Source organism: Sinohyriopsis cumingii, chromosome 14 (genome assembly GCF_028554795.1).
Source record: "Sinohyriopsis cumingii isolate HCF-2022 chromosome 14, ASM2855479v2, whole genome shotgun sequence".
Taxonomy (NCBI): domain Eukaryota; kingdom Metazoa; phylum Mollusca; class Bivalvia; order Unionida; family Unionidae; genus Sinohyriopsis; species Sinohyriopsis cumingii.
In genome coordinates, this window is record NC_142974.1 from 68,145,824 (window position 1) to 68,290,002 (window position 144,179).

A 144,179-nucleotide genomic window follows, 5' to 3' on the forward strand; every position below is an offset into this window, starting at 1 on the left:
ATGAGTTGTGACTAATAACCTAACTCATGGTTGATTGTTACTTCTGCAACAACAAAATAAGATGATGGCTTCAAACTTAAAATTTTAATACCCAGTAATCCCATCCCTCTGCAAGGACATGTACTCGTCTGTTCTACATACGGGTTCTGTATTATGTTTTATTTTAAAAACTATTCTTGGCGTGCAAATAGAGTCTATTCATGACGAAGTATTGGATTCATGTCTTGTTGGCTTTAATCTACTAACCTGTTATTTGTTTTTATGCATGTGATGAACAGAACATGCTGAAGGGTAAGTTTTTCTTTATTCACCACCACTCTTTTTTAAGCATTTTCATTTTGTTTCTTCAATTTATCTATCACACTAATTCCGATGATAAATTTAACAGAAACTACAGATAATTGTGCATTATGTAGAAGAAAAGTGTAAAAAATTACTGTTTCACACAAAATAGGAAATGTATGGCATAATAATGGTAATTTCCGGGTTTTGTAGAACTATTGGACATTATTATTTTTTAAGTATGCATTTCTTAAGTATATTGAACTGCCATATTACCTAACTTATAGTGACTGAATGTTAGTTAAAAATAATATTTTTATATTTTGCACACACACGTATATATATATATATGTGTGTGTGTGTGTGTGTGTGTGTGTGTGTGTGTATGCACACACGCAATGCAGATGTACAGCCTTTATTGTACAACATTAACAAACTGCTTTAGTGATAATTTTTGTTAAATAATTGGGGGGGGGGGGGCAGAGAGAGAAAGAGTGTCCTGATTGTTTAGCGTTAAGCATTTAAAACACGTGGAAGGTTGGCGAATTAGTAATAACATTTAACTAATCTGATTGATAGGGGGAAAATGTCGTCCTTTTTTCAGGTAACATATGTTTTCAGCTCTTTCTACTCCATACAGTAAACAAATGTTGCCCAACAATTGCTAGTTTAGAAAGAAATATCCGCAAATAGTCGATTAATCAGCGTGCGTAAATAAATTTTTGAAAACTAATACAGTCAATATTCGGAAATGTAACATGTTCATTTAAAAAAATCGTTTGTAGCTTTTGTTTGTCTTATTATGGAAGTAAAACAAATTGTATATATATATATATATATATATATATATATATATATATATATATATATATATATATATATATATATTATTTGTGTAAATAAAAATGTTGAGCATACAAAATAATACATAAATATTCAAATGGATTAATTCAGTTAAAGGCTAGTAAAGATATACACGTCTGGTACTTGTCAGCACGCTTTTTTATTGATAATCTTAATTAGGTATCCTTTCTTCCATCAACATATAGCAATAAAGCATTTCTTTCTACATAGTTATGTGCATATACACAAACTGAACGGCCTGTTTGAAGCTTTAATTATGAATCGTTAATTTATTGTGCTAATTTCCCAGACATTATTTTCCTTGTTACATTTAGGTAATGCAGCTGAGCGCTGAAGTCTGCATGTACCTTTTCCGTTAGGTAACTTAGTTTGAAAAAAATCTTTTCAGCATGCATCTTTATTTTTGGCTGGCCCAATTCGTATGCTAAGATAACTTTGCTGTATTTCTGTGTGATACAGCTGTTTATTGCTGCCCTGGTCCGCCTGTCGGGTCATTTGTGGGCATGCATTAAAATCCACGCCCAATGACCTGATAAATAACATCATTTTCAATACAATGGTGTTCATTGCTTTGGCGTTAAGTAAGAGTAAGAGAGGAGGCGTGCACAAAACTCATGAAGAAACTGAATCATGTGTATCAAATTGTCGTGAAATGGGATGATACATTGAAATGGAAAAACTAAACAGGACTGAATGGAAACGTTATTAGTGGTGTTGCGATTGGAGGTCAATTTTAAACTCAAAACAAATTTATATCTAACGTAGTGGAGCCATCGAAGTTTTAATTGAATATTTGAAGTTAATATTCGATAACAGCATATTTTTTTTAAACTTTCTATTTGCGTAGTGAATATTCTGCAATTGTAAATGTTTTGAACTTAATCAAAACCTTCTGGCATTTAAAGGATAAAGGAGCAATGCAGTACTTTGAATGAAATAAAATTTATCTCTGAAGTCAATTGAAGCGCATACAATAAAATACACCAACATGTTTCTTTCGATTTGCAAGCACTTAACCTTTAGCTTCCAGGTTCGGTTGATTGAATTTATAGCAAAACATTAACAAATATATGTATCTTTTTGTATTAGATCCCTGATTATTATCATTTCCTCATAATCTATCTATCTATCTATCTATCTATCTATCTATCTATCTATCTATACTAATTTGGAACTGCTATAGATTTACCAGCTTATATAATAAGTATTCCATCTCATATTTATTATTGAATATCACTCAATATGTTCGTCTATTTATCGTTTTATTTCCATCCCTGCACGCATGTTAAGTATTCATGGATCTATGTATTTTTCTATCACAGGTCTCGCGTACTTTATACACTTATGTTTTAATGAATAGATCAAGGAAATGTTAGAAGAATCAAGGAACGATCCTTCGCTTGTCTCTATCATTTTTGTCTTGAAAACAAATTCTCTAGTTCTTTAACTTCCTTACGAGCAGCCGCCATTTTCCCGTGTATCTCTTGTATCTCGTAAGTAGAATTCACGATGCATCTTTTTTTCTTTTGGTAGTCTTTCTGTATTATTTGTATTATGTAGTTTTTTTCTTTAAGTTTTCATTTCATGGTCCCAGAAGAATGTTGTAATCCTTGGCACTTATAATGATAAACCTTTCAGACTTGCTCGCAGTCTGCTTCGTTTGTGCCATGGTAAGAGTTTGGATGAAATAGGAGGACTTTCCTTCTCAAGAATGAGTGTCAGAATGGGGGGGGGGGGTCTATTCAAAGCGAAAAATATTCCTACATTGAAACAAGAAAGTGTGCATAAAAGTAGTAAATGGGGATGCATTAGCGACAATGGGAATTAGCATTACAGACCCCCCTGGGTCAGATTAGCGACAATGGAAATTTAACATGGCGAAAAATCGTGGGTCAGATTAGCGACAAGGGAAATTAACATGGGGAATAAATCGTGGGTCACTCTAGCGACAAGGGGAATTTAACATGGAACTATAGTGTGGGTCTGTCTAGCGACAAGGGGAAATTAACATGGGGAATAGAGTTTGGGCTTTTGGGATTTTTTTTTTTTTTTTTTTTTTAAATTTTTTTAAAAAAGGGGTAGGCAATTGAAAGGCTATCTCTTTTCGAGAAATATGGCTGGCCCTGAAAAGGGCCTTTGGGTTTATGTTAATATTAATATTAACATAGATGGCATCTGTCACATCTTCTTCTTCTTCTTAAACTCCTTCTAACTGCCGGTCCATACACAAGTACCCTCTTGAGACATCCTTGTCTTTCTATGTAAACTCTCCTCATCCATTGACTAGTATCTGTCCTATCAACAACAGTCCACTTGGACCTGACATACATGAACATGTCCGTCCTAAACATCATGGAAGACACAAGGGTGGATGACTCAACTGTGGTCCACATCTTGAAGCGACGAGAATAGGTGAATCAATGCAGTGAACTGCGCTTATTTATAGGTACAGGAAGGATTGAAACGGATTGAATTCATTCACCAATCCGAACACGCGTTACAAAATTCAGTCAGCTCGCATCCAATCCGAAGAGAGCAGTCTGTGACGTCACGTGGTCTATATAGATTCGTTAGCGCTTGTGTGCAGTCAATCTATGCGACAGTGATTCAACATGACGGAAACTCAGAAAACGATCCATTGGGGTGCACCAGCAGGGGAGACTGCCCAAGGGAACCCGGACTTACTTTCAGAAGAGGTACATTGGGATTTTGTGGATTTTCTTACCTCGTAAAAATTTGTTCAGGAACCTTCGTTACCTTCTTCATTACCGCAAGTGGAGAATTTTAGACAGAGACAGAAAGAAGAATTGGAGAAATTTATGCAACGACAAAAGGAAGCGGAACAAGCTTTTCTCCTACAGCAACAGCAACAGCAACAGCAACAAGAAGAGGTAAGAAAAAAAACAACAACAAGAAGAAGTAGCAGCAAAGAAACAAGAGGGTGAAAATCAAACGGCTACGGTACTGTTGGACATTTTAGCGGAGTTAAGAAGTCTGAAACAAATGTATCAGACTTCTTTATCACGACCGAAGAGAATACGACCTTCCCGAGCTAAACACTCCAACCCTGTGACTAAGTCTATCGTACCACCCTTAGTGATTTCAACCCAATCATCAGAAGTAGGCCTCGGCCGTGGCAAAGGCTTAAGGCAGTTAAAGTTGATTGGTTAAACTCACTCCTACACCAAAATAAAAAGGCCCTTTTCAGGGCCACCCACATTTCTCGAAAAGAAATACAATTTCAATTTGCCAATAACTCAAAAATCAACAAAAAAAAAAAAAAATAAACAACCCATTTTACCCTTATAGTACGTGTCTGTGTATGGGTGCGTGAGTGTAGCTTCTTATTTTAAAATCAAAACTCAAAGACACTTACCTTATATCATTCATGTATTCTTTTATCCATTTTTTACAATCCAATTCACAATTCAACACAGAACACTTTAATTAAAATTTCATTGACTTCTTCTTTCTCCTTGTTTAGTCTCTCTGTTTTTTTTAATTTCTTCACCGTTTTGTCCTCATTTTCTTCCCTTCTTCTTTTCTTCTCCTGTTTCTTTGCTTCTTTTAAATAGAATTGTCTTCTTTCTTCCTCTGAAGAATCCCTCTCTTCTTTCGAAGAATCCCTCTCTTCTTCCGAAGAATCCCTCTCTTCTTCTGAAGAATCCTTCTTTTCTTCTGACTCCTCTTGTTTCTTTTTTGGGCAATCTGGAGACCAATGTCCTTTTTCTTTACAATAATAACAGGTATCTTGACTTTTGTCTTTTTTAGCCCCTGTTTTTTTTTCTTTTTTGACGGTCTAGACACTCTGAAGACCAATGCCCTTTCTTCTGACAGATATAGCAAGTATCTTGACTTTTATCTCGAAAGGAAGGAGAGTAGTCCGTCGGCTGGTCTGAAGAGAATTTTCTAATGACCCCTCGCAAAGCTCTGACGAAACGTTCCATCTGGGTAGTCTCTTCCATCGTTGTGCTCGGCTTGAGAGTGAAATGAATAGTGAAAGGACAAGACACACACCCTTTTTATATACGCTGGTTTGTCATGACTATAAATTAGTCTATGCTGTTTGAACTTGAGTCATTTGACGTTTTTCACTCAAGATGAAACGATCCTATTCATTTGAGAAGAAAGAAGAAGAAGAAAGTAAGAGGCAGAAGCGTGATCTATCGCCTCGTGCCAGAGCTGAAATCTTGGCACAAATTCATGCCAGTGATTTTTAAGAGGACATGAGTGAACCAGAATTTGAAACCTCTAAACCAAGTTCACCACCCGTAGTCAATCCTGAAAAATACTATTCCATTCGAGAGACGGAAAAGCGCTCCTCTAGAAAATTTAGAACCACGGCTTACACCTACACGGTGAAGTTTAAAGATTTCAAGTCCAATATACCCTTAGAGAAAGCAGAAGGGTTTATCACCGAGATGTGGGATTCTTTGCTCACCGCACTCAAGCGACAATGTCAAGCCAAAGAAGACGATCGCTTGACACTATCCATAGATCACGACGGTTTGAAATCCCCTGTTTGGATCGAGTTTTGCAGACCCGCAGAACTAACCCCTTCCAAAGTCATGGACAAGATTCAACACGTACAACAATCTAATGACCAGTTTGACATCACCGATGGTAAAGCCACACTGAAAATGGCCCACGTCTCTCCTCCTCAAGGGACTGCATGCAAAAAGATGTTATTGGTGGACGACCTTCGCAACACCAAAAAGAGTCTCGTCCGAATTAACAACCCTCAAGACCAGATGTGTTTAGCCCGTGCCATCGTGGTGGGACGAACCTATGCCAACAAGAACGACACGGTAGAATGGAAAAGAACCTGGAAAACTATTCAACGATGCGATCGAGCCAAACAACGAAATGAAGCAGAACTCCTGTTACAACAAGCCGGACTGTCCAAAGACACACCCTGTGGCATTCCTGAGATGCAAAAATTGCAAGATGCCCTAGCTCCACGCTACACCTTGAAAGTGCACCCTCAAGAAATGCGTGGAACTCTGTTGTTTCGAGACCAATATTTTAAGGACGGAAAATACATTCATGTCTATTATCACGATGAACATTTCGATACCATTACCAGTATCACTGGATTCCTGGGATACGGTTATTATTGTGAGAAATGTGACTATGGTTATAACAATCGAGAGCAACACAAACATTGTGGATGGAAATGCTCAGGATGTTTGGCCTCTCAGCCCTGTCTGAGCGAAGAACCAGTGCCTTGTTCAACTTGTCTGCGCACGTTTGTTAGCCCTACCTGTTACCAACAACATTTGAAGACGCAAGGTTCACAGAAGAAATGCGCTTGTCAACTGCTGAGATTGTGCCCTGCGTGTAGACAAGGCATACGTACCAATAGTACTAAGGCACACGTATGTTCAGGAAAGAAAAAATGTCACATTTGTCACCACATCGTGGACTTGGAACACCAATGCTACGTGCAAAAATACCAACCCCCACCAGAGAAAGAGGACGGTCACAAGAAGAAAGGCAATTTCATCTTTTTCGATTTCGAATGCATGCAAGAGACTGGCATTCACATTCCTAATTTCTGCGTGGCTCATCGAGCGTGCGAGAAGTGCATTCAAGAACCTATCTTCAGTCATTGCCCTCACTGCAGCAAGATTCCTGGAGGGCGTGAAAAAATCTTTCGGGGACCGAACACGTTAGCCGATTTTGCCCGATGGGTCTTAGACCCCATCGACAAGACGTGGAGCCAAGAGGACATCGAACGTTACGGAGATTGTCATCGTCATGCCACGGTGATGGCTCACAATTTCTCCGGATACGATGGACAGTTTCTTTTGAGATACTATACGGAACAAGGCACCGAGCGTCCTAAAGTGACTTTGAACGGAGCCAAAATCATTTTCATGCAAGTGGGACAAGTACAGTTTAAAGATTCGATGAGCTATTTGGCCATGCCTTTGAGCCGAATGCCTAAAACGTTTGGAATGACAGAAATGGCTAAAGGGTACTTTCCACACTTTTTCAATACGGAAGCCAATCAACACGCCGTTCTACCCCATTTGCCTAAGGCTCACTATTACGACCCCGACAACATGCGTACCGAACAACGAGAAGCTTTCTACGCTTGGTACCAGGCTCACGCCTCGGACCCTTTCGACTTTCAGGAAGAAATGCTAAAGTATTGTCGTTCCGACGTGGACATTTTACGACGTTGCTGTGGAAAATTTCGAGAACTGTTCATGGAACATGGAGGGGTCGATCCTTTGAAAGAAGCTTGCACCATTGCCAAAGCGTGTTCCTTAGTGTACCGCCAATGATTCATGCCTGAAAACACCGTGGCTGTCATCAGTCCTCAAACGACCCACTTTGTCAAACGTCAATACTCGGTCAAAGCCCTACGCTGGTTACATTACTTGTGCGACAAGGAAGACAAATGGATTCAGCATGCCCGCAACGGAGGAGGCGAAAAGACCATCGGAACGTATTCGGTCGATGGCTGGGACTTAGAAAACCCCAAGATCGTGTACGAGTTTAACGGTTGCTTATTTCATGGATGTCCCGTCTGTTACCCTGACCGTGACACTAAAAATCAGTTTTTACAACGAACCATGGAAGACTTGTACCAGGACACTTGTCAGCGGCGCCTAAAGTTAGAACAGCAAGGATACCAAGTGGTGGAAATGTGGGAACACGAGTACGATCACCGTATGAAAACCGATCCCGAGCTTAAACGCCTCGTGGAAAGTTACCAGTTCATGGACCCGTTGAACCCGAGGGATAGTTTGTACGGAGGAAGGACCAATGCCACCTGTTTGCTGTACCAAGCCGACGAAGAGAAAGGAGAAGAAATCAAATACTTGGACGTGTGTTCGCTGTATCCCTACGTGTGCAAATATTGTCGCTTTCCCGTAGGGCACCCGCAATTGCTGACGGAACACATCGACCTGAAAGGCATTCGACAATACGAAGGCTTGATCAAGTGCAAAGTTTTGCCTCCCACGAACCTATACCATCCCGTCTTACCTCACCATTGTCAAGGCAAACTGATGTTTCCCTTGTGCCGTACTTGTGCCGAAACGTGCAACCAGGACCAACCTTGCCATCACAGCCAGGAAGAACGTGCCTTGACGGGAACCTGGGTCAGCGTGGAATTGTTCAAAGCTCTGGACATGGGATACCAACTGTTAGAAGTGTACGAAATTTGCCACTTTCCCAAGACACAACAGTACCACAAGGGTGACCCTACACAGAAAGGCATTTTCGCCGACTACGTGGATGCCTTTTTGAAACTGAAACAAGAAGCCAGCGGCTATCCTTCCTGGTGTCACACTCCCGAAGACCAAATACAATTCAAAGAGAAATACTACGAACAAGAAGGCATCTCTTTAGACCACATCGAGAAAAACGAAGGCAGGCGATCGTTTGCCAAAGTGATGTTAAATTGCTTGTGGGGTAAAATGGCACAACGACCGTGTTTACCCAAGACGGAATATTTGACAGAACCTTCCCGCTACTTCCAGATGATTCACGACAAAACCAAATACATGAAACACGTGGACGTCGTTCGAGAGGATTTGATCTTGGTCAATTACGAAGAAGATCTGGACTTTGTACAAGACGACCCTTTTGGAAATGTCATCATTGCGGCTTACGTGACAGCTCATGCTCGCTTAAAATTGTACGAAGCTTTAGAACTGTTAGAAGAACGCGTCCTGTACTTTGACACGGACAGTTGCATTTACATCCATCACCCGATTCAACATCACCCTGACATCGAAGGAGACCGTTTAGGAGCCTGGACAGACGAGCATCCCGACGACAAGATTCTAAGTTTCGTCAGTGGCGGCCCCAAAATTACGGCTACGAATACCGGGACAAACAAGGAGAAGTGCACACGACGTGCAAAGTGAAAGGACTGACTCTGAATCATCGTACCAGTCGAGTGGTCAACTTTGGGGTATTGAAAGAAGCCTTGCAATCGGGAGAGGATGGAAACTTTAAAGTGACCACCTATCAACCGAACAAGATTGTACGTTTACCCACTCACCACATCGTCAGTCGACCCTTGGAAAAAGTCTATCAAATTGTATACCAGAAGCGAGTGCGACTTCCCAATCACTTTACGTTGCCGTACGGTCACGTCGGTATTGGTCTGTATATAAAAAGGAACCCTAGGCAAGATCGATAGTTCATTGTTCATTGAAGTAACTTACCATGTCGTTGACGAAGAAGAAACCAGATTGGTTTGGCTTGGACCCAAGAGGTGGCCCAGTATGCACGAGAGTTATTCAAGGAAAAAAGTTACTTTTCAACCCGTGTTAGTGACGGTGCCAGAAGAACCCGTCACCCAGGACGGGACTGTCGTGGACAGGCCTGAAAGACCCTTTCGGGAGGACACTTGTGTGACCTTACCCCCTACTATAGAACTGGTTAGAACTTTACCCAAAACATGTTGTACAGACACTTGTGTTTATTCCACGTTCATGGTTATCATGTGCCTTTTATTCTTGTACTTAAGCCTTTGGCTTTTATGTATTTTTGTCTTTCGTATTCATGTTTGAAAAAAAACATTCAATAAACGTGTTCTGAAAAAGTATATAAACTCTTGTCTTGTTTGTTTTTCGTGTCACAAGTGACATTTCTCACACCATGGCTACCTCTGCTGTCTCTGCTCCCTCTTCCTCTACTGTCAAAGTCATCGACGAACACTTAGATCGTGCCAGTTGGGAGGCTTTGTATCTTCGCCATCCCTTTAACATGCTCATTGCTGGACCTAGCGGTTCAGGCAAAACCGAATTCGTCAAACGTTTGATCGAACATAAACATCATTCGATCGATCGGCCACCTCAACGGATCGTGTGGTGTTACAAAGAGTGGCAATCGGCGTACAGCCTCTTGCGAGAAAGTCAAGGCGATTCCATCGTGTTTGTGGAAGGTATTCCTAAAGAAGACGACGGCATCGTCTCTGACTCCCGTCAAACCCATTTGGTCATTTTCGACGACATGTTAGGAGAAGACGAAGAAGAACTTAAACTGTGGTTCACGCGCAAAGGGCATCACCGTAATGCCAGTGTCGTTTACATCACCCAAAATTTGTTTCAACAAAGTAAAGCCCATCGCACCATCAGTCTCAATGCGCATTACGTGGTCTTGTTTAAAAGCCCTCGAGATAAATCGCAAGTGCAAGTCTTAGCCAAACAGTTAGGAACGCCTTGGCTGACTCAGGCGTACGACGATGCCAATCAAATGCCACATGCCTATTTACTCGTCGATTTGAAACCTACGACTCCCGAGGATTTGCGATTTCGTACCCACTTGTTTCAGCACTGGTGCCAAGACGGAGGGCCTGTCCTGTACACGTCTCCGTCCTCGACTTCATTTCACTCCCCATAAAAAAAATCCATAAAAACCTCAGACCCTTTTCCGTCTGTCTCACTCACAGTGCGAACATGACGTCCCTTCAGTCGCATCTTCCCGTCAAATTGATTCGTGCCTTGTATGGCATCAGTCGAGAAAAAAATCCACAAACACGAGCTCGTGTCTTAGAAGCTAGTCTCAAAGAAGTCTTACGATGGTTCACGGTGACGGCACGTCAATTACTCCAAGGAATCATTCAGATTCCTCATCAAACCAAACGCTTTTCGATCGAAACAAAGTCGCTTTGGTCCAACTGGCCGATCCCCGCATCGACACTCAAACCAAAAAACAAATCATTTTGAAACCTGGAGGGAGCGGTACTCTAGGAGTGGTCATCATTCGCTCTCTCTTAAGATGGGATCCTAATGCCCCCAAAGTTATCCCCAAGACAAAAGTCCAACGAAGCCCCAAGAAGAAAAAGACCAGGTCCCCAAGGAGAACTTCTCCAGTGGCAGGACCCTCCTCTTACCAGACACCACCACCCCGGAAAAAGAAAAGAAGCCCCCAGAAAAAGAAACAGAGAAAAAGTCCCCAGAAAAAGAAAAGTCCACAGAAGAAAACTAGTCGCGAGAGAGGCACTTCGGCCAGGACGCAACCTTACACTCGCAAACCACGACCTGCCACAGCGGTGACTGCGTCTCCGGCAGCCTCACGTTCATCCACTTCTCGGTTAATGACACCCAGAACTGAAGAGTACTTGGAGACGTTGATCACACCAAGAACTTCTCCGCTGATGACCCCCAAAAGAACTTCCCCAGTGGCAGGACCCTCCAATTTAGCGGCAGTGGCACAAAGTACCTTCTCCCAAAATCAAAGTCCATGAAAGATCGGGCATGTTACAAAGTTTACTGGAGTTGTCCAAGCAAGAACTGACTCGATTTAGTCCGTTGCGTACCCCTGCACGACGTGTCATGCCTGTCCTCAAACTAATACGACGTAAAGACAATCAGTGGCGACGCGTTCCAGTATAAAAAAAGCCTGTGACCAAGTAGGGGTATCAGTGAACTTGTAAAAGATGTCACCTCCAAGAAGCCAAAAAAAAAAGAAAGAGACAAAGGCAGACGCGTCATCCGACAAAGCGCTTAGCCATGCATCGACATTACCCTAAGAAAAGACACAGTCGTTCCAAGAAAAAGAGGCGTCAACTAAGGGGTGGATTCCTTGGCGATTTTGGGAAAAACATTGTCACCTTTATGACAAAGCGATAGTCCCAAAAAAAAGATAAAAGGGTATGTGTTAAGTCATCGACGTTAGTGTCTGTTTGGTGAATGTCCCGGAACCCACAAGCAAAGATGTCACCCTCCAGAAAACCCCAAGGAAAGAAAAGGAAAGGATTGCCTCCACGTTTAGTCAAACATGGGGACATGTTATCTGTCCTGTCCAAAGCTTCTCCACCCCTACGAAAAAAACTCATTCAAACAGCCTCCAAAGAGGTCATCGATACCGTGTGCGAATGTTGTTTGAACGTTTTGAACGTTTTGTCCAAACACCAGAAACAATGCTTAGGCAAACATCGTCACGTTCTTCGCCAAATGGTTCAAAAGAAAATTCCCATTCGTCAAAAAAAGAAGATGTTGGTCCAACGTGGAGGCATTTTACCCCTCTTGTTAGGTCCCATACTGAAAGGAGTCTTGGGAACCATGTTGGGAGGACTGGTGGGAGCAAGATAAAAAGGCCGTCGGAAGTCCCAAGATCTCAGAATCGACCCCTGACAACCCCATGGAAGGACGAAAACTAGCTTTAGTGCCTTACAAACGACGGATGGAATACCATCGGTGGCAAGAACAACGCACCCCGCATTTACCTCCCAATCCCAATTTGAGCGAGATGTCCCAGTTACAACACGAATTGCAGTCCTTGATGGATCGCCAAGATTTGTCCGAAACAGAAAAATCGCAAAAGTACGGTCAACTCTTGCAACGACTGCAACTCTTTCACCAGAAAGCTTTAGACGAAATAGCTCTACCCACTCTGAAAGATTTTAAGACCTTGATGAAAAGTCCAGCACCATCACCAGTACCAGTACCAGTACCATCACTACCCATGACCAAGACAGAAAAAGAAGAAGAAGAAGAAGGGTTTCAAACTCCACCAGAAAAAGTACGCAAGTTAACAACACCACCTACCTCCAGAATTGGATGGATTAAAAAGATGATGGCCACCCCTTCTTCATCACAAGAGAAAAAGAAAGTGAAGACAGAAGTGAAGACAGAAGTGAAACAAGAACCGATATCCCCCGCTCAGACATCCTCCTCCTCTTCAACTCCTATTGCCGGTCGCACACGAAAAGCATTGCAATCCAAGAAAATACCCCAAGAGAAAAAGAGTAGCATCCTCCAAGAGTGGGTGCCTTATTAACACACCAACCAACACAAAAAATGGAAAAAGTGTTAGCCAGCATTTACTACGATCCCTCGCATCCTGCAGGTTACGCAGGAGTTCAAAAATTGTATCGTGCTGCCAAAACTCGACTGAAAAGTCTCCGTTTACCTCAAGTGCAACGATGGTTACAAGAACAAGCTACCTACACTTTACACAAATCCATTCGACGCAAGTTTGCCAGAAGTCGCACCCGAGTGGAAGGCATCGATCATCAATGGCAAGCCGATTTAGCCGATGTCTCTCATTTGGCCAGCTACAATCGTGGCTACAAATATTTGTTTTGTGTCATCGACGTCTTTTCCAAATTTGCCTGGGTCGTGCCCTTGACTTCCAAATCGAGCAGCGAGTTAGTGCGAGCCCTGCAACAGGTGTTGAAACAAAGCGGTCGTCACCCTCTTCGATGGCAAACGGACAAAGGCACCGAATTTCTGAACCAAGCTTTCCAAAAAGAATTAAAGAAACGTGACATTCATTTTTTTACCACCGAGAATCCCGAAACCAAAGCCAGCATCGTGGAACGTTTTCAACGCACTTTGAAAGAACGCATGTGGAAATATTTTACGCATCACCACACTCTGAAGTACATCGACATCTTACCGCACCTGGTGCAAGCGTACAACCAATCTTACCATCGAAGCATCGGACGTGCCCCGCAACGAAGTGCTGGTGTTTGAGCGTCTGTTTGGTACGTCCCCGACGAGGGCTGTCCCCAAGAAAAGTGGAATGTTGGCCGTAGGAGATTGGGTGCGCATTGGCAAAACCAAACGCACTTTCGACAAAGGTTACTTACCTAACTGGACGACCGAATTGTTTCGCGTCACTGGACGAGTGCATGGCCGTCATCCTGCCGTCTATAAATTGGAAGACATGAACGGAGAAGTGCTCAAAGGAACGTTTTATTTGCCCGAGTTACAACGTGTCACCAAAAAGAAGACGACGTGTACGACATCGAAAGCATTCTCGAACGCAGAACCCGTAAAGTGGGCAAACGACGTGTCAAAGAAGTCAAAGTACGTTGGAAAGGATATCCACCCAGTTTTGATTCTTGGATCGACGCTTCGCAAGTCATCGACTATAAAAAGAAGTGACCATCATGCCCTTTCACACGGCAGACGCAGCTACGTCGACCACTCCTCCTTCACCTAGTTCTTCTGTGCAAGATTTACAAAAACAACCCTTGTGGGTGTGGTGTGGAGAACGTGTGCCTAAAACGCAAATCGTCTTTTTCTGCCAAATCTTCGTGGTGTATTGTGTCATCGGGGCAGCCATTGCCAATTTGAGTTTGCAACAAGGAGACAAACAATTGTGGACCATTTTATTGAGCAGTTGCATCGGTTACCTGCTTCCTAATCCCTCCCTGAAATTCTCCTCGAACGGGAACCCCGGGAACCTTGTGTCCAGTGCCAGTGCCAGTCATCACTTCAACCACAATCAGAACCCCATTTTAGACGGAGACACGCCTCTGACGTCCAGTAACCCCTCAGACAGCCACAGAACTCTGGAATTATGAGTCACCAAAACCAATTTTACTTAACTTTACCCAGTGACAGTTCCATGGAGGTGTTTCCCAAGAACACGTTGTGCTGTTACACGGCCAAATTACCTCAAGCCATCCAGTTAGATCACGACGCCCATTGGGAAGTGGCTTTAGTAGAAATGATTCACCCGACCCAAGTCCTCAATGTCCTTCCCAATCAAAATTTTTTTGATGTGGAAGTTCATGACGAGCAAATGCAACAGTGGATGGATGGCAATGTCAAATATGACAAGAAAACCTGTACACAAAATCGAAAGTACACCACCTATCACTTGTTCATTCCCCCAGGCTATTATTTTAGTGGTCAACATTTGGTCAGCACCATAACCTCCAGGTTTAATGTCGTGTTTCTGAAAGCTTTGGAGCATGTCAACAAAAGTGTCACCATGGAGTACCACAAAGCAGCTCGTCGCTTCTTGATGAAATTTGAACGGAGTAAAATCATGTCCATTTTATTTTGTCCTGAATTGTTTGACATGTTGGGCGGAGACATGGACATGAGAAAGGCCATGATTAAGAAAAACGAATTATCCATCGTTTACGACAACGAGTCTTTTAGCAAGTTATTTCGTGCCCCGGTAGAACTGAACCAAGGACTGTATTTGATGTTTGTGTATTCCGATGTGGTGGAGTACAACGTGGTGGGACACACCTCCGTACCGTTACTGCGTGTCATTCCTTTCAAAGTAGATTCTGCCACGAACGCTGACGAGGAAGGTGGAAACACTTACCACGTCCACCGCGAATTTGTCCATCCTCACTATTTGCCGGTCAGCAAGTCGTATTTGGACACGGTCAACATTGCTATAAAAGGAGATTTGGGACAAAATATTCCATTCACCAAAGGAAAAGTCACGGTGAAACTCCATTTTCGAAAACGGTTTTCTCACGACTCTTAAGTCATGTATCCAGTGTACCGAGGGGTTGCTCGACAGCGAGGACACGGCTTAGGAGATATGTTAAAATCGGCCTTTCGTCCGGTGGCCCCGGTGTTGAAACCGATGGTGACACGCGGATTGCACGCCTTGAAAGATGCAGCACTGACGCAAGGCAAAGAATTTCTCCAAAATATCATCATCGACAAACAAAACCCTAAAGAAGCCTTCATAAGGGCAGGCAAAAATGTCTTGCTGCAAACGGGCAAAGACATTTTGGGCCGACAAGACACACCTATAAATGCCCTGCACGCTACCGAGTCAGGCATTCAGCAAGGACAAGGCAGAAAGAGACGATGCAGAAAACACCATTTCACCAGACTTCAAGCGAGAAAGGCCAAAAAAAGAAGAACCGTTCGAGACTTAGACGTTTTCGATTATTGAGAAAGAACAAAAAATGATGCACCGAGAGTCTTGCGCTTGTTCCAAGACGGAACTGGATCTGTTTGTCATGCCCCCCACCATGATGACCATGCAAGAATCCCAGTGGGTGGAATTTCACCCCGTCTCCTCTTTGACGGATTCCGCTCCCATCGAGTTTGAAATCAAAGGACAGCCCGAAGATTACATCGATCTGAATAGCAGTTACTTGTACCTGAAAGTCAAAATTCTAGATAAGACTGGAGGTCCTATAGACGATGAAGCAGTAGCTCCCGTCAACAATTTCATGCATTCCTTGTTCAGTGGAGTGGACTTGTACTTGAATAACAAACTGGTCAGTAGCAGCATGGATACTTACCCTTATCGTGCCTACCTGGAAAATCTCTTGACGTACGGAATAGATGCCAAGAACACTCATCTCAATGCCTGTATGCTATGGGAAGCTGACGAACCTACCAAGTTTGAAAATTTGGAAACTGATAAAAAGAAAGACAACAATGACGGATTTGTAGAACGAAGAAAGAGAATCACGGGAGTCGACACAAGTTTAGAACTGATGGATCGTTTGCATTTGGACATGTGGTTGCAAGAAAAGTATTTGCTGAACGGGGTGGATGTCCGTCTGAGACTGAATCGTAGCAGTGCCACTTTCCATTTGATGGCTGATAGTGACGGTTACAAAACCAAAATCCTAGAAACCAGACTCTACGTACGCCGTGTGGAAGTGTTACCTAAAGTGGGAAACGACATCAATCAGACGTTGAGCAGAACGACTGCCAAGTATCCCATACGACGCGTGGAAGTGAAAACCTTCACCATTCCCAAGGGACAGCGATCCATGATCGAAGATCATCTGTTCCAAGGACAGTTACCCAAACGTTTGATCGTTGGTATCGTCGAGAATACAGCCTTCAACGGAGCTGCCGAAAAAATCCTTTCTACTTTCAACACTTTGGCGTGTCCAAGATCGAAGTCAGTCGCGATGGCAAAACCTTGTGTACCCGACCTTTCGAACCTGACTTTGCCAAGAAGAATTACTTGAGATCGTACTTGTCCCTGTACGAAGCCACCGGCCAGTTAGGAACCAACACCAGTCACGGCATTACGTACGAGGATTATGCAGGAGGTTATGCTTTGTGGGCTTTTGATTTCACTCCAGACCAAGGCAGCGACGAGGGACATTTCCACCCTATAAAATCCGGCCAGATTCGTGTGGAAATTCAGTTTAAAGACCGAGACCCAGATGAAACGGTGAACGTCATCCTGTATGCAGAATTCGATAATACCATAGAAATCAACAGTTTGAGAGAAGTCATCCTAGATTACTAGAAACCATGGAAGACTGTTGTCCCTCTTTACCTAGTGGAGAAACTTTGGACATGAAATGTGAGGAGACCCTGGAAAAAGAAGAAGTGATCATGATGAAGTCGAGATGGCCAGAACAAGAAGCCCATTTAGTCTCCTGTTTTGCCAAACACTTGGTCGAAAAAATGACGGAATTGATCAAGAAAAATTGCTATGGATGTCAAAACGATCATCCCAGTCAAATTCAACACGATAAATGCCTGATGTTGAGTCAAGAAGAAAAATTGGACGAGTATCTGGACGAGGCTTGGAGTCTCATCTCGGACAAAGACGTGTTGCACCAGTGGTATAAAGACTTGCGTGAACATTCTTGTCCACCATTAACCACTCAAGAGATCCATCGTATCGAAGCTCTCCTGAATCAGAGTGAGGAAACAGAACGAATAACCGTTTATTCGTCAGACATTTTCAAGCAAAATGTCAGAATCGAATTGACGACTTATTATTACCTGTGAAGAAGAAGAAAACACACACCAATCAATGGATACCTGGGAACTTTATTACCTTTTGAACCACAGTTCGTATACGGCTTCTTGGAATCCTGTCGTCTGTGCTAAAGATGAACTCCCTCATCGCAAACCTAAAGACCATCAAGCTTACGTGATCAACACTGACGACAGTCATCTCCCAGGAACCCACTGGGTAGCCGTCTACTTTCCTCAAGAAGGATGTGTGGAATATTTCAATTCGTACGGATTGCCCCCTTTGGAAGACGATATCATCGACTTTATGAGAAGAAATGCTCAAACCACCCGATTCAAAAATGTGAAATTACAAGGCACAGATTCCTTGGTGTGTGGACAGTACTGTGTGTATTTTCTGCATCATCGCAGCCTAGGCTATTCCTTAGAACATTTAGTGACTCATTTTGATCCTCGTTCTTCTGCTAGAAACGATGTGAAAGTAGATCGATGGTTTTGTGACCATTATGCTTATCTTTTGTCTCAAGCTAGGAAACGTAGTGTCCATCAATGGCCTAATGATTTCCAAAAGTGGAAATCACAATTTCATTCACAACGTTGTCAGCCCTGTTTAAAGTAGATTGTCAATTGAGAGAAAATTGTTTGTGATTTGAAACAATTGTTTGATGTTATATTGTTGGATTATTGTTAAAAATGTTAGAGTTGTTGTTTAGTGTTAAGTGATTTTTGAATAAAAAATGTTGTGTTTTGAAAAAAATGCCTTTGTCTTTTGTTTAGCTATAAGAATGTTGGATTGATGCTCTTTCATTTCTTACTATCCCTCTCATGACACTCACTGAACGTTGCGGCTCGAAAACCGTGTGGGGGATGTTTTCCTTCACGTCCGCGCTTTGACTTAAAGAACCGGAGTTGTTTCCAGTCTAACCATCCATTGTCGACTCATCCTCCTACGAAGATGTGCTCCAAACTAGCTAAGCTCAACGAAGCCTACGTGAATTTGCATAGGGTCAGACACAGTCTGATACCGAAGCCAGAAGAAATAGAGAATGTGAGAATGTTAAAAATCACTGAAGACCTGATAGAAGAACTCTTCAGAGAAGAAATGAACAGGGAAAAAGAAGAATGGACAGAGAAGTACAGACTTCAGAGACAGCAGCAACAGCAGCAACAACAACAACAGCAGCAGCAGCAACCTGAAGCTGACAGAGGCTTTGTCGATTGTCGTATCGACACCAAAGAGTTCTTCTTCTCTTTCCGAAGAAGCAGACCTATCGCCAGAAAGTCTATCCTCAGAGGACATCGCATTCTTAGAAACTAAAAAAGAATGCCATAGCAAACAAAAAAAAAAAAAACAGCCCTTTTCAGGGCTACCCAATACTCTAGAAAAGAAATAACTATTAATTTGCCAATGTGTGTAGGTAGAGTAGTGTGAAAATAAACACTAACTCTTTATTATTAGTGAGAGTGTATGTGTTTGTGTGTTTTTGTGTTTGTGTTTGTAAGTGCTCACGTAAGTTGGTGTGGATAGTAGATTAAAATCATGTTTTTTTGGTGTTTGAGGTGTATATTTGGGGTTAGATTGGATTGCTTTGCGTATGTGGATAGTCTATTGAAGTGGTTAATAAAAATTTTTAAAATAGTGATGGGCAGCTTAAAAAAGTGAGTGAGTGTTTCTTTTAGGTCCGCGCGTTGTTGCTTTTGGTCATGATGTAGGTAAGATCAATTTTTTGTTTTTCAGGGGGATGTTTTCAATCACGTCCGCGCTTTCACTATAAATTGAAACTCGCTCGGCAGTCTAGCTACCCTTGTTGATTGATCAACACCAAAAATGAACACGAGACTGGATAAACTGTTGGAACTTCATGTGCATCTGGAATATGCCAGGCGCATATTAAATGAACTGGCCGCGGAAGCCATTGTGGAGGAGGGAAGGATAAGAGAGGAGGAGGAAAGAAGAAACAAAGAAGAGGAGGAGAGAAGATATAAAGAAGAAGAGGAAAGAAGAAAAGAAATTTCAGAATCCCAGTGAGCGAAAATTGGGATTCTGAAGCCACATATCCTGCCTCTGCTCTCTCCCCCCAAAAGGTAAAAAGTAACTGGGGGATAAGATGTGTATGTGGCGCCAGGCCTGGAAGGTGCCACCATTAACCAGGTGTCCATGAAGTTCCAAACAAAAAACAGCCCTTTTCAGGGCTACCCAAAAAATCTAGAAAAGAAATAACGATCAATTTGCTAGTGTGTGTAGGTAGAGTAGTGTGAATATAAACACTAACTCTTTTTAAAAAATGTGAGGGTATGTGTTTGTGTGTTAGTGTTTGTAAGAGCTCAGGTATGTTTGTGTGAATAGTAGATTATGGGTTTGTTTATTGTTTCTTAGCGTATGTGGAGAGTATAGTTTGGGTTTTATTATATGAAAAGAGAAAAGTAGGGGGATGTTTTCCTTCACGTCCGCGCGTTGTTGTTTCTTTGGTCATGATCTAGGTAAGATCAATTTTATGTTTTAGGGGATGTTTTCCTTCACGTCCGCGCTTTCACTATAAGAACCCACAGTATTCGTCGTTCAAACCATTCTACAAAGAAGATGGCTTCTAACCAAATGGACAAAATACAAACATTGCAAGACGTTTTAGACAACTTAGGAATGATGGAGCAGATGTTAATAAGACTCGTTGAAGACCATTATTCCTATAGTCCCCATCGTGTAAAGATGGAAATTAATAACTTAAAAAAAGGTAAAGGACAAGATTAGTGGTGTCATGAAAGAGATAAAGGAGGAGAAGGAGGATGAAGAGGAAAGAATAAGAATAAGCAAATGGAACGAAAAAATTGAAAAAGAAGAAGAAAATGAGAAGAGGAAGAAAGAAGAGGAGGAAGAGAAGAAGAAAGAAGAGCAGGAGAAAAAAAAAGAAAGAGAAGAAGAGAAAGAGTGTAGGAGATAAAATAAGAACTTGGTGGAGAAAAACAAGAAATTAGAAGCAGAAGAAGAAGAAGAAGAAGAAGAAGAAAACCCAAAGGCCCTTTTCAGGGCCAGCCATATTTCTCGAAAAGAGATAGCCTTTCAATTGCCTACCCCTTCTTTTAAAAAATTTTAAAAAAAAAAAAAAAAATCCCAAAAGCCCAAACTCTATTCCCCATGTTAATTTCCCCTTGTCGCTAGACAGACCCACACTATAGTTCCATGTTAAATTCCCCTTGTCGCTAGAGTGACCCACGATTTATTCCCCATGTTAATTTCCCTTGTCGCTAATCTGACCCACGATTTTTCGCCATGTTAAATTTCCATTGTCGCTAATCTGACCCAGGGGGGTCTGTAATGCTAATTCCCATTGTCGCTAATGCATCCCCATTTACTACTCATAAAGTAATATGTTTAAGTCGATCAAACAAGATTTCTGTAAATAGCAAGCACTTCTAAATTAACATATACATCTTTTCAATTTACTTTACTCCTCTCTCACTCTCTCTTTCTCTCCGTACACACACACACACACACACACACAAATATATATGTATATATATATATATATATATATATATATATATATATATATATATATATATATATATATATATATATATATATATATATGGCGTACTGTGACGTTACATATGGTTGGGTGGGGTGCTCCCAATATTTATTTAAACTATTATAGAAGTTCCACCCATGCTCTATTTTGTTGGAAGTTAAATTAAGTGATAGATAGATGTAAAGCTTTGAGCCCCCAGTCATTAATGCCGACGGTTAGATGGTTAAATATACAAACAAAGGTTGAAACTCAATGAATAACAATTTAATAATAATTCAATAGTCAAATGACTCAATTACCAATTACACTCCTTCCACTCGACCTTTTAATAAGCCTATTGCATCACTTGATTAGCAGTGTGAGATTGATTTCCACCTGTTCTTGTATTTCTACTCATGTGTTGTATCCTTTTTTTCTCTTATTTTACCCAGTTCCTTCTCCTCTTCCTCCCCGACCTTTCTCCAAATTCCTTCTCCTCCTTCTACTCGATTTTCTCTAGTCTCCTTCTCCTCCTCCTTCACTTTCTCCAGACTCCTTCTCCTCCTAAACTTTCTTTCTCACGACTATAATTTTGTTGCCTTCAACTGTCTCGGCCACAGTCTCAATTCCATCTCGAACTATTGAAGACTTGCAACCCAATGAAACTGGAAGTTCTCTGTCCCCTAAAAAGCTTCCTGTTAAAACACAAGGATGGTACAGTCTTTTCCCTGAACCCTTTCATCTCACACATAACGGCTATTAAATTTCTTCGGTCACACATGTATTCATATCGAAATACTCATATGTTCTTGTATGTTTAAACAAACTTCATAATACAGCATGGTATCAGTTACGTCTTATACATGCATCAATAAATTCCACCACATCAGTACATGTTCCTAATCCAGTTATACTAAACAATATCACAATGATCAGACGCATTTCTTTTACTTTACAACTCATACAAAGTACACAAATATTCAAATATCCATGCTCTGATACATGCATAAGTCCATAGTAACTAATCTTCCATGCTTAAGCCATGTTTCAAAATTCACAATTCAAGCATATCTGTAACTTCTTTTATTGTGCTTAACAAGCATTGTTCAATCAGAATTACTATATCAACTTAATCATTTAAAAACAGATTGTTTTTGTATTAAAAATGACTTACTATCAGTCACGAAACATCGAGGTATTGTGTACCCTTTTAAATAAATCCATGCCGTTTATAGAAAATACATAAAAATTCTTCAAGAGCAATTTCTTTGCAATCCTGTTCCTCTAGCGAACCTTTACTGGAAAGATTTTCCCTAGCTCAAGATCACAGACAATAATAACATACCTACACCCTTGTATGAAATCGAACTCAATGAATGTGCCAGGATAATGAAAGATGAATGAAAGGGCTTTAGTGGAGTGTGTGATCTGCTGACAAAGCTCATGGGATCGGTTCGGACGGACAACAACGCACCAGAAATTATGAATGACTCCGGATCGATTTGTCGGTGGTTGCTCACCATTGACATCGGACCCGAGGACTTTTCGAGCGTTGATACATGAACTTGCTGAAAACATTGATGGTATATACTACGTCGATTAGTGACAGACTCTGAGCGAAGTCAATGCTACGTGTTGTTGCAAACACAACTCAGAACCTCACATCGATATTTACAACCTCATCAACGAAACCAGAATTACATATGACTTTCTCACACCAATTACCGCATGTGCATCCCACACACTTGAGATGGCACTAGCGTCGTTGCGAGTCTATTACAGTTGGCCTAATGTCTGTCCGAAAACAACCGTTTGGTGGTCTTCGATCAGAGAGCACGTTGATGTTTGAGATGGGTGATGGTTCAACCTCGGATAAAGCTGAACTTCCTTCTGGCACGTACTACACGAAATCAATGAATGATGAAATTCGACGGAGATTTTCGGTGTTGACCGGTAAAGACTATAGAATTTTCATAAGCGAACATGAAGACACACAAAGCTTGACATTTAATTTAAATCTGTATCGTAGGAGGTTGACATGGTAAGGTCGTCAATAAGAACATATCCCAGTTGGCCCGAAAACATGTTTAAAATTCCCGAGCATTAAATAATCTTACACCAAGGTTCACATCACACCAGACATTATCAGAAATACCTCAACGATTAAAATCAGTTTAACATGTGACGCCATCATTTGCAGTTATGAAAGCAGTTACATATTGTTTGAGTTTCACCGAGTGTGGAACTGGGTGATTTAATATCAATTATTCCAGCAGTGTGTATGTATCTTTAATATCATAATCCACTTTTCACACAACTTGGTTTCACTCTTTTGAACCAGGGTGGGCACATAGTAGATCTCCGTGGGGGAAACTGATATAGAACTGTACATTAGAGATCGACCTAATATTTAATAAAATGATAGTCGTGCGTGGATGTTTAATATTCATGCGTCTTGATAACCCGAGAAAACACATATGTGCAGGTTATTAATTAACTCGTCTTGTCGATGTTATTCAGAGAATGTTTACAGGTGCACCAAAAGGTACTCGCATTATTGTCTTCGGACTCTGCACAAATCACCATACGAAATGCACTGCGAGTCGTAAACAGCATGTAAAACGTTGCTGCGAGTCAGTTAAAAAATCTGGGATTGCCAGCGCTTCAATTGATTCGAAATCGACTACGACGATTAGTAACTCAACAACCAAATGTGGTTACACTTCATCTCAAGAGTCTTGGTCAGTAACCTCATTACTTAAGCCGTTTAGCAACGTTTGTCTGATTCAACGACTGCAATCTGGCATTGTGAAGTTGGATTACGTTTCTCTCGCAAAGGTATTAGACGAAACTATAATGTATGAACAATGGCTAGTTTTAAAGATGTATCTGATCCCGTACCCCGTGTTCCACGGGATCGAGCCTGCCTTGCAAGATCGAAGCAATCACAATTATCAATATTATTCGTATGAGGATTGCGGTCAGTATAATTCAATTGCAATAGAATTGCAGGTTTCTTGACACATCTCGGTATTTTATTCTGCGAGAAGCATTCTCAGAAGTCCAAGCATAACTCATAAAACTCAACTCTGCTGCATATGGTGCCAACAACAAAATCGGATTTGTCAACAACGGCATCATGACATTTTTCAACAGCACACGTTATCTCATCGACGGAGAGGAAATTGAAACTATTTTTAACAATGTCGAATCTCCTATAACAGTTATTGGATTCGACAATTAAGGGGATTAGTAGGCAATATCTGTTAGCCGTACTATGATGTTTCTCAAAGACACAAGAAACAGCATACCAAATGCACCATTGATGCCGCCAACGCTAATGCGGTCACCGGAGACAATCCTAATGGCAACTACGAACTCTCATAGGATCGAACCCAGCTTAGCATGCTCAGGAAGGTTTCCTGCATGAATCCCCTCTCAAACATATCCTGCTTTGGTAGACACTTTAGTACGGTTGTCTTCGGGGCTAAACACACAGACAATTTTAATTGCAAGGGCAACGCCAATGATGCTATTTGGCATGATAATATCTTCAGCACCAATGGGGTAGCGTTGTGCTATTCTAACCTACACTTTAGATGCCATCAATGAGTCCGCACGTTAGACATTATTCATGACATCGGGTGGTACAGCTCATTTCGTTTCTGGCGAAGACCACAAACTCGCATCGAAGCGGCGTCAGATGGGAATCTCATTTCAAACAATTACTCAGCGAGATATAAAAGCACCACGTGATTATATCATTTAAAATGACAGATAATATGTACAAGCAACTGGACAATCTGAAAATATTTTTCCCCACTAACAATTACTAAAGTCTCACCGATGCTAACCTATCACCAGGAACCCACTGAAAACATTTTGCTCTATTTTGACTATCAAATCTCTCGTATGTATCATCTATTGTTCAAATACCTGGGCCGAAACCAAAATGTTTACACAGGCTTGCAGATTTCCCAGCACGACCTTTGCATGTTGTACCCGATTTATTATTATTACCTCGAGCATCTATAGCTGGTTATACAGTCCGTGGTGAAATGTACTTTATAACACGTATAGGAGGATTCTCCGGCGACCTAGATTTGGAATGTATTGCTGTAATCCTCTGCAACAAGATTTGTTGTTGCAGGGCTTGCGTGGCCGAATGAGGGTTGTTAACGCGCCTGTAGACATTTGTATATAAATTTACAACTGAACCTCTTACATTTTTAAGTAAACATGTCCTATCACGAAGTGAAGGTTGGCCTAAGCCCAAAACAGCTTGCGTAAATTACGAGCACAGTGCAAAACGATTGCTGTGTCACACTGAGACTTTTTCCCATCAAGTTAACTGGAATTATCGCCATGTGGATGACCCAAACATAACTTAATCAGCTAATGCAGCCAAATAAAATAACATCTAGATGACGTTAACAGTTTCAACCATCTGTTTGTGACGTGTACACAATAAAGATATAATATCCTGGTATATCAGCAGCAAGTCTAAAGTTACCACTGGGTTGAAACCTATCAATATTTATATCTGTTTCAGTTAATTTACTCAATCAGCAGTCTGTACATATTTATTTCAATAATTTAGCGTTGCCAGCAATAATCTTGTTATCGCTGATTTTTATATTCACATTTATTGTTTTGTTGCATCATTATCAACATCAGTTCTCTCTGACAATAAAATTGAATTCATTTTCATTGAAACTATTATCTCCACTGATTTCATCACCAGTCTTTTTAACTTTTAATTTCCTATTTGTGTCAATATAGTTTTTGACATAATCAATGTACCCGAGTCTTTGATTTTCCGTTTTCATTGATTTCATCCAGATTCTCGCACCCTCACAATATCTTGAAAGTCTATGTTAGACGTTTTAAGTTTTCCATTCTGATCTTCAAAAATCGCAAATCAACTTTGGTAGCGAACCTGCTCAGATCCACAACAGCACTACGTTGTTTTGGGTACCATCGATAAATATTAATATACATTTTATATACTATCAAGTGTACTTTTATATAAACCAATGATCGTTTGCTGAGTTGCTGAACGCACCAATGCACGCAACATTTAAATAACAAGAAATCCACATGCTGGTCAGTCTAGCTGAATTCAATGAAATAGTGGTAGACGATTTTCTCTGCCTCGGGTTAAAATATCAACAACTACAAGGTGGTGAGAGCCCGTCAGAAGATAATAGATGATTAGGTGGCAATGTCTATGCAACCCAGGGGGTTTCAGGTCCTGTTGTTCAATTCAGGTTAACAATTCGGTTTTCAGTGTCCGTATGTATGCATCGGATTTAAAAGAATGTCAACACACTGCCTACTATACGCATCAATTTTAGCGCAACTTTTGAAAAGATGAATCATAGTTTTAATAGATTGTGCAATAATACTCAACTTCGAGATTTTTCTAACACCACAATCCAATACATATAAATATCTTTCATTCTATAATATCAAATACCCCTATATCACCAATTTTACACTTAAAGGCAATGTTCTGTCCTAGCTATGGGCTTCGTATTCTATCAAGACGTGTATTTAAAACTACTACTTGAATGTCAATAGGTTTTTCTGTGACTGATTTTGATTTAGATGCTGCTTGTTATTCTGCCCCTCTGGTAGTTGCATGTGTTTCATGGAATAGGCTATACACTGTGTCTAAAGACTTGGAAAAATATCACCAATTGTTTTCTCTAAGTTGGTGACTACCTTAATTCTGTCGACTAACTACGCGACACAGCAGCCACAACTGCTACCTTTCTAACGGATTCCTCACCCCTCCAATGGTCAATGGGTCCATAGTAGATCAAGGATAACATTTCGTTTTCAATTATATTTTCTCATATTTATGTTCTAGTTAGTTGGTTGCAGGTATATAAATAAATAAATAAATAAATAAATAAATAAATATATATATATATATATATATATATATATATATATATATATATATATATATATATATATATATATATATATATATATATATATATATATATATATATATATATATATATATATATATATATATATATGTATATATATATATGTATGTATATATATATATATATATATATATATATATATATATATATATATATATATATATATATATATATATATATATAGTCACCAAAGCCATCCAGACTCAGTTTACCGATTCTAAAATGCAAATCATATTTTTCTTGTTCTTGGAATATGTGTATTCAAGACAGCTTTGGATCTGTCCCAACTTAACAGACCTCGAAAAGATTCAGCGACAACATAAGCATACTCTCTAGACGCCAAGACGTTTAGATAGGTTTGTTCAGCCAACTGCTTCTCCTGTGTGAGGTCAGAATGGTAGCCTAAGTATTCAGCGCTCCGGTATTGATAGTCGGCCTTTATGTCTTTATCATGGCTTATGCGCTCTTCGGCAGCCTATTATACCCGCGTATATAATGGTATTGGCGAAATTCCCATGACACAACGAGAAATCACGTCTCCGTTTCCTCAAACCAGGACGTGAGGCTTAGCAGTTGCAACTGTAGATCTTCGTATGGATTGATGAAATATACACCAGGAGTTTTGTTATATCGGGTCCATAGCCTAGCATATGCTTTCTTCAATTGGAGGGGGATATTTCTTTTTCCTAAACCGTTCTTTCAATGCTGTTTCCAACAGCTCGTAGGTAAATATGCTTATTAAGCATCTACAGCGACCAATACTAATAGCACAATGGAGATGTAGGTCCCAAAATATTTTATCAGTAGACAGAGAACACTAGCAGCGCTTCCATGGGCAGATAGACGTACATATTGAAAATCCCGGTCGCCTGCAATATTTTTTCTATTGTATCATCACCCATTCGGTAGGTTTCTCAGTGCGCCTAGCCGACTTATAGAGTGAGTGGTCTTCCGTTGACCTCATGTCAAGGACCAAGACAATTATGTTTGGTAGAAGGTACCTATATTCGACGCAGTGATCTACGCCTCCTTAATACTTTTATGAGTCGTCACGCAAAAGGCTTTCTACCATTGTTGATATCGCAACATCACATGGGCAAATATATTCATAAGAACGCATTCAGTGACAACCGTTCTTTTATTGATTAAGGGATTACAAACGTTATCCACATCACGATCGAAAGACGTGCATAAGGCTTCTTCCTTGAAGCGTGGAACGATAACCTTCAGACTTTTGACTACAGTGTCCAATGCTTCAGTCAGGGATACGCCACTGAAGGCCTAGGTGGCTCACGCTCGTACTATGGATGACCCTGTTTTAGTTGTTAAATGTGACCTCGAAGGTTAGGCGGTTATCAAAGCTGACTTGATAGAAGGGCATATGATCGTTCATAAACTCGAAGTTGATCGGTGTTCAAAATCTTTACAGTAGGCTGCCGAGATAGAATCGTTTGACCGAGTAGCGTCTACGGCGTTGCTAGCTGTTATGCTGATTCTGGCGCAGTTGTCGGTCTATACGCCTTGGTTGCCGGAATTGGGCCGCTCCTTGTCTGTAATCCGCAGGTCCTTATAATCGTCTTAGATATCATCGTCGTCGTCCAAAGATGCTATCATAACCCCTTACATATTAACTGAAAACTTTCAAGGACTGATCATCCGGATGTTTACCATCGTGCGGTTAGTATATGCAACGAGGCCATCGTCTCCACAGTTGGGAGTCGTACGACAAGAATTTGATTCGGGTCGATGATGCCAGGGGTTTTTCTTGACCATCAATATGTCCTGGGCGGTTTTTGCACCCACAGGCCTGCGCGAAGTGCAAAATGGGACGCGTTTTGGTAGCGTACGTGTATATCTAGACTGTTAACTATACGTCAGTGCGTTCTGTTTAATTGATGCCGTCATCATGGCTGAAAGAAGAACCAAATGTGAGCAGACATCTTTGATTAGGTTATGAAGGCTGAGGTTGAAAGACGGTAGTCCGGCCTGCCCGGTGGATATTGTTGAAATGGGTGCTGTATCAAACTTTGCCCTTGCGTGTACGACCGACTTGGGATGGGAGGGCTCTCAGAATCCAGGATAGTTTGGCGGGGTAATGTCTTATTCGTTGGACGGGGACCCGTTTGCAGGTGACGGGGGGGGGGGGGGGGGCAAGGGACTGAGCGCATTGACGTTAGTATTTGTGCCAAGCATCAGACCTTCATCTGCTATCACAGGAAGGAGTTATTGTAACACTAGCAAGTTAACACTTTAAGGTTGATGTCCTCGGGTACCATACATAGGCTGCCACCAATGACATAGTCCAGCTTACTTTAAACATAGTTCAGTACAATATGATATTTTCGGATTGACTCAGGCACATTTTTCGCATTTGAAAAAAATGCCTTTCCGCATGAGATGCATTTAAAAATCCTACTATTGTCGCTAAATTTACGTCTGCGCACCTATGATGCTATTGATGAGACTCTCCACCCCGGTTTGCGTTAAACCAAATGACTCGCTGATAAATACGACCCAGCCAGTGCCCAGCTTCATCACAAAATTATATATTTGGTCATCTCCCACAGCCTCGTGGTGTCTATGGGCGGGGTATGTCCATGTTTAATTCTTTACACAATCATATGCATTCCTTCATGCTGATATTTATTAATTGCTTTTCAAACAATTTCGTGAGGCAGAGAATACTTCATGAACACAAATATATTTTTTGCCTGGCAGACGACGTGAAGCCGGTAGATGCTCCTTACCACGGCGAGCAGGATGGTCAATAGTAGATGATCGTGGGCGCCGATACAACAGTTTGCGGTTGGCTAAGTAAGTCACACTACTTTTACCAAGTACGTGTTCAATAGTGCGGGGCGTTTTTGAATATTCCGCCTCTATGCGCATCTTCAGCACATCGATACGGCAGGAAAACGGGTGGATTGTGGCCCCTGCAAGCTCTTGGAGATGATCTCTGTGCGAGAAACAAATACTCTGAGTCTTTTATCATCTTCTGTCCGTGCGCGCGGTGGTGTAAACTTTCTGAGGGTGGCATCTAAGTGCTGAAGGTAAGCGTCTTGCAGGCACAACGTAATCCAGTATACCCATTTATTTGTTAAATAGTACTAGAGATAGAGGAAATGCTCCCTTGATCAAAATATATCTTCCAGGACCATTACCGCCGCTTCCACGGCGGTAAGTGTGTGGACCTATGCCAGTTAAACTGACTGACTGAAGGTTTCTTGATGCGTGGGTATATGATCAAAAGCTTTGGCCACCCAGTCATTCTGTTTGGGATGATAGATAAATAGTTTTACTCGGCGGTGGTGAATTATCTCACCCTTCTGGTTGAAACAAGAATCTGCGAAGCTTCTGGCTGCATATGCACCACAAGGATAAGGTGGCGTCTATAGCAAAATGGAATGATTCACATCCACAGCCATCTCGAGAGGTTCTCGAAGCATTTTTCGCACCAGAAGAAAATGTGGAGATGGTGGAGGCACTAAACGAGGAGGTGAATTCTGACCATGCTGTTTATCCCGTGTCTCCCTCCACACAGCCACCTATCAGTAGCGACGAACAGGAACATCGACGTCGTATCACTAGAAGGGTTAATAAGATGGGTGCAGTTTCCCCGCGGACCTGGGTTCGAATCTCCATAGAGTACGAATCAAAAATTCTCTAACCTGTATGATAGTATTATTTGTATTAAATATCAATTCTGCCTACTATTACCAAGCATTCTTCTATAGAATCCAGAGATAACACTTTCCGTTCTGTCTGGTGTATGTTTATAATTCTCTCTCTCTCTCTCTCTCTCTCTCTCTCTTACGGTATGCTTCTTCTTGAAAGAAACGGATGAGATCATTATATTTTAAAATAACAAATACTTGATATAACGTCATAAATGATATGCATCATCATAACAATTTTATGTGCATAACAGGATAAAAAGATACACGAGTCTCTAATGAACACTGAATCAGTGATATAATAATGTAGAGACAAACAGTCACAATTATATATTTATAAAGGATATACAACATATAGATTATTTTACTAAAATTTTAAACAAATTTATATAGTGCCTTGACATAAGGGTATTGGGATACAAAATATCTAACCTATGGATCCAGTAATTTTCTATAATCAGTCCATTTATCTCTCCATGCACAAGATAACTGGCACGAAAGAAAATCACGTAAAGATTGATTATTTGTATTAAAATGTATTGAAACATTAGAGTAGAAATAAGGATCCGTAATTTTTTTTTTAAAATATGTAAGTGATGATTATTCATTCCTATTGAAAGTTATTGAAGTGTTTATTTAGCATATTGTATGCAAATGTTTTATATGTTACCCAATAAATCAGTTGATATGCAGTGTTAGAACATAGGGAAAACATTTATTTTGTATTGGAGCTTCTTAAATAAGCACTTTTTTATATTGAGAACACCGATGTCTGTTATATTTAGATGATGAAAAAAACATATTTATTTTATTTTCTGTCGGTTTAGTTCTAATAAAAAAATCTAGGAAATTCTTAGGTCTTCTTTAAGCAAGAATTGGTTTGATTTTGTAAAGTGTTTTTATGGTTTTTATTTGATAAATTTAGGAGACTCCAATATTTATTAATTATAAGGCCTATATTAGGTATTGAAGGATTATATTGCATTGTGAAAGGAATTATATTTTTCTCTATTGTACATTTTGTTGTGCATAAAGCCTCATGTTGAGTAAGATTTCAAGTTTTATTGAACGCAGAATCAATTATATGTATAGCATAATTTCTATTTTGGAAATATGTTTTTAACTCATTCAAAGAATTACTTTCTTTGACATAAAAATTTGTAGAGATAGTATTATAAAATGTTTTTTATTTATATTTACATCTAAAAATGACACATGCGAACAAGAAGCAGAATAAGTAATTTTAATCATCGGGCGAAAATGATTTAGGGTATCAATAAATTTATGCGGTTCTTTTTTTGAGTGGTTCAAGATCATAAAGATGTCATCTGAAAATCTTAACAAAACAGAGTAAAATTCTTGTTTTGAAGAAATATTTTTTCTAATTTACCCTTGAAAAGGAAGAGTATGAAGGAGCCATAGGACTACCCATTTTTTAGATGTCATTTGTAATATTAAATTGAAAATTAATAATTTCCACGTTAAGTTTTATTATTTTGAAAATATCTTCACTCGATAGTGTAATATTATTAAGATTGTTATCAGGAAAATATTTACACGTCTCATTGCCATATGTATGCAGTATGTTTGTGTATAGTGGTGTTACCTCTACAGGTCTCATTGCCATCTGTATGCAGTATGTTTGTGTATAGTGGTGTTACCTCTACACGTCTCATTGCCATCTGTATGCAGTATGTTTGTGTATAGTGGTGTTACCTCTACACGTCTCATTGCCATCTGTATGCAGTATGTTTGTGTATAGTGGTGTTACCTCTACACGTCTCATTGCCATATGTATGCAGTATGTTTGTGTATAGTGGTGTTACCTCTACACGTCTCATTGCCATCTGTATGCAGTATGTTTGTGTATAGTGGTGTTACCTCTACACGTCTCATTGCCATCTGTATGCAGTATGTTTGTGTATAGTGGTGTTACCTCTACACGTCTCATTGCCATCTGTATGCAGTATGTTTGTGTATAGTGGTGTTACCTCTACACGTCTCATTGCCATCTGTATGCAGTATGTTTGTGTATAGTGGTGTTACCTCTACACGTCTCATTGCCATCTGTATGCAGTATGTTTGTGTATAGTGGTGTTACCTCTACACGTCTCATTGCCATCTGTATGCAGTATGTTTGTGTATAGTGGTGTTACCTCTACACGTCTCATTGCCATCTGTATGCAGTATGTTTGTGCATAGTGGTGTTACCTCTACAGGTACAAGGATTGAATAAAGAGGTAGCTGTGGAATATACTTCAGCACTTTTATGAAATCAGTAGTATCTGTATGAAGTACGTGATTTCTTTATAGGTTGCAAAACACTATTAATAAATTTGGATAGGTTTTCAGTATATGAATTACAACCTGATATAATTGGTCGTCCTGGATAATTTAAATGTAAACAGGGGCCAGGACTTTTATGAGTTTTGTGTAATATGTAGAAATGAGGTGTACGAATTTTCAAAGGGAAAGTATCAAATTCTTCACACACACACACACACACACACACACACACACACACACACATATATATATATATATATATATATATATATATATATATATATATATATATATATATATATATGCAAAAATACAACCAAAGAGTTGCCTGCAAACTCACGTTTTGACGTCACATGCAATTGAGGTTGCCAGTTCTAACTTTTTTTTGAAGCTGCACTATGTTTAGTTGTGTTTTTTCTTTTTCGTTTATCGACTCATGTTTTCCTCTACATTGCATGCACATTAGTATTGTCCACTTCAATCAATACTAGGGTCCTCTAAAGGTTCATTCACGTTAATATTGCCTGTGTATTGAGAGCGAGAGAGAGGGAGATATATAGTCATTACTGCTTTATTTTTCAGGGTTGAACCTTCCATCACTTAACGAATTGTCTATAGCATTTCTGGAAACTGACAATATGTATTACTTCTACTAACAAAACTTTGCAGTCTTAATAATCAGTGGTTTAACTATGCTTCACATCGACTTTTTGAACATCAACAGAGAGATTAGGCTCTTATTATAGTAATTAATGTTGACCCAAATCTCAAAGCGGAGAATAGGCCTGATTGGAACACATTCAACGCTCTAATAGCAGAATCGTTCAGGACGAAACTAGTATTATACTGAGACAGCAACTGATATACTTGCCACCAAAGTTTAGGAACTTTCCGAAGTTTGTGCACTTCTTCTAAGAAGGTAATAATTCACCAACTCATACACTGTGGTTTTATTCTCAGTTGAGAAAAAAGGATTGGGAAAATGGACGAAACGATTAGAACAAATACAAATACAACAGGAGTAAAACAAATAATATTAGAAGCATGATAAAAAGCAATATAGGGTATAATTCAGATTTGATGAAACAAAACTAAATCGTTTATTATGAGATATGCATGGACTGCTGAAGAAGCTTATATTCGCAACAAAAAGTAAACTTCAACTGCTATATAATAACAAATGTAACGGCCTTTTTCAAATCTTAATTTCCACTCATTAAGGTATTTTATTAGTTTTTCAAACATTATTTATCTAAATGCATTAAAGTACTGTCCCTTTGTCTTGCAGACTAGGTTTCTAGAACATATACTTGTCTGAATCGGTCTACATATCTAGTATGTGCTCACACTAATTTTTTACTAATATAACTATTTCATGCATTAGTGCCAATTTGCCAACGAAAAGGAATTATTCCACTGTAATACAGCTACACACACTGGCCTTATTACCCGAGTTAATATAGGGTTTTTTATCATCGGCCAGACTTTAATGCGTCATAATTCACGTGATTTAGAATGTCATGGACGTACTCTAATTAGATGTTTTGAAATTAGGAAGATGTTAGTCACAAAACCTTCATCAACTTAAATCCGATACCTACATTCAAATTGCATAACAAATTGAAACTGGAATGATTAACTGCAACATTTTGTAGCACGTACTTACAAGCTTGGAAAAACTTTCAAGTAGATTAAGTGAATAACCTTAACACTTCTTCTTTCGGTGAGAAATTTGTCTAACAAGTTTTTCAATTCTACAATCTCGACTTATTCAAGAGTTTCATTCCGCTCGGAAGTAAAAGGGAAAATTAGAAATGAGATCAGGATTTGGTTCATAAGATACTTTGAAAGGTAAACTACACAAATATAGCAATTATTTATTCGGATGTCAGTCTAAGTATGACAACTCAAACATCATTAACCCTTATATTCTGACTTAGTGTAATTGGCCAGATATAGAACAATTAATAAACATTACATTCTCCTTTCCTTCTCTGGCTTCTTTACAGTACTTATTATCGACACCTATATTTATTATTCAATATCAATTAGCTTACAGATCTGTATTAATGTAAATTTATATATACATACCTGTTACAATTACTATATATTGACAATTTTAACTCGAAAAAAGATTTTCTCTCTATCCACTTAAAACGTAGTATCTATCAATTCAACATTCTATTGTATCGTTATCTTTAAATTCTATACTATTTTGAAAATTAACTAATATGTTATTTCAATTAGTTCTATATTTTTCCCTCTCAAGTATTATATCTAACTATTTATATGTCTGCTTTTATAATACTTCCATATTTTGTTTAAGAAAGACATTTTGTTGCTTTGGTCAGAAAAAAAAATGTTACTGACTTGTGATTATTCTTGTATTTAGGATACTCTGTTAATTAATTTCCAGAAACGGATCAGGTCTAATGGTATTGAAATGAATGAAAAATTACGTATACGTCTCCAATGCTTGCGATACTCTTCATGAATTTCTGACAGTTGCAAACATAAAAACGAGTTGCAATCCACTTAAGCATCCTTCTACCAACCTAAGCTATCAGCCCAAACAATCATTACGTCATCCATCCCGGAAGAAGAAGAAGATACGTAATGTTTAGGTGAATTCCCTACTCCGAGAACAAGAAATTATGTGCATCTCAAATAGTGTGTGTCAAACAGTTATGAAAACTCTTATTGAAGTAAGCATTATTAACAACCGGTAAATATCTAAATCTCTCTCCGCTTAATTTCTATCCATAAATTATCTATCAATCAGTTAGTCTATATATGTATCTACCTATTTATTCATTCGTCTATTTCTTAATATAATATTAACCAGTCAAGCACTACGGGGTCTTTGCATACGTCAGTCAATGTAGTTGTTCACCTCTTGTCATTTGATCGCATGCAGTTCAAACTATCTCAAGTTGATATTAACCTTTCCATATAGGTACGACCATTTTAGTTTATTTGCCGTGAATCCTGAAGGACTAAATATTTACGCTCTTTTGGAAAGTTTTCTTTTCTAGCTGTCCTTTGAAAGTTTTCCATATAAATTTCTAGACAAATAATTTGTAATCAAGAACTGTTAAACAATCAATCGATCTATGTATCTATTTTTGTATCTGTCTACCACTGAATCTTGAAGAACTGTCAATATATATTTTTGGACGCACTTTGATGTGACGGTACGGTGGTTAAAGAGCTCAATGATATTTGTTCCTTCTCTTTTTTTATCTGCGTAGAGTGATTCATATATCTTGTTGTTCTTGGACGACGTTCCTTTTTATACTGAGTGACATCAGCATGTCCATAAAGTAAAGGCTTGTAGTTTGGAGGTCCTACTGGTTGCACATAGTTTTTCATGACGTTAGTAAATAAATGACTAAGATTTGGTACTGCATTGGTGATATGATCGTGAGGTACAGCAATACACTCGAATTTTCTCTCGCTTGATACTTGCTGTTTGAAAGCATTCATCTTTCTCACTTGGCGTTTGGCGTTTGTACTCACAATGAAGTATCGGTTTCCCGTTTATATGCTGGTCAATATCGGCGTGTCCGTACGTTAAAGTGAAGTGGATTGGAAGCCGTACTCGCTTCTGGTACACGACTTGATACCGTTTTTACAAGGGCCGAATGACGGTTTGGTGTTTGGGTAAAGGTACAGTCATGTGCGGTTCTTACGTGGTCATTCTAAAATTTCGATCCTTTTCAGATTGCAACGCTTTTTTAAGCACATTCAAAGTTCACAACTCGACTGGTGCGATAAATGAGAGTCAATCCTTTCACTTTACACTCCGTGTGCACTTTTCCTTGTTGGTCCCGGTATTATTAGACGTAATTGTATGACCGATACTAGCAAAACTTAGAATCTTCTCGACGTGGTGCTCGTCCGTCCAGGCTTCTAAACTTCGCTGTCATGGTGACTTTGACCCAGGCGATTGATACAGATGCAACTGTCCATGTCCAAGTAAAGGACGAGATCTCCTTACAATTCTAAAACTTCGTACAATTTTAAGCGAGCATGGGCTGTCACGTAAGACGCAATGATGACACTTCCAAATTCGTCGGCTTCTATAAAGTCCAGTACTTTGTAATTGACTAAGATCATGTCCTCACGAACGACTTCCACGTGTTTCATGTATTTGGTTTTGTCGTGAATCATCTGGAAGTAGCTGAAAGGTTTTGACAAATACTCTGTCTTGAGTAAATACGGTCGTTATGCCATTTTACCTCACAAGCAATTTAACATCTCTTTGGCATATCTTCGCCTTCAATTGTTAGTTGATGCCTTCCTGCTTCCAGTATTTCTCTTTGAATTTCATTTGTACTTCAGGAGTGTTGCACCGGAAGGATAGCCGCTGCAATCTTGTTTCATTTTCAAAAAGACATCCACGTAGTTTGAGAAAATGCCGTTTTGAGTTGTGTCGCTCTTGCGGTACATTTCTGACTCGGGAAAGTGGTAAATTTAGTACAATTCTAACACTTTTTATCTCAGGTCTGGAGCTTAAAACAATTCCACGCTGACCCACGTTCCCGTCAAGACGCGTTCTTCCTGTATGTGCGGACAAGGTCGGTCTTGGTTGCACGTTTTAGCACAAGTACGGCAGAAGGAAAACATTAGTTTTCCTTGGCAATGGTGAGGAAATACAGGATGGTTCAAGTCCTTGGTAGGCAAGACTTTGCACTGAATCAATCCTTCGTATTGTCAAAATGTGTCCAAGTCAATGTGTTACGTCAGCAATTGCGGGTGCCCTGCGAAAACGTGACGATATTTGCACATGTAAGGAAACAGCGAAAAGGTGACATTTCTCCGTCCTTGGTACAAGCTGGCCCTCGGGTTCAGTGGGTCCACCAGTTTGCAACTTTGCACAATGCGTTTGAACCCGGAATCGGTTTTCAAACGGTGATCCTACTCGTGTTCCCACATTTTCACCACTAGGTATCCTTGCTGTTCTAGCTCCAAGCGCCGCTGACAAGTTGCCTCGTACAAGTCTTCCACGGTACGTTTTAAAAACTGATTTTTAGTGTCACGTTCTGGGTAGTAGATGGGACATCTGTGAAATAAGCATCGGTTAAACTCGTACACGATCTTGTGGTTTCTTATGTCCCAACCATTCACCGAATACGTTCCAATGGTCTTCTCGCCTCCTCCGTTTCGGGCATGTTGAATCCATTTGTCTTTTTTGTCGCACAATTAATGTAGCCAGCGGATGGCTTTGACCGAGTATTACGTGTGACAAAGCAGGAGAAGCAGAACTCCTGTCCAAGGACACACCCTGTGGCATTCCTGAAATGCAAAAATTGCAAGACGACCTGGCTCCATACTACACGTTGAAAGTGCATCCTCAAGAAGTGCGCGGACTTCTGTTGTTTCGAGGCAAAAATTTCAAAGATGGAAAATACATTCACGTTTTTCATCACGATGAACATTTCGATACCATTACCAGTATAACCGGATACCTCGGATACGGCTATTATTGTGAGAAATGTGAATATGGCTATAACAATCGAGAGCAACACAAGCATTGTAGATTGATATTCTCAGGATGTCTGACCTCTACACCCTGTCTGGATAAAGGACAAGAACGAGTGCATTGCCCTGCTTGTCAGCGAACCTTTGTCTGTCCTGACCGTTACCATCAACATCTGAAGACGCAAGATTCACAGCAGAAAAGTGCTTATCAACTCCTGAGACTGTTCCCTACTTGTGAACAAAGCATACGTAACAATAGTGCCGAAGTACACGTATGTTCAGGAAAGAAACCATGTCAAATATGTCGCCAAATCGTGGTTGGAACACGAATGCTGCATTCAAAAGTACCATTCCAAACAAGAGGAGGAAGATGACCAGCAGAAAGGGAATATCATCATTTTTGATTTCGAATGCATGCAAGTTACCGGCATTCACATTCCTAATTTCTGTGTGGATCATGGAGCGTGCGAGAAGTGCATACAAGAGCTTCTCTTTAGTCATTGCTCTCACTACAGAAAGATTCCTGGAGGACGTGAAAGCATCTTTCGGAGACCAAACACGTTAGCCGATTTGGCCCAGTGGATCTTAGACCCCATCGACGAGACGTGGAGCCAAGAGGCCATCGAACGTTACGGAGATTATAATGTTCATGCCACGGTGATGGCTCACAATTTCTCGGGATACGATGGATGGTTACTTTTAAGATGCTACACGGAACAAGTGCCGAAAGTCCTAAAGTGACTTTCAACAGAGCCAAAATCATTTCCATGCAAGTAGGCCGAGTGCTTCTGGAACACGATTTGATACCGTTTTTCCAGGGCCAAATGACGGTTTGGTGTTTTGGTAAACGTACAGTCATGTGAGGTTCGTAGGTGGTCATTCTAAAATTTCGATCCTTTTCAGATTGCAACGCTTTTCTAAGCACATTCAAAGTTCACAACTCGACTGGTGCGATAAATGAGAGTCAATCCTTTCACTTTACACTCCGTGTGCACTTTTCCTTGTTGGTCCCGGTATTCGTAGACGTAATTGTATGACCGATACTAGCAAAACTTAGAATCTTCTCGACGTGGTGCTCGTCCGTCCAGGCTTCTAAACTTCGCTGTCATGGTGACTTTGACCCAGGCGATTGATACAGATGCAACTGTCCATGTCCAAGTAAAGGACGAGATCTCCTTACAATTCTAAAACTTCGTACAATTTTAAGCGAGCATGGGCTGTCACGTAAGACGCAATGATGACACTTCCAAATTCGTCGGCTTCTATAAAGTCCAGTACTTTGTAATTGACTAAGATCATGTCCTCACGAACGACTTCCACGTGTTTCATGTATTTGGTTTTGTCGTGAATCATCTGGAAGTAGCTGAAAGGTTTTGACAAATACTCTGTCTTGAGTAAATACGGTCGTTATGCCATTTTACCTCACAAGCAATTTAACATCTCTTTGGCATATCTTCGCCTTCAATTGTTAGTTGATGCCTTCCTGCTTCCAGTATTTCTCTTTGAATTTCATTTGTACTTCAGGAGTGTTGCACCGGAAGGATAGCCGCTGCAATCTTGTTTCATTTTCAAAAAGACATCCACGTAGTTTGAGAAAATGCCTTTTTGAGTTGTGTCGCTCTTGCGGTACATTTCTGTCTCGGGAAAGTGGTAAATTTAGTACAATTCTAACACTTGTTATCTCAGGTCTGGAGCTTAAAACAATTCCACGCTGACCCACGTTCCCGTCAAGACGCGTTCTTCCTGTATGTGCGGACAAGGTCGGTCTTGGTTGCACGTTTTAGCACAAGTACGGCAGAAGGAAAACATTAGTTTTCCTTGGCAATGGTGAGGAAATACAGGATGGTTCAAGTCCTTGGTAGGCAAGATTTTGCACTGAATCAATCCTTCGTATTGTCAAAATGTGTCCAAGTCAATGTGTTACGTCAGCAATTGCGGGTGCCCTGCGAAAACGTGACGATATTTGCACATGTAAGGAAACAGCGAAAAGGTGACATTTCTCCGTCCTTGGTACAAGTTGGCCCTCGGGTTCAGTGGGTCCACCAGTTTTCAACTTTGCACAATGCGTTTGAACCCGGAATCGGTTTTCAAACGGTGATCCTACTCGTGTTCCCACATTTTCACCACTAGGTATCCTTGCTGTTCTAGCTCCAAGCGCCGCTGACAAGTTGCCTCGTACAAGTCTTCCACGGTACGTTTTAAAAACTGATATTTAGTGTCACGTTCTGGGTAGTAGATGGGACATCTGTGAAATAAGCATCGGTTAAACTCGTACACGATCTTGTGGTTTCTTATGTCCCAACCATCCACCGAATACGTTCCAATGGTCTTCTCGCCTCCTCCGTTTCGGGCATGTTGAATCCATTTGTCTTTTTTGTCGCACAATTAATGTAGCCAGCGGATGGCTTTGACCGAGTATTACGTGTGACAAAGCAGGAGAAGCAGAACTCCTGTCCAAAGACACACCCTGTGGCATTCCTGAAATGCAAAAATTGCAAGACGACCTGGCTCCATACTACACGTTGAAAGTGCATCCTCAAGAAGTGCGCGGACTTCTGTTGTTTCGAGGCAAAAATTTCAAAGATGGAAAATACATTCACGTTTTTCATCACGATGAACATTTCGATACCATTACCAGTATAACCGGATACCTCGGATACGGCTATTATTGTGAGAAATGTGAATATGGCTATAACAATCAAGAGCAGAACAAGCATTGTGGATTGATATGCTCAGGATGTTTGAACTCTACACCCTGTCTGGACGAAAGACAAGAACGAGTGCATTGCCCTGCTTGTCAGCGAACCTTTGTCTGTCCTGACCGTTACCATCAACATCTGAAGACGCAAGATTCACAGCAGAAAAGTGCTTATCAACTCCTGAGACTGTTCCCTACTTGTGAACAAAGCATACGTAACAATAGTGCCGAAGTACACGTATGTTCAGGAAAGAAACCATGTCAAATATGTCGCCAAATCGTGGTTGGAACACGAATGCTGCATTCAAAAGTACCATTCCAAACAAGAGGAGGAAGATGACCAGCAGAAAGGGAATATCATCATTTTTGATTTCGAATGCATGCAAGTTACCGGCATTCACATTCCTAATTTCTGTGTGGATCATGGAGCGTGCGAGAAGTGCATACAAGAGCTTCTCTTTAGTCATTGCTCTCACTACAGAAAGATTCCTGGAGGACGTGAAAGCATCTTTCGGAGACCAAACACGTTAGCCGATTTGGCCCAGTGGATCTTAGACCCCATCGACGAGACGTGGAGCCAAGAGGCCATCGAACGTTACGGAGATTATAATGTTCATGCCACGGTGATGGCTCACAATTTCTCGGGATACGATGGATGGTTACTTTTAAGATGCTACACGGAACAAGTGCCGAAAGTCCTAAAGTGACTTTCAACAGAGCCAAAATCATTTCCATGCAAGTAGGCCGAGTGCTTCTGGAACACGATTTGATACCGTTTTTCCAGGGCCAAATGACGGTTTGGTGTTTTGGTAAACGTACAGTCATGTGCGGTTCGTAGGTGGTCATTCTAAAATTTCGATCCTTTTCAGATTGCAACGCTTTTTTAAGCACATTCAAAGTTCACAACTCGGCTGGTGCGATAAATGAGAGTCAATCATTTCACTTTACACTCCGTGTGCACTTTTCCTTGTTGGTCCCGGTATTCGTAGACGTAATTGTATGACCGATACTAGCAAAACTTAGAATCTTCTCGACGTGGTGCTCGTCCGTCCAGGCTTCTAAACTTCGCTGTCATGGTGACTTTGACCCAGGCGTTTGATACAGATGCAACTGTCCATGTCCAAGTAAAGGACGAGATCTCCTTACAATTCTAAAACTTCGTACAATTTTAAGCGAGCATGGGCTGTCACGTAAGACACAATGATGACACTTCCAAATTCGTCGGCTTCTATAAAGTCCAGTACTTTGTAACTGACTAAGATCATGTCCTCACGAACGACTTCCACGTGTTTCATGTATTTGGTTTTGTCGTGAATCATCTGGAAGTAGCTGAAAGGTTTTGACAAATACTCTGTCTTGAGTAAATACGGTCGTTATGCCATTTTACCCCACAAGCAATTTAACATCTCTTTGGCATATCTTCGCCTTCAATTGTTAGTTGATGCCTTCCTGCTTCCAGTATTTCTCTTTGAATTTCATTTGTACTTCAGGAGTGTTGCACCGGAAGGATAGCCGCTGAAATCTTGTTTCATTTTCAAAAAGACATCCACGTAGTTTGAGAAAATGCCTTTTTGAGTTGTGTCGCTCTTGCGGTACATTTCTGTCTCGGGAAAGTGGTAAATTTAGTACAATTCTAACACTTGTTATCTCAGGTCTGGAGCTTAAAACAATTCCACGCTGACCCACGTTCCCGTCAAGACGCGTTCTTCCTGTATGTGCAGACAAGGTCGGTCTTGGTTGCACGTTTTAGCACAAGTACGGCAGAAGGAAAACATTAGTTTTCCTTGGCAATGGTGAGGAAATACAGGATGGTTCAAGTCCTTGGTAGGCAAGACTTTGCACTGAATCAATCCTTCGTATTGTCAAAATGTGTCCAAGTCAATGTGTTACGTCAGCAATTGCGGGTGCCCTGCGAAAACGTGACGATATTTGCACATGTAAGGAAACAGCGAAAAGGTGACATTTCTCCGTCCTTGGTACAAGCTGGCCCTCGGGTTCAGTGGGTCCACCAGTTTTCAACTTTGCACAATGCGTTTGAACCCGGAATCGGTTTTCAAACGGTGATCCTACTCGTGTTCCCACATTTTCACCACTAGGTATCCTTGCTGTTCTAGCTCCAAGCGCCGCTGACAAGTTGCCTCGTACAAGTCTTCCACGGTACGTTTTAAAAACTGATTTTTAGTGTCACGTTCTGGGTAGTAGATGGGACATCTGTGAAATAAGCATCGGTTAAACTCGTACACGATCTTGTGGTTTCTTATGTCCCAACCATTCACCGAATACGTTCCAATGGTCTTCTCGCCTCCTCCGTTTCGGGCATGTTGAATCCATTTGTCTTTTTTGTCGCACAATTAATGTAGCCAGCGGATGGCTTTGACCGAGTATTACGTGTGACAAAGCAGGAGAAGCAGAACTCCTGTCCAAGGACACACCCTGTGGCATTCCTGAAATGCAAAAATTGCAAGACGACCTGGCTCCATACTACACGTTGAAAGTGCATCCTCAAGAAGTGCGCGGACTTCTGTTGTTTCGAGGCAAAAATTTCAAAGATGGAAAATACATTCACGTTTTTCATCACGATGAACATTTCGATACCATTACCAGTATAACCGGATACCTCGGATACGGCTATTATTGTGAGAAATGTGAATATGGCTATAACAATCGAGAGCAACACAAGCATTGTGGATTGATATTCTCAGGATGTCTGACCTCTACACCCTGTCTGGACGAAGGACAAGAACGAGTGCATTGCCCTGCTTGTCAGCGAACCTTTGTCTGTCCTGACCGTTACCATCAACATCTGAAGACGCAAGATTCACAGCAGAAAAGTGCTTATCAACTCCTGAGACTGTTCCCTACTTGTGAACAAAGCATACGTAACAATAGTGCCGAAGTACACGTATGTTCAGGAAAGAAACCATGTCAAATATGTCGCCAAATCGTGGTTGGAACACGAATGCTGCATTCAAAAGTACCATTCCAAACAAGAGGAGGAAGATGACCAGCAGAAAGGGAATATCATCATTTTTGATTTCGAATGCATGCAAGTTACCGGCATTCACATTCCTAATTTCTGTGTGGATCATGGAGCGTGCGAGAAGTGCATACAAGAGCTTCTCTTTAGTCATTGCTCTCACTACAGAAAGATTCCTGGAGGACGTGAAAGCATCTTTCGGAGACCAAACACGTTAGCCGATTTGGCCCAGTGGATCTTAGACCCCATCGACGAGACGTGGAGCCAAGAGGCCATCGAACGTTACGGAGATTATAATGTTCATGCCACGGTGATGGCTCACAATTTCTCGGGATACGATGGATGGTTACTTTTAAGATGCTACACGGAACAAGTGCCGAAAGTCCTAAAGTGACTTTCAACAGAGCCAAAATCATTTCCATGCAAGTAGGCCGAGTGCTTCTGGAACACGATTTGATACCGTTTTTCCAGGGCCAAATGACGGTTTGGTGTTTTGGTAAACGTACAGTCATGTGAGGTTCGTAGGTGGTCATTCTAAAATTTCGATCCTTTTCAGATTGCAACGCTTTTTTAAGCACATTCAAAGTTCACAACTCGGCTGGTGCGATAAATGAGAGTCAATCATTTCACTTTACACTCCGTGTGCACTTTTCCTTGTTGGTCCCGGTATTCGTAGACGTAATTGTATGACCGATACTAGCAAAACTTAGAATCTTCTCGACGTGGTGCTCGTCCGTCCAGGCTTCTAAACTTCGCTGTCATGGTGACTTTGACCCAGGCGTTTGATACAGATGCAACTGTCCATGTCCAAGTAAAGGACGAGATCTCCTTACAATTCTAAAACTTCGTACAATTTTAAGCGAGCATGGGCTGTCACGTAAGACACAATGATGACACTTCCAAATTCGTCGGCTTCTATAAAGTCCAGTACTTTGTAACTGACTAAGATCATGTCCTCACGAACGACTTCCAAGTGTTTCATGTATTTGGTTTTGTCGTGAATCATCTGGAAGTAGCTGAAAGGTTTTGACAAATACTCTGTCTTGAGTAAATACGGTCGTTATGCCATTTTACCCCACAAGCAATTTAACATCTCTTTGGCATATCTTCGCCTTCAATTGTTAGTTGATGCCTTCCTGCTTCCAGTATTTCTCTTTGAATTTCATTTGTACTTCAGGAGTGTTGCACCGGAAGGATAGCCGCTGCAATCTTGTTTCATTTTCAAAAAGACATCCACGTAGTTTGAGAAAATGCCTTTTTGAGTTGTGTCGCTCTTGCGGTACATTTCTGTCTCGGGAAAGTGGTAAATTTAGTACAATTCTAACACTTGTTATCTCAGGTCTGGAGCTTAAAACAATTCCACGCTGACCCACGTTCCCGTCAAGACGCGTTCTTCCTGTATGTGCAGACAAGGTCGGTCTTGGTTGCACGTTTTAGCACAAGTACGGCAGAAGGAAAACATTAGTTTTCCTTGGCAATGGTGAGGAAATACAGGATGGTTCAAGTCCTTGGTAGGCAAGACTTTGCACTGAATCAATCCTTCGTATTGTCAAAATGTGTCCAAGTCAATGTGTTACGTCAGCAATTGCGGGTGCCCTGCGAAAACGTGACGATATTTGCACATGTAAGGAAACAGCGAAAAGGTGACATTTCTCCGTCCTTGGTACAAGCTGGCCCTCGGGTTCAGTGGGTCCACCAGTTTGCAACTTTGCACAATGCGTTTGAACCCGGAATCGGTTTTCAAACGGTGATCCTACTCGTGTTCCCACATTTTCACCACTAGGTATCCTTGCTGTTCTAGCTCCAAGCGCCGCTGACAAGTTGCCTCGTACAAGTCTTCCACGGTACGTTTTAAAAACTGATTTTTAGTGTCACGTTCTGGGTAGTAGATGGGACATCTGTGAAATAAGCATCGGTTAAACTCGTACACGATCTTGTGGTTTCTTATGTCCCAACCATTCACCGAATACGTTCCAATGGTCTTCTCGCCTCCTCCGTTTCGGGCATGTTGAATCCATTTGTCTTTTTTGTCGCACAATTAATGTAGCCAGCGGATGGCTTTGACCGAGTATTACGTGTGACAAAGCAGGAGAAGCAGAACTCCTGTCCAAGGACACACCCTGTGGCATTCCTGAAATGCAAAAATTGCAAGACGACCTGGCTCCATACTACACGTTGAAAGTGCATCCTCAAGAAGTGCGCGGACTTCTGTTGTTTCGAGGCAAAAATTTCAAAGATGGAAAATACATTCACGTTTTTCATCACGATGAACATTTCGATACCATTACCAGTATAACCGGATACCTCGGATACGGCTATTATTGTGAGAAATGTGAATATGGCTATAACAATCGAGAGCAACACAAGCATTGTGGATTGATATTCTCAGGATGTCTGACCTCTACACCCTGTCTGGACGAAGGACAAGAACGAGTGCATTGCCCTGCTTGTCAGCGAACCTTTGTCTGTCCTGACCGTTACCATCAACATCTGAAGACGCAAGATTCACAGCAGAAAAGTGCTTATCAACTCCTGAGACTGTTCCCTACTTGTGAACAAAGCATACGTAACAATAGTGCCGAAGTACACGTATGTTCAGGAAAGAAACCATGTCAAATATGTCGCCAAATCGTGGTTGGAACACGAATGCTGCATTCAAAAGTACCATTCCAAACAAGAGGAGGAAGATGACCAGCAGAAAGGGAATATCATCATTTTTGATTTCGAATGCATGCAAGTTACCGGCATTCACATTCCTAATTTCTGTGTGGATCATGGAGCGTGCGAGAAGTGCATACAAGAGCTTCTCTTTAGTCATTGCTCTCACTACAGAAAGATTCCTGGAGGACGTGAAAGCATCTTTCGGAGACCAAACACGTTAGCCGATTTGGCCCAGTGGATCTTAGACCCCATCGACGAGACGTGGAGCCAAGAGGCCATCGAACGTTACGGAGATTATAATGTTCATGCCACGGTGATGGCTCACAATTTCTCGGGATACGATGGATGGTTACTTTTAAGATGCTACACGGAACAAGTGCCGAAAGTCCTAAAGTGACTTTCAACAGAGCCAAAATCATTTCCATGCAAGTAGGCCGAGTGCTTCTGGAACACGATTTGATACCGTTTTTCCAGGGCCAAATGACGGTTTGGTGTTTTGGTAAACGTACAGTCATGTGAGGTTCGTAGGTGGTCATTCTAAAATTTCGATCCTTTTCAGATTGCAACGCTTTTCTAAGCACATTCAAAGTTCACAACTCGACTGGTGCGATAAATGAGAGTCAATCCTTTCACTTTACACTCCGTGTGCACTTTTCCTTGTTGGTCCCGGTATTCGTAGACGTAATTGTATGACCGATACTAGCAAAACTTAGAATCTTCTCGACGTGGTGCTCGTCCGTCCAGGCTTCTAAACTTCGCTGTCATGGTGACTTTGACCCAGGCGATTGATACAGATGCAACTGTCCATGTCCAAGTAAAGGACGAGATCTCCTTACAATTCTAAAACTTCGTACAATTTTAAGCGAGCATGGGCTGTCACGTAAGACGCAATGATGACACTTCCAAATTCGTCGGCTTCTATAAAGTCCAGTACTTTGTAATTGACTAAGATCATGTCCTCGCGAACGACTTCCACGTGTTCCATGTATTTGGTTTTGTCGTGAATCATCTGGAAGTAGCTGAAAGGTTTTGACAAATACTCTGTCTTGAGTAAATACGGTCGTTATGCCATTTTACCTCACAAGCAATTTAACATCTCTTTGGCATATCTTCGCCTTCAATTGTTAGTTGATGCCTTCCTGCTTCCAGTATTTCTCTTTGAATTTCATTTGTACTTCAGGAGTGTTGCACCGGAAGGATAGCCGCTGCAATCTTGTTTCATTTTCAAAAAGACATCCACGTAGTTTGAGAAAATGCCTTTTTGAGTTGTGTCGCTCTTGCGGTACATTTCTGTCTCGGGAAAGTGGTAAATTTAGTACAATTCTAACACTTGTTATCTCAGGTCTGGAGCTTAAAACAATTCCACGCTGACCCACGTTCCCGTCAAGACGCGTTCTTCCTGTATGTGCGGACAAGGTCGGTCTTGGTTGCACGTTTTAGCACAAGTACGGCAGAAGGAAAACATTAGTTTTCCTTGGCAATGGTGAGGAAATACAGGATGGTTCAAGTCCTTGGTAGGCAAGATTTTGCACTGAATCAATCCTTCGTATTGTCAAAATGTGTCCAAGTCAATGTGTTACGTCAGCAATTGCGGGTGCCCTGCGAAAACGTGACGATATTTGCACATGTAAGGAAACAGCGAAAAGGTGACATTTCTCCGTCCTTGGTACAAGTTGGCCCTCGGGTTCAGTGGGTCCACCAGTTTTCAACTTTGCACAATGCGTTTGAACCCGGAATCGGTTTTCAAACGGTGATCCTACTCGTGTTCCCACATTTTCACCACTAGGTATCCTTGCTGTTCTAGCTCCAAGCGCCGCTGACAAGTTGCCTCGTACAAGTCTTCCACGGTACGTTTTAAAAACTGATATTTAGTGTCACGTTCTGGGTAGTAGATGGGACATCTGTGAAATAAGCATCGGTTAAACTCGTACACGATCTTGTGGTTTCTTATGTCCCAACCATCCACCGAATACGTTCCAATGGTCTTCTCGCCTCCTCCGTTTCGGGCATGTTGAATCCATTTGTCTTTTTTGTCGCACAATTAATGTAGCCAGCGGATGGCTTTGACCGAGTATTACGTGTGACAAAGCAGGAGAAGCAGAACTCCTGTCCAAAGACACACCCTGTGGCATTCCTGAAATGCAAAAATTGCAAGACGACCTGGCTCCATACTACACGTTGAAAGTGCATCCTCAAGAAGTGCGCGGACTTCTGTTGTTTCGAGGCAAAAATTTCAAAGATGGAAAATACATTCACGTTTTTCATCACGATGAACATTTCGATACCATTACCAGTATAACCGGATACCTCGGATACGGCTATTATTGTGAGAAATGTGAATATGGCTATAACAATCGAGAGCAACACAAGCATTGTGGATTGATATTCTCAGGATGTCTGACCTCTACACCCTGTCGGGACGAAGGACAAGAACGAGTGCATTGCCCTGCTTGTCAGCGAACCTTTGTCTGCCCTGACCGTTACCATCAACATCTGAAGACGCAAGATTCACAGCAGAAAAGTGCTTATCAACTCCTGAGACTGTTCCCTACTTGTGAACAAAGCATACGTAACAATAGTGCCGAAGTACACGTATGTTCAGGAAAGAAACCATGTCAAATATGTCGCCAAATCGTGGTTGGAACACGAATGCTGCATTCAAAAGTACCATTCCAAACAAGAGGAGGAAGATGACCAGCAGAAAGGGAATATCATCATTTTTGATTTCGAATGCATGCAAGTTACCGGCATTCACATTCCTAATTTCTGTGTGGATCATGGAGCGTGCGAGAAGTGCATACAAGAGCTTCTCTTTAGTCATTGCTCTCACTACAGAAAGATTCCTGGAGGACGTGAAAGCATCTTTCGGAGACCAAACACGTTAGCCGATTTGGCCCAGTGGATCTTAGACCCCATCGACGAGACGTGGAGCCAAGAGGCCATCGAACGTTACGGAGATTATAATGTTCATGCCACGGTGATGGCTCACAATTTCTCGGGATACGATGGATGGTTACTTTTAAGATGCTACACGGAACAAGTGCCGAAAGTCCTAAAGTGACTTTCAACAGAGCCAAAATCATTTCCATGCAAGTAGGCCGAGTGCTTCTGGAACACGATTTGATACCGTTTTTCCAGGGCCAAATGACGGTTTGGTGTTTTGGTAAACGTACAGTCATGTGAGGTTCGTAGGTGGTCATTCTAAAATTTCGATCCTTTTCAGATTGCAACGCTTTTTTAAGCACATTCAAAGTTCACAACTCGGCTGGTGCGATAAATGAGAGTCAATCATTTCACTTTACACTCCGTGTGCACTTTTCCTTGTTGGTCCCGGTATTCGTAGACGTAATTGTATGACCGATACTAGCAAAACTTAGAATCTTCTCGACGTGGTGCTCGTCCGTCCAGGCTTCTAAACTTCGCTGTCATGGTGACTTTGACCCAGGCGTTTGATACAGTTGGAACTGTCCATGTCCAAGTAAAGGACGAGATCTCCTTACAATTCTAAAACTTCGTACAATTTTAAGCGAGCATGGGCTGTCACGTAAGACACAATGATGACACTTCCAAATTCGTCGGCTTCTATAAAGTCCAGTACTTTGTAACTGACTAAGATCATGTCCTCACGAACGACTTCCACGTGTTTCATGTATTTGGTTTTGTCGTGAATCATCTGGAAGTAGCTGAAAGGTTTTGACAAATACTCTGTCTTGAGTAAATACGGTCGTTATGCCATTTTACCCCACAAGCAATTTAACATCTCTTTGGCATATCTTCGCCTTCAATTGTTAGTTGATGCCTTCCTGCTTCCAGTATTTCTCTTTGAATTTCATTTGTACTTCAGGAGTGTTGCACCGGAAGGATAGCCGCTGAAATCTTGTTTCATTTTCAAAAAGACATCCACGTAGTTTGAGAAAATGCCTTTTTGAGTTGTGTCGCTCTTGCGGTACATTTCTGTCTCGGGAAAGTGGTAAATTTAGTACAATTCTAACACTTGTTATCTCAGGTCTGGAGCTTAAAACAATTCCACGCTGACCCACGTTCCCGTCAAGACGCGTTCTTCCTGTATGTGCAGACAAGGTCGGTCTTGGTTGCACGTTTTAGCACAAGTACGGCAGAAGGAAAACATTAGTTTTCCTTGGCAATGGTGAGGAAATACAGGATGGTTCAAGTCCTTGGTAGGCAAGACTTTGCACTGAATCAATCCTTCGTATTGTCAAAATGTGTCCAAGTCAATGTGTTACGTCAGCAATTGCGGGTGCCCTGCGAAAACGTGACGATATTTGCACATGTAAGGAAACAGCGAAAAGGTGACATTTCTCCGTCCTTGGTACAAGCTGGCCCTCGGGTTCAGTGGGTCCACCAGTTTGCAACTTTGCACAATGCGTTTGAACCCGGAATCGGTTTTCAAACGGTGATCCTACTCGTGTTCCCACATTTTCACCACTAGGTATCCTTGCTGTTCTAGCTCCAAGCGCCGCTGACAAGTTGCCTCGTACAAGTCTTCCACGGTACGTTTTAAAAACTGATTTTTAGTGTCACGTTCTGGGTAGTAGATGGGACATCTGTGAAATAAGCATCGGTTAAACTCGTACACGATCTTGTGGTTTCTTATGTCCCAACCATTCACCGAATACGTTCCAATGGTCTTCTCGCCTCCTCCGTTTCGGGCATGTTGAATCCATTTGTCTTTTTTGTCGCACAATTAATGTAGCCAGCGGATGGCTTTGACCGAGTATTACGTGTGACAAAGCAGGAGAAGCAGAACTCCTGTCCAAGGACACACCCTGTGGCATTCCTGAAATGCAAAAATTGCAAGACGACCTGGCTCCATACTACACGTTGAAAGTGCATCCTCAAGAAGTGCGCGGACTTCTGTTGTTTCGAGGCAAAAATTTCAAAGATGGAAAATACATTCACGTTTTTCATCACGATGAACATTTCGATACCATTACCAGTATAACCGGATACCTCGGATACGGCTATTATTGTGAGAAATGTGAATATGGCTATAACAATCGAGAGCAACACAAGCATTGTGGATTGATATTCTCAGGATGTCTGACCTCTACACCCTGTCTGGATAAAGGACAAGAACGAGTGCATTGCCCTGCTTGTCAGCGAACCTTTGTCTGTCCTGACCGTTACCATCAACATCTGAAGACGCAAGATTCACAGCAGAAAAGTGCTTATCAACTCCTGAGACTGTTCCCTACTTGTGAACAAAGCATACGTAACAATAGTGCCGAAGTACACGTATGTTCAGGAAAGAAACCATGTCAAATATGTCGCCAAATCGTGGTTGGAACACGAATGCTGCATTCAAAAGTACCATTCCAAACAAGAGGAGGAAGATGACCAGCAGAAAGGGAATATCATCATTTTTGATTTCGAATGCATGCAAGTTACCGGCATTCACATTCCTAATTTCTGTGTGGATCATGGAGCGTGCGAGAAGTGCATACAAGAGCTTCTCTTTAGTCATTGCTCTCACTACAGAAAGATTCCTGGAGGACGTGAAAGCATCTTTCGGAGACCAAACACGTTAGCCGATTTGGCCCAGTGGATCTTAGACCCCATCGACGAGACGTGGAGCCAAGAGGCCATCGAACGTTACGGAGATTATAATGTTCATGCCACGGTGATGGCTCACAATTTCTCGGGATACGATGGATGGTTACTTTTAAGATGCTACACGGAACAAGTGCCGAAAGTCCTAAAGTGACTTTCAACAGAGCCAAAATCATTTCCATGCAAGTAGGCCGAGTGCTTCTGGAACACGATTTGATACCGTTTTTCCAGGGCCAAATGACGGTTTGGTGTTTTGGTAAACGTACAGTCATGTGAGGTTCGTAGGTGGTCATTCTAAAATTTCGATCCTTTTCAGATTGCAACGCTTTTCTAAGCACATTCAAAGTTCACAACTCGACTGGTGCGATAAATGAGAGTCAATCCTTTCACTTTACACTCCGTGTGCACTTTTCCTTGTTGGTCCCGGTATTCGTAGACGTAATTGTATGACCGATACTAGCAAAACTTAGAATCTTCTCGACGTGGTGCTCGTCCGTCCAGGCTTCTAAACTTCGCTGTCATGGTGACTTTGACCCAGGCGATTGATACAGATGCAACTGTCCATGTCCAAGTAAAGGACGAGATCTCCTTACAATTCTAAAACTTCGTACAATTTTAAGCGAGCATGGGCTGTCACGTAAGACGCAATGATGACACTTCCAAATTCGTCGGCTTCTATAAAGTCCAGTACTTTGTAATTGACTAAGATCATGTCCTCGCGAACGACTTCCACGTTTTTCATGTATTTGGTTTTGTCGTGAATCATCTGGAAGTAGCTGAAAGGTTTTGACAAATACTCTGTCTTGAGTAAATACGGTCGTTATGCCATTTTACCTCACAAGCAATTTAACATCTCTTTGGCATATCTTCGCCTTCAATTGTTAGTTGATGCCTTCCTGCTTCCAGTATTTCTCTTTGAATTTCATTTGTACTTCAGGAGTGTTGCACCGGAAGGATAGCCGCTGCAATCTTGTTTCATTTTCAAAAAGACATCCACGTAGTTTGAGAAAATGCCTTTTTGAGTTGTGTCGCTCTTGCGGTACATTTCTGTCTCGGGAAAGTGGTAAATTTAGTACAATTCTAACACTTGTTATCTCAGGTCTGGAGCTTAAAACAATTCCACGCTGACCCACGTTCCCGTCAAGACGCGTTCTTCCTGTATGTGCGGACAAGGTCGGTCTTGGTTGCACGTTTTAGCACAAGTACGGCAGAAGGAAAACATTAGTTTTCCTTGGCAATGGTGAGGAAATACAGGATGGTTCAAGTCCTTGGTAGGCAAGATTTTGCACTGAATCAATCCTTCGTATTGTCAAAATGTGTCCAAGTCAATGTGTTACGTCAGCAATTGCGGGTGCCCTGCGAAAACGTGACGATATTTGCACATGTAAGGAAACAGCGAAAAGGTGACATTTCTCCGTCCTTGGTACAAGTTGGCCCTCGGGTTCAGTGGGTCCACCAGTTTTCAACTTTGCACAATGCGTTTGAACCCGGAATCGGTTTTCAAACGGTGATCCTACTCGTGTTCCCACATTTTCACCACTAGGTATCCTTGCTGTTCTAGCTCCAAGCGCCGCTGACAAGTTGCCTCGTACAAGTCTTCCACGGTACGTTTTAAAAACTGATTTTTAGTGTCACGTTCTGGGTAGTAGATGGGACATCTGTGAAATAAGCATCGGTTAAACTCGTACACGATCTTGTGGTTTCTTATGTCCCAACCATTCACCGAATACGTTCCAATGGTCTTCTCGCCTCCTCCGTTTCGGGCATGTTGAATCCATTTGTCTTTTTTGTCGCACAATTAATGTAGCCAGCGGATGGCTTTGACCGAGTATTACGTGTGACAAAGCAGGAGAAGCAGAACTCCTGTCCAAGGACACACCCTGTGGCATTCCTGAAATGCAAAAATTGCAAGACGACCTGGCTCCATACTACACGTTGAAAGTGCATCCTCAAGAAGTGCGCGGACTTCTGTTGTTTCGAGGCAAAAATTTCAAAGATGGAAAATACATTCACGTTTTTCATCACGATGAACATTTCGATACCATTACCAGTATAACCGGATACCTCGGATACGGCTATTATTGTGAGAAATGTGAATATGGCTATAACAATCGAGAGCAACACAAGCATTGTGGATTGATATTCTCAGGATGTCTGACCTCTACACCCTGTCTGGATAAAGGACAAGAACGAGTGCATTGCCCTGCTTGTCAGCGAACCTTTGTCTGTCCTGACCGTTACCATCAACATCTGAAGACGCAAGATTCACAGCAGAAAAGTGCTTATCAACTCCTGAGACTGTTCCCTACTTGTGAACAAAGCATACGTAACAATAGTGCCGAAGTACACGTATGTTCAGGAAAGAAACCATGTCAAATATGTCGCCAAATCGTGGTTGGAACACGAATGCTGCATTCAAAAGTACCATTCCAAACAAGAGGAGGAAGATGACCAGCAGAAAGGGAATATCATCATTTTTGATTTCGAATGCATGCAAGTTACCGGCATTCACATTCCTAATTTCTGTGTGGATCATGGAGCGTGCGAGAAGTGCATACAAGAGCTTCTCTTTAGTCATTGCTCTCACTACAGAAAGATTCCTGGAGGACGTGAAAGCATCTTTCGGAGACCAAACACGTTAGCCGATTTGGCCCAGTGGATCTTAGACCCCATCGACGAGACGTGGAGCCAAGAGGCCATCGAACGTTACGGAGATTATAATGTTCATGCCACGGTGATGGCTCACAATTTCTCGGGATACGATGGATGGTTACTTTTAAGATGCTACACGGAACAAGTGCCGAAAGTCCTAAAGTGACTTTCAACAGAGCCAAAATCATTTCCATGCAAGTAGGCCGAGTGCTTCTGGAACACGATTTGATACCGTTTTTCCAGGGCCAAATGACGGTTTGGTGTTTTGGTAAACGTACAGTCATGTGAGGTTCGTAGGTGGTCATTCTAAAATTTCGATCCTTTTCAGATTGCAACGCTTTTCTAAGCACATTCAAAGTTCACAACTCGACTGGTGCGATAAATGAGAGTCAATCCTTTCACTTTACACTCCGTGTGCACTTTTCCTTGTTGGTCCCGGTATTCGTAGACGTAATTGTATGACCGATACTAGCAAAACTTAGAATCTTCTCGACGTGGTGCTCGTCCGTCCAGGCTTCTAAACTTCGCTGTCATGGTGACTTTGACCCAGGCGATTGATACAGATGCAACTGTCCATGTCCAAGTAAAGGACGAGATCTCCTTACAATTCTAAAACTTCGTACAATTTTAAGCGAGCATGGGCTGTCACGTAAGACGCAATGATGACACTTCCAAATTCGTCGGCTTCTATAAAGTCCAGTACTTTGTAATTGACTAAGATCATGTCCTCGCGAACGACTTCCACGTTTTTCATGTATTTGGTTTTGTCGTGAATCATCTGGAAGTAGCTGAAAGGTTTTGACAAATACTCTGTCTTGAGTAAATACGGTCGTTATGCCATTTTACCTCACAAGCAATTTAACATCTCTTTGGCATATCTTCGCCTTCAATTGTTAGTTGATGCCTTCCTGCTTCCAGTATTTCTCTTTGAATTTCATTTGTACTTCAGGAGTGTTGCACCGGAAGGATAGCCGCTGCAATCTTGTTTCATTTTCAAAAAGACATCCACGTAGTTTGAGAAAATGCCTTTTTGAGTTGTGTCGCTCTTGCGGTACATTTCTGTCTCGGGAAAGTGGTAAATTTAGTACAATTCTAACACTTGTTATCTCAGGTCTGGAGCTTAAAACAATTCCACGCTGACCCACGTTCCCGTCAAGACGCGTTCTTCCTGTATGTGCGGACAAGGTCGGTCTTGGTTGCACGTTTTAGCACAAGTACGGCAGAAGGAAAACATTAGTTTTCCTTGGCAATGGTGAGGAAATACAGGATGGTTCAAGTCCTTGGTAGGCAAGATTTTGCACTGAATCAATCCTTCGTATTGTCAAAATGTGTCCAAGTCAATGTGTTACGTCAGCAATTGCGGGTGCCCTGCGAAAACGTGACGATATTTGCACATGTAAGGAAACAGCGAAAAGGTGACATTTCTCCGTCCTTGGTACAAGTTGGCCCTCGGGTTCAGTGGGTCCACCAGTTTTCAACTTTGCACAATGCGTTTGAACCCGGAATCGGTTTTCAAACGGTGATCCTACTCGTGTTCCCACATTTTCACCACTAGGTATCCTTGCTGTTCTAGCTCCAAGCGCCGCTGACAAGTTGCCTCGTACAAGTCTTCCACGGTACGTTTTAAAAACTGATATTTAGTGTCACGTTCTGGGTAGTAGATGGGACATCTGTGAAATAAGCATCGGTTAAACTCGTACACGATCTTGTGGTTTCTTATGTCCCAACCATTCACCGAATACGTTCCAATGGTCTTCTCGCCTCCTCCGTTTCGGGCATGTTGAATCCATTTGTCTTTTTTGTCGCACAATTAATGTAGCCAGCGGATGGCTTTGACCGAGTATTACGTGTGACAAAGCAGGAGAAGCAGAACTCCTGTCCAAAGACACACCCTGTGGCATTCCTGAAATGCAAAAATTGCAAGACGACCTGGCTCCATACTACACGTTGAAAGTGCATCCTCAAGAAGTGCGCGGACTTCTGTTGTTTCGAGGCAAAAATTTCAAAGATGGAAAATACATTCACGTTTTTCATCACGATGAACATTTCGATACCATTACCAGTATAACCGGATACCTCGGATACGGCTATTATTGTGAGAAATGTGAATATGGCTATAACAATCAAGAGCAGAACAAGCATTGTGGATTGATATGCTCAGGATGTTTGACCTCTACACCCTGTCTGGACGAAAGACAAGAACGAGTGCATTGCCCTGCTTGTCAGCGAACCTTTGTCTGTCCTGACCGTTACCATCAACATCTGAAGACGCAAGATTCACAGCAGAAAAGTGCTTATCAACTCCTGAGACTGTTCCCTACTTGTGAACAAAGCATACGTAACAATAGTGCCGAAGTACACGTATGTTCAGGAAAGAAACCATGTCAAATATGTCGCCAAATCGTGGTTGGAACACGAATGCTGCATTCAAAAGTACCATTCCAAACAAGAGGAGGAAGATGACCAGCAGAAAGGGAATATCATCATTTTTGATTTCGAATGCATGCAAGTTACCGGCATTCACATTCCTAATTTCTGTGTGGATCATGGAGCGTGCGAGAAGTGCATACAAGAGCTTCTCTTTAGTCATTGCTCTCACTACAGAAAGATTCCTGGAGGACGTGAAAGCATCTTTCGGAGACCAAACACGTTAGCCGATTTGGCCCAGTGGATCTTAGACCCCATCGACGAGACGTGGAGCCAAGAGGCCATCGAACGTTATGGAGATTATAATGTTCATGCCACGGTGATGGCTCACAATTTCTCGGGATACGATGGATGGTTACTTTTAAGATGCTACACGGAACAAGTGCCGAAAGTCCTAAAGTGACTTTCAACAGAGCCAAAATCATTTCCATGCAAGTAGGCCGAGTGCTTCTGGAACACGATTTGATACCGTTTTTCCAGGGCCAAATGACGGTTTGGTGTTTTGGTAAACGTACAGTCATGTGCGGTTCGTAGGTGGTCATTCTAAAATTTCGATCCTTTTCAGATTGCAACGCTTTTTTAAGCACATTCAAAGTTCACAACTCGGCTGGTGCGATAAATGAGAGTCAATCATTTCACTTTACACTCCGTGTGCACTTTTCCTTGTTGGTCCCGGTATTCGTAGACGTAATTGTATGACCGATACTAGCAAAACTTAGAATCTTCTCGACGTGGTGCTCGTCCGTCCAGGCTTCTAAACTTCGCTGTCATGGTGACTTTGACCCAGGCGTTTGATACAGATGCAACTGTCCATGTCCAAGTAAAGGACGAGATCTCCTTACAATTCTAAAACTTCGTACAATTTTAAGCGAGCATGGGCTGTCACGTAAGACACAATGATGACACTTCCAAATTCGTCGGCTTCTATAAAGTCCAGTACTTTGTAACTGACTAAGATCATGTCCTCACGAACGACTTCCACGTGTTTCATGTATTTGGTTTTGTCGTGAATCATCTGGAAGTAGCTGAAAGGTTTTGACAAATACTCTGTCTTGAGTAAATACGGTCGTTATGCCATTTTACCCCACAAGCAATTTAACATCTCTTTGGCATATCTTCGCCTTCAATTGTTAGTTGATGCCTTCCTGCTTCCAGTATTTCTCTTTGAATTTCATTTGTACTTCAGGAGTGTTGCACCGGAAGGATAGCCGCTGCAATCTTGTTTCATTTTCAAAAAGACATCCACGTAGTTTGAGAAAATGCCTTTTTGAGTTGTGTCGCTCTTGCGGTACATTTCTGTCTCGGGAAAGTGGTAAATTTAGTACAATTCTAACACTTGTTATCTCAGGTCTGGAGCTTAAAACAATTCCACGCTGACCCACGTTCCCGTCAAGACGCGTTCTTCCTGTATGTGCAGACAAGGTCGGTCTTGGTTGCACGTTTTAGCACAAGTACGGCAGAAGGAAAACATTAGTTTTCCTTGGCAATGGTGAGGAAATACAGGATGGTTCAAGTCCTTGGTAGGCAAGACTTTGCACTGAATCAATCCTTCGTATTGTCAAAATGTGTCCAAGTCAATGTGTTACGTCAGCAATTGCGGGTGCCCTGCGAAAACGTGACGATATTTGCACATGTAAGGAAACAGCGAAAAGGTGACATTTCTCCGTCCTTGGTACAAGCTGGCCCTCGGGTTCAGTGGGTCCACCAGTTTGCAACTTTGCACAATGCGTTTGAACCCGGAATCGGTTTTCAAACGGTGATCCTACTCGTGTTCCCACATTTTCACCACTAGGTATCCTTGCTGTTCTAGCTCCAAGCGCCGCTGACAAGTTGCCTCGTACAAGTCTTCCACGGTACGTTTTAAAAACTGATTTTTAGTGTCACGTTCTGGGTAGTAGATGGGACATCTGTGAAATAAGCATCGGTTAAACTCGTACACGATCTTGTGGTTTCTTATGTCCCAACCATTCACCGAATACGTTCCAATGGTCTTCTCGCCTCCTCCGTTTCGGGCATGTTGAATCCATTTGTCTTTTTTGTCGCACAATTAATGTAGCCAGCGGATGGCTTTGACCGAGTATTACGTGTGACAAAGCAGGAGAAGCAGAACTCCTGTCCAAGGACACACCCTGTGGCATTCCTGAAATGCAAAAATTGCAAGACGACCTGGCTCCATACTACACGTTGAAAGTGCATCCTCAAGAAGTGCGCGGACTTCTGTTGTTTCGAGGCAAAAATTTCAAAGATGGAAAATACATTCACGTTTTTCATCACGATGAACATTTCGATACCATTACCAGTATAACCGGATACCTCGGATACGGCTATTATTGTGAGAAATGTGAATATGGCTATAACAATCGAGAGCAACACAAGCATTGTGGATTGATATTCTCAGGATGTCTGACCTCTACACCCTGTCTGGATAAAGGACAAGAACGAGTGCATTGCCCTGCTTGTCAGCGAACCTTTGTCTGTCCTGACCGTTACCATCAACATCTGAAGACGCAAGATTCACAGCAGAAAAGTGCTTATCAACTCCTGAGACTGTTCCCTACTTGTGAACAAAGCATACGTAACAATAGTGCCGAAGTACACGTATGTTCAGGAAAGAAACCATGTCAAATATGTCGCCAAATCGTGGTTGGAACACGAATGCTGCATTCAAAAGTACCATTCCAAACAAGAGGAGGAAGATGACCAGCAGAAAGGGAATATCATCATTTTTGATTTCGAATGCATGCAAGTTACCGGCATTCACATTCCTAATTTCTGTGTGGATCATGGAGCGTGCGAGAAGTGCATACAAGAGCTTCTCTTTAGTCATTGCTCTCACTACAGAAAGATTCCTGGAGGACGTGAAAGCATCTTTCGGAGACCAAACACGTTAGCCGATTTGGCCCAGTGGATCTTAGACCCCATCGACGAGACGTGGAGCCAAGAGGCCATCGAACGTTACGGAGATTATAATGTTCATGCCACGGTGATGGCTCACAATTTCTCGGGATACGATGGATGGTTACTTTTAAGATGCTACACGGAACAAGTGCCGAAAGTCCTAAAGTGACTTTCAACAGAGCCAAAATCATTTCCATGCAAGTAGGCCGAGTGCTTCTGGAACACGATTTGATACCGTTTTTCCAGGGCCAAATGACGGTTTGGTGTTTTGGTAAACGTACAGTCATGTGAGGTTCGTAGGTGGTCATTCTAAAATTTCGATCCTTTTCAGATTGCAACGCTTTTCTAAGCACATTCAAAGTTCACAACTCGACTGGTGCGATAAATGAGAGTCAATCCTTTCACTTTACACTCCGTGTGCACTTTTCCTTGTTGGTCCCGGTATTCGTAGACGTAATTGTATGACCGATACTAGCAAAACTTAGAATCTTCTCGACGTGGTGCTCGTCCGTCCAGGCTTCTAAACTTCGCTGTCATGGTGACTTTGACCCAGGCGATTGATACAGATGCAACTGTCCATGTCCAAGTAAAGGACGAGATCTCCTTACAATTCTAAAACTTCGTACAATTTTAAGCGAGCATGGGCTGTCACGTAAGACGCAATGATGACACTTCCAAATTCGTCGGCTTCTATAAAGTCCAGTACTTTGTAATTGACTAAGATCATGTCCTCGCGAACGACTTCCACGTTTTTCATGTATTTGGTTTTGTCGTGAATCATCTGGAAGTAGCTGAAAGGTTTTGACAAATACTCTGTCTTGAGTAAATACGGTCGTTATGCCATTTTACCTCACAAGCAATTTAACATCTCTTTGGCATATCTTCGCCTTCAATTGTTAGTTGATGCCTTCCTGCTTCCAGTATTTCTCTTTGAATTTCATTTGTACTTCAGGAGTGTTGCACCGGAAGGATAGCCGCTGCAATCTTGTTTCATTTTCAAAAAGACATCCACGTAGTTTGAGAAAATGCCTTTTTGAGTTGTGTCGCTCTTGCGGTACATTTCTGTCTCGGGAAAGTGGTAAATTTAGTACAATTCTAACACTTGTTATCTCAGGTCTGGAGCTTAAAACAATTCCACGCTGACCCACGTTCCCGTCAAGACGCGTTCTTCCTGTATGTGCGGACAAGGTCGGTCTTGGTTGCACGTTTTAGCACAAGTACGGCAGAAGGAAAACATTAGTTTTCCTTGGCAATGGTGAGGAAATACAGGATGGTTCAAGTCCTTGGTAGGCAAGATTTTGCACTGAATCAATCCTTCGTATTGTCAAAATGTGTCCAAGTCAATGTGTTACGTCAGCAATTGCGGGTGCCCTGCGAAAACGTGACGATATTTGCACATGTAAGGAAACAGCGAAAAGGTGACATTTCTCCGTCCTTGGTACAAGTTGGCCCTCGGGTTCAGTGGGTCCACCAGTTTTCAACTTTGCACAATGCGTTTGAACCCGGAATCGGTTTTCAAACGGTGATCCTACTCGTGTTCCCACATTTTCACCACTAGGTATCCTTGCTGTTCTAGCTCCAAGCGCCGCTGACAAGTTGCCTCGTACAAGTCTTCCACGGTACGTTTTAAAAACTGATATTTAGTGTCACGTTCTGGGTAGTAGATGGGACATCTGTGAAATAAGCATCGGTTAAACTCGTACACGATCTTGTGGTTTCTTATGTCCCAACCATTCACCGAATACGTTCCAATGGTCTTCTCGCCTCCTCCGTTTCGGGCATGTTGAATCCATTTGTCTTTTTTGTCGCACAATTAATGTAGCCAGCGGATGGCTTTGACCGAGTATTACGTGTGACAAAGCAGGAGAAGCAGAACTCCTGTCCAAAGACACACCCTGTGGCATTCCTGAAATGCAAAAATTGCAAGACGACCTGGCTCCATACTACACGTTGAAAGTGCATCCTCAAGAAGTGCGCGGACTTCTGTTGTTTCGAGGCAAAAATTTCAAAGATGGAAAATACATTCACGTTTTTCATCACGATGAACATTTCGATACCATTACCAGTATAACCGGATACCTCGGATACGGCTATTATTGTGAGAAATGTGAATATGGCTATAACAATCAAGAGCAGAACAAGCATTGTGGATTGATATGCTCAGGATGTTTGACCTCTACACCCTGTCTGGACGAAAGACAAGAACGAGTGCATTGCCCTGCTTGTCAGCGAACCTTTGTCTGTCCTGACCGTTACCATCAACATCTGAAGACGCAAGATTCACAGCAGAAAAGTGCTTATCAACTCCTGAGACTGTTCCCTACTTGTGAACAAAGCATACGTAACAATAGTGCCGAAGTACACGTATGTTCAGGAAAGAAACCATGTCAAATATGTCGCCAAATCGTGGTTGGAACACGAATGCTGCATTCAAAAGTACCATTCCAAACAAGAGGAGGAAGATGACCAGCAGAAAGGGAATATCATCATTTTTGATTTCGAATGCATGCAAGTTACCGGCATTCACATTCCTAATTTCTGTGTGGATCATGGAGCGTGCGAGAAGTGCATACAAGAGCTTCTCTTTAGTCATTGCTCTCACTACAGAAAGATTCCTGGAGGACGTGAAAGCATCTTTCGGAGACCAAACACGTTAGCCGATTTGGCCCAGTGGATCTTAGACCCCATCGACGAGACGTGGAGCCAAGAGGCCATCGAACGTTATGGAGATTATAATGTTCATGCCACGGTGATGGCTCACAATTTCTCGGGATACGATGGATGGTTACTTTTAAGATGCTACACGGAACAAGTGCCGAAAGTCCTAAAGTGACTTTCAACAGAGCCAAAATCATTTCCATGCAAGTAGGCCGAGTTCAGTTTAAATATCCGATGAGTTACTTAGTCATGTCGTTGAGTCGAATGCCTCAAACGTTTGGAATGAGAGAAATGGCCAAAGGCAATTTCTGCACTTTTCGAATACAGAAGCCAATTGACACGCCGTTCTACCCCATTTGCCTGAGAATCACTACTACGACCTGACAACATGCGTACCGAACAACGAGAAGCTTTCTACCCTCGGTAGCAGACTCATGCCTCGGACCCCTTCGAATTTCACGAAGAAATGCTAAAGTATTGTCGCTCCGACGTGGATATTTTACGGCGTTGCTGTGGAAAATTTCGAGAACTGTTCATGGAATACGGAGGTAACGATCCTTTAAAGAAGCCTGTACCATTGCCAAAGAGTGTTCCTTAATGTAACGCCAACGATTCATGCCCAGAAAACGTCCTGGCTGTCATAAGCACTCAAACGACGAACTTTGTCCCACGTCAATATTCGGACAAAGCCCTAAGCTGGCTACATTACTTGTGCGACAATGAAAACAAATGGATTCAACATGTCCAAAAACAGAGGAGACAAAATGACTATCTGAACGTCTTCGGTGGATGGTTGGAACTTAAGAAACCCCGAGGTCGTATACCAGTTTAACGGATGCTTATTTCACGGATATCCCATCTGCTACCCTAAACTTGACACTAAAAATCAGTTTTTACAACGTACCGTGGAAGACAAGGATACCAAGTGGTGGAAATGTGGGAACAAGAGTACGATCACCGTTTGAAAACCGATCCCAGGTTTATAGGCATGATGGAAAGCTTATGGACCCACATAACCCAAGGAACAGTTTGTACGGAGGACGGAGAAATGCTACATGTTTGCTGTACCAAGCCGACGAAGAGAAAGGAGAAGAAACCTAATACTTGGACGTGTGTTCACTGTATCCTTACGTGTGCAAATATCGTCACGTTGCCGCAGGGCACCCGCCAAAGCTGACGTAACACATCGATTTGGACAACATTTGACAATACGAATGATTGATAAAGTGCAAAGTCTTGCCTCCCACGGACATGAACCATCCCGTTTTACCTTACCATTGCCAAGGAAAACTGATGCTTCCCTTGTGCCATACTTGTGCTGAAACATGCAACCAAGACCAACCTTGTCAGCACACCCAGGAAGTACGCGCCTTGACAGGAACTTGGATCAACGTGGAATCGTTTAAAGCTCTGGACCTGGGATAGCAACTGTTAGAATTGTACTACATTTACCACTTTCCCAAGACAGAAAAGTACTACAAGGGCGACAGGACTCAGAAAGGCATTTTCGCAAACTACGTAAATGCCATTTTGAAACTGAAACACGAAGCTTGCGAGTATCTTTCCTGGTGCCACACTCCCGAAGACTAAATGAAATTGAAAGAGAAATAATGGGAGCAGGAAGGAATCACTTATCGATTGAAGGCGAACATTTGCCAAAGTGATGTTAAATTGGGTAAATGGCACAACGACCGTGTTTACTCAAGACGGACTATTTCAGCTACTTCCAGATGATTCACGACAAAACCAAATACATGAAACACGTGGAAGTCGTTCGTCAGGACTTGACCTTAGTCAATTATGAACAAAAACTGGACTCTGTAGAAGGCGAATAATTTGGATATGTATTTATAATTGCGGCTTACGTGACAGCCCATGCTCGCTTAAAATTGTACGAAGCTTTAGAACTGTTAGGAGATCTCGTCCTGTACTTTGACACTATCAGTTGCATCTACATCGATCGCCTGGGTCAACGTCACCATGACAGCGAAGGATACCGTTTTTAGCCTGGACGGACGAGCACCACGTCGAGAAATTCTAAATTTTGTTAGTGTAGTCATAGAAACTACGGCTACGAATACGGGGACCCACAGGGAAAAGGGCACACGGAATGTAAAGTGAAAGGAATGTCCCTCAATTATCGCACCAGTTGAGTTGTGAAGTTTGGCGTCCTGAAAGAAGGGTTGCAATCTGGAAAGGATCGAGACTTTAGAGTGCCACCTACGAACCGCACAAGATTCTACGTTTACCCACACACAAATCGTCAGTCGGCCCTTGGAAAGACTGTATCAGATCGTGAACCAGAAGCGAGTACGGCTTCCCAACCTCTTCACTTTACCGTACATACACGCCGGGATTGACCAGATTATGAAGGGGAAAACTTCTAAGACCGATACTTCATTGTGACTACAAACGCCAAGCGAGAAAGGCGAATCTTTTCACACAGCAAGTATCAAGCGAGACAAAATTCGACTGCCATGCTGTGCCTCACGATCATATCACCAATGCAGTACCAAATCTTACTTGTGTATTTACTAACATCATGGAAAACTATGTGCAACCAGTGGGACATCCAAACTACAAGCCTTTACCTTATGGACATGCTGATATCACCCAGTATAAGAGGAACTTCGTACAAGAACGACACTTCATTGCGAGTACAAGCGACTAGAAAGATCAATCACTCTACGCAGACGAAAAAGAGAGGAAATAGCATTGACCCCTTTCACTACTATACCGTCAAGAAGGGAAAGGATTCCGTAGACCTAAAGGAATATTTTAACATCCAAATGACTCAAACAGCGACGTCGAGATATTTGAGGACGACAACTTAATGCTAAAAGGTGAAATTTAAAGACATTGTGTCTGACGTTCCAGCCGAGCAAGCAGCAAGTTTCATCCAAAGCATCGCCGTAAAATATCCACATCGGAACGACAATACCTTAGCATTTCTTCGTGAAAGTCGAAGGGGTCTACATCGGTCATCTGGGTCAACGTCACCATGACATCGAAGGATACCGTCGTATAGATTTTAAGTTTTGTTAGTGTAGTCAATCAAATATTACGGCTACGAATACCGGGACCCACAAGGAAACGTGCACACGGAGTGTAAAGTGAAAGGATTGACCCTCAATTATCGCACTAGTCGAGTTGTGATGTTTGGTGTGCAAAAGCGTTGCAACCTGGAAAGAATCGAGATTTTAGAGTGACCACCTACGAACCGCACAAGATTCTACGTTTACCCACACACCAAATCGTCAGTCGGCCCTTGGAAAAGAAATGTATCATGTCATGTACCAGAAGCCAGTACGGCTTCCAATCCACTTCACTTTACCGTACAGACACGCCAATATTGACCAGATTATGAAGGGGAAAACTTCCAAGACCGATACTACATTTTGACTACAAACGCCAAGCGAGAAACGCGAATCTTTCCACACAGCAAGTATCAAGCGAGAGAAAATTCCAGTACGTTGCTGTGCCTCGCTATCATATCACCAATGCAGTACCAAATCTTATTTGGTTTTCTACTAACGTTATAGAAAACTATGTGCAACCAGTGGGACTTCCAAACTACAAGCCTTTACCTTATGGGAATGCTGATATCACCCAGTATAAAAAGGAACGTCGTCCAAGAACGACAATTCATTGAGTGTACAAGCGACTAGAAAGATGAATCACTCTACGCAGATGAAAAAGAGAAGGAACAAATATCATTGACCTCTTTCACCACTATACCGTCACAGCAAGGTTCAGCCAAGAAGGGAAAGGATTTCGTAGACCTAAAGGAATATTTTAACATCCAAATGACTCAGACAGCGACTTCGAGAAAATCGAGGCCGACAACTTACACATATACGGTGAAATTTAAAGATTTTGCGTCTGACGTTCCAGCCGAGCAAGCAGCAGGTTTTATCACGGACTTATTTGATTCGCTGTTAGAGGAACTCAAACGTCAGTGAAAAGTCAAGGACCGAGGTCGTTTGAGCCTATCTATGTGTCATGACAGTTTCAACTCGCCTGTATGTCTCGGGTTTAGCACACATGCAGAATTACTGTTTCCCAAACTTGTATGGCTATTGAAGATGTGCAGACGATGAGAGACAAATTTGGCATCACCGATGGAAAAGTGACCATTCATATGTCATACGTTGTACCTCCATGGCAAGAAGACAATAATCACCACTGACCTGCTTATCAATAACTGCACCTAGCACGATGGATATACCAACAGATCTACAGATAAAAGGGATTACGTGATGGGAAACATCTACGCTGAAACACAAGTGGTAGTTGACCGGATCTAAACAACGTGTGTGACTGATAAAATGAAAAGCACGATATTTGTCCTATTTGATCGTTTGTTTCCTGTTTTAGCTGTTCCTCAAAAGTGGACGTTAATTGTAGTATGAAAGATGTCATTATTTTTTTTAAATGCATATACGTTGTATATGGTTTTGTTTGAAGACATCAACTTTTATTCTTAAAAAGTAGTTTTACAGAACCAAGAAATAGATATCTTATGAATAGGTTTGTCCCATGTCCAAATTTGTATATATTAAATGGATAGAGCTTAGGCCATAGCACAAGCCATAGAGCCCCTGTATATATTTGAATAAATAGTTTGTACCCATACAATATATATTTCTTTTTGTAGTCTCTGCTCTGTGTTGGAGTCTTTCTTTGGAACATCCCTGTCCTCTTTTCTGTGTGTTTGGGTGTGTATTTGTTTGTTGCTGTATGTCTATATTTGTCCCTATAAACCCTATGTTCCTATAAATACATTTCACCCTATTAATAGTTTTGACCCTATAAGTCCCATGACGTCACCCATGTTCAATTCCCATTGACGTTCAGGTGACATTCCCATGTTAAATTCCCATTGTCCACAAAGTGCAAACCCCCTATTTTATCACAGAAGTCTACGTGAGGCTATAAATCTTAAGGCTATAGTGCAAACGACCAGATTTAACATAGAAGTCTCATGAGTCTATGTAGTCCCCATGTACTACTAGGGATATAGGCAACATTGCAATGACATGTTGATAAACCATTTTTGTACAACTATAGATGCACATTAAGGATTTTCAATCACAAACATTTTCATAATATCAACTCTAAACCTTACTATCACCTATCTTTATTTCTCTCTTTATATTGACTTATGTACCTCTTCATCTATCCTAATCGGTATTTTTCTTCAGCGATGTACAGATCATTTCGAATGCAGAAAACCTCATTTCTCACCTGCGTATTTCTTTCTGGAGGAATTTGAATGAAGTTCCACATTTCGTGTGAATAACTTCAGGCCTTGAATAATAATGTGCATTGTAGAAGGACATTATACACCCTAAATGCCGATCATTATATTCCGGTACATTTTAAATCACGATGCATATGCCAAAGACCTGCATGTACATTTCATAAGATTTAATAACTGAAGGGGAGGACATATTGTTGAAGCAGTAATGTATTGCATTACAGTAAATGACTAAACATTTAACTAGGGTTCACCCTTAGCCTGGCTTGGAATGCCTGTTCTCTTTCACAACCTTTGGCAAACTGTCACGGGCTTGTATCTGAGTGACTGAGCTATTTTTGTAGCAGACTATGGCTTTGTAATGCTAGGTCCCTTACAACAAACAGCATGCTTTCTCATTCAAATTCCTGTCACTCGCATCATAGCCGCACATAATTTGCTCGTAACTAAAGGTTGAATATTCAAGTAAAGAAAGAGGATATATAGATATCGGCTCTGGATTTCTCCGCACGCCCGTCTGTTGAAAGCAACCATTCGCGTGTTCGTAGGTTTTAGTAAGAGTGATCATGATTTGAATATTGTTCGTTGCCATTTCCCTCTAATAGTTGTATGTGGCTCTGCGGATTATGTTACACACAAGAATATATAAACCTTCTATTAATTTTTTTCAGCACCATATATCATTTAAATCAGATGTTTTACTACATCTCTATGTTTTTTAAAAATTTTCGTTTGAACAATTGTGCCAGAAAACGGAGCAACAAATCCTTTTGCATATTACGAAGGAACATTGTTTTCAATTTATATTTGAGACAATATTCAAAAAAGTATATGATTTAAATTGTGTCGGAGAGCTCTTTTGAAGAGTTCGCTGTTTAAAATTTAAATAGAAAGATGTTTTCAGATTGCATTTGCTTATATTTATAACCGTCTGTCTTTTGGTCAAACCTATTTGAACACATCACACCCTCTAATAGCGAAATCTTACTGGATATAAATATTACTAAATCCTTGTGATAATGAAGCTGCTACTGATATAATTGAAACCACATCTTTAGAACTTTCCAAAATTGGCGCATTCCTTCTAACGTGGTAATAATTCGCCAACTCATAGACCGTGGTTTCATTCACAATTGATAAACATGGTAGGAAAAATTGGAAACACCAGAAAATTGTCCATAATTGTTAATGACAAAAAGACTGGAATAAGTACAAACACAACAGGAGTAAAATAAATAGTATTATCAGCATGATAAAAAGCAATATCAGGTATAATTCAAATTCGATGAAAAAATATCTAAATCGTTTAGGAAAATTATAAAATCACTTTTGAAATACTCGCCTCCCTCAAATTCTATTCTCTACCCACTCATAGTTAAACGAAATAATGGCTCTTGCTGCATTGATATAAAAGGAAAGAGCTGATTCATTAAATATCCATTTTAATATGATTGCAACTATTGATGATAGTAATGTTTCACTCCAAATTTTACAGCGAGACGTGGTGACACTCTGAATGAAACTGGAATTTCTGATAAAGAAAATATATACATTATTAAAAATATTACTGTCAATAATACTAAGGACCTAATACCATTAAATATAGAATATATCAAGGTGTCGGTCAAGTGATAGAAGAACCATCAAAGTTATTGCTAGGATGTTGAAGGAAATATCATCTCCAGATATGTTCTTCCATTTTTCAGAAGGTGGTTTCTAATATATTTCCAAAGAAAGATACATTTCTCGACTTGCTTCCTCGCGCAAAATGCATGAACGATGTATTTGTAAACATAAAAATTCTTTTCTACTCCCAGTCACTCCATTCGTGTTTTTCAACTTATTGAATTGTATGATAGCGTATGTACACCACTGGCACAATCATGACATTCTTCAACCGTAGTTTCTGTTTTATCAAAAGTGTTAATTACTCTTCTCCAAGTTTCACCGCTTTTTGGAAAGTGTAGTTGTAGCAAACAATATAAAATTCATTATCACATTATCATCCATTATTGAATTTTGCTACACTGCTAAAAAATTGTATCATGTAAGTAGATGGATAATTAAGTTGTTATAACCTCAACCATATCCCATGGTATCATGTTGTGCAAAATGGTACAAACTTTATAAGGAAATGATTAAACAAATACCAATGTCTGGAAATATACAGATGCCTAACAAAGAAAATATTCCAACAACATTGTTACAGCTTGGTAGCGACATAACGTATACTGCATCGAAATATACGTTGTTTAGGGTTGAAGGCCTTAACAATATAAACAATTCTAGACTTGTAGGCTGAAACAATGGACGTATCGGGTGGAAATATAACTACATATTTGTTCGGATGTCAATCGAAGTATAACAAATCCGATATCATTTATGCCTTATATTCAGGACTCCGTCTAAAAAGGCTGAGAAAAAAATGAAAAATTTCTAAATCGCTTTTCGTCCTTAACTGGTACACATTTCTTATCATAGACCCCTATATGTGTTATAGAATATCAATTAGCAGATCTAAGTAAAGTATATATCGGTTGGTATGCAAGTATGCAGCAAGTGTGTGACTAAATATGTCAACAAATTGATTAGATTCACTGACAATCACTGGCATTTTTATGTAGCAAACGATACATCTCTATTCGCTTATGATCTAGTATCCATTGTACATCCTATTACATCTTTATCTTGACATTCTAAACTATTCTAAACATTAACTAAGTAATGTGATATTTCTGGTTCTATACTTGTCTTTCCCTCTCAAGTTCTGTAGCTACGTATCTAGCTGTGTGCTTTTATTCCATATTTTTTACAACAATATTTGGCTCAGCTGAATAACAACTTATAATGTGAATAGTTTGTGATCATTGTTTAATGAGGATTATTCATTAATTAACTTACATGACAGGAATGGGTGAATTTGTATTGAACTGAATGAAATATTAGTGATTCAACTCCATTGAATGTGATACTCTTCATGAAATTCTGACAGTTGTGAAAGATACAAAACGAGTTGCAGTCCATTGAAACATTTATCCACCACTCAAACAACCGTCCATCAGTTATTATGTCATCCATCCCGGAAGAAGAAAGAACAAAATACGCAATTGTTTGGTGATTTTCTCTACTTTTGGAACAAGGAAGTCTGTGTGCTTCTCAAGTAGTGTATGTCAATATTTTATAAATCTAATAAAGCAGTATACAGGTTGAAGTATTTTTAACAACCAGCCAGAAACTTCATCTCTCTCTGCCCGCCTAATTTAAATCCATACATTATCTATCAATCAGTCTTTCTATATATATATGTATCTATCTGTTAGTATATTATATTACTCTGTTGGTTTTCTTACACTGAGCACTACAGGGTTTTAGCAAAAGTCAGTACATGTAGCTGTTCATCTCTTGTCATGTAATTTAATTAATATTGTACTGTCTCAGGTTCATGTTAACCTTTACATACATGAAGGTTCATTTTAGGATCATTTTAGGATCTGTATGGACTACACATTTAAGTTCATTTATTAGGTTTTGTCCTATGTTTACCAAAGTTTTAACTTTAAATGTCTGGATGTTTATTGTATACTGAAGATGTATTGATAGATAGATAGATAGATAGATAGATAGATAGATAGATAGATAGATAGATAGATAGATAGATAGATAATAAACTTAATTAAGATATCCATTTTTAGTTTAATCTTGATGGATTAACATGTATTATATATAATGAAGGAATATAATTGTTCTATCAGAATGTAGCCGGGAGGCAGGGGTGTACATTTAGAACGATCTATTTTACAGACAAACCAAATATTTATTGCGCATAGTCCATTGGTTCCTAAAATGCGAGTGCGTATGAATTACAATTTCTTATGTCATGTTTGTAATAGGCTACAGTGTTAACAAAGAATACATCTATCCACAAGTTGATACATTTATTTATCTATCGGTCTATCCATCCGGTTAGACCCCTACAGCTGGGGGATGTATAATGATTCCAATGAGCTCTCCTGCATGACGTAAGAAGCGACTAATTGAACAAGAGCCATGCTGACTTTTCATTTGTCGTTCCAGGATGTGGACGAGAGGGTATGCCATGGGTTCGAAAATGAGTAATAATAATAATGATAATAATAACAATAATGAGTAACTACTGTAATAATTGATATAATGTGGTACCATAAGAAAAAAAAAGACATTTTACAATGACAACATTAAATGCAAAACCAGTATTACTGTCATCACTAAGAAAGATGCAGACGGTGCGGTACCATCCTTCACCGCTATTTGGCTTTTCTAAGTCATAAACCCTCGTCTCAGCACACACCAAAATGAGCTCCCCGTACAAGCTGAGTACAACTCTGTTTCTATTTTGTATCTTTGTGTATAAAAATAGGATTATGTAAAGCAATATTTCTTTTTTATCTTTCCAAACCCAAATCATTTCTTCTACAGAAAACCTCAGTTCTTATCTCTATCTTTCTTCATGTCTGAGTATATATCTGCCTATATGAATATATACATGTATGTAGGCATATATGTAAATACATACCTATGTATGCATTCATGTATGGATTGACGTTACGTCTTTTTATATATACCTGTTTGTTTTAGTGCTTATGTCCGTTCATAAAGTCATGAAAGCTCGTATCCATCTATTTAGTATCGATGTAAAGATTCACTCCTCTTTACATGTATGTATGTATGTATGTATGTATAAATATATATATATATATATATATATATATATATATATATATATATATATATATATATATATATATATTCAATTTTCCTTTGTATCTTGTGTCTTACGGGACACAATCAGTTGGTAAAGCTTAGTCAAGTCATTAAATTTAGTTATGATAGTTTGTATCAGGTTTTCAAATCATCCATTGCTTCATTTATAACGATATAGTTCTAGACACTAGAACAATGTGCCCATAATTCTATGAAAATACTGGCACATTAGCTCAAGACACAGATACACGCACTTGTGTGTACAAAAAAATGTTGTCACCTTCATATTGATGTATACAACTCACGACTTAATATGCAGTCATATACATATCAGGAGTCTTATTTCAATATTTATTTTTCACTACGATTCCATTAAAAGTGATAGAAGAGGTATAATAAAAAAGCTTGGAATAAAATAGAAAGCATTATTCCTTTACAAACGCCCGTAGGCAGGAAAATTCACACAGCACTTGAAAGTTGGGTACAATCAACTGGTTTTGATACGTCTATAGCTAATAATGCACGGCTGGTAAACCGCGTTTTACGATAGCTTTCAATGATTTTTTATTTTCAAATATACACCTTCATGCCCTGTTGATACTTAAGTGGCAAATAATACATTGCATACCAGTTCTGTGATGAATAATGTCTAGATTTATCCAATCAGGTTTATAAAATGTATATTTTTAACAAAATTTCATTACATATTGAAACGGTCTCGTGAAAAACATTATTTCAATTCAGACTGGAAGAATGAAATTTAAAATAAAACTATAAAAGTTAAAATGCTATTATTTATTTATTATTGCAGTCATAATATAAGATGTCAGTCTTAATTTAAGCTAAGTAAAGTCCATCTGATTTGTAAGAATGGGTGTAAAACAACGATTCTCACTACCTGTCACCAGTAATTCTCATTCCAAAATGATTGTTTTGTGTACGCGAAGATCGAGGACTAAGATCATTTTGCAAGAGTTCATAGTTTAGATAATTGCACTATATGCTGAGAAAAAAGTATTGAAACAGAAGTCTCAACATTTAGTCCGTAATATCACTCAAAATTTAAATCTATGACAGTGATATTCGCTCTTTGATGCCAAAAGAGTTTTCTGACACTCATTCATTCATCTCTTAACGTACATGTGTCTGGAAAATGAATGACATGATTGGAAAAGGTTATCTTACATTTTGTATATCTAAATGTATATATCTACTAGGAAGTTTGAATATATATTTTATATTGGGAGGATAAAGCCGCAGTTAGATACACTAAAATTGGTCGTTTGCACTATAGCCTAAAGATGTATAGTCTCACGTAGACTTCTGTGATAAAAGGGCTGGTTTACATTTTGTGGATAATGGAAATTTAACACGGGCATGTCACCTGAACGCCAATGGGGATGTGTGACGTAATGGGGTTTATAGGGATAAACATAGACATACACAAACAAGCAAATACACCTCCAAACACACAGAAAAGAGGACAGGATGTCCTGAAGAAAGACGCACAGACAGAATAGAGACTCCAAAAAGAAAAGTCTATTACATGAATACAAAACATTTATTCAAATATATACATGGGCTCTAAGGAATGCGCTTTAGTCTAAGCACTATCCATTTAAGGCAAACAAATTTGGAAATGGAACAAAACTGCACAAGTTATCTATTTCTTGGTTTTAGAAAACTAATTTTAAAAATTAAAGTTCATGGCTTCATAAAAAAAAACCAAAACATCTGCAACGTATATGCATTTCATAAAAGAATGACATTTTTCATATAACAATTAGTGTCCATATTTTAGAAAAAGCTAAAACAGGAAAGAAACGATCAAATAGGACAAAATTTGTGCTTTTTTGGGGTCAGCCACACAGGTTGTTTAAATCTGGTCAGCTACGATTTGTGTTTCAGCGTAGACGTTTCCCATCACGTACTCCATTTCATCTGCAGATCTGTTACTATATCCATCGTGCTAGGTGCACTTATCGATAAACATATCAATGGCGGTTCTTGTCTTCTTCCCATGGAGGTACAATGCATGCCATATGAATGGTTACTTATCCATCGGTGATGTCAAATTTTGCTCTCGTCATCTATAAGTCTTCAAATACCCTCAAAAGTTTCGAAGAAGTTAATTCTGCATGTGTGCTACATCCGAGACATACAGGCGGGTTCAAACCGTCGTGATACATAGATAGGTTCAAACGACCTCTATCTTTGACCTGCCACTGACATTTGAGTTCCTCTAACAGTGAGTCAAATAAGTCCGTGATGAAACCTGCTACTTCCTCGGCTGGAACGCCAGATGCAAAGTTTTTAAAGTTCACCGTGTAGGATTAAGTTGTCGTCAAAAATTTTCTCGAAGTCGCTGTCTGAATCATTTGGATACTAAAATACTCTTTTAGGCCCGCTGAATCCTTTCCGTTTTTGGACGCACTTTGCTGTGGCGTTATGGTAGTTAAAGAGGTCATAGATATTTGTTCCTTCTCTTTTTTATCTGCGTAGAGTGATTCATATATCTTGTTGTTCTTGGTATTCGTCCCTTTTATACTGGGTGATATCAGCATGTCCATAAGGTAAAGGCTTGTAGCTTGGAAGTCCCACTGGTTGCACATAGTTTTCCATGACGTTAGTAAATAAACAACTAAGATTTGGTACTGCATTGGTGATATGATTGTGAGGTACAGCAATGCACTCGGGTTTTCTCTTGCTTGATACTTGCTGTTTTAAAGGATTCATCTTTCTCGCTTGGTATCGGTTTTCCCATTTATATGCTGATCAACATCGGCGTGTCCGTACGTATAAGTGAAGTGGATGGGAAGCCGTACTCGCTTCTGGAACACGATTTGATACCGTTTTTCCAGGGCCAAATGACGGTTTGGTGTTTTGGTAAACGTACAGTCATGTGCGGTTCGTAGGTGGTCATTCTAAAATTTCGATCCTGTCCAGATTGCAACGCTTCTTTAAGCACGTTCAAGGTTCACAACTCGACTGCAGCGATAATTGAGAGTCAATCCTTTAAATTTACACCCAGGAAGAACTGCCTTGACGGGAACGTGGATCAGTGTTGATTTGTTTAAAGCTCTGGACATGGGATACCAACTGTTAGAACTGTACTAAATTTACCACTTTCCCAAGACAGAAAAGTACCACACGGGCGACGAGACACAGAAAGGCATTTTCGCAGACTACATGGATGCCATTTTGAAAATGAAATAAGAAGCCAGCGGCTATCCATCCTGGTGCAATACTCCCGAAGACCAAATGAAATTCAAAGAGAAATACTGGGAGCAGGAAGGCAATACTTAAGGCCACGTGGAGAAAAACAATTGAAGGCGAACATTTGTGAAAATGATGTTAAATTGCTTGTGCGATAAATGGCACAACGACAGTGTTTAGTCAATACGGAGTATTTGTCAGAACCTTTCAGCTACTTCCAGATGATTCACGACAAAACTAAATACATGAAATACGTGGAAATCGTTCGTGAGGACTTGATCTTAGTCAATTACCCACGAATTTGGAAATGTCATTATTACGGCTTACGTGCCAGCCCATGCTCGCTTAAAATTGTACGAAGCTTTAAAACTGTTAGGAGATCGCGTCCTTTACTTTGACACTAACAGTTGCATCTATATCGATCGCCTGGGTCAACATCACCATGACATCGAAGGATACTGTCGACAAGATTCTAAGTTTTGTTAGTGTTGTCATACAAAGTACGGCTACGAATACCGTAACCCACAAGGAAACGTGCACACGGAGTGTAAAGTGCAAGGATTGACCCGCATTTATCGCACCAGTCGATTTGTGAAGTTTGATGTCCTGAATGAAGGGGTGCAATCTGGAAAGGTTCGAGATTTTAGAGTGTCCATATACCCACCGCACAAGATTGTAGGTTTTCCCACACACCAAATCGTCAGTCGGCCCTTGGAAAAACTGTATAATATCGTGTACCGGAAGCAAGTGTGGCTTCCCAAACACTTCACTTTACCGTACAGACACGCCGATACTGACCAGATTATGAAGGGGAAAACTTCCAAGGCTGATACTCCATTGTGACTACAAACGCCAAGCGAGAAAGGCGAATCTTTTCACACAGCAAGTATCAAGCGAGGGAAAATTCGAGTGCGTTGCTGTAGTTCACAGTCATATCACCAATGCAGTACCAAATCTTACTTGTTTATTTACTAACGTCATGGAAAACTATGTGCAACCAGTGAGACTTCCAAACTACAAGCCTTTACCTTATGGACATGCTCATATCACCCTGTATAAAAAGAACCTCGTCAAAGAATGACACTTCATTGCGAGTACAAGCGACTAGAAAGATGAATCACTCTACGCAGATGAAAAAGAGAAGGAACAAATATCATTGACCTCTTTCACCACTATACCGTCACAGCAAAAAGCGTCCAAGAAGGGAAAGGAATCCGTAGACCAAAATTAAATATTTTAGCATCCAAATGACTCAGACAGCGACTTCAGAAAACTGAGGACCACAAATACGGTGAAATTTAAAGACTTTGCGTCTGACGTTCCAGCAGACCAAGGAGCAGGTCTCATCACGGACTTATTTGATTCAATATTAGAGGAACTCACACGTCAGTGAAGAGTCAAAGATCGAGGTCGTTTGAGCCTATCTATGTGTCATGACAGTTTGAACTTGCCTGCATGTCTCGGGTTTAGCACACCTGCAGAATTAACTTCTTCCGAATTTCGTATGGCTATTGAAGATGTGCACACGATGAGAGACTAATTGGATATCACCGATGGAAAAGTGACCATTCATATGGCAAACGTTTTACCTCCATGGGAATACAACAATGACCGCCATTGATCTGCTTATCGATAACTCCACCTAGCACGATGGATATACCAACAGATATACAGATAAAAGTGAGCAAGTGATGAGAAATATCTTCGCTGAGACACAAGTGGTAATTGACCAGATTTAAACAACATGTGTGACTGATACAAAGAAAGGCACGAACTTTGTCCTATGTGATCGTTTCTTTCTTGTTTTAGATTTTTCTCAAAAATTGGACGTTAATTGTAGTATGAAAGATGTCATTATTTTATGAAATGCATATACGTTGTATTAGGTTTGTTATAGGCATAAACTTTAATTTTTAAAAAGGAGTTTTATAGAACATAGAAATATACATCGTGTGAATTAGTTTGTTCCATGTCCATATTTGTATATATTAAATGGATAGTGCTTAGACCAAAGCACAGGCCATAAAGCATATGTATATATTTGAATACATGGTTTGAACCAATACAATATACATTTCTTTTTGGAGTCTCTATACTGTCTGTGAGTCTTTCACTTTAACATCTCTGTCCTCTTTTCTGTGTGTTTGGATGTGTATTTGTTTTTTTTTCTTCTGTATGTCTATATTTGTGTCTATCAACGCTTTGTTCCTATAAATACATTTCACCCTATAAATAGTTTTAACCCTATAAACCCCATGACGTCACCTATGTTCAATTTCCATTGACGTTCTTATGACATTCTCGTGTTCAGTTCCCATTGTCCACAAAGTGGAAACCACTTCTTTTATCAAAGACGTCTACGTGAGGCTATAAATCTTGAGTCTCTATAGTCCCCATGTACTACTAGGGATATAACCAATTTTATAACGTCATGCTGAGAATCCATATTTATACATATATAGATGCAAATTACGGATTTTTAGCACAAAAATTTTCATAATAGCAGCTCCAAAAACCTTACTATCACCTATCTTTATTTCTCTCTTTATATTGACTTATGTACGTCTTCATCTATCCTAATCGGTATTTTTATTTAGCGATGTACAGATCATTTCGGATGCAGAAAACCTCATTTCTCACCTTCGTCTTTCTTTCTGGAGGAATTTAAATGAAGTTGCACATTTCGTGTGAATAACTTCAGGCCTTGAATACTAATGTGCATTGTAGAAGAACAGTATACACCCTGAATGCGGATAATTTTATTCCGGTACATCTTAAATCACGATGCATATGCCAAAGACGTACATGTACATTTCGTAAGATATAATAAATGAAGGGGTGGGGGACATACTATTGAAGCAGTTATGTATTGCATTACAGTAAATGACTAATCAGCATTTCACTAGGTTTCATTCTTAGCTTGGTTTGGAATGCCTGTTCTCTTTCACAAACTTTGGCAAACTGCCCCGGGTTAGTTGCTGAGTGACTGAGCTATTTTTGTAGAGACTATCGCTTTGTAATACTAGGTCCCATACAACAAACAGCATGCTTTCTCACTCAAATTCCTGTCACTCGCATCATAGCCGCATATAATTTGCTCGTAACTAAATGTTGAATATTCAATTAAAGAAAGAGGATTTATACATATATCGGCTCTGAATTTCTCTGCACGCCCTTCTGTTGAAAACAACCATTTTCGTGTTCATATGTTTTTGTAAGAGTGATCATGATTTGAATATTGTTCGTTGCCCTGTTCCTCTAGTAGTTGTATGTGGCTCTGCGGAGTATGTTTCACACAAGAGTATATAAACCTTCTATTAATTGTAATTAGCATCATATATCATTTTAAAACAGATGTTTTGCTACGTCTCTATGTTGTTGTTTTTTAAATCGTTTTTACAATTGATCCAGAAAATGAAGCAACAAATACTTTTGCATATTGCGAAGGACCATTGTTTTCAATTTACATTTCAGACAATACTCAAAAAAGTATATGATTTAAATTGTGTAGGAGAACTCTTGTGAAGAGTTCGCTGTTTAAATTTTAAATAGAAAGATGTTTTCATATTGCATTTGCTTACGGTTATAAAAGTTTGTCTTTTCGTCAAATAACACATCATACCCTCTAATGTCAGAATCTTACTGGATATAAATATTACTAAATCCTTGTGATATTGAGGCTGCAACTGATATAACTGAAACCACATCTTTAAAACTTTCCAAAATTGGTGCATTCCTTCTAACGAGGTAATAATTCGCCAACTCTTACACCGTGGTTTCATTCGCAATTGATAAACATTGTTTGAGACAATTGAAAACACCACAAAATTGTTCATAATTGTTGTTAACAAAAAGATTGGAATAAGTAAAAACACAACAGAAAAAATATATATTATTCAATATATACTGTCATTAATATTAAGGGCCAACTGCCATTAAATATAGAGTATATCAAGGTGTCAGTCAAGGAATAGAAGAACCATCAAAGTTATTGCTAACATGCTGATGGAAATATCATTTCCAGATTTACTGAATTTGATGTGTGCTCTTCCATTTTTCAGAAGGTGGTTTCTAATATATTTCCAAAGAAAGATTCACTTCTCAACTTGCTTCCTCGCGCTAAACGCAAGAATGATGTATTTGTGAACATAACAACTCTTTTCTATTCCCAGTCACTCCATTCATCTTTTTCAACTTACTGAATTGTATGATGGCGTATGTACACCACTGGCACAATCATGACATTCTTCAACCGTAGTTTCTGATTTATCAAAAGCGTTAATTACTCTTCTCCAAGATTAACCGCTTCTTGGAATGTGTAGTTGAAACAAACAATATAAAATTATTTATCTTTGAAACAAACAATATAAAAATCTATATCACATTATCATCCACTACTGAATGTTGCTACACTGCTAAAACTGCGTATCATGTAAGTAGATGGATAATTAAGTTGTTATAACCTCAACCATATCCCATGGTATCATGTAGTTCAAAATACTACAAACTTTATAAGGAAATGACAACCCAAATAGCAATGTCTGGAACAATATATATACATATTGTCGATTAAAAGAACTTAATAGGGTTTCAAGTTCGAAATATTATTTTTGATATGAGAAAAAACATTTTCTTTCTGTTTGGTTGATTATCGAAGAATGGGCTTCCATCTGGTATGGGAAAATATCAAGATGCGATTTGAAATAAAAATGTGTGTAGATAAAACTTCGGCAGCGAATAAAATATTGCACAAATATTAAAAGTCAACAGTTCAGTTCAGCATTGGCGAATATCTCAAAGAAATTAACTTTTGAATGATTATTTTTGGCAAAACTGCAAACTATGGTACTATACAACCCCTAATGTGCAGGGACTATTTTCGCGTGTGCATCAGTTTAAGAGAGAGAGAGAGAGAGAGACAAGGATAGAGAAAGAGAGACAGAGACTGGGTGAGGCACACAGAGAGAGAGAGAGACAGAGAGACAGAAAGACAGAGATATAGATAAAAAACCTTTTAACGTAGTGTTAACAATTTTTCAGTCATATCGCTCCGATACCTGCAGCTTGGCAGTTTCTATTGATATCTAGCACTGGGGAATCATGCCCCAGAGATGTATCATAATGCCACACTCAGTCACATTATCGTGACCACAGGCCGACCAGTCTTAACACTAACCTCTAAACGCTGAGTGCCAGGCTAGACAGTGGTCAGTACCATTTTTATAAATGTTTGGTACGACTCGGCGGGGGTTCCAACCAGAGAGAGAGAGAGAGAGAGAGAGAGAGAGAGAGAGAGAGAGAGAGAGAGAGAGAGAACGTGAGAGAAAGCTATGTGAACGTAGAAAAATGTGCCGGTGATGTAAATATTTGGAGTATATCTTTAGTGTTTTGCCAGGCTTCAATTTGTTGCATTTTGAATGGTTTATGTATGTTTCTATTTTTATCCAAACCGCTCCGGAGGCCTAGTGGTTAGAGCGTCCGCCTCGGATGCGGGAGGTCGTGGGTTTGATCCCCGGCCGAATCATACCAAAGACTTATAAAAATGGTACTAACAGCTGCCTCGCTTGGCGTTCAACATTAAGAGGTTAGTGTTAGGACTGGTCGGCCCGGTGTCAGAATAATGTGACTGGGTGGGACATCATGCTACATGTCTGCGGCATGATGCCCCAGTGCTAGACATCACTATAAACTGCCACATTGCAGACATCGTAGCGATATGACTGAAAAATTGTTAAAGCTACGTTAAAAATCCAAATCACAACACATTTTTATTCAATTGGATTTGTACGTCACACACAAACTGAAATGTTGTTAGTTCCTGGCAACACAGTCAAACATAGTTGCTGCATTATTTTAGATTGAATGATAATCAATAGACTGATTGCCAGCCTAAAATTGGGTATAAATAATACTCATCCTCGAGTATGCTGCACCACTGAAAAACAGATCATATTCCCAACAGCTCGCTGTCATGTCCGAGGGTATATGCCCATGCGTGATTGAGTGTTCAAACATTTTTCTACTGAATAGATTCCCAATCGATGTAAAAGGGAAGTATTTTTTTTTTGTCAGACCTGAAAGTTTGCCTATTACATTGTGCCATCACTCAGTACTCAATTGAAGATTGAATACATTGATGTGCTTGTTGTATTCATGGCCGGTTTTCGTTTAATTTGCAGGGGTGTGGTGGGGATGCGATTTTCATGCAAGCCTGTATTTGTTTCCTTTTTTTACTTTAAGAATAATTCAACTAATTCAATGGATGTAATAGGTTTATGAATTATTCAAATAATACAATGGATATATTAGGTTTAAGAATTATTCAACTAATACAATCGGTAAAATAAGTTTAAAAATTATACAACTAATACAATGGATATAATAGATTTAAGAATTAAGAATCATCAATCTAATACAATGGATATAATCGATTTATAAAGTATTCAACTAATACAATGGATATAAGAGTTTTAAGATTTATTAAACTGATACAATGGATATAATTTTTATGAATTATTAAACTACTACAATAGGTTAAAAAATTATTTAACTAATAAAACGGACATAATAGGTTTAAGAATTATTCAACTAATAGAATGGATCTGCTATATGTATGAATTATTCAACTAATACAATTTGTAAAATAAGTTTAACAATTATTCAAATAATACAATGGATATAGTAGGTTTAAGTATCAATCAACTAATGCAACGGTATACTAGCTTTAAGAATTATTCAACTAATACAATTTGTAAAATAAGTTTAAGAATTATTCAAATAATACAATGGATATAATAGGTTTAAGTATCAATCAACTAATGCAACGGATATACTAGATTTAAGAATTTATCAACTGATACAATGGATATAATTGTTATGAATTATTAAACTAATACAATAGGCATAATAGGTTTAAGAATTATTTAACTAATACCATGGATATAAAAGGTTTAGGAATTATTCAACTATTAGAATTTATATAATAGGTGTAAGCGTTATTAAAATAATACAATGGATATAATAAGTTTAAGAATTATTCAATTAAAAGAATGGATATAACAAGTTTAAGAATTATTCAGATAATACATTGGATATAATAGTTTTAAGAATTATTCATCAATTACAATGGAAATAAGAGTTATAAGAATTATTCAACTAATACAATGGATATAAAAATATTTAGAGTTATTGAAATATTAGATTTGATATAATAGGTGTAAAACTTATTCAAATAATACAAACGATATAATAGTTTTATGAATTATCCAACTAATGCAATGGCTGTAATAGTTTTAAGAATTATTCTACTGATGCAATGTGTATAATAGGTTTAAGAATTATTTATCTAATAAAATTGATATCATAGTTTTAGGAAGGATACAACTAATACAATGGATTTAATAGTTTTAAGAACTATTCAACTATTAGCATTGATATAATAGGTGTAAGAATTATTTTTAAAAAAATAATGGATATAATTGCTTTAAGAATTATTCATCCATTACAATGGATATAATAGGTTCAAGAATTATTCATCTAATACAATGGATATATTAGTTGCAAGAAATATTCAACTAATACAATATATATAATAGTTTAAGAATTATTCAAATAATACAATCGGTAAAATAAGTTTAAGAATTATTTAACTTATACAATCGATATAACAGGTTTAAGAATTATTCAACTAATACGATGGATATATCAGGATTATAAAGTATTCAACTAATATAATGGAAATAATTGTTATGAATTATTAAACTAATAAAAAAGGTATAATAGGCTTAAGAATTATTTAATTAACACCTTGGATATAATATGTTTAAGAATTTTTCAAAGTATAGCATGGGCAAAATAGCAATAAGAATTATTCAACGAATGCAATGGATATCATTGGTTTCAGAATTATTCAACTAATGCAATGGATATAACAGGTTTAAGAATTATTTAACTAATACAATGGATATAATTGTTATGAATTATTAAACTAATACAATAGGTATAATATGTTTAAGAATTATTTAATTAATTCCATGGATATGAAACTGCTTTTTTAAAAGTAGTTAATGACATTCCCTCTGCATTGGATAGCGGAAAGATTACAGTCCTCACCCTCCTTGATTTGTCTGCAGCATTTGACACAATAGACCATGATATATTACTTCACCGTCTCCAGCATGTATTTGGCATTCATAATACAGCATTACTGTGATTCAAGTCCTACTTGGTTAACAGGACACAAATTGTATCTGCAAATGGAATACACTCCAGCCCAGTTGATCTATGTTGTGGTGTTCCACAGGGGTCTGTTCTTGGACCTGTTCTCTTCATTCTGTACACTCAGTCGCTCTCAAGTGTCAAAGATCATCGAGTGTCTCATCAATTGTACGCTGATGACACGCAAATATACAAAATTAGCCACCCAACTGAAGTTGATGCTACCATCCAAGGTGCAGAGAGGTGCATTTCTGATGTGAAATCATGGATGATTTGTAACAAGCTGCAGATGAATGATGATAAAACTGAGGCCATTCTGATCACAACACAAAGACTTTCTCATTCACATCCTTTACCTAAAACAATAAATATCAGCAACGCCAATATTAAATTCACACAATCAGTACGAAACCTAGGTGTTACTCTGGACAGTACTCTCACATTGCACAAACATGTCATGAACATATGCAAGGCTGCAAATCTTGAGCTGAAACGCATCAGCTCAATTCGCAAATATCTTTCAGTTGATGCCACTAAAACACTTGTGTGTTCATTAGTACTTTCAAGACTGGACTATTGTAACTCAATTCTGTCTGGTTCATTTCAATATCTACGCCAGAAACTTCAAAAAGTTCAAAACACAGCTGCTCGGATCATATTTAGAGTACCAAGATGAGAGCACACCTCCCCGCTGCTCTGTACCCTACACTGGATATCCATTCGATCCAGAATCAAACACAAACTTTGTTCTCTGTGCTACATTACACTGTCGGACTCTAGTCCAACATACCTATCTGACCTCACTCATGTGTACACACCAGCAAGATACTTACGCTCCTCTTCTGACAATCGTATACTCATTATTCCAAGTATGAAAACAAAGTCGTATGGACAGCGTTCTTTTGCATATCAGTGCCCATCAACGTGGAATGAATTGCCCACTGAACTTGGACACAAAGTCACAGTGATCACATTCAAGAAGGCTCTCAAAACTCACTTATTTCGACAGCAAGAACAAACTTAAAGACCTAATAATGTTTCTTACCTGAAATATTCTCAGCATGATTTTTTATATTTTTTTTTTTTAATGTTTTTCAAATTTTATGTTGTTTGCTTTTATAATAATATTATTATGTTCTTTATCTTATAGGTGTTGTCTCAAGTTGTAAAGCGCTGAGAGCTTCTAAAGATTAGGCGCTATACAAAGTCCTCATTATTATTATTATTATATAATAAGTTTAAGAATTATACAACTAATACAATGGATAAAATAGGCTTAAATATTATTCAACTAATAATATGGATATAAGAGGCTTACGAATTATTGAACTGATGCAATGGATAGGTTTGATAATTACTCAGCTAACAGAATGGATATAATAGTTGTTAAATTTATTCAAAAAATTCAATTTGTATGATAGGTTTAATAACTATTCAACTAATAGAATGGATATAATAAATTAGATAATTATTCAACTAATATAATGGATATAATAGGTTTAAGAATTATTAAACTAATAAAATGGAAATTAGAGGTTTAAGAATTATTCTACTGATACAATGGATGCAATAGGTTCATGAATTGTTAGACTAATACAATATATGTCATACGATTAAAAATCATTCAACTAATACAATGGATATAATAGTTTTAAGAAGTATTCATCAAATACAATATCTATAAGAGTTTTAAGATTTATTGGCTAATATAATGGATTTAATAAGAATAAAAATCGTTCAGATAATACAATGGATATGATATTTTTAAAAATGGTTTAACTAATACAATTGGAAAAAGAAGTTTACTAATTATTCCACTAATACATCACATATGATAGGAATAAGAATTATTCAATTAATACAATGGATATAAAAGGTTCAAGAATTATTCAAATATTAGAATTGATATAAATGGTGTAAGAATTATTCAACTAATACAATCGATATAATAGGTTTAAGAATTATTCAAGTAATACAATGGATGTAATAATTTTAAGAATTATTTATCAAATGCAATGGGTGCGAGAGTTTTAAGAATTATTCATCTAATACAATGGATATAAGAGATTTACAAATTATTCATCTAATACAATGGATACAATAGGAATTAGAATTATTCAACTAAAAGAATGGATATAATAGGTTTTAGAATTATTGAACTAATAAAATTGATATAATAGGTTTAAGAATTATTCAACTAATACAATGAAAATAATATAAATTAGAATTATTCAACTAATAAATTGATTATACTAGGAATTAGAATTATTCAAGCAATAGAATGGATATAATAGGTTTTAGAATTATTTAACTAATACGATGGATATGATAGGTGTAAGAATTATTCAACTAATACCATGGATATAATAGTTTTAAGAATTATTGATCAAATACAATGGAAATATGAGTTTTAAGAACTATTCAAATAATACAATGGAAATAATATGTTTAAGTAATTTTCAATTAATACAATGGACATGCTAGGTTTAACAATTATTCAAATATTAGAATTATTCCACTAATTGATATATAAGAGGTTTAAGATTTATTCAAACAATACAAACGATTTAATATTTTATTCAACTACTACAATGGATGTAATAGTTTTAACAATTATTATACTGATACAATGTGTATAGTAAGTTTAGGAATTATTTAACTAATACAATGGATATAATAGGTTTAAGAATTATACAACTAATACAATGGATATAATAGTTTTAAGAATCATTCAACTATTCGAATTGATATAGTAGGTGTAAGAATTATTAAACTAAAACAATCGATATAATAGATTAACAAAATATTCATCCAATACAAAGGATATAATAGGTTTAAGAATTATTCAACTAATACAAGGGATATAACAGGTTTAAGAATTATTCAATTAATACAATGGATGTATCAGGTTTAATAATTATTCAACTAATATAATGGATATAATTGTTATGAATTATTAAACTAATACAATAGGTATGATAGGTTTAAGAATTATTCAATTAAAATAGGAATTATTCACCTAATACAATATATATAATTGGTTTAATAATTATTGAACTAATACAATGGATAAAATAGATTTAAGAATTATTCAACTAATACAATGGATATAATAGGTTTAAGAATTATTCAACTAATACATTGGGTATAATCTGTTGAAGAATTATTCAACTAATGTAATGGATATAATAGGTTTACAAATAATTTAACTAATACAATGGATATATCACGTTTAAAATTTATTATACTAATACAATGGATATAAATGTTATGCATTATTAAACTAATACAATAAGTATAATAGGTCTAAGACTTTTTAACTAATACCATGGATATAATAGGTTTAAACATTATTCAACTAATATAATGGATATAATAGGTTTAAGATTTATTGCACTTGTTCAATTTATATAATAAGTGTAAGAATTATTTAACTCATACAATGGATATAATAGTTTTAGGATTTGTTCAACTGATACAATGGATATTATAGGTTTAATACTTTTTTTCCATAATACAATGGATATAATAGGTTTAAGAATTATTCAGCTAATACAATGGACATGATAGTTTAAATATTATTCATCTAATACAATGGACATGATAGTTTAAATATTATTCATCTAATACAATGAGTATAAAACGTTTAAGAAGTATTCAACTAATAATATGGATATAATAGTTTTAAGAATTATTCAACTAATGCATTGGGTATAATAGGTTGAAGAATTATTTAACTAATACAATGGAAATAATAGTTTTAAGAATTATTTAACTAATGCGATGAATATAATAATTTTAAGAAATATTCAACTAATGAAATGGATATAATATGTTTAAGAGTTACTAAACTAATACATTTGGTATAGTAAGTTTAAGAATTATTCAACTTGTACAATGGGAATAATAGGTTTAAGAATTATTGAACTAATACAATTGGTATAGTAGGTTTAATAATGAGTCAACTAATACCAAGGGTATAACAGGTTTAAATATTATTCAACTAATACAATGGATATGATAGGTTTAAGATTTAACTAATACAGTATATATAATAGGTTATGTTTGCTTCTATACATCAGATTAAGACTATTTTTTCAAAGTATTTAAGAAGTTGATGTTTGCGATGTCTTCTAATTGGTTAAGGGACAGTAATGACGTTGACGAAATAATGGCTGGAGATGGGGTACACACTGAAACAAAAGCGTTTTAAAAAATCTGTCTACTGTAAAAATTTTGTTCTCCAGCCTTTCATTCTGTAGGCCAGATAAGAAAATAGTATGCGTTCACTAATCGTCTTCACCATGAATACATGATTTGTTTAATCCCCGAATTGTAACAAAACCGTACTGATAGCTTACATAAACATATGTTCTTGGCGTGCTGTATGTCTTATAGCTATCGGCAATGTATTCAGTTCTCAAAAGGTACCTAACTATTGTGATTAGTATAAGGAAGAACTTTATGCACAACACTGCTTTGCTTCAGCTTCTCTGAACATTTCGTTTTGATTCTTTATTATACACTGTAGCAAGATCTGGCAATTGCTACTACTCAAAAGTCCTTCGTGGTTTTGGAGTTTTTATTTATAGGAAGGAAGTAAACAAATTGTTCGTCTTTGGCTAGCTAGTGAAGTAGTTGATGCACTTTGTCATTTTTCGATATGAAATAGCATGACTTTTAAACGACAACGAAAATATATGTCACATTTAATCATTTATATGTTTCAAAAGATACAGACATGTTTCTACAAGTTATCATTTGCTATTAGGCATAATGTGTGCAAATGCAGAATTTCAGATGTATTGCTTTTGGCAGACAAGTTTATAACTAGGCTGAATATTATCCAAGAAAATAGACTCCACAACAGAGGAGAACACCATATGCTTTTTAAGAGTCGATGTTTTTTTATCAAAAGCGATCATAATTAAGAATTAGATGAATATTTTGTGAAAACAGTGGGACGTCTATCATTTTGTTTGTTTCATAGGAATCTGATTCTTGGACAAAGTCGGCCCTTATCACAGCTTCTCGTTTCCCTTCCAAATCCTACTAGGTTGGCATATAACTGATTCATGAACCGCTCTTTATTTAATTCCTTTGTATATCCACTATATATGCACCAATTAAAAATTCTGAACTAGCGAAGACTCCATGTATTTAAAATATTCTGTATTGTGAAATATCTAACAGTCAGTATTTGACCGTTTTATAATGATTGCGCCTATCAGGATATAGGGCTCTGCATACATCTCTTGAGTACAGATGTTATCTTAGGGTCATGTGATGTAAACATGACTTACATTAAACTATTTCGTGGAGAACTTTGACCGAATTAGTTGTTGACATGAACTTGACAATAATCTTGATTTATGAATAGTGAAAGTACATACATGTACTCTTTTTCGTTTACATACCTGCCACATAATTACAGAATTAAAAGTTATATTACAAGTCCACATAAATAATCTAAAGTATAGAATGTTCCAAATGAAGTCCAAGAAAAATGAATGTGCTGATATACCAATAGTGTTGATGTGTCACAATGATACGCTTCAGAATGTCTTTGAATAAATTCTCAATAACACTAAAGCAATGTTTAGATCTAAAGGTCAATTAACACATTGTAATTCCAATGAATAATGTAAAGATACAATTCTTCTCAGTGATTTCAGAGAGACTGATACCAAAATAGGAATGAATAATTTTGTTTATCAGAGCCTGAAGTAAAAGCCTAAGACACAATAAGATGACCAGGATAGGAGCCAAAAGTGTGCTTGTATAACATTAAAAATTATACAACTAATGCTGTATCTTGAATTCAAATATCAGTAATCTACTTATTTATAATGTACAATCAAAATGAAACTCAGGTAAAAGATATAATTTACAAGTGAAAAACCACGGTCCTGAACTCAAATCTAAGGAAACATATTTAAAATAAATTGCATTTGTCATAATGTCCCAATGTGTTACCTTCAACGACGGACAAATGTCAAGCACACAATGCACATTAAATATACATAACAGCTGGTATGCATTCACCTCTCTTCAGCTTTTTATCTACAAGTACTTCTATCGCTCTCGTCATTACTGTTTGCTTTTGCTATACTTCCTTCAAATCCTTGCTGATGTATATGTTTATAATTCCATTGCGGTAGATATTTGGAAGACTTTGCACATAGCAGGAGTATTTATACACCATTAAAGTCAATGCCTGCAAGCCTCGAATATTAATGTGTGCCATAGAAAGGTCCTCTACATTTTGCATGCCGATAAATATATTCCAGTAAGTTTTTAACCAAAATGCTTATGCCAAAGTCCTGCGTGTACATTGCATACCAGTTAATACCTGAAGGAGAGGATATACCTTTGAAACAGTTAATTAGTTCTTTATATTTAATCAGTACTTCTTATGTCACTTTACAAGGTCTGCTTGATGCAGAATAACTGTTCTCTTTCACACCCATTGGCAAATATTTTGCGCCAGTTAGTTGTTGGATAATTGAGCACTTTATGTAACAGACTGTTAGTCTAGGTCCATTCAACGAAAACAGCTATTTCTGACTCACATATCTGACACTAGTACCATATCCCGCTAAATCTTTACCTGTATCTAAATGTTTTAGATTTTAGTAAATAACAAAATAAGTATATAGATATCGGCTCTGGATTTATACTATCGCCCGTAAAATGAAATAATATGTCAATCAATCAAATGTGTTTATATCTCTATTTCTCCCGCCCCCGCCCCCGCGCCCCCCCCCCCCCCCGCGTAGTTTGTCGCTTTTTCTGTATGTGTGTCTGTCTCGAATCCATTTACAACATCGATTGCCAAAACAAACATACTAGGTTTGAATTATAGACCACTCGTACAACATAAAATGCAACACCGATTCTGTTTCTTATCATAACGAAACACTTTTTTGGTATTTGCCCTTTACTTGTAAATATTTTGCAATGAATAATTTACATACGATGTTAATTCCCATTAACCTCTTTTCGTTATAATTCACCTCAAGCCTTTCTTCTAGTCCTATTCACATCCTCCGTTTAACTTTTCTAAACACATCCATCTGCTGAAAAGAAAAGCAAGAAAACAAAACCTAATCAGTTTTCTTTTCATCAACGGTCTACCATAAATATAATTACATTATGAGTTCCAGACATTATCATGTCGTTATAATGACCCTAAGGTTTTTATTATGTAACAAATACTAGTAGTCCGCTTTGTTTTAGATTTTTGTGTTTGGATTTCTTCTATAATGTAATTCATGTGGATATGAGGTAAATAGAAAGTGATATACTGGTAGACAACAGGCGGACAAATGTGATATTAATATTTTTGAGACTTTGTCTAAAGCAGCTCATGCTAAAGCTTCAACCAATATACCTTCTGTTATTGAAAATACCATTTCTAACGTTTAATGGCATGTCATGATTATGATATCAGCATAAACTGGAATTGCCAGCACTGATGAAAAGTTTATGATAGTCTCTGTCTATCTGAGAAGTAACTATCTTAACGTGCTTATTCAACCCTCTGAAACAGAACAATACAATCAAAGAGATTTATTAGAATAATCACTTGGTCTCGATAATGCAGCACGGTGTGATGAACGTTTGAAAATTCACAAATATGCAACGATCTGGAAATAATGTGCTGATATGACCAATCACTATATTAAATATAGTAGTCTTCTATATATTTGAAGTCTCTGTAGTAAAAACTTTGGAGTGATAAACAGTAATAATTATAATAACAATTATGATATTGCTACTGTGATAATTCTAATATCTTGGTAACATTACAATTCAAAATTTAGCAAGGATATTGTTAAACGTAACACCAGATGCACTTCTATCACAGAAGAAAATATCTCAGCGTCATGGCACTATCCTTGTCTCTCTCTCTTTATATAGTTCCGAAATTAATTTTATTTGATTATCTTGTACTTTGTGGAATAAAATGTTTACTTTTATTTGGAAGGTTTGGACCTCTTAAATTTTCACTTTTATAAAACTTGAATTACAAGATACAACCAGCATTGTAATGGTCATTGATAAATTATTTCCATACACACATGCATGAAAAAAAACAGGTGATTTCAAGCACAAACTTTGTCATTGTTGTTGAAAAGCCATATTATATTAGTCTGACCTTTTTCTCATCTTCAGTGAAGGAACTAACTACAGAGACGTTACAGCAAATTATTTGAATAAAGGGTAAGTCATTTCATAATTGTCTACATATATAGAACACAACTCTTTTATTATTTCTCCTCCCCTACAGAGCCTTGCCAGCAACAGCAAAACAAAACGAAAATTTCCCTTTTCTTTCTCAAATCTTCATAAAAAGATTTTAAGAATGTACCGTACACGGAGGGAAAATTGATCTTTATTACATACAGGTATTTTTTTTACAATCTCTTTAGCTTTCCACATTAAGCTCACTATAAAATAATTTTTCAGTCTAAATCTTATATGGATGTGCACAGTCTAAACCAACATTCCTCTTAAACTTGAATTCGTTAAAATTGTTTCTTCAGCAAAATGAACATACAATTAAAATAAGTGACATTCATAATTCATGGCATATATCGTAAGTCTTAAACGTCGATAAAAGAACTAGATTATGAGCTTTACATTTCTCTTACAATATTGAACTTTAAACCTCTTACCATTACCTATCTTTTTCTGTCTTAATATTGTTACGACTCTATGGCATTAAACTAAGCAACATAAACTAAAGAAAACCAGCAAGGTTTGTAAATTTAAAAAACAAATTGTTTATTTCGCTGGAATACAAAGTGAAAATTTAAAAAGAATATACAGTATTGTGAATTAAATACTAAATAGTCAGAAAAGTTAAATGAATATCATAAATGTATACAGTAGCCTGACTACTAGTGGTATTCCGAATGAATTCGACTCTTTGATGTATTAATGAGCACATAGCCTGGATTGTTGCAATATGCTGACAGTATTTATCCCTAAGACATATTCCGGATTGACCCTAAATGAATGCACAAACATCCAATAATAGTGATTTATTTAGATTAATAGATCCTTACAAATATTAACTGAAACCCAACTAAAATGCATTCCATAACGACTGATATTATGATATGGAATGAATAAGCAAGAGGTAAACAAGAGTTATATTAAAAGTTAAGGCAAGCTATCAGAGCTAGCTTGAGGGTACTTTCCCATTATATTCATAAAATCATTGCTCCTAGAATATTCTTAATTTCTAAAGAAACATTATTACCTCATGGAAGTAATGATCTTAAAATATAATCTACAACCCTAGAGAAACAGTATCCATGTAAAATGTTGTTTATAAATGACATTAGCCAGGCAGACCAAATTGAAATCCATAATTATGGACAAAGGTCAATTACATAATACTAATTAAATGTACAAAACAATACTGATTTATGTATACAGTGATTCCTTGACTTACGAGTTTAATTCGTTCCTTGACGGAGCTCGTAACTCAAATTACTCGCATGTCAAATCAATTTCCCCATTGAAATGAATTGAAATGCCATTAATCCGTTCCGAATCCCCAAAAAACACCGCAATATTTTTTATGCATGTTTTTAAATAAGAAAAATGTACTTATAAATAACGAATATTGTATAAAAACACAATACAATAGAATGTACTGCAATAAACTGGTTTTATTAAGTATAATGTACAGCATTTACCTTGGAGATCAGACGACTTGAAGATGCTGATGGAGGTGGAGGAGGAAGGCTGAAGTGAATAACTGAATCTTATTCGCTGATTTTTGCCCTTTTCGCCACGCTTTCCTCACCTTCATCTGCAGGGGTTTTCGATAAAAACATGTCCAATGAGGTTTGTTTCATCCTCTGTTTCAGAATGTTTCTGAAATGAGTTAGGCAAATGTCATTAAATAGTGCTGTCGCAAGCCCAGTTGCAACTTTTTCTGGGTGTTTCTTTTGAATAAAGTCTGAAAGTTTCTCCCACAATCCCAACATTTCCTTTATCTCACTTGTAGAGATAACCTCCTCCGCCTCCTCCGCGTCACCTATTTCCTGCAAAACCTCTGTGTGCTGATGTGTCTGTAGCTCCTTTAGCTTTTCCGTTGTCAGTTCCTCGGAGTGCTCCTCGATGAGCTCGTTGATGTCGCCTTCATCTATGTCCAGGCCCATGGACTTGCCGAGGGATACAATCTCCTCCACCACTTCGGGTTCGAGTCTTTCAAAGTCCGTTTCAGACACAACCTCAGGCCACAGCTTCTTCCACGCAAAGGTCAAGGTCCTCTTTGTAACACCCTGCCAGGGCATATTGATAATTCTGAGGCATATCACGATGTTATAGTGGTCCTTCCAAAACTCTCGAAGGGTGAGGTTTGTGCTCTCCGTCACCTCAAAGCAGCGGCGGAACAGGTGCTTGGTGAAGAGCAGGTGCATTGTCCAGGATGAGAAGGGCTTGCAGGGGTAGGTTATTTTCCTGGAGATATTTCTTACCGTCAGGACCAAAGACCAAATTCACTGACTCAACAAAGAACTGCCTGGTGACCCACGCCCTCGGGTTTGCCCGCCACATAACCTGCAGTTTTTCTTTCAGAATTTTATGTGACTTATAGGCTCTGGGGTTTTCCGAATGATAAACGAGCAGCGGCTTAATCTTGCAGTTGCCGCTCGGATTGGCGCACAGTGCGAGGGTTAGCCTATCCTTCATGGGTTTGTGGCCTGGCATCCTCTTCTCCTCTGCCGTTATATAAGTCCTCCTTGGCATCTTCTTCCAGAAGAGTCCTTTCTTGTCACAGTTGAAGACTAGCTGGGTTATGTATCCTTCTACTGCTATAATTTCAGCAAAAGTTTTGAGGTAATCCTCAGCTGCCTTCATATCCGCGCTCGCTGCCTCACCATGCCTGACAACGGAGTGAATGCCGGTCCTCTTTTTAAAATTCTCGAACCAGACCCGACTGGCTTTAAACTGCTCGCCCGATGCCTCGTCTGTCGAAGTGCCTGGGGTCTGCTGCAGAAAATCAGCGTAAATAGCTCGTGCCTTCTCGCAGATTATAGCCTCCGTCACGGTATCTCCTGCGAGCTGCTTCTCCGTCAACCACACCATCAGCAGCTTCTCCATATTTTCATGGATAGATGTCCGCTGTTTAGAAATTATTTTAACGCCCTTGGTCATGTTTTTCGATAATTTCTTTCTTTAATTCAATGTACATCATCCTCTTCTTCTTCTCAGCACTGTCCTTCGCACTCACTTTCTTTGGATCCATGGTTGGAAAAACGAAGTTTTGCAAAATAACTGCAAGCACAAATGCGAGCACAACACTGATACTTCCACTGCGAGCTAACCGCTTAAAGTGAACGAGTGAGACACGGGATGCTGGGCGGATGTTGCGACGTTCACTGTGGCGTTCGCTGCGCCAACTAGCAGTGGGGTATCTGAAGCTGGCTCGTAACCCGAATTTTAGCTCTCAACTCAAACCAAAAAATCGGCGAGAGACGGCTCATATCTCGAAAAACTCGTCAGTTGGGACACTCGTAAGTCAAGGAACCACTGTATCTACATTTATTCAAATATATATTTTTAACGATGTAAAGATCATTTCTTCTATAAAATACATCATTTCTACTTTCATCTTTCTTCCTGCCAATATGTATGTATGTATGTATGTATGTATGTATGTATGTATGTATGTATGTATGTATGTATGTATGTATGTATGTATGTATGTATGTATGTATGCATGCATGTATGTATGTATGTATGTATGTATGTATGTATGTGAATTGTCTTAAAATAACAGAAAGAAGCAATTCCAATGTGTACAGTAAAAACAACAAATAGTTTAATTTTCTAAGTTACAAATGAACATTTAAAAGGAATGTAGTAGTTAAAAATAATAAAAACTGCAGTTTATCCTATTTTTAGCTATTAGCCAATTCTTTTTTGGTCATTTAGTTCCCAAGCTATTTTGGTTATTTTTTCTAACTAGCATATTATATTGAAAGCAAAAACCAATGGTAACGTCAGAGCATATACAATTATCTTTAAAGATCTATCACATGTTCTTAAAACCTTTTCTTTTACACGCAGACCTTTGGTATACAATTCAATATGTAAAAGCCAGAGAAGATGAATTTTGCAATTAGCTTTGAATTAGCTTTGAATGCTAATTTCATATTGAACTAGTGAATAAGTCAATGTCTTCATAATACAGACTTTTCATAAGGGTTATTTTCGAAGGTTCTATTCTTCAATAAAGGTCTTAAATTTCTTCTTATGTTACGTGTTTAGACTCAAATGAACAACAACACAAGAAAGAGTGAAAAGAGCAAACTTTGAAAATTTAACAAATAATTTATTTCCCTGGATAAAATCAGTAAAAATAAAAAAAGTAAGAACTTACGTTTTAAGAATCAAATCCACAAAAAATAACCCAAGAATAATCCACGAATGAAAGTTTAGAAGTCCTAATAATGAAATGTTCTAATGAATTCAAATTCGAGTCCCGACGAAGAATCCAAGATGGAAGGCGATGACGTATGCTGTATCGGGTACAGTACTGTTGTATACAGTTCCTTGTAGAAACACAAGAAATAAGATTCCGGTGTTGAAAATCAGAATAAAGTTTTTAAGAAATGTCTTTGTTTGTGAATGTCGTATGAGCACACGTATATTTGAAGGAAACAGAAAAGAATTAATCCGTTTGAATCCAAATAATTCGAGTAAACATTAAAATAATTCCAAATTGACACAACAAAAGAACACCATGACATCAAGTGTTTTAAGCTCAACCTGAAATCTCTCTCTCTAACCATCACTATTTATGCGCTATTTCGTTAATGCCTGCATTGCGAAAGAGATGATCACGTGATCATGTCTGCAAAAAAAAATTACGTAGCCCCAGTATGACCTTGATAAAATCCAATCATTTTACTCTAAGAATAAAAAAATTATGTTGTTTACTTGACCCGCAATCAAGGCCAAGAACTAAGTCAAAATTAAAAACAGTGTTTCTAATATTAGGTATTGATGAAAAGATTCAGGTCAAACTGAAGTTTCTGGAAAATATCAAATTCATAGTAAACGAAATTACATTATTTTGACATGTAATGAAATAAAAATAAAAAATATAAAAAGATTTTAACACTTACAAGCAATTAAATTAAATCAAATATACATACAAATATATGTATGCGAACGGTGGAATAAAACAAAATGGATCGACAACATGTGGCTTATGAAGATACTACCTACCTACAAACAGAGAGGAATAACTGAACATAATTCAGGATAAGTATAAGCGATGGTAACGGTTGACATAATGATGTCTTGCTTTGATACTAAGACAATTACAAATTAGAACACCACTTGATAATTTCAATGCCTTTCATTTGTTCGTACAAACTGAGGTAATAGTAAAATGCATGTAGTGAATCAAATATAAGATAAAACGCATTCATTCTGTTAGTAGCATATTATAATGAGGTTTCGTACAGGGAATATGTTAGGATTAGTGATTAATATGAAAACTAAGGCTTCGTTTGGGATTAGAACTCCAGCTGGTTAGATGATAAAAGCGAAATCGGAGAATGGTGATACCGAGTATATTGAAATGTTGTTCAATGACTTTATTTACACCCTGTTTTGTGAGGATGTTCCAGACGGAATGCGAGTCTATCAGGTAAACGGCAGTGTAACATACAATAGCATCAGCAAGTTATCTTGACAGGACGAGCTTCAACCACATCCTGTCTACGATCTATATGAAGCAAATGATAGGGAATTATCAGAAATGTCGAAACAAAGAAACGTTTTGGAAGTCATGGGTACTTAAATGTAATGATCCGTGGAACTAACAATGATTATGTTAGATATTCATTACACCGGTTTCTATTTGAAATTTGTAATGGTTATATTCCTGATGAATTAGTTGTGGATCATAAAAACGGAATTAAAAACGATTACCGACTTCAAAAGCTTGACCTTGTGTCACAATAAGAAAACGTACGACGAGAAAAGGAAGGTAGGATTAATTTTAAACAAGTTCATCCAGTGATATCAGCTAAGTTAGAAGAAGAAAAAGTATTTCCATTAATCTCATCAGCTGCAAACTATTTTGATATTTGCTCAGCATCAGACGAACGTGTTACAGATGGAATTACAAAATCAGCCTTGTTAAAACAACCTTTGATAGAATCTTCTTTCGTTATGAATCACCTGCTATTTAAAATATTGTTGACGTTGCTATTCGTCAAGCAGAAATTTAGATATTTGTTTAATGTTTCTGTATCGTATTCGACAACTATCTTTTCTTATTTCAGCATATGATCAAGTTCTTTGCTGCTTAACAAAATTACATTATCTTCTTCTCCTTCTGCTTCAAAGCGTGCTACCACGTTAAGATCACAATTAAACCTATTTCTTACAGCCTCTTCCAGATAAAAAGGATCTATAATATTAGTTCGAGTAACAAACCTGTCCATATTTAATAAATAATACAAAATTAGAGTGCAAAGCACTCCACAGCAGAGCTGTTCAGAGATTCATTTACAAAATATATTTTGATTTTCCCTTGTCAAACAACAAACATTTTAAAACAGTATCTCTATCATATCGAATAAATAATTTTTGATATTTCTCAAGCTCTGATACGTCCAAATCTGTCAATGGTGTAACAAACGCTTAGTGAGGATCGTATTCTAAATTTACAAACTTTTTTCTGTTTTTTGATCACTCATAAACAACTTGACAGCCTCGAATAAGAAGTTCATGTTTAAAATTTCTTCTTCATATTTCGTACGGCATTCTATTACAGTAAATTAAATAAAAGTCTTATTGTATACGATGCTTGAAACAAATTTCTTGTAAGCGAAAAGAGTCTTTGAATTTTACGCTGATATTGATCTTGATACAGCGGATCAGGTAGCGAATCAGAATTTATTTCCTTCCCACTAGTCCCCAGTTTGATCTAGAAACATCTCTATTTCCTGCCCACGAGTCCCCAATTAGATCTAGAAACATCTCTATTTCCTGCCCACGAGGATCCATTTACAGATGAGCCAGGTATAGTTACATCAAGACGAGTAAGTTTATGTGGCAGCGAAATCGCGGTATAATGCAAAATATCACCTCGCTAAAAATATAAGAAAGTTTTATTTTACTGTCTCAGAAAACCGGATATTCTGGTTGTTGTTAAAGCCATTTAAGAATCGTGGACAGTGAGAAGTTTAGGGCCATCGAAAAATATAAAATTAGATTTTCTGTTAGTTAAGATTTTTAACTTGATGAAATGCATATTAGCAACAGCACGATGACAATATTTGCAGGCTAGTGAAATTTAAGTCTGTCCTTTGGAAATACGAAAAGTGTTATTGTGACTGGATCGCATTAAATCAAAGATTTTGAATCAATAGTTGTTATCTAGCTATTAGAACTGTCTCCATAGCTTCTCAATTTGACCAAACATTTCTCTTGTTATCACTCGCTCGATGACAAATATATCCTGTAGCTGTAGCTCGTGTTCGTAGACACTTCCAGTAATTTCTTCATCCGCTGAATATTTCAGCTTGTAAGTTACATGTATTGTTGTTAAAACGTTATCCACCACAAATATTTCTTCAAATCAGTTAGGAAATTATGACTCTATATCACACGCTAAACGTATGTTTTCTCTACATATTTGCTTTCGCCAGTACTGGTTTATTTACAACTTCTATTGGTGACATTCCAATTGTTTTATGTATTGTGTTATTATAATCTGAAATAATCTTTGGAACATAGTCTACGTATCTGTTAGTGTTTATATCTGTAATTTGTTTGTAGATCTTCTCTTTTAGCGTACGATTAAATCTTTCGACAACGACACTTTTCTCTTTGTTTCCTGTGATTTGTTTAGTGAAGCTATATTGTTCCAGAAACTGCTGGAATTGCTTACTAAAAATCTCCTCTTTGTAGTCTGTCCATACCTTATTCGGTTTTCTTTCTGTGCTTATTGTAATCTCTCTCAACGAATCGGTTATATACATACCTGTCTTATATGTAAAAGGCACACTAAGCATTTACTAAACATATAATCTATATTCATCAGGTACGTTTTATTGTCATTATGCTTAGCAATGTGTGACATATCAGCTAGATATATTGCCACATATCATCAGGTGATTTTGCGAAAACATTTTGTCGAGGACACTTGTTTTACGTTTGTGAAGTTCATCTGCCAGAGCGCTCTGCAACCCGTCATTTAAAGTACATTTTTATCAAGCCGATACTCTCTGAGTAAAAGTTTTCATTTCGCTCCAATAATACATTGTACTAGCTTACGTTCTATTCGCTGCCTAACCCTACGGTCTCATATCACTTAGCTCATCGAACATAATACGGTCGCAAGTAGATTTATCGTTTTTCTTGTCACGGTAACATATATCATGTCGCATTGCAATTTCATCGACTTGATTGTGCGACTCCTCCCCGGGAATAGGATTTTCATTTTGATCAAGTTGCTTGTCGAATGGATTCCATGGACTTGTATACTTGTGGCGTGGCATGGTCCAACCATGTTCGGGTTTCGGTAATTTGCCAATTAACTTGTGAGTATCTAAACCAGATCCGATTATAGCCCTTTGATTGCCACATTGACAATAAGTTACTATTTTATCTTGCTCGAGACACAGATCGTGGTCGGATTTACATGTACACACTTTGCCTTGCATTTTTGTTATAATTTAATCGTCGGCTAAAATAGTATTAGAAATTCTTGGCATTCATTGATCTCCAGATATTAGTGAAGCACGTTTTAGAAACATACTCTTTTTCCAGTCCCAGTTAGCACAAATAATTTTTCATCATAAGTCGGTTATTATTTTGGTAGTTTCCATAATTTTATTTCTATTTTCCGTTTAAATTCTACATTTCAGGCAATACTTATATATTTTTATATTTGCTTGTTAAATAAAATTGCAATTTAGTCGTTTTCCAGACTTGGTTTATGTGTAAATTGTAATATAAATTTCAGAAAATCATCCATTCCAAAGGACCGGGGCAATTGTTTGATAAACATAACACAATAATATAGACAAGGTGCAGTTCCGACTGGCTGTAGTTGATCAGACGAATAGTAGAGTTTTTGTACTTTTGGGACGCTAGCCCGTACTGTTTGATAATATCACTCGGAGGTAGCCGAAACGAATCAAAATAATTGTTTTCATAAATAGCTACCAAACGCGTGCCAGATCCATCATTGAAATTGTGGATAGTTATATCATTACTTCTCCCTCGCAGGTTGAATTCCGAGATCATCTTTTGAAAATACTCCTTGACATCCGCTGACGTCTTTCAGTTTATCTAAAATCTCAAAGCTGCTCAACGGATGGATCGCAGATAGACCTACTTACTGGTACCGGGTAGCATTGATCTTCTCCCACGTCTTATTCACAGCAGATTTGGAAGCAGACTTTCCATAAGCAACGGCACTAGGAATCCACTGGACTACATTCCAACTGGTCCTTTTTTAAAGTTGTTTTACGTTTCTTTGTTGTTTAACGTTTCTGAACGCTTCGTGTTTTGGACATTTTTTTTGTTATCGTTAGACAAAAGTGAAATGGTACACTAACTGTTTGATACCGTCACCAGACACAGCCTTCTTCGTAGCCCCAGATACGACGCTAGAGGCAGCAGCTATCCCCAGGGTACCGAGTACTGGCAGTAATATGGGTAGTACCGTTTTCGCAATAGCTGTCAATGAAGGTCCCATAAAACCACGCGGATCGATTGAGGTCTAGACATTGCAGTAATTTCTGTTGCTGATAAATTTAAAATAAAAGGCTTGCGCAGTACTATTTTATTGATTTGCCGCTGTATTAACATTAGTTTTGCCAGCACTGGATCTTGCGCCCGGGGTTCTGAAGACCATCTTAAGCGAAACAGACTGTCGTTTAACAATAGCTTGCGCTAGTTTTTTAAGTTTTTTTTACTTGTCTCGGCGATAAATTCACTTCCTGTACAATGCATTTAATTCTGTATTTATTTTTCTTCAGCTGGATAAAATTTGCAATGCATTAATTCCACCGCTTGTTAGATGATCAATACATTCCGCCCGCTTTTGTGATAAAATTGTAACTCAAGGGCAAAGGACCTGGTAGTGTTTCTTAATCAGAAAATTAGTAAATTCCCACCGCACGCTTGTTTGATAAAGTTATGCCCCAAGCACTTCACACTTGGTATTTAGACTTGGACAGTCATCCTGCTCTTGGTAGAATCTATCCCTAGAAATCTGTCAGATACAATTAGAACGTATACATTTTACACATTATCTGGAGCAAATGGAGCCTGTCCAAGGGACCACGTGACTTCAATATCCGATAGGTCGTTTGCTATGTTTTTCTGAAATCAAAGTGAAATATCGAATAAAGAATTCTAAATTCCTCGATTAAAATTTGAGATCAGCTATCAGCCTCCTTATATTTTTGCACAGCTTCCATCAGATAAATGTAGGCCCGAGATTCGTCTATGTCAGCTAGTGCTGAACAATCAGCTGCAAAATTATATTCGATCGCTCGTTCTGGATACAGTTTAATATTTATTCTGACAATTATTCATCTGACATCTGGACTATCAAATACAGAATTGTCTTGAATCTGACATCCATGTATATTCTGTATTTGAAACACAATAAATACCTGCTTTGCAAACCGTTCGCTTTGTGCAGATGTTATTCTCCATGTGTTATTGATCGAATTCGGTATTGCGGTTCGATTAACTTTTCATTGTATAAAATGTATCTTTTTTGTAAATGCTGTTTGCATCGTTACAAACTATATTAATGTAGTGATCGAGGGCAATGCACGGGGTATTCACAACGCTAGTCATGAAATTACAAATTGTGCATCATCGGCACAGTTCGCATCAGACAATCGCTTTGATCAACTCGATCAAGTATAAGTGCATGATATCTTTTTGTAGTCTCTACAAATTCCGAATATTGTATTAAGCGAAAGCATCATATTTATTTGATGTGAATTATCTGCAAACGCCCTTCTGTAAGTGTAACCTTCGTTATACGCGTTATTTCTATTAGAGGTACGTGTTATTCTGTTTACGAAAGGTATCATTTTGTTGATGTAGCTGCAGCATCTGGTGCAGTAATTCTAAGTAAATAACACACGGTTGTCAGCAAAGGTCTTACAACATCAACATCTGCATCTGCAGCCTGGTGTTACAATTACAAGATCTATAGCATTATTCATAAGAAAACCGCTCACTGAACGTATATCAGCAGCAGCATCTGCACCATGTGTAATTGTATTAAAATTATTTGGGTTAAATTGAGATGAAATATTCCCATCTCCAGTATCTTTTTACCACAGCATATTTGTTGCAATAGATCTCGAGTGATCTTCGCTGAAAGCAACGACTTTAAGAATATTACTTGCAATTAGCAGGTGCATATAAATATCTTCTACTGTATGATTAGCTAGTTGATATCTGGCACTTGCAAACAAACCCCAGCCGTTATTAACAAGTGTCACTTGTGTACCAGCAGGTACTACTGCACCAGACGCTCTTCTTACATTTCCTCGTACCTCAAGTACGGCTTTATGTGGTAGCAAAACCACATCCTCGTCTCTTAAAGTTCGAATAACAGTTTTGTTAGGTTCGTTTGAATTTTCATGCTAATATTGAACTTACTCAAACTCTGTCGTTGAATCGTCTGTTGGTATTTGATCGGTCAGGTCAAGATATTTTTTGACAAACATTCTTTATCTGTTATCGTTAGACACAATTAGAAAGCCGCAATATCTGGTCGAATGGGTATAGTTTTATCACTAATTTTCTGATAATTTCTTCGCCTGGTGGAGATAGCAGGTTTTTTCGTTTTTATCAACGTTATTGTTTACAATTCCATGTACATTTTCAATTATTTTAGTCAATATATTTCAAAAGAAACCCCCTACGATATTTCTGTGATAAAGTTTTCGATTTTTAATTTTGTTGCAAAAAATGTCCGTTAAAATTGATTATGATTAGTTAACTGTGGAGAACAAAGCTCACTGACCTCAAGTGCAGATAAGATGTTACAATTTCGTTATCGAGATTCAGCTGCCGGCCGCATTGATCAGTCTGTGTCATCGTGATAGCAGACATTTAATTTTTAACACTAAAATGATAGTAGGTTATTTGTTTGGATTTACTTGCAATAGCGATCCAGGTGGTACATCTGGACTAAAAGAATAAATAGTTTGACCTTTAATAATACATGCTGTATACGACCCGCTGACAATATAGCAATTTATTAAAATATAATTTACGTCCCTTATTTCCACGGGTGACTCGCCATCTTATGATATTGCTGCACTTTGCATTTCAGAAACGTATTGTTTTCTAGAAAATTTTAACAACGGCCCGATGCTAACTGTGTACTGAAATCAACAATACAACCATTTTTCTAAGTGATTCTGGCACGCACTGTGTTAATGTTTGGAATGAGTTCAAAATTATTTGATGCTGATTGAACTTTAGTTGTAAGTAATAACTGTATTGCTTTATTTAGTTCTGTATCGTTATAAGCGACTTACGGTATCTTGACAGATATCCAAATCCGGCCAGCTGGCTGGAATGATTTAAATGTAAAATCGTCATTGACGTTAGTTCTGATATTTGCCATAGCATGCCAATCAGTAGCTGATATTAAACCTATTTCGTATTTTTGTTTCGCTGTCAAGTTCGATTGGTGGATTATAAATAACAGAAATGTTTGCACTGTCCGCCATATTGTGTGATGAGTCAAGTAGTAATGTAGTTGATAACATTCCTTTTTTTAAATAGATATAACTGAAACGCTAGCAGGTTATGGTTTGCAGTTAGCGAATCAGATCGCCGCGAATTAATTCATCGTAATAAGATTGTTGCGTAAAATGTAATATTCGTCCGATGTTATATAACCGTTTGATCTGAGATTATCTAAAATTTCAACAATTTCGTTGTCAATTTCTGTGCTCGTATTTCAGTCTTCTTCTTTGATGCTATTAATATCATCAGTCTCTCAACTATTTCAGCAGTCGAGTTATAGATTCCAAGACCTAATCTTACAGAGTTATATTTGTTTGCAAGTGTAAGTAATTTAGAACTCCCATTATACTTTTCTGTCGAATTTTTTATCTTTTTCAAAATTGTAATATATACTACAGCTATAATACTTTTTCGGTATTTTTGACAAGATCAAGCGCTTCCAATATTTTTTTGATTGATAGATATTATCACGGTATTCAGATTCATTAAAAAATTATTATTTGATAACTCGATATATCTTTCAATCTCTGCAGTATCCAGTGTTCTGATATTACCTACTGTTATAAGTTTTTCTGATTCAAATACACTACATTCCAGATCTATAATTTCGTCATCTGTTAAATCGTTACTCATTATATTTATTGCATTTTCAATATCGCTTAATCGATTTTGTTCTTTTCTAATATTAAGTTTTTCATGTTTTCGTCGTTCTTAATCTGATATAGTTTATGATCTTTCTTCTTCTACTCGATCCATCCTTCTAATATCTCGTAAAATATCGGCTTGTTGTGCAACATGATCTCCTATTCGCTCAATAATTTGTTCTGCAAGTTTTTTTGCTCCTCTACAATAATACCTCGTAATCGTTTCTCTGATAACTTTTTAAGATCTTCCGGTGATAGCGCAGAAATATATGGCTGTTTACCAAGTACTACTTTGATTAGTGGTCTAAAAAGACTAGCGGTTTCTCCTGCCGTCTGCTGTAGACCTCGACGCTCCTGTTCAAACTGCCTTTTGAAAGCTGTTCTAGTCGCAGTAAGTTTCTTTAGAACCTTTATTCGTTATTCGTCATTTATTATCGTTTTATTTGTTTGTTAGATTAAGTTTAGATGATTACCGTAAGACCAGTTTACCATTAGATTAATTTTTGACAGTCTAACAACCTGTCTATTCCATATGTGAACATACGATTTTGATCTTTTGCTAGCTTTTCAAATAAAAAGAAACTATGTCCGCCATCACTAGTTACATCCGATCTTAGCAAAAAACTGTACCTGGATAGTGTTATCAAATCGATTACTGTTGGTGGTATTAAAAAACGAGCTAAAACTAGTGTTGGTCATATTCCATATCTCGAAGATGCTATAAATAATCGTTGGGATTTATTATCAGGAAAATAAGCCAGAATTAATTCAACGTTCCCCTGATTTAAATGAGAACAGTGATAACTTTGCTCGAGTTTCATGAATGAGAAGCCCTCAGCTGAAATACGCTATCGGAGACTGACAGAAAACAAATACAGAAATATCAAAGAGCTGATTGCTGGATACCTAAATCTACCCGCCATAGATATAAGGGAAGTTGATATGCTCGATCGTTTAAGTTTTGCAACAATATATGCTATTCTCAGGCGCTTAAACATTTTAATCTGAGTCAGTTATATTAAGCTGTTAGTTATATAGACGAAACAGAAGATGTTTTTCGTGATAGAGTCAATGATATTACTAAAATAAAAACACATTTTAACCCTCCACTTTCAACCTCAGTTTTAACAGATGTTAGATATGGTGATATCTCCTCTGAAGGATATGATAAGGACAGAGAGTTTCTTGCCGATCCTGTATATATATATATATATATATATATATATATATATATATATATATATATATATATATATATATATGTGTGTGTGTGTGTGTGTGTGTGTGTGTGTGTGTGTGTGTGTGTGTGTTGCAATAATTTATATCATATAAGATGACCGTGAATTGTGGTTGATGCAGTTACCGAGGTGTAAAGGAGTATTCATAAGAGAAAAATGTCTGAAAAAATCCAGTAAAACACATTTTAACCAAATATATTACAATTTCATAAAATATTGTGTAAGTATCTATGAAGATGAATATCAAATAGACACATATTCTGATGTGATACTTTATTAATTTTACAGACAAGACTCTTTATCGTTAGAGGGTAACCAGTGGCTTCCTATGCAGACTAAAGAAATTTGAAAGGCTGTAAATGCTGAAACAACTGGAGATGTGAATTTTCCCCTACTATCATCATCGTCATGAAATAGCTTGCGACAGCTTTGTCAAAGATACTAAAGAGTTTAATCTGCACTTCTTCAAGTTGTGTCAATCGTTGGTGTTTAGGTTTGGAGGAGAAGTAATAGAAAGAATTTAACGGATTTTTAACTTCTAAAATGTGGGAATGCGAGATTCTCGACAGGCCGGCAAGATTCTAGTGGTTTTATTCCACGGACTGAGATTCGGTAAAACAAAAAATGTTTCGCTAATTGTTGCCACTGGGGGGAATGAATGGAAGAAGCAAAAGGGCATCTTCTTCATCGTTTAACTACAAGAGGACACCAGGTAAACTCGTGGGACCATGATCAAAGAAGTATGTGAAAAACATTGTCATATAACTAAGGGATGATTTGATACGTAATATAGTATCCAATAAAACATAGCACCCAACTTGACCGAAAATTTAGCGTTTCTATTATATACAGTAGGCGCAGTTTGCCGAAGATATATCTTTATTTACACCCTTGGTTAAAGTCTGTTCTGAATTAGGAAATAAAACCCTCTCTTATGTCACGATACGGAAATATGATCCATAAATTCTAATGAATTTTACAATGTGCTCTTGTGGGTATTATTTTTGTCCGATACATATGTGTTGGCCCTTCCGGAAGGTCTACGATCATTCTAAATGTAAGATGCATAGTAATTTAAATATTTCTCAAATTACATAAAACTGCTCTACATTTCATTTATCTTTCGCATTGCTAGAAATCCAGTTGTATGTGTAGAATATTATTTAATGTATAACCCAATCAAAGTATGGACAAATTTAACGAGGCTTAGGGCCGACACATTATCAAATTCCTAAGAAAAATAAATGACCAATGCGTCGTATACACGAAATCCGAGAGAAGAAATAATCACCTTTTCGTCTAGGAGTCTGTAGGTATTCAGTGATAGTCCGTTTCCCCGGTATAACACAATGTCTGTATTATAATTAGTGTCTTCTTATTTTCAAATGTTTTATTTGTATATTTTAATAAGTAATTACTGATAAGCGTTTATTCTATATACATACATTAGTTCCCCTATTAATCACGGTGCAAGAATAATACTTACCAAAATATAGAATCAGCTGGCAAATAACATTTTATTATGAGTGTATATCAGAGATATATAAGCAAGACTACTGAAATCATCTGTTAGTTTAGATATATTTTTATAGAAATACGTATGGAATACATTTCTCTAAAGTTTCGAGGAGAAGTGCTACAAGGAAAAATAACGGTTATGGCACTTTTATTTCGTGAAAAGCGGGATTGCGAGATTCTCAGCATAATACTTGATTTCACTGGCTGACGTTTTGTGCAAAATAATCTGGCGTACATCCCTTTTAACTTCGTTAATATGAAGGTTTTTTTCCTCAATAACTCGTATATAATACCATATTTATATTTTTTCTTTGAAATAGTTCCAGCTCGAATATGATTGTACATCGATAACACTGGACAACAAATTTTTACAAAAGTCATGTTACTGAAATAAAATTAGTCAATTCTTATCAATTTGTATGTGCTGAACACGAATATGACAGTCAAATTGCAAAATTGGCTCCAGTTTTTTTGTAATCTGCAAGAAATTAATGTTTACATAACGAAATGCATTCCAATAGTAAAAGGTCAACTGTAATAGCCTACCTATAAAAAATCAAGTCATTGACTACATCTTAGATTTCTTCGCCTGTCTCTTGTACAGCTGTTCGGGAGCATCTCTGAGGAGTGTCCAGCAGTAGTCAGCCAGCATTGTAGTGGACCATTTTCCCTGGTATCTTTGTTCCATTGTTGCGATAGCTTGATGAAAACGTTCGCCGTGTTCATCACTAACAATACCACAGTTGCTAGGAAAGAAATCCAAATGGGAATGAAGGAAGTGAATCTTTAGAGACATATTGCAGCCAAGTTTCTTATACTTCATCAACATGTCTTCTACTAGTTCCTTATAGTTTTCTGCCCTAACATTTCCGAGGAAGTTTGTAGAAACTAGGCGAAAAGCATTCCATGCTTGTTTCGCGTCACCTTCCAGCAAGTTGTTGAACCGGTCATCTTTGAAAAGCTCTCGAATCTGAGGACCCACAAAAACTCCCTCTTTAATCTTTGCTTCGCTGAGTCGAGGGAATTTTTCATGCAGGTATCGGAATGCTGGCAAAGTCCGGTCAATGGCTTTCACGAAGTTCTTCATCAAACCTAGTTTGATGTGAAGGGGTGGTAGCAAGATTTTCTGAGCCTCAACCAGAGCTGGGTGTTGGATATTCTTCTCTCCAATGGCTACATTCTGCCTGTGAGTCCATTCCTTCCTCATGTAGTGCATTTCCCTTGCTCGGCTATCCCACTCGCATAAGAAACACATGTATTTTGTATATCCTTGCTGCAGTCCCATTAAAAGGGCAACTACCTTCAAATCACCACAGAGGTGCCAGCTGAACTTGTTATACTCAATGGAATTCAGTAGCTGCCTTAAGTTATCGTATGTCTCTTTCATGTGGACAGCATACGCTACTGGAATAGATGGAAGAATGTTTCCATTGTGCAAAAGCACAGCCTTGAGACTCAGTTTCGAAGAGTCCACAAATAGTCTCCATTCTTGTGGGTCATGAGTGATTTTTAAAGCATTCATGAGGCCCTCAATATCGGAACAGAATATCAGATTACTTTCCTTTCTGAAGAAAGGCTCCAATTGCTGGTGGCGCTTTCGATATGCAGTAATTGTGACATCTTCTTCTAGAAGATTCCATTGTTGGAGTCTTGATCCTAGCAATTCTGCCTTGTTCTTTGATAAGTCCAAATCACGAATCAGGTCATTTAGTTCTTCCTGTGTTATTCTGTGTGGGGTTGATGATGCACCACAGTGAAAATCTGGATCACTGCATGTTGATGGACCAGGAGAAGAACAGGTCGACTCACCTTTGTCTTCGTCAGATGAATCAAGAGAATATTCTGCTGGAGGTTCTGGAATAGGAAGTCCCTCACCATGTGGAACTGGTCTCAATGCAGACGGAATGTTTGGGTAGACTATTCTCGACTTCTTTCGCTTCGTTATTCCGCCGGAAAGAGGAGGAACCAAGCAGAAGTAACAGTCATTTAGGTGGTTGCTTGGCTCTCTCCACACCATTGGGACTGCAAACGGCATTGATGACCTTTTGCAATTCAACCACTGTGAAAGCTGTGTTGTACATGTAGCACAGCATATATGCGGAGCCCAAGGCTTGTCTTGGTCACCAACCTTGCATCCGAAGTAAAGATGATATGCCTTCTTCACTTGAGAATTGATACTTTTCTTCTGGTTGGCAAATGTCACTTCCCCACAAATATAGCAAAAATTGTCCGCGGTATTAACACACTTTCGAGGCATTACTGTTCTTTATTGTACGTAAATGGATAAAATAATAAGTTTTATGTAACAGTAGCTTGAACTGTCTCGCACAACGTCTAAAATATTTTAAATGCTGAACCTATCTGATTGGGCTTTATATAGTACACTGCTTACGTCAGCTTCAGCAGCCGCCTGGCATTAGTATAATAGGCCTACACATGTATAGTACACTGCTGACGTCAACTTACTTCAGCAGCCGCATGGCATTAGTATTGCATTGCATCAGAAAATGATGCAATCAACTGTGGATGATGTGAGCATGATGGTATTATGCAATGTTACATCATTATTCCGGATGTTGCTGCAGTCCTACTGGAGAAATTTACACAGTGAAACATAGAAAATGAGGTATATGAATATCTTCAAAACGAGAGCCAATACAAATTTTTCACGGTTATATTCGTGTTCGGCACACCAAAATACTACAGATTAGGGCCTTTTCAAGTCAGTAATGATTTCACTGTTGACCAGTGTAATTAAATAGTTGCAATACATCGTTATAAAAACAACGTGTTAATTCATGCCTGTATTATCGCGTTTCCCTTAATCCTAATTATTTGCGTGCTGAAAGGAGTAGTTATTATAAAAAAAACTATTCCTTTCTTACACATTTGTCTTACGTTTCCTCGTATAGTTCCTATCCATGATCTTCAGAAGCCTTGCCAATGTGTTCAGTGCTTAGAATTCTGCGTATAAGTTTATTCTTCTCTTTCAAACTTTCTATGTTTAAAAACACAATCACATGAAAATTTGAAATTTAATAGCAGCCAATATTTCTCATGTCGTTGTAATATAAGGTCTAATAATAATAAGAAATTATTCTTGTAAAACCAAACAAACTAAAACAAGAACCACTCCAACTTAACCATGATAAGATATCCAATGCAACAGCTTACTGTGCACCAAAGGCGAGCCAGTGAAGTCATGTACTCTGTGTAAACTGACGCTAAACTGCATAATATTCTGACAAATGGTTATTTTCGTTCCAGCACTCAGTATCAAGTTTGTGTGGATATGACATGGGTTGTTTCAATATGATTTTTCATTACAATATGTGTATAATAAGTTTGATATTGTTATTTCAGTTGCATCATCACTTATTTATGTTTGTAGTTTCCATATGAACTTTCTTAACACGTTTCTTGCACATGAGACTCCCGCCTTGAATTTAAACATACGTCATTATATTGTTGTTTGAATTCTGTTGAGAAACGTTCATACAGATTCTTAGACTGTGTTACACCGTTTCAGTATGCCCCAATATATATGACGCGGCAAGTCCATATTAATGTGTACTTTCTAAATTTGATCTTAATCATTTTCATATAATTTAATTTAAAGAGATGGATATATACCATCTACAACTTTGTATATGTCTTTCGTATTTGCTAAGAATGTCTTGAATGCATGGAAACAATTTTAAGAATGCAATATGACTAAGCTGATAGGATTAAATTATATGCAATGAAATAATACATTTCAAGAGCTTTAACATTTATAATTAGTTGTCACAAAGTTCATCGTGCTTTTGTCTACCAATTTATAATGAGATCGTTCCTCATTATAATCCCTATGTACTGATTGAAAATCTCAGTAACTGTCCGACATCCCTTTAAACAGTGAAGATAAATGTATGCTCCTCAAGTAGGTTCACTCCTAAACCCATGATTCGCATTATTTCATTTATGTTTATTATTTACAAATTTTCTTCTCGTCTTTTTTTTCTATTAAATCTTGACAGCTTAGAGAAAACATTGATTTGCATAATTTGTGATATTTCCGCACAAACTACAACGCGCACAATTCCCACGGGGTTTCTAATTTTGCATATTAAATTTGGCATTTCTCTTTCCCGATGGGTACTGATTGCTTACGAAACAATATTTCTTTAATACCATCTGTTGTTTTACTTGTATTTTCACTTTTTTCATGGTAATTGTCTTCTACGACTGTATAAGCATGCAGATGACGTAATGATTCTTTTCAAAGAAATTGGCGATTTTGTAGATTAACCATTCTTGCATCTATCTATTCATCTATATCTATCAGTCTGTTATCTCTTACAGCTTATAAACTTCTTCACCTTTTCGTGCCATAACCTTTTGCATCTGCGCTTGCTTTTATGTTGGTTGATAAAGACGACATTGTTGCGCTATTGAAGCATTTTCTTTCGAGTCCGTTCTAGCCTAATGTATGTATCTTAACCACGATGTGCAACATTGTATTAAGATCTGATATTTCCTACTTCTTATATACTGTCGCATATTATATGATTAGGTTTATCTCACTTTCTACAAAATGATCCCAGCTCACTTCCGCTTCTCTTGTTCTCCTAAACTGACTAATATATCTTAAATTCTATCTCCTTCAATTTATTGCCACAACATTAAAATGATTTAAGACAATGGAACGTTTCCAGAGGAAAGCAGGCTGTTTAAACTGAACTCTGCTTTTCAAGTATGCCCAGTCAACTATGATGCTCACGATTCCATTGAAACTTGTAATTTGGCAGCTTGACCATCTTCCCTCTAACATTTATTTTGTATTTAGTGTTCAATGTTTCTTCATTTGTTAAGAGATTTACCCGTTTATTTATTTCGTGTAACATTTTCTGTAACATCTTCGGCAAATAGCAAAACTGCCATCATTACATGCGAATATCTGGATATTTAAACGTGTCAAAGATAATCAAAAAATTTTTACAGTGTGTCAAATTATTTACTTATGCAGTTTTAAGTTTTCAATACAATTCTCACAAAACTCATCGTAATGGTTGCCTCCGAAATTACCATAAGGTTATTACTCTTTATGATCTCATTAAATGCATTTAGTCTTGATGACCTCCCATTAACCACTGAATATAGCTAGAGTTTCTACAACCTCGTTAAATCGTCTCGAAGGTTTTCTTTAAACGTTGTTCGCGCAAAGCCATTCACATTTATTTTTTTAAACGTTGTCTTATGTTCCTGTGTTATATTCTATACAGATGTAATAGGTGAGATCTTAAACAACATCACCATTTGGCAAGATAACGAACATTCAGGCATATTTTTCAACTTATAATGACATCTGTACTGTGTTCTAGTTATAACGATGGGAAATTTACTTAATAATCTGACTATACTTTTCTCTGAATGAGTTTCACCACTTCCACCTCGGTAATGTGTTCAACCAACTGTAGTGTTACAATGTTTCCCATTTTTGATCTGAGTTGTCTTTTTCTTTTTTGTATACTCTTGCTGTTCAAACATTAGCTCTTTCTTAAGTAGTCGAAAATAATTGTTACATTTCATCAAAGCATTAGCTCTTACAGTTTGCCATCTTTCTAGTGAGTTTTCACCCAATTTATATATCATTAAGCACGATGCGCACGATTCCATTGATGCTTGTGGTTTAATAAAAGCAAGCTGTTTTCTTTTTCCTTTCATTGCTATTTCCCTAAGCATTTCTCCTTTAGAGCGTAAAAAGGTACAATGTTTATTAAAACGTAATCGTTAATTTTCCCCGTTTATGTTCGTTCCCTTTCTCCTCTCTACGTATATTTTCATGCACCAAAATGGTACCACATGTTAACATTTTAATCAATATTTCCCGAGTCCTTGTAACAAACGTTTCGTACAAAAGGAAGAAAATGGGGCTACTGTACAAAATTAAAATAATTCAAGACCATCAAAAGGATGAAAGACATGTACTACATTACTTTCGAAATTTTCGGAATCAAGTATAATAGAAGTTGAGCCGCAGAAGAGGTTTTACACTAAACGTGAACCAGAGTAATATTATTTTCGAATTAAACAGTCCTAAATTGCTTAATATTATCACGGGTGTTTTGAAAGCAAACCTTTTTCCGATTCAAAAATGCTAAATTTGATCATCTTTACAGATATGGATTTTTTTCCGCCGTAAGTAAAACATCTTTCTCGTGAGCATATAGAGCGGATTGCTATTAAAACTTACATAAAAACATTTGTGACTGAATTTAAAAAATTAGGTGTAGCGCTTTTGATTTAAGTTTTAAAACTTGATCTGATCAGTTATTGCTCATTCATATTTTCAATCAACTTTTGCGTTTACAAGGTTTGCATTTTTCATATAACGTGTCCTTTTCTTTCTTTCTATAATTTTGCTGTTCAAACAATAGCTCTTTCACAAAACTCATCGAAATGATTGAACAATTACCATAAGATTATTCTTCAGTATGATGTCCTTATATACATTTAGTCTTGATAACTGTTGAATAACCCGTTAAATACTAAATATAGGTAGCGTTTTTGCAGCCACGTTCAGTTTTCTCGAAGATTTCTTTAAACCGTTTCTCGCGCAATGCCATTCCCATTTATGTTTTGGCACGTCGTCTCATGTTCCTGTTTTATATTCTATACAAATATGATATGTGACATCATAAACAGTATCGCCATTTCGCAAGATATTGAACATTCAGGCATATCCAATAAATTATAATACAATCTTTACTTTGTTATAGCCATTACAACGACGCAAAAGATTCCCTTAAGGTTCAGAAATGTACTTAATACATCTGACTGAACTTTTTTCCTTAATGAGGTCTGAGCAGTTCCAGCTCTGTAATGTTTCAATCAACTATTGTGTTACAAGGTTTTGCATTTTTATATGAAGTGTCTTCTTCTTTCTTTGTATAATCTTGCTGTTCACACAATAGTTATTTCTTTAAGTAGTGGAAGAATAACTGTTACATTTCATCAAAGCATTAGCTGTCTTAGTTTCTTTTCTTTCGAGTGAGTTTCCACCCAAGCTATGTATCATTAATAACGATGCGTACGATTCCATTAATGTATGGGGTTTCGAGAAAGGAAGCTGTTTTGTTCTACTCCCTTTCATCGCCTTTACCTCAGATGTTTCCTGTCGAATACAGAACACCAAAAGGCCCTCTCTCTGTTTATTATATGATAATCCTTACGTGTCTGCCTTTACGTTCTTTCCTCATCCTGGTTTCGACGTGTATTTCATGCACCCAGTTGTTCTAGGTTTGGGCATTTAAATAATCAATATTTCCCGAGTCCGTGAAACAAACGTATCGTGCAACAGGAACAAAATGGGGGCTACTGTACAATATCAACAATAATTCAAGACTAACAAACGGATGCGAGATATGTACAACATAATTTTCGAAGAAAATGGTAGAGAAGTTGAGCTGGAGAGGAGGTTGCACTAAACGTGAACTACACGAATATTATATTCCCATTCAACGATCTTAAGTTACATACTAGTGTCACGGATGCATATTTTAATAATTTCTATGCAGAAGGCCTTTTGTTGTACATATAGAAAAGACTGTGTCTGTCCCTTTCCTACTCGACGTTTTGAAATGGAATCTTTTTACGCTACAAAGATTCTAAATTTCATCGTATTCACACATATGGTTTTGTCCGTCGCATGTACATCATCCTTCTCGTGTGCATCTAGAAAGGATTAGTTCCGTCTCTTTCCCATACAACATTTTATGACTGAATTTAAAAATTAATCGTAGCACTTTTGATATAAGTTTTAAAACGATATATGGTCTATGTAGCATTAACCACGATGCGCACGATTCCATTGAGGTTTGTGATTTCATAAAAGAAACGCGTTTTGTTTCTCGTTTCTTCGCCGTTTGGTAAGTGTTCTCCTGTTGTATATTCCGAACCTTCATAGGCTATGTCTCCATTTACTATAACATAATAGTTAATTTTCTACTTTTACGTTCGTTCTCCTCGTGCAGTCTTCAGCGATCTTCATCCAACCAATCGTCCGAAATTTTGAAATTTATATAACCAATATTTGCTCAGTATGTGAAATAAACTTTCGTCCAGTAAGATGAAATTGAGGCTACTGCACAATATATCTTTTTAAAGACATTCATGATTAGCAAACGAATGATTATAACTATATTACCTTAGACATTATTTCCAAAATATATAGAAGAAGTAGAATTGATGAATTAGTTGAATCTTTTACAGCTACACAACCTAGCTAAATTTCGTCATATTCTGAAAGATGTTCTTTTCTTTCTATGTGAGGCGTCTTTCTCGTGTGCATATATAACGGATTGATTCTGTCGCTTGTCTACTCTACTTTGTTTGATTGAATTTAACAATCAATCATTACGTTCTTCATATCATTTTAGAGCGATTAAGAAACGTGTCACATGTGAGAATCTGATTCTACATTGCTATATCTGCACTATACGAGCGTAGCTCATATGTTAAAACGACTATATGGTCATAATGTACTGAATCTTCAAAACATTCATCCAAATTGGTCAGGTTACAGTTGAAGAAGAAGTACCGCGTCTTAAACTGCGTTACACTGACCTAATATACCGCATTTACTATGATGCTCATGATTCCATTTAAATTTGTCATTTCACCACCTGACCACATCCCCTACAATGTCCTACAAATCGTCTGTATTTTGTATTCAGTTTTCCATCTCTCTTGATCTGATATTAGGGTTAACATTATATTTTGGTTATAACAACTTTTCTGCATCTTCTTCGCAAATGGCCTAACTCTTTTAATTGAATGCGAATATTATTTTATATTTAATCGTGTCCAGGATGATTACATTTTGTTACACTGTGTCAAATTGTTTCCTGATAGTGTTTCAAGTTTTCAAAATAAATTTCACAAGCTTATTCCATTGATAATCTCCTAAATTACGAAAAATATATTCCTCTTAATGACCCCTTAGTAAGTAATAGTCTTGATAAATGTTGAAACCCTCCTTAAACATTGAATATGTGTAGAGAGTTTTCAGTTAAGTCCAATCGCCTCGAAATTTTCTTTTAACCGTTGTTCTCGCAATATCATTGGCATTTATGTTTTTCTTCATCATCTCATGTTCCTGTTTTCTATGCATACTGGATCGGTTAGGTCTTAAACAATATCGCCATTTGGCAAGGTAATTAACATTAAGGCATCTTCTTAACATGGGATTACATCTTTGAAGTTATTAAGCATTAACCACGATGTACAAGGCTCCCTCATGGTTTGGAAATATACTTACTAAATCTTCCTACACTTTATTTTTTTTCAATGAGTTCTCAAGATTTCCAACGCGCTATTTTCTCCCCTTAACTGTTCTGTGATAAGTATTTGGATTTTCCGTATGAGATGTCGTAGTCTTTGTTTGAATATTGTTTAGTTCAAAGAATAGCTCTTTTTGAAATAGTGCAAGATAATTGTTACATTTGATCGAAGGGTTATTTTTTATAATCACTGTTGTTTCAAATACATTCCTGCCAATATAATACTCATTACCCACGATGCGCACGATTCCATTGAGGTTTGTGACTTCAAAGAAGACAAGTTATTTTGTCTTTCTTTTCTTTGTTATTTCGTAATTATTCTATCATGCTGCATAATAAGTTTCATCATATTTAATAGATGTTTCCTTTATGTTCTTATGTAGAGTGTCTTCTTCATGTGCATAGAGAATGGATGCCTACCGTCCCTTTCCTAGTCAACGTCATGTTATTGAATTTAAACATCAATGAACATTTTGCATATCATTTTTAAAACAAACAGATCATTTATCGCATGTGACAATTTCATTCTACAATGAGGTATCTGCAATGTATGATTAGTTTTTTTACTCTTTCATTTTTATCATCACTTGCAAAGTTCGTGTTGTCCCAAAACTGATCTCAGCTCTTTTCGTCCTAAAACGACCCATCGGTCAGCATTTCCTTATCTTTCAATTCGCGCCAAGAAATTAATCCGTTTTTAGATAAAGACTTTTCCAGAGGAAATCCAGCTTCTTAAACTAAGTTGTACTGTTCAGATATGCTCCATCAACCACGATGCTCACGCTTTTATTGAAGTTTATAATTTCACTGCTTGACTATTTCCCCTCTATCACAACTGACAGGCCATATATTCTGTATATTGTATTTCGTTTTCAATCTCTTTGAGTCTGGTAAGAGTAAATCCTATATTTATTTCTAGTTATATTTTCGGTAATTTCTTTGGCAAATAACATAACTGTCTTTATTTCCATGCGAATAACTTTATATTTAATCGTGTCTAAGATGATCAAAGTTTGCTACAATTTCAAATTATTTACTTATACAGTTTTAAGCTTTCAATACAATTCTCACAAAACTCATCGCAATTATTGCCTTCGAAATTACCATCAGGTTATTCCTCATTATGATCTCTTTATAAACATTGAGTCTTGATAAATTTGGAATAACCCGTTAAATACTAAATACAGGTAGCGTTTGTACAATCACGTTCAGTCTTCTCGAAGATTTCTTTGAACCGTTTCTCGTGCAATGCCATTTCCGTTTATTATTATGTACACGTCGTCTCATGTTTCTATTCTATACAAATTTGATATGTGAGATGTTAAACAATATCGCCATTTCGCAAGACATTGAACATTCAGGCATATTGCTTACCTTATAATGCCATCTTTACTGTGTTCTAACGATTACAACGATGCAAAAGATTCCCTTAAGGTTCAGAAATGTACTTAATACATCTGACTGAACTTTTTTCCTCAATGAGGTCTGCGCAGTTCCTACTCGGTAATGTTTCCAATCAACTATTGTGTTACGAAGTTTTGCATTTTTATATGAAGTGTCTTCTTCTTTCTTTGTATAATCTTGCTGTTCACACAATACCTATTTCTTTAAGTAGTGGAAGAATAACTGTTACATTTCATCAAAGCATTAGCTGTCTTAGTTTCTTTTCTTTCGAGTGAGTTTCCACCCAAGCTATGTATCATTAACAACGACGCGCACGATTCCATTAATGTTTGTCGTTTCATGAAAGGAAGCTGTTTTGTTCTACTCCCTTTCATAGCTTTTACATCAGATGTTTCCTGTCGAATACAGAACACCAAGAGGCCCTCTCTCTGTTTATTATATGATAATCCTTAAGTGTCTGCCTTTACGTTCTTTCCCCATTCTGCTTGCGACGTGTATTTCATGCACCCAGTTGTTCTAGGTTTGGGCATTTAAATAATCAATATTTCCCGAGTCCGTGAAACAAACGTATCGTGCAACAGGAACAAAATGGGGGTTACTGTACAATCTCAACAATAATTCAAGACTAACAAACGGATGCGAGATATGTACAACATAATTTTCGAAGAAAATGGTAGAGAAGTTGAGCTGGAGAGGAGGTTGCACTAAACGTGAACTACACGAATATTATATTCCCATTCAACGATCTTAAGTTACATACTAGTGTCACGGATGCATATTTTAATAATTTCTATGCAGAAGGCCTTTTGTTGTACATATAGAAAAGACTGTGTCTGTCCCTTTCCTACTCGACGTTTTGAAATGGAATCTTTTTACGCTACAAAGATTCTAAATTTCATCGTATTCACACATATGGTTTTGTCCGTCGCATGTACATCATCCTTCTCGTGTGCATCTAGAAAGGATTAGTTCCGTCTCTTTCCCATACAACATTTTATGACTGAATTTAAAAATTAATCGTAGCACTTTTGATATAAGTTTTAAAACGATATATGGTCTATGTAGCATTAACCACGATGCGCACGATTCCATTGAGGTTTGTGATTTCATAAAAGAAACGCGTTTTGTTTCTCGTTTCTTCGCCGTTTGGTAAGTGTTCTCCTGTTGTATATTCCGAACCTTCATAGGCTATGTCTCCATTTACTATAACATAATAGTTAATTTTCTACTTTTACGTTCGTTCTCCTCGTGCAGTCTTCAGCGATCTTCATCCAACCAATCGTCCGAAATTTTGAAATTTATATAACCAATATTTGCTCAGTATGTGAAAGAAACTTTCGTCCAGTAAGATGAAATTGAGGCTACTGCACAATATATGTTTTTAAAGACATTCATGATTAGCAAACGAATGATTATAACTATATTACCTTAGACATTATTTCCAAAATATATAGAAGAAGTAGAATTGATGAATTAGTTGAATCTTTTACAGCTACACAACCTAGCTAAATTTCGTCATATTCTGAAAGATGTTCTTTTCTTTCTATGTGAGGCGTCTTTCTCGTGTGCATATATAACGGATTGATTCTGTCGCTTGTCTACTCTACTTTGTTTGATTGAATTTAACAATCAATCATTACGTTCTTCATATCATTTTAGAGCGATTAAGAAACGTGTCACATGTGAGAATCTGATTCTACATTGCTATATCTGCACTATACGAGCGTAGCTCATATGTTAAAACGACTATATGGTCATAATGTACTGAATCTTCAAAACATTCATCCAAATTGGTCAGGTTACAGTTGAAGAAGAAGTACCGCGTCTTAAACTGCGTTACACTGACCTAATATACCGCATTTACTATGATGCTCATGATTCCATTTAAATTTGTCATTTCACCACCTGACCACATCCCCTACAATGTCCTACAAATCGTCTGTATTTTGTATTCAGTTTTCCATCTCTCTTGATCTGATATTAGGGTTAACATTATATTTTGGTTATAACAACTTTTCTGCATCTTCTTCGCAAATGGCCTAACTCTTTTAATTGAATGCGAATACAATTTTATATTTAATCGTGTCCAGGATGATTACGTTTTGTTACACTGTGTCAAATTGTTTCCTGATAGTGTTTCAAGTTTTCAAAATAAATTTCACAAGCTTATTCCATTGATAATCTCCTAAATTACGAAAAATATATTCCTCTTAATGACCCCTTAGTAAGTAATAGTCTTGATAAATGTTGAAACCCTCCTTAAACATTGAATATGTGTAGAGAGTTTTCAGTTAAGTCCAATCGCCTCGAAATTTTCTTTTAACCGTTGTTCTCGCAATATCATTGGCATTTATGTTTTTCTTCATCATCTCATGTTCCTGTTTTCTATGCATACTGGATCGGTTAGGTCTTAAACAATATCGCCATTTGGCAAGGTAATTAACATTAAGGCATCTTCTTAACATGGGATTACATCTTTGAAGTTATTAAGCATTAACCACGATGTACAAGGCTCCCTCATGGTTTGGAAATATACTTACTAAATCTTCCTACACTTTATTTTTTTTCAATGAGTTCTCAAGATTTCCAACGCGCTATTTTCTCCCCTTAACTGTTCTGTGATAAGTATTTGGATTTTCCGTATGAGATGTCGTAGTCTTTGTTTGAATATTGTTTAGTTCAAAGAATAGCTCTTTTTGAAATAGTGCAAGATAATTGTTACATTTGATCGAAGGGTTATTTTTTATAATCACTGTTGTTTCAAATACATTCCTGCCAATATAATACTCATTACCCACGATGCGCACGATTCCATTGAGGTTTGTGACTTCAAAGAAGACAAGTTATTTTGTCTTTCTTTTCTTTGTTATTTCGTAATTATTCTATCATGCTGCATAATAAGTTTCATCATATTTATTAGATGTTTCCTTTATGTTCTTATGTAGAGTGTCTTCTTCATGTGCATAGAGAATGGATGCCTACCGTCCCTTTCCTAGTCAACGTCATGTTATTGAATTTAAACATCAATGAACATTTTGCATATCATTTTTAAAACAAACAGATCATTTATCGCATGTGACAATTTCATTCTACAATGAGGTATCTGCAATGTATGATTAGTTTTTTTACTCTTTCATTTTTATCATCACTTGCAAAGTTCGTGTTGTCCCAAAACTGATCTCAGCTCTTTTCGTCCTAAAACGACCCATCGGTCAGCATTTCCTTATCTTTCAATTCGCGCCAAGAAATTAATCCGTTTTTAGATAAAGACTTTTCCAGAGGAAATCCAGCTTCTTAAACTAAGTTGTACTGTTCAGATATGCTCCATCAACCACGATGCTCACGCTTTTATTGAAGTTTATAATTTCACTGCTTGACTATTTCCCCTCTATCACAACTGACAGGCCATATATTCTGTATATTGTATTTCGTTTTCAATCTCTTTGAGTCTGGTAAGAGTAAATCCTATATTTATTTCTAGTTATATTTTCGGTAATTTCTTTGGCAAATAACATAACTGTCTTTATTTCCATGCGAATAACTTTATATTTAATCGTGTCTAAGATGATCAAAGTTTGCTACAATTTCAAATTATTTACTTATACAGTTTTAAGCTTTCAATACAATTCTCACAAAACTCATCGCAATTATTGCCTTCGAAATTACCATCAGGTTATTCCTCATTATGATCTCTTTATAAACATTGAGTCTTGATAAATTTGGAATAACCCGTTAAATACTAAATACAGGTAGCGTTTGTACAATCACGTTCAGTCTTCTCGAAGATTTCTTTGAACCGTTTCTCGTGCAATGCCATTTCCGTTTATTATTATGTACACGTCGTCTCATGTTTCTATTCTATACAAATTTGATATGTGAGATGTTAAACAATATCGCCATTTCGCAAGACATTGAACATTCAGGCATATTGCTTACCTTATAATGCCATCTTTACTGTGTTCTAACGATTACAACGATGCAAAAGATTCCCTTAAGGTTCAGAAATGTACTTAATACATCTGACTGAACTTTTTTCCTCAATGAGGTCTGCGCAGTTCCTACTCGGTAATGTTTCCAATCAACTATTGTGTTACGAAGTTTTGCATTTTTATATGAAGTGTCTTCTTCTTTCTTTGTATAATCTTGCTGTTCACACAATACCTATTTCTTTAAGTAGTGGAAGAATAACTGTTACATTTCATCAAAGCATTAGCTGTCTTAGTTTCTTTTCTTTCGAGTGAGTTTCCACCCAAGCTATGTATCATTAACAACGACGCGCACGATTCCATTAATGTTTGTCGTTTCATGAAAGGAAGCTGTTTTGTTCTACTCCCTTTCATAGCTTTTACATCAGATGTTTCCTGTCGAATACAGAACACCAAGAGGCCCTCTCTCTGTTTATTATATGATAATCCTTAAGTGTCTGCCTTTACGTTCTTTCCCCATTCTGCTTGCGACGTGTATTTCATGCACCCAGTTGTTCTAGGTTTGGGCATTTAAATAATCAATATTTCCCGAGTCCGTGAAACAAACGTATCGTGCAACAGGAACAAAATGGGGGTTACTGTACAATCTCAACAATAATTCAAGACTAACAAACGGATGCGAGATATGTACAACATAATTTTCGAAGAAAATGGTAGAGAAGTTGAGCTGGAGAGGAGGTTGCACTAAACGTGAACTACACGAATATTATATTCCCATTCAACGATCTTAAGTTACATACTAGTGTCACGGATGCATATTTTAATAATTTCTATGCAGAAGGCCTTTTGTTGTACATATAGAAAAGACTGTGTCTGTCCCTTTCCTACTCGACGTTTTGAAATGGAATCTTTTTACGCTACAAAGATTCTAAATTTCATCGTATTCACACATATGGTTTTGTCCGTCGCATGTACATCATCCTTCTCGTGTGCATCTAGAAAGGATTAGTTCCGTCTCTTTCCCATACAACATTTTATGACTGAATTTAAAAATTAATCGTAGCACTTTTGATATAAGTTTTAAAACGATATATGGTCTATGTAGCATTAACCACGATGCGCACGATTCCATTGAGGTTTGTGATTTCATAAAAGAAACGCGTTTTGTTTCTCGTTTCTTCGCCGTTTGGTAAGTGTTCTCCTGTTGTATATTCCGAACCTTCATAGGCTATGTCTCCATTTACTATAACATAATAGTTAATTTTCTACTTTTACGTTCGTTCTCCTCGTGCAGTCTTCAGCGATCTTCATCCAACCAATCGTCCGAAATTTTGAAATTTATATAACCAATATTTGCTCAGTATGTGAAATAAACTTTCGTCCAGTAAGATGAAATTGAGGCTACTGCACAATATATCTTTTTAAAGACATTCATGATTAGCAAACGAATGATTATAACTATATTACCTTAGACATTATTTCCAAAATATATAGAAGAAGTAGAATTGATGAATTAGTTGAATCTTTTACAGCTACACAACCTAGCTAAATTTCGTCATATTCTGAAAGATGTTCTTTTCTTTCTATGTGAGGCGTCTTTCTCGTGTGCATATATAACGGATTGATTCTGTCGCTTGTCTACTCTACTTTGTTTGATTGAATTTAACAATCAATCATTACGTTCTTCATATCATTTTAGAGCGATTAAGAAACGTGTCACATGTGAGAATCTGATTCTACATTGCTATATCTGCACTATACGAGCGTAGCTCATATGTTAAAACGACTATATGGTCATAATGTACTGAATCTTCAAAACATTCATCCAAATTGGTCAGGTTACAGTTGAAGAAGAAGTACCGCGTCTTAAACTGCGTTACACTGACCTAATATACCGCATTTACTATGATGCTCATGATTCCATTTAAATTTGTCATTTCACCACCTGACCACATCCCCTACAATGTCCTACAAATCGTCTGTATTTTGTATTCAGTTTTCCATCTCTCTTGATCTGATATTAGGGTTAACATTATATTTTGGTTATAACAACTTTTCTGCATCTTCTTCGCAAATGGCCTAACTCTTTTAATTGAATGCGAATATTATTTTATATTTAATCGTGTCCAGGATGATTACATTTTGTTACACTGTGTCAAATTGTTTCCTGATAGTGTTTCAAGTTTTCAAAATAAATTTCACAAGCTTATTCCATTGATAATCTCCTAAATTACGAAAAATATATTCCTCTTAATGACCCCTTAGTAAGTAATAGTCTTGATAAATGTTGAAACCCTCCTTAAACATTGAATATGTGTAGAGAGTTTTCAGTTAAGTCCAATCGCCTCGAAATTTTCTTTTAACCGTTGTTCTCGCAATATCATTGGCATTTATGTTTTTCTTCATCATCTCATGTTCCTGTTTTCTATGCATACTGGATCGGTTAGGTCTTAAACAATATCGCCATTTGGCAAGGTAATTAACATTAAGGCATCTTCTTAACATGGGATTACATCTTTGAAGTTATTAAGCATTAACCACGATGTACAAGGCTCCCTCATGGTTTGGAAATATACTTACTAAATCTTCCTACACTTTATTTTTTTTCAATGAGTTCTCAAGATTTCCAACGCGCTATTTTCTCCCCTTAACTGTTCTGTGATAAGTATTTGGATTTTCCGTATGAGATGTCGTAGTCTTTGTTTGAATATTGTTTAGTTCAAAGAATAGCTCTTTTTGAAATAGTGCAAGATAATTGTTACATTTGATCGAAGGGTTATTTTTTATAATCACTGTTGTTTCAAATACATTCCTGCCAATATAATACTCATTACCCACGATGCGCACGATTCCATTGAGGTTTGTGACTTCAAAGAAGACAAGTTATTTTGTCTTTCTTTTCTTTGTTATTTCGTAATTATTCTATCATGCTGCATAATAAGTTTCATCATATTTAATAGATGTTTCCTTTATGTTCTTATGTAGAGTGTCTTCTTCATGTGCATAGAGAATGGATGCCTACCGTCCCTTTCCTAGTCAACGTCATGTTATTGAATTTAAACATCAATGAACATTTTGCATATCATTTTTAAAACAAACAGATCATTTATCGCATGTGACAATTTCATTCTACAATGAGGTATCTGCAATGTATGATTAGTTTTTTTACTCTTTCATTTTTATCATCACTTGCAAAGTTCGTGTTGTCCCAAAACTGATCTCAGCTCTTTTCGTCCTAAAACGACCCATCGGTCAGCATTTCCTTATCTTTCAATTCGCGCCAAGAAATTAATCCGTTTTTAGATAAAGACTTTTCCAGAGGAAATCCAGCTTCTTAAACTAAGTTGTACTGTTCAGATATGCTCCATCAACCACGATGCTCACGCTTTTATTGAAGTTTATAATTTCACTGCTTGACTATTTCCCCTCTATCACAACTGACAGGCCATATATTCTGTATATTGTATTTCGTTTTCAATCTCTTTGAGTCTGGTAAGAGTAAATCCTATATTTATTTCTAGTTATATTTTCGGTAATTTCTTTGGCAAATAACATAACTGTCTTTATTTCCATGCGAATAACTTTATATTTAATCGTGTCTAAGATGATCAAAGTTTGCTACAATTTCAAATTATTTACTTATACAGTTTTAAGCTTTCAATACAATTCTCACAAAACTCATCGCAATTATTGCCTTCGAAATTACCATCAGGTTATTCCTCATTATGATCTCTTTATAAACATTGAGTCTTGATAAATTTGGAATAACCCGTTAAATACTAAATACAGGTAGCGTTTGTACAATCACGTTCAGTCTTCTCGAAGATTTCTTTGAACCGTTTCTCGTGCAATGCCATTTCCGTTTATTATTATGTACACGTCGTCTCATGTTTCTATTCTATACAAATTTGATATGTGAGATGTTAAACAATATCGCCATTTCGCAAGACATTGAACATTCAGGCATATTGCTTACCTTATAATGCCATCTTTACTGTGTTCTAACGATTACAACGATGCAAAAGATTCCCTTAAGGTTCAGAAATGTACTTAATACATCTGACTGAACTTTTTTCCTCAATGAGGTCTGCGCAGTTCCTACTCGGTAATGTTTCCAATCAACTATTGTGTTACGAAGTTTTGCATTTTTATATGAAGTGTCTTCTTCTTTCTTTGTATAATCTTGCTGTTCACACAATACCTATTTCTTTAAGTAGTGGAAGAATAACTGTTACATTTCATCAAAGCATTAGCTGTCTTAGTTTCTTTTCTTTCGAGTGAGTTTCCACCCAAGCTATGTATCATTAACAACGACGCGCACGATTCCATTAATGTTTGTCGTTTCATGAAAGGAAGCTGTTTTGTTCTACTCCCTTTCATAGCTTTTACATCAGATGTTTCCTGTCGAATACAGAACACCAAGAGGCCCTCTCTCTGTTTATTATATGATAATCCTTAAGTGTCTGCCTTTACGTTCTTTCCCCATTCTGCTTGCGACGTGTATTTCATGCACCCAGTTGTTCTAGGTTTGGGCATTTAAATAATCAATATTTCCCGAGTCCGTGAAACAAACGTATCGTGCAACAGGAACAAAATGGGGGTTACTGTACAATCTCAACAATAATTCAAGACTAACAAACGGATGCGAGATATGTACAACATAATTTTCGAAGAAAATGGTAGAGAAGTTGAGCTGGAGAGGAGGTTGCACTAAACGTGAACTACACGAATATTATATTCCCATTCAACGATCTTAAGTTACATACTAGTGTCACGGATGCATATTTTAATAATTTCTATGCAGAAGGCCTTTTGTTGTACATATAGAAAAGACTGTGTCTGTCCCTTTCCTACTCGACGTTTTGAAATGGAATCTTTTTACGCTACAAAGATTCTAAATTTCATCGTATTCACACATATGGTTTTGTCCGTCGCATGTACATCATCCTTCTCGTGTGCATCTAGAAAGGATTAGTTCCGTCTCTTTCCCATACAACATTTTATGACTGAATTTAAAAATTAATCGTAGCACTTTTGATATAAGTTTTAAAACGATATATGGTCTATGTAGCATTAACCACGATGCGCACGATTCCATTGAGGTTTGTGATTTCATAAAAGAAACGCGTTTTGTTTCTCGTTTCTTCGCCGTTTGGTAAGTGTTCTCCTGTTGTATATTCCGAACCTTCATAGGCTATGTCTCCATTTACTATAACATAATAGTTAATTTTCTACTTTTACGTTCGTTCTCCTCGTGCAGTCTTCAGCGATCTTCATCCAACCAATCGTCCGAAATTTTGAAATTTATATAACCAATATTTGCTCAGTATGTGAAAGAAACTTTCGTCCAGTAAGATGAAATTGAGGCTACTGCACAATATATGTTTTTAAAGACATTCATGATTAGCAAACGAATGATTATAACTATATTACCTTAGACATTATTTCCAAAATATATAGAAGAAGTAGAATTGATGAATTAGTTGAATCTTTTACAGCTACACAACCTAGCTAAATTTCGTCATATTCTGAAAGATGTTCTTTTCTTTCTATGTGAGGCGTCTTTCTCGTGTGCATATATAACGGATTGATTCTGTCGCTTGTCTACTCTACTTTGTTTGATTGAATTTAACAATCAATCATTACGTTCTTCATATCATTTTAGAGCGATTAAGAAACGTGTCACATGTGAGAATCTGATTCTACATTGCTATATCTGCACTATACGAGCGTAGCTCATATGTTAAAACGACTATATGGTCATAATGTACTGAATCTTCAAAACATTCATCCAAATTGGTCAGGTTACAGTTGAAGAAGAAGTACCGCGTCTTAAACTGCGTTACACTGACCTAATATACCGCATTTACTATGATGCTCATGATTCCATTTAAATTTGTCATTTCACCACCTGACCACATCCCCTACAATGTCCTACAAATCGTCTGTATTTTGTATTCAGTTTTCCATCTCTCTTGATCTGATATTAGGGTTAACATTATATTTTGGTTATAACAACTTTTCTGCATCTTCTTCGCAAATGGCCTAACTCTTTTAATTGAATGCGAATACAATTTTATATTTAATCGTGTCCAGGATGATTACGTTTTGTTACACTGTGTCAAATTGTTTCCTGATAGTGTTTCAAGTTTTCAAAATAAATTTCACAAGCTTATTCCATTGATAATCTCCTAAATTACGAAAAATATATTCCTCTTAATGACCCCTTAGTAAGTAATAGTCTTGATAAATGTTGAAACCCTCCTTAAACATTGAATATGTGTAGAGAGTTTTCAGTTAAGTCCAATCGCCTCGAAATTTTCTTTTAACCGTTGTTCTCGCAATATCATTGGCATTTATGTTTTTCTTCATCATCTCATGTTCCTGTTTTCTATGCATACTGGATCGGTTAGGTCTTAAACAATATCGCCATTTGGCAAGGTAATTAACATTAAGGCATCTTCTTAACATGGGATTACATCTTTGAAGTTATTAAGCATTAACCACGATGTACAAGGCTCCCTCATGGTTTGGAAATATACTTACTAAATCTTCCTACACTTTATTTTTTTTCAATGAGTTCTCAAGATTTCCAACGCGCTATTTTCTCCCCTTAACTGTTCTGTGATAAGTATTTGGATTTTCCGTATGAGATGTCGTAGTCTTTGTTTGAATATTGTTTAGTTCAAAGAATAGCTCTTTTTGAAATAGTGCAAGATAATTGTTACATTTGATCGAAGGGTTATTTTTTATAATCACTGTTGTTTCAAATACATTCCTGCCAATATAATACTCATTACCCACGATGCGCACGATTCCATTGAGGTTTGTGACTTCAAAGAAGACAAGTTATTTTGTCTTTCTTTTCTTTGTTATTTCGTAATTATTCTATCATGCTGCATAATAAGTTTCATCATATTTATTAGATGTTTCCTTTATGTTCTTATGTAGAGTGTCTTCTTCATGTGCATAGAGAATGGATGCCTACCGTCCCTTTCCTAGTCAACGTCATGTTATTGAATTTAAACATCAATGAACATTTTGCATATCATTTTTAAAACAAACAGATCATTTATCGCATGTGACAATTTCATTCTACAATGAGGTATCTGCAATGTATGATTAGTTTTTTTACTCTTTCATTTTTATCATCACTTGCAAAGTTCGTGTTGTCCCAAAACTGATCTCAGCTCTTTTCGTCCTAAAACGACCCATCGGTCAGCATTTCCTTATCTTTCAATTCGCGCCAAGAAATTAATCCGTTTTTAGATAAAGACTTTTCCAGAGGAAATCCAGCTTCTTAAACTAAGTTGTACTGTTCAGATATGCTCCATCAACCACGATGCTCACGCTTTTATTGAAGTTTATAATTTCACTGCTTGACTATTTCCCCTCTATCACAACTGACAGGCCATATATTCTGTATATTGTATTTCGTTTTCAATCTCTTTGAGTCTGGTAAGAGTAAATCCTATATTTATTTCTAGTTATATTTTCGGTAATTTCTTTGGCAAATAACATAACTGTCTTTATTTCCATGCGAATAACTTTATATTTAATCGTGTCTAAGATGATCAAAGTTTGCTACAATTTCAAATTATTTACTTATACAGTTTTAAGCTTTCAATACAATTCTCACAAAACTCATCGCAATTATTGCCTTCGAAATTACCATCAGGTTATTCCTCATTATGATCTCTTTATAAACATTGAGTCTTGATAAATTTGGAATAACCCGTTAAATACTAAATACAGGTAGCGTTTGTACAATCACGTTCAGTCTTCTCGAAGATTTCTTTGAACCGTTTCTCGTGCAATGCCATTTCCGTTTATTATTATGTACACGTCGTCTCATGTTTCTATTCTATACAAATTTGATATGTGAGATGTTAAACAATATCGCCATTTCGCAAGACATTGAACATTCAGGCATATTGCTTACCTTATAATGCCATCTTTACTGTGTTCTAACGATTACAACGATGCAAAAGATTCCCTTAAGGTTCAGAAATGTACTTAATACATCTGACTGAACTTTTTTCCTCAATGAGGTCTGCGCAGTTCCTACTCGGTAATGTTTCCAATCAACTATTGTGTTACGAAGTTTTGCATTTTTATATGAAGTGTCTTCTTCTTTCTTTGTATAATCTTGCTGTTCACACAATACCTATTTCTTTAAGTAGTGGAAGAATAACTGTTACATTTCATCAAAGCATTAGCTGTCTTAGTTTCTTTTCTTTCGAGTGAGTTTCCACCCAAGCTATGTATCATTAACAACGACGCGCACGATTCCATTAATGTTTGTCGTTTCATGAAAGGAAGCTGTTTTGTTCTACTCCCTTTCATAGCTTTTACATCAGATGTTTCCTGTCGAATACAGAACACCAAGAGGCCCTCTCTCTGTTTATTATATGATAATCCTTAAGTGTCTGCCTTTACGTTCTTTCCCCATTCTGCTTGCGACGTGTATTTCATGCACCCAGTTGTTCTAGGTTTGGGCATTTAAATAATCAATATTTCCCGAGTCCGTGAAACAAACGTATCGTGCAACAGGAACAAAATGGGGGTTACTGTACAATCTCAACAATAATTCAAGACTAACAAACGGATGCGAGATATGTACAACATAATTTTCGAAGAAAATGGTAGAGAAGTTGAGCTGGAGAGGAGGTTGCACTAAACGTGAACTACACGAATATTATATTCCCATTCAACGATCTTAAGTTACATACTAGTGTCACGGATGCATATTTTAATAATTTCTATGCAGAAGGCCTTTTGTTGTACATATAGAAAAGACTGTGTCTGTCCCTTTCCTACTCGACGTTTTGAAATGGAATCTTTTTACGCTACAAAGATTCTAAATTTCATCGTATTCACACATATGGTTTTGTCCGTCGCATGTACATCATCCTTCTCGTGTGCATCTAGAAAGGATTAGTTCCGTCTCTTTCCCATACAACATTTTATGACTGAATTTAAAAATTAATCGTAGCACTTTTGATATAAGTTTTAAAACGATATATGGTCTATGTAGCATTAACCACGATGCGCACGATTCCATTGAGGTTTGTGATTTCATAAAAGAAACGCGTTTTGTTTCTCGTTTCTTCGCCGTTTGGTAAGTGTTCTCCTGTTGTATATTCCGAACCTTCATAGGCTATGTCTCCATTTACTATAACATAATAGTTAATTTTCTACTTTTACGTTCGTTCTCCTCGTGCAGTCTTCAGCGATCTTCATCCAACCAATCGTCCGAAATTTTGAAATTTATATAACCAATATTTGCTCAGTATGTGAAAGAAACTTTCGTCCAGTAAGATGAAATTGAGGCTACTGCACAATATATCTTTTTAAAGACATTCATGATTAGCAAACGAATGATTATAACTATATTACCTTAGACATTATTTCCAAAATATATAGAAGAAGTAGAATTGATGAATTAGTTGAATCTTTTACAGCTACACAACCTAGCTAAATTTCGTCATATTCTGAAAGATGTTCTTTTCTTTCTATGTGAGGCGTCTTTCTCGTGTGCATATATAACGGATTGATTCTGTCGCTTGTCTACTCTACTTTGTTTGATTGAATTTAACAATCAATCATTACGTTCTTCATATCATTTTAGAGCGATTAAGAAACGTGTCACATGTGAGAATCTGATTCTACATTGCTATATCTGCACTATACGAGCGTAGCTCATATGTTAAAACGACTATATGGTCATAATGTACTGAATCTTCAAAACATTCATCCAAATTGGTCAGGTTACAGTTGAAGAAGAAGTACCGCGTCTTAAACTGCGTTACACTGACCTAATATACCGCATTTACTATGATGCTCATGATTCCATTTAAATTTGTCATTTCACCACCTGACCACATCCCCTACAATGTCCTACAAATCGTCTGTATTTTGTATTCAGTTTTCCATCTCTCTTGATCTGATATTAGGGTTAACATTATATTTTGGTTATAACAACTTTTCTGCATCTTCTTCGCAAATGGCCTAACTCTTTTAATTGAATGCGAATATTATTTTATATTTAATCGTGTCCAGGATGATTACATTTTGTTACACTGTGTCAAATTGTTTCCTGATAGTGTTTCAAGTTTTCAAAATAAATTTCACAAGCTTATTCCATTGATAATCTCCTAAATTACGAAAAATATATTCCTCTTAATGACCCCTTAGTAAGTAATAGTCTTGATAAATGTTGAAACCCTCCTTAAACATTGAATATGTGTAGAGAGTTTTCAGTTAAGTCCAATCGCCTCGAAATTTTCTTTTAACCGTTGTTCTCGCAATATCATTGGCATTTATGTTTTTCTTCATCATCTCATGTTCCTGTTTTCTATGCATACTGGATCGGTTAGGTCTTAAACAATATCGCCATTTGGCAAGGTAATTAACATTAAGGCATCTTCTTAACATGGGATTACATCTTTGAAGTTATTAAGCATTAACCACGATGTACAAGGCTCCCTCATGGTTTGGAAATATACTTACTAAATCTTCCTACACTTTATTTTTTTTCAATGAGTTCTCAAGATTTCCAACGCGCTATTTTCTCCCCTTAACTGTTCTGTGATAAGTATTTGGATTTTCCGTATGAGATGTCGTAGTCTTTGTTTGAATATTGTTTAGTTCAAAGAATAGCTCTTTTTGAAATAGTGCAAGATAATTGTTACATTTGATCGAAGGGTTATTTTTTATAATCACTGTTGTTTCAAATACATTCCTGCCAATATAATACTCATTACCCACGATGCGCACGATTCCATTGAGGTTTGTGACTTCAAAGAAGACAAGTTATTTTGTCTTTCTTTTCTTTGTTATTTCGTAATTATTCTATCATGCTGCATAATAAGTTTCATCATATTTATTAGATGTTTCCTTTATGTTCTTATGTAGAGTGTCTTCTTCATGTGCATAGAGAATGGATGCCTACCGTCCCTTTCCTAGTCAACGTCATGTTATTGAATTTAAACATCAATGAACATTTTGCATATCATTTTTAAAACAAACAGATCATTTATCGCATGTGACAATTTCATTCTACAATGAGGTATCTGCAATGTATGATTAGTTTTTTTACTCTTTCATTTTTATCATCACTTGCAAAGTTCGTGTTGTCCCAAAACTGATCTCAGCTCTTTTCGTCCTAAAACGACCCATCGGTCAGCATTTCCTTATCTTTCAATTCGCGCCAAGAAATTAATCCGTTTTTAGATAAAGACTTTTCCAGAGGAAATCCAGCTTCTTAAACTAAGTTGTACTGTTCAGATATGCTCCATCAACCACGATGCTCACGCTTTTATTGAAGTTTATAATTTCACTGCTTGACTATTTCCCCTCTATCACAACTGACAGGCCATATATTCTGTATATTGTATTTCGTTTTCAATCTCTTTGAGTCTGGTAAGAGTAAATCCTATATTTATTTCTAGTTATATTTTCGGTAATTTCTTTGGCAAATAACATAACTGTCTTTATTTCCATGCGAATAACTTTATATTTAATCGTGTCTAAGATGATCAAAGTTTGCTACAATTTCAAATTATTTACTTATACAGTTTTAAGCTTTCAATACAATTCTCACAAAACTCATCGCAATTATTGCCTTCGAAATTACCATCAGGTTATTCCTCATTATGATCTCTTTATAAACATTGAGTCTTGATAAATTTGGAATAACCCGTTAAATACTAAATACAGGTAGCGTTTGTACAATCACGTTCAGTCTTCTCGAAGATTTCTTTGAACCGTTTCTCGTGCAATGCCATTTCCGTTTATTATTATGTACACGTCGTCTCATGTTTCTATTCTATACAAATTTGATATGTGAGATGTTAAACAATATCGCCATTTCGCAAGACATTGAACATTCAGGCATATTGCTTACCTTATAATGCCATCTTTACTGTGTTCTAACGATTACAACGATGCAAAAGATTCCCTTAAGGTTCAGAAATGTACTTAATACATCTGACTGAACTTTTTTCCTCAATGAGGTCTGCGCAGTTCCTACTCGGTAATGTTTCCAATCAACTATTGTGTTACGAAGTTTTGCATTTTTATATGAAGTGTCTTCTTCTTTCTTTGTATAATCTTGCTGTTCACACAATACCTATTTCTTTAAGTAGTGGAAGAATAACTGTTACATTTCATCAAAGCATTAGCTGTCTTAGTTTCTTTTCTTTCGAGTGAGTTTCCACCCAAGCTATGTATCATTAACAACGACGCGCACGATTCCATTAATGTTTGTCGTTTCATGAAAGGAAGCTGTTTTGTTCTACTCCCTTTCATAGCTTTTACATCAGATGTTTCCTGTCGAATACAGAACACCAAGAGGCCCTCTCTCTGTTTATTATATGATAATCCTTAAGTGTCTGCCTTTACGTTCTTTCCCCATTCTGCTTGCGACGTGTATTTCATGCACCCAGTTGTTCTAGGTTTGGGCATTTAAATAATCAATATTTCCCGAGTCCGTGAAACAAACGTATCGTGCAACAGGAACAAAATGGGGGTTACTGTACAATCTCAACAATAATTCAAGACTAACAAACGGATGCGAGATATGTACAACATAATTTTCGAAGAAAATGGTAGAGAAGTTGAGCTGGAGAGGAGGTTGCACTAAACGTGAACTACACGAATATTATATTCCCATTCAACGATCTTAAGTTACATACTAGTGTCACGGATGCATATTTTAATAATTTCTATGCAGAAGGCCTTTTGTTGTACATATAGAAAAGACTGTGTCTGTCCCTTTCCTACTCGACGTTTTGAAATGGAATCTTTTTACGCTACAAAGATTCTAAATTTCATCGTATTCACACATATGGTTTTGTCCGTCGCATGTACATCATCCTTCTCGTGTGCATCTAGAAAGGATTAGTTCCGTCTCTTTCCCATACAACATTTTATGACTGAATTTAAAAATTAATCGTAGCACTTTTGATATAAGTTTTAAAACGATATATGGTCTATGTAGCATTAACCACGATGCGCACGATTCCATTGAGGTTTGTGATTTCATAAAAGAAACGCGTTTTGTTTCTCGTTTCTTCGCCGTTTGGTAAGTGTTCTCCTGTTGTATATTCCGAACCTTCATAGGCTATGTCTCCATTTACTATAACATAATAGTTAATTTTCTACTTTTACGTTCGTTCTCCTCGTGCAGTCTTCAGCGATCTTCATCCAACCAATCGTCCGAAATTTTGAAATTTATATAACCAATATTTGCTCAGTATGTGAAAGAAACTTTCGTCCAGTAAGATGAAATTGAGGCTACTGCACAATATATGTTTTTAAAGACATTCATGATTAGCAAACGAATGATTATAACTATATTACCTTAGACATTATTTCCAAAATATATAGAAGAAGTAGAATTGATGAATTAGTTGAATCTTTTACAGCTACACAACCTAGCTAAATTTCGTCATATTCTGAAAGATGTTCTTTTCTTTCTATGTGAGGCGTCTTTCTCGTGTGCATATATAACGGATTGATTCTGTCGCTTGTCTACTCTACTTTGTTTGATTGAATTTAACAATCAATCATTACGTTCTTCATATCATTTTAGAGCGATTAAGAAACGTGTCACATGTGAGAATCTGATTCTACATTGCTATATCTGCACTATACGAGCGTAGCTCATATGTTAAAACGACTATATGGTCATAATGTACTGAATCTTCAAAACATTCATCCAAATTGGTCAGGTTACAGTTGAAGAAGAAGTACCGCGTCTTAAACTGCGTTACACTGACCTAATATACCGCATTTACTATGATGCTCATGATTCCATTTAAATTTGTCATTTCACCACCTGACCACATCCCCTACAATGTCCTACAAATCGTCTGTATTTTGTATTCAGTTTTCCATCTCTCTTGATCTGATATTAGGGTTAACATTATATTTTGGTTATAACAACTTTTCTGCATCTTCTTCGCAAATGGCCTAACTCTTTTAATTGAATGCGAATACAATTTTATATTTAATCGTGTCCAGGATGATTACGTTTTGTTACACTGTGTCAAATTGTTTCCTGATAGTGTTTCAAGTTTTCAAAATAAATTTCACAAGCTTATTCCATTGATAATCTCCTAAATTACGAAAAATATATTCCTCTTAATGACCCCTTAGTAAGTAATAGTCTTGATAAATGTTGAAACCCTCCTTAAACATTGAATATGTGTAGAGAGTTTTCAGTTAAGTCCAATCGCCTCGAAATTTTCTTTTAACCGTTGTTCTCGCAATATCATTGGCATTTATGTTTTTCTTCATCATCTCATGTTCCTGTTTTCTATGCATACTGGATCGGTTAGGTCTTAAACAATATCGCCATTTGGCAAGGTAATTAACATTAAGGCATCTTCTTAACATGGGATTACATCTTTGAAGTTATTAAGCATTAACCACGATGTACAAGGCTCCCTCATGGTTTGGAAATATACTTACTAAATCTTCCTACACTTTATTTTTTTTCAATGAGTTCTCAAGATTTCCAACGCGCTATTTTCTCCCCTTAACTGTTCTGTGATAAGTATTTGGATTTTCCGTATGAGATGTCGTAGTCTTTGTTTGAATATTGTTTAGTTCAAAGAATAGCTCTTTTTGAAATAGTGCAAGATAATTGTTACATTTGATCGAAGGGTTATTTTTTATAATCACTGTTGTTTCAAATACATTCCTGCCAATATAATACTCATTACCCACGATGCGCACGATTCCATTGAGGTTTGTGACTTCAAAGAAGACAAGTTATTTTGTCTTTCTTTTCTTTGTTATTTCGTAATTATTCTATCATGCTGCATAATAAGTTTCATCATATTTATTAGATGTTTCCTTTATGTTCTTATGTAGAGTGTCTTCTTCATGTGCATAGAGAATGGATGCCTACCGTCCCTTTCCTAGTCAACGTCATGTTATTGAATTTAAACATCAATGAACATTTTGCATATCATTTTTAAAACAAACAGATCATTTATCGCATGTGACAATTTCATTCTACAATGAGGTATCTGCAATGTATGATTAGTTTTTTTACTCTTTCATTTTTATCATCACTTGCAAAGTTCGTGTTGTCCCAAAACTGATCTCAGCTCTTTTCGTCCTAAAACGACCCATCGGTCAGCATTTCCTTATCTTTCAATTCGCGCCAAGAAATTAATCCGTTTTTAGATAAAGACTTTTCCAGAGGAAATCCAGCTTCTTAAACTAAGTTGTACTGTTCAGATATGCTCCATCAACCACGATGCTCACGCTTTTATTGAAGTTTATAATTTCACTGCTTGACTATTTCCCCTCTATCACAACTGACAGGCCATATATTCTGTATATTGTATTTCGTTTTCAATCTCTTTGAGTCTGGTAAGAGTAAATCCTATATTTATTTCTAGTTATATTTTCGGTAATTTCTTTGGCAAATAACATAACTGTCTTTATTTCCATGCGAATAACTTTATATTTAATCGTGTCTAAGATGATCAAAGTTTGCTACAATTTCAAATTATTTACTTATACAGTTTTAAGCTTTCAATACAATTCTCACAAAACTCATCGCAATTATTGCCTTCGAAATTACCATCAGGTTATTCCTCATTATGATCTCTTTATAAACATTGAGTCTTGATAAATTTGGAATAACCCGTTAAATACTAAATACATGTAGCGTTTGTACAATCACGTTCAGTCTTCTCGAAGATTTCTTTGAACCGTTTCTCGTGCAATGCCATTTCCGTTTATTATTATGTACACGTCGTCTCATGTTTCTATTCTATACAAATTTGATATGTGAGATGTTAAACAATATCGCCATTTCGCAAGACATTGAACATTCAGGCATATTGCTTACCTTATAATGCCATCTTTACTGTGTTCTAACGATTACAACGATGCAAAAGATTCCCTTAAGGTTCAGAAATGTACTTAATACATCTGACTGAACTTTTTTCCTCAATGAGGTCTGCGCAGTTCCTACTCGGTAATGTTTCCAATCAACTATTGTGTTACGAAGTTTTGCATTTTTATATGAAGTGTCTTCTTCTTTCTTTGTATAATCTTGCTGTTCACACAATACCTATTTCTTTAAGTAGTGGAAGAATAACTGTTACATTTCATCAAAGCATTAGCTGTCTTAGTTTCTTTTCTTTCGAGTGAGTTTCCACCCAAGCTATGTATCATTAACAACGACGCGCACGATTCCATTAATGTTTGTGGTTTCATGAAAGGAAGCTGTTTTGTTCTACTCCCTTTCATAGCTTTTACATCAGATGTTTCCTGTCGAATACAGAACACCAAGAGGCCCTCTCTCTGTTTATTATATGATAATCCTTAAGTGTCTGCCTTTACGTTCTTTCCCCATTCTGCTTGCGACGTGTATTTCATGCACCCAGTTGTTCTAGGTTTGGGCATTTAAATAATCAATATTTCCCGAGTCCGTGAAACAAACGTATCGTGCAACAGGAACAAAATGGGGGTTACTGTACAATCTCAACAATAATTCAAGACTAACAAACGGATGCGAGATATGTACAACATAATTTTCGAAGAAAATGGTAGAGAAGTTGAGCTGGAGAGGAGGTTGCACTAAACGTGAACTACACGAATATTATATTCCCATTCAACGATCTTAAGTTACATACTAGTGTCACGGATGCATATTTTAATAATTTCTATGCAGAAGGCCTTTTGTTGTACATATAGAAAAGACTGTGTCTGTCCCTTTCCTACTCGACGTTTTGAAATGGAATCTTTTTACGCTACAAAGATTCTAAATTTCATCGTATTCACACATATGGTTTTGTCCGTCGCATGTACATCATCCTTCTCGTGTGCATCTAGAAAGGATTAGTTCCGTCTCTTTCCCATACAACATTTTATGACTGAATTTAAAAATTAATCGTAGCACTTTTGATATAAGTTTTAAAACGATATATGGTCTATGTAGCATTAACCACGATGCGCACGATTCCATTGAGGTTTGTGATTTCATAAAAGAAACGCGTTTTGTTTCTCGTTTCTTCGCCGTTTGGTAAGTGTTCTCCTGTTGTATATTCCGAACCTTCATAGGCTATGTCTCCATTTACTATAACATAATAGTTAATTTTCTACTTTTACGTTCGTTCTCCTCGTGCAGTCTTCAGCGATCTTCATCCAACCAATCGTCCGAAATTTTGAAATTTATATAACCAATATTTGCTCAGTATGTGAAAGAAACTTTCGTCCAGTAAGATGAAATTGAGGCTACTGCACAATATATGTTTTTAAAGACATTCATGATTAGCAAACGAATGATTATAACTATATTACCTTAGACATTATTTCCAAAATATATAGAAGAAGTAGAATTGATGAATTAGTTGAATCTTTTACAGCTACACAACCTAGCTAAATTTCGTCATATTCTGAAAGATGTTCTTTTCTTTCTATGTGAGGCGTCTTTCTCGTGTGCATATATAACGGATTGATTCTGTCGCTTGTCTACTCTACTTTGTTTGATTGAATTTAACAATCAATCATTACGTTCTTCATATCATTTTAGAGCGATTAAGAAACGTGTCACATGTGAGAATCTGATTCTACATTGCTATATCTGCACTATACGAGCGTAGCTCATATGTTAAAACGACTATATGGTCATAATGTACTGAATCTTCAAAACATTCATCCAAATTGGTCAGGTTACAGTTGAAGAAGAAGTACCGCGTCTTAAACTGCGTTACACTGACCTAATATACCGCATTTACTATGATGCTCATGATTCCATTTAAATTTGTCATTTCACCACCTGACCACATCCCCTACAATGTCCTACAAATCGTCTGTATTTTGTATTCAGTTTTCCATCTCTCTTGATCTGATATTAGGGTTAACATTATATTTTGGTTATAACAACTTTTCTGCATCTTCTTCGCAAATGGCCTAACTCTTTTAATTGAATGCGAATACAATTTTATATTTAATCGTGTCCAGGATGATTACATTTTGTTACACTGTGTCAAATTGTTTCCTGATAGTGTTTCAAGTTTTCAAAATAAATTTCACAAGCTTATTCCATTGATAATCTCCTAAATTACGAAAAATATATTCCTCTTAATGACCCCTTAGTAAGTAATAGTCTTGATAAATGTTGAAACCCTCCTTAAACATTGAATATGTGTAGAGAGTTTTCAGTTAAGTCCAATCGCCTCGAAATTTTCTTTTAACCGTTGTTCTCGCAATATCATTGGCATTTATGTTTTTCTTCATCATCTCATGTTCCTGTTTTCTATGCATACTGGATCGGTTAGGTCTTAAACAATATCGCCATTTGGCAAGGTAATTAACATTAAGGCATCTTCTTAACATGGGATTACATCTTTGAAGTTATTAAGCATTAACCACGATGTACAAGGCTCCCTCATGGTTTGGAAATATACTTACTAAATCTTCCTACACTTTATTTTTTTTCAATGAGTTCTCAAGATTTCCAACGCGCTATTTTCTCCCCTTAACTGTTCTGTGATAAGTATTTGGATTTTCCGTATGAGATGTCGTAGTCTTTGTTTGAATATTGTTTAGTTCAAAGAATAGCTCTTTTCGAAATAGTGCAAGATAATTGTTACATTTGATCGAAGGGTTATTTTTTATAATCACTGTTGTTTCAAATACATTCCTGCCAATATAATACTCATTACCCACGATGCGCACGATTCCATTGAGGTTTGTGACTTCAAAGAAGACAAGTTATTTTGTCTTTCTTTTCTTTGTTATTTCGTAATTATTCTATCATGCTGCATAATAAGTTTCATCATATTTAATAGATGTTTCCTTTATGTTCTTATGTAGAGTGTCTTCTTCATGTGCATAGAGAATGGATGCCTACCGTCCCTTTCCTAGTCAACGTCATGTTATTGAATTTAAACATCAATGAACATTTTGCATATCATTTTTAAAACAAACAGATCATTTATCGCATGTGACAATTTCATTCTACAATGAGGTATCTGCAATGTATGATTAGTTTTTTTACTCTTTCATTTTTATCATCACTTGCAAAGTTCGTGTTGTCCCAAAACTGATCTCAGCTCTTTTCGTCCTAAAACGACCCATCGGTCAGCATTTCCTTATCTTTCAATTCGCGCCAAGAAATTAATCCGTTTTTAGATAAAGACTTTTCCAGAGGAAATCCAGCTTCTTAAACTAAGTTGTACTGTTCAGATATGCTCCATCAACCACGATGCTCACGCTTTTATTGAAGTTTATGATTTCACTGCTTGACTATTTCCCCTCTATCACAACTGACAGGCCATATATTCTGTATATTGTATTTCGTTTTCAATCTCTTTGAGTCTGGTAAGAGTAAATCCTATATTTATTTCTAGTTATATTTTCGGTAATTTCTTTGGCAAATAACATAACTGTCTTTATTTCCATGCGAATAACTTTATATTTAATCGTGTCTAAGATGATCAAAGTTTGCTACAATTTCAAATTATTTACTTATACAGTTTTAAGCTTTCAATACAATTCTCACAAAACTCATCGCAATTATTGCCTTCGAAATTACTATCAGGTTATTCCTCATTATGATCTCTTTATAAACATTGAGTCTTGATAAATTTGGAATAACCCGTTAAATACTAAATACAGGTAGCGTTTGTACAATCACGTTCAGTCTTCTCGAAGATTTCTTTGAACCGTTTCTCGTGCAATGCCATTTCCGTTTATTATTATGTACACGTCGTCTCATGTTTCTATTCTATACAAATTTGATATGTGAGATGTTAAACAATATCGCCATTTCGCAAGACATTGAACATTCAGGCATATTGCTTACCTTATAATGCCATCTTTACTGTGTTCTAACGATTACAACGATGCAAAAGATTCCCTTAAGGTTCAGAAATGTACTTAATACATCTGACTGAACTTTTTTCCTCAATGAGGTCTGCGCAGTTCCTACTCGGTAATGTTTCCAATCAACTATTGTGTTACGAAGTTTTGCATTTTTATATGAAGTGTCTTCTTCTTTCTTTGTATAATCTTGCTGTTCACACAATACCTATTTCTTTAAGTAGTGGAAGAATAACTGTTACATTTCATCAAAGCATTAGCTGTCTTAGTTTCTTTTCTTTCGAGTGAGTTTCCACCCAAGCTATGTATCATTAACAACGACGCGCACGATTCCATTAATGTTTGTGGTTTCATGAAAGGAAGCTGTTTTGTTCTACTCCCTTTCATAGCTTTTACATCAGATGTTTCCTGTCGAATACAGAACACCAAGAGGCCCTCTCTCTGTTTATTATATGATAATCCTTAAGTGTCTGCCTTTACGTTCTTTCCCCATTCTGCTTGCGACGTGTATTTCATGCACCCAGTTGTTCTAGGTTTGGGCATTTAAATAATCAATATTTCCCGAGTCCGTGAAACAAACGTATCGTGCAACAGGAACAAAATGGGGGTTACTGTACAATCTCAACAATAATTCAAGACTAACAAACGGATGCGAGATATGTACAACATAATTTTCGAAGAAAATGGTAGAGAAGTTGAGCTGGAGAGGAGGTTGCACTAAACGTGAACTACACGAATATTATATTCCCATTCAACGATCTTAAGTTACATACTAGTGTCACGGATGCATATTTTAATAATTTCTATGCAGAAGGCCTTTTGTTGTACATATAGAAAAGACTGTGTCTGTCCCTTTCCTACTCGACGTTTTGAAATGGAATCTTTTTACGCTACAAAGATTCTAAATTTCATCGTATTCACACATATGGTTTTGTCCGTCGCATGTACATCATCCTTCTCGTGTGCATCTAGAAAGGATTAGTTCCGTCTCTTTCCCATACAACATTTTATGACTGAATTTAAAAATTAATCG

At 37.6% G+C, this 144,179-nt stretch overlaps 1 long non-coding RNA gene across 1 annotated transcript; it reads left to right on the forward strand.

Annotated features, from left to right (window-relative positions):
• Positions 1-214: 214 nt before the first annotated feature.
• On the forward strand, positions 215-107,935 carry LOC149784067 (uncharacterized). Its single transcript, XR_016414094.1, has 5 exons — positions 215-291; positions 92,628-92,675; positions 105,503-105,558; positions 106,124-106,271; positions 107,407-107,935. It is a non-coding gene; the product is annotated as an uncharacterized LOC149784067 (long non-coding RNA).
• The last annotated feature ends 36,244 nt before the right edge of the window (positions 107,936-144,179 follow it).